A 132448-nucleotide genomic window follows, 5' to 3' on the forward strand; every position below is an offset into this window, starting at 1 on the left:
GTTGTTACACCAAACGAATATGCAATGCTAGTGCCTCTGGGAAATGTTTATAACATAATTGTTTCTACTACTGTACAGCTTGTCGAAGCTGGCAAGCAGCACTGTGTGCGAAAAAATATGTTCTCTTTCCAAATGACGGATAACGGAAATGACGACAAAAGGGGTAACCGTAAACGTTCCAATAAATGCCCACATATGGGGATATTTCTGTGAAATCAATCAGAAAACACAAAAAAGACAATTAGTTCTCTGCCTAAGAAGTTTATTCACAAAAACAAATTAGAAACAGAAAATGCATTGGTTTATGGAATTGATATAAATAATGACACAAAACATCTCCAGGCAATGCTCATAAGTTATTACATTTGCTTGCTCATCCTTAACAACACCATGGTTATGCATGAGATGTGATACCTGAGATTTCCATACTTGAGTGTAAATTGACAACTCTTTGCAGATTTATTAAAAGTAATTTGAGAGAGAGCGTGTGCGAGAGAGGAAGAGAAAGCGAGAGATCAGTTTTACATTTACATTTAGCAGACACCCTTATCCAGAGCAACTTACAAATTGGTGCATTCGCCTTATGATATCCAGTGGAACAACCACTTTACAATAGTACATCTATATCTTTTTTTTGGGGGGGGGGGGGGATTACTTTATCCTATCCCAGGTATTCCTTAAAGTGGTGGGGTTTTCTGAGTAGCCCTGAATCTTAGTGGGACGGTTATAGTCTCAGGCTTATTTATTCACACAGTATAATTAATAATCAGATCAATAGTCAGAGACTTCAATCCAGAGACGGAAATGAACTGACTTTTAATGCATTCCAGACTAGTACACTCAAGTTAACCAACAGAATGTGCATACAGTATGAAGATGGAAGAATGGCCCTGGAAGGAATGGTGTCCGTTTTACGGGCTCCTGACCAATTGTGCTATTTTGTGTATTTTTTGGTGCTTCCGCCATCGTTTCCTATGACCAAAAATAGCTTCTGGACATCAGAACCTCGATTTAGACCAGGACTCCTACTTCAATGAGTCGGAGGTGAAAGACATATTGATTATCCTGGACCAGGCCATAATCTCCAACACTTGAAATAGGCGAAGACGGTGCAATAGAGGCCGGCGCGCAGGCACCCTGATGAGACTATGGTGGCAAATTAATAAACCACTTCAACCCTCTGTTCTATTGGCGAATGTGCGATCGCTGGAGAATAAACTGGACGAGCTCCATTCGAGACTATCTTATCAACGGGATATTAAGAACTGTAATATACTATTCTTCTCTGAGTCATGGCTGAACAAAGACATGTGTAATATACACTATATATACAAAAGTATGTGGATACCCTTTCAAATTAGTGGATTTGTCTATTTCATCCACACCCGTTGCTGACAGGTGTATAAAATCGAGCACACAGCAATGTGCTCTATAGACAAACATTGGCAGTAGAACAGCCTTACTGAAGAGCTCAGTGACTTTCAACGTGGCACTGACATAGGATGCCACCTTTCCAACAAGTCAGTTTGTTAAATTTCTGCCCTGCTAGAGCTGCCCCGGGCAACTGTAAGGGCTGTTATTGTGAAGTGGAAACGTCTAGGAGCAACAATGCCTCAGTCAGGAAGTGATAGGCCACACAAGCTCACAGAACAGGACCGCCGAGTGCTGAAAAACTGTCTGTTCTCAGTTAAAACACTCACTACCGAGTTCCAAACTGCCTCTGGAAGCAATGTCAGCACAAGAATTGTTCGTCGAGAGCTTCATGAAATGGGTTTCCATGGCCGAGCAGCCACACACAAGCCTAAGATCACCATGCGCAATGCCAAATGTCGGCTGGAGTGGTGTAAAGCTCGCCACCTTTGGACTCTGGAGCAGTGGAAAAAAGCGTTCTCTGGAGTGATGAATCACGCTTCACTATCTGGCAGTCCGACAGACGAATCTGGGTTTGGCGGATGCCAGGAGAACACTACCTGCCCGAATGCATATTGCCAACTGTAAAGCTTGGTGGAGGAGGAATAATGCTCTGGGGCTGTTTTTCATTCTTCGGGCTATGTCCCTTAGTTCCAGTGAAGGGAAATCTTAATGCTACGCATACAATGACATTCTAGACGATTCTGTGCTTCCAACTTTGTGGCAACAGTTTGGGGAGGGCCCTTTCCTGTTTCAGTATGACAATGCCCCCGTGCCCAAAGCGAGAGCCATACAGAAATGGTTTGTCGAGATCGGTGTGGAAGAACTTCACTGGTCTGCACAGAGCCCTCACCTCAACTCCATTGAACACCTTTGGGATGAATTGGAATGCCGACTTCGAGCCAGGCCTACTCGGCCGACATCAGTGCCCGACCTCACTAATGCTCTTGTGGCTGAATGGAAGCAAGTCCCCGCAACAATGTTCCAACATCTATTGGAAAGCCTTCCCAGAAGAGTGGAGGCTGTTAAACTGTTAGTGCTAGGGGGCAGTATTTACACGGCCGGATAAAAAACGTACCCGATTTAATCTGGTTACTACTCCTGCCCAGTAACTAGAATATGCATATAATTATTGGCTTTGGATAGAAAACACCCTAAAGTTTCTAAAACTGTTTGAATGGTGTCTGTGAGTATAACAGAACTCATATGGCAGGCAAAAACCTGAGAAGATTTCATGCAGGAAGTGGCCTGTCTGACAAGGTGTTGTTGTTCTTGCCTCTGTTTATTGAAGTGTCAGGATCTTAGCTGTAACGTGACACTTCCTACGGCTCCAATAGGCTCTCAGAGCCCGGGAAAAAGCTGAACGATGTCGAGGCAGCCCCAGGCTGAAACACATAATCGCCTTTGCCAAGTGGCCGATCAGAGGACAAAGGAATTAGGCGCATGCCCGAGTCGACCCCATGCTGTATTTTCTTTCGGCTGTTTACCTAATTGCAGATTCCCGGTCGGAATATTATCGCTTTTTTACGAGAAAAATGGCATAAAAATTGATTTTAAACAGCGGTTGACATGCTTCGAAGTACGGTAATGAAATATTTAGAAATCTTTTGTCACGAAATGCGCCGTGCGCGTGACCCTTATTTACCATTCGGATAGTGTCCTGAACGCACGAACAAAACGCCGCTGTTGGAACATAACTATGGATTATTTTGGACCAAACCAACATTTGTTATTGAAGTAAAAGTCCTGGGAGTGCATTCTGACGAAGAAAAGGAAAGGTAATCAAACTTTTCTAATAGTAAATCTGATTTTGGTGAAGGCTAAACTTGCTGGGTGTCTAAATAGCTAGCCCTGTGATGCCGGGCTATCTACTTAGAATATTGCAAAATGTGCTTTCACCGAAAAGCTATTTTAAAATCGGACATATCGAGTATCGAGTGCATAGAGGAGTTCTGTATCTATAATTCTTAAAATAATTGTTATGCTTTTTGTGAACGTTTATCGTGAGTAATTTAGTAAATTGTTAGTGAATTCGCCGGAAGTTTGCTAGTTCTGAACGTCACATGCTAATGTAAAAAGCTGGTTTTTGATATAAATATGAACTTGATTGAACAAAACATGCATGTATTGTATAACATAATGTCCTAGGTGTGTCATCTGATGAAGTTCATCAAAGGTTAGTGCTGCATTTAGCTGTCTTCTGGGTTTTTGTGACATTATATGCTAGCTTGAAAAATGGGTGTCTGATTATTTCTGGCTGGGTACTCTGCTGACATAATCTAATGTTTCGCTTTCGTCGTAAAGCCTTTTTGAAATCGGACAGTGTGGTTAGATTAACGACAGTCTTGTCTTTAAATAGCTGTAAAATAGTCATATGTTTGAGAAATTGAAGTAATAGCATTTCTAAGGTATTTGAAAATTGCGCCACAGGATTCAACTGGCTGTTACGTAGGTGGGACGATTTGGTGCCACCTAGCCCAGAGAGGTTAAAGCAACAAAAGGGGACCGACTCCATATTAATGCACATGATTTTGGAATGAGATGTTCGACGAGCATACTTTTGGTCATATGGTGTATGTTCAGCCTCCTGCGAATTGAAGGAAAATTATGAAAACACAGAGTGATGAAAGATACATTTTCTTTTTTTTCTTGGTCAATTTTTGGGAAGCCTGGCTTCCCTTGGCATCCATGAATACACACCATTGCTTATGTTACAAAAGGCTCTGCACATAGTCAGCCTTGACCATGACTCTCAGTTCCATTACATTACACTTAAGTCATTGTTCGAAGGCGTCTTCTGTAGGGGGGAGTTTTGTTAAAAGCCGCCCCGCTCAGTCTGAACATTAACAAGCATCACTTGCAGTACGGTTTTGGATGCATAAGGACGTTATCTTTCATATAGACCAAAAAAAAATTTTTCATTTGAAATTAAATTGATACACACCTTTATAGGGTTAGGGTTCCCATACGGCCATATTTCCATGTTACAGCGCTTGTTTATTAAAAACAGACGGAAGACGGGGTGGACTACCTGTGCTAATTAGCTATCTGCGTCTCCGAATACCTGTGTGTGTCGATTGCAACAGTGTTAAAACCGGTTAAAACAGTGTACAGTAAATGTTTATTTTGCATTTGTGAAATTATTTTGATGTGATATGAAAGTAGAGGGATTTATGTTTCTACACTGAACAAAAATATAAACGCAACATGCAACAATTTCTATGATTTTACTGAGTTACTGTTCATATAAGTAAATCAGTCAATTGAAATAAATTCATCAGGCACTAATCTATGGATATCACATGACTGGGAATACAAATATGCATCTGATAGTCACAGATAAAAAAAAAAGTAAATAGGGGCGTGGATCAGAAAAACAGTTTAAACTGGGATTTATCCGTGAAGAGCACACATCTCCAGCATGCCCAGTGGCCATCAAAGTTAAGAATTTGTCCACTGAAGTTGGTTACTACGCCAAACTGCAATCAGGTCAAGACCCTGGTGAGGACAACGAGCGTGCACATGAGTTTCTCCGAGACGGTTTCTGACAGTTTATGCAGAAATTCTTTGGTTGTGCAAACCCACAGTTTCATCAGCTGGTGAAGAAGCCAGATGCTGAGGTCCTCGGCTGGAGTGGGTACATGTGGTCTGCGTTTGTGAGGCTGGTTGGACATACTGACAAATTCTCTAAAATTATGTTGGAGGCAGCTTATGGTAGAGAAATAAACATTCAATTCTCTGGCAACAGCTCTGGTGGACATTCCTGCAGTCAGCATGCCAATTGCATACTCCCTCAACTTGAGACATCTGTGGCATTGTGTTGTGTGATAAAACTGCACATTTTAGAGGGGTCTTTTATTGTCTTCAGCATAAGGTGCACCTGTGTAATGATCATGCTGTTTAACCAGCTTCTTGAAATGCCAAACCTGTCAGGTGGATTGATTATCCTGGTAAAGGAGAACTGCTCACTAACAGGGATGTAAACAAATGTGTGCAAAACATTTAAGAGAAATAAGTTGCAAACTATTTTGAAGACCTTCTATCTCATTTTCTTTCCGGCACATTTCAAGCCGTAGCACTACAGTGCCCTTGTCTACAAGTTTGGTTATTTCTGCAACAGCTGCCTTTACTAGCACATCCATGATTGCAGCTATTGGTGTACTGAAAGAAACAGTGTTAGACATTGTTCTTCAAATAAAATCACCCTTGTTACACAAAAACGAATATGCAGTGCTAGTGCCTCTGTGAAATGTTTACAACATAATCATTTCTACTGTTGTACAGCTTTTCGAAGCTGGCAAGCAGCAGTGTTTGTGAGAATTAAAAAAAATATATATACACTGCTCAAAAAAATAAAGGGAACACTTAAACAACACAATGTAACTCCAAGTCAATCACACTTCTGTGAAATCAAACTGTCCACTTAGGAAGCAACACTGATTGACAATAAATTTCACATGCTGTTGTGCAAATGGAATAGACAACATGTGGAAATTATAGGCAATTAGCAAGACACCCCCAATAAAGGAGTGGTTCTGCAGGTGGGGACCACAGACCACTTCTCAGTTCCTATGCTTCCTGGCTGATGTTTTGGTCACTTTTGAATGCTGGCGGTGCTTTCACTCTAGTGGTAGCATGAGACGGAGTCTACAACCCACACAAGTGGCTCAGGTAGTGCAGCTCATCCAGGATGGCACATCAAATGCAGGCTGTGGCAAGAAGGTTTGCTGTGTCTGTCAGCGTAGTGTCCAGAGCATGGAGGCGCTATCAGGAGACAAGCCAGTACATCAGGAGATGTGGAGGAGGCCGTAGGAGGGCAACAACCCGGCAGCAGGACCGCTACCTCCGCCTTTGTGCAAGGAGGAGCAGGAGAAGCACTGCCAGAGCCCTGCAAATTGACGTCCAGCAGGTCACAAATGTGCATGTGTCTGCTCAAACGGTCAGAAACAGACTCCATGAGGGTGGTATGAGGGCCCGACGTCCACAGGTTGGGGTTGTGCTTACAGCCCAACACCGTGCAGGACGTTTGGCATTTGCCAGAGAACACCAAGATTGGCAAATTCGCCACTGGCGCCCTGTGCTCTTCACAGATGAAAGCAGGTTCACACTGAGCACGTGACAGACGTGACAGAGTCTGGAGACGCCGTGGAGAACGTTCTGCTGCCTGCAACATCCTCCAGCATGACCGGTTTGGCGGTGGGTCAGTCATGGTGTGGGGTGGCATTTCTTTGGGGGGCCGCACAGCCCTCCATGTGCTCGCCAGAGGTAGCCTGACTGCCATTAGGTACCGAGATGAGATCCTCAGACCCCTTGTGAGACCATATGCTGGTGCGGTTGGCCCTGGGTTCCTCCTAATGCAAGACAATGCTAGACCTCATGTGGCTGGAGTGTGTCAGCAGTTCCTGCAAGAGGAAGGCATTGATGCTATGGACTGGCCCGCTTGTTCCCCAGACCTGAATCCAATTGAGCACATCTGGGACATCATGTCTCGCTCCATCTACCAACGCCACGTTGCACCACAGACTGTCCAGGAGTTGGCGGATGCTTTAGTCCAGGTCTGTGAGGAGATCCCTCAGGAGACCATCCGCCACCTCATCAGGAGCATGCCCAGGCGTTGTAGGGAGGTCATACAGGCACGTGGAGGCCACACACACTACTGAGCCTCATTTTGACTTGTTTTAAGGACATTACATCAAAGTTGGATCAGCCTGTAGTGTGGTTTTCCACTTTAATTTTGAGTGGGACTCCAATTCCAGACCTCCATGGGTTGATAAATTGGATTTCCATTGATTATTTTTGTGTGATTTTGTTGTCAGCACATTCAACTATGTAAAGAAAAAAGTATTTAATAAGATTATTTCTTTCATTCAGATCTAGGATGTGTTGTTTAAGTGTTCCCTTTATTTTTTTGAGCAGTATATATATATATATATACACACTACCGTTCAAAAGTTTGGGGGTTACTTAGAAATGCCCTTGTTTTTTTAAAGAAAAGCTATTTTTTTTGTCGATTAAAATAACATGAAATTGATCAGAAATACAGTGTAGACCTTGTTAATGTTGTAAATGACTATTGTTGCTGGAAACGGCAGATTTATTATCATTATAAAAGGCTAATTGATCATTAGAAAACCCTTTTGCAATTATGTTACCACAGCTGAAAACTGTTGTTCTGATTAAATAAGCAATAAAACTGGCCTTCATTAGACTCGTTGAGTATCTGGAGCATCAGCATTTGTGGGTTCGATTACAGGCAGCAAAATGGCCAGAAACAAAGGACTTTCTTCTGAAACTCATCAGTCTATTCTTGTTCTGAGAAATTAAGGCTATTCCATGCGAGAAATTGCCAAGAAACTGAAGATCTCATACAACGCTGTGTACTACTCCCATCACAGAACAGCGCAAACGGGCTCTAACCAAAATAGAAAAAGGAGTGGGAGGCCCGGTGCACAACTGAGCAAGAGGACAAGTACATTAGAGTGTCTAGTTTGAGAAACAGACACCTCACAAGTCCTCAACTGGCAGCTTCATTAAATAGTATCCGCAAAACACCAGTCTCAACATCGACAGTGAAGAGGCGACTCTGGGATGCTGGCCTTCTAGGCAGAGTTGCAAAGAAAAAGCCATATCTCAGACTGGCCAATAAAAAGAAAAGATTAAGATGGGCAAGAGACCACAGACACTGGACAGAGGAACTCTCCCTAGGAGGCCAGCATCCCGGAGTCGCCTCTTCACTGTTGATGTTGAGACTGGTGATAAGATACAGTACCAGTCAAAAGTTTGGACACCTAGTCATTCAAGGGTTTTTCTTTATTTTTACTATTTTCTACATTGTTGAAATATAGTGAAGACATCAAAACTGTGAAATAACACATGGAATCATGTAGTAACCAAATAAGTGTTAAACTAATCAAAATAGTAGCCACCCTGTGCCTTGATGACAGCTTTGCACACTCTTGGCATTTTCTCAATCAGCTTCACCTGGAATGCTTTTCCAACAGTCTTGAAGGAGTTCCTACATATGCTGAGCACTTGTTAGCTGCTTTTCCTTCACTCTGTGGTCCAACTCATCCCAAACCATATCAATTGGGTTGAGATTGGGTGATTGTGGAGGCCAGGTCATCTGATGCAGCACTCCATCACTCTCCTTCTTGGTCAAATAGCCCTTACACAGCCTGGAGGTGTGTTTTGGGTTATTGTCCTGTTAAAAAACAAATGATAGTCCCACTAAGTGCAAGCCAGATTGGATGGCGTATCACTGCAGAATGCTGTAGTAGCCATGCTGGTTAAGTATGCCTTGAATTCAAAATAAATCACAACAGTGTCACCAGCAAAGCACCCCCACACTATCACACCTCCTCCTCTATGATTCACGGTGGGAACCACACATGCGGAGATCATCCGTTCACCTAGTCTACGTCTCACAAAGACACTGCGGTTGGAACCAAAAAAATCTAATTTGGACTCATCAGACCAAAGATTTCCACCAGTCTAATGTCCAGTCGTCGTGTTTCTTGGCCCAAGCAAGTATCTTCTTCTTATTGATGGCCTTTAGTAGTGGTTTCTTTGCAGCAATTCGACCACGAAGGCCTGATTCACTCAGTCTCCTCTGAACAGTTGATGTTGAGATGTGTCTGTTACTTGAACTCTGTGAAGCATATATTTGGGCTGCAATCTGAGATGCAGTTAACTCTAATGAACTTATCCTCTGCAGCAGTGGTAACTCTGGGTCTTCCCTTTCCTGTGGCGATCCTCATGAGAGCCAGTTTCATCATAGCGCTTCATGGTTTTTGCGACTGCACTTGAAGAAACTTTCGAAGTTCTTGAAATTTTCCGTATCGACTGACCTTCATGTCTTAAAGTAATGATGGACTGTCGTTTTTCTTTGCTTATTTGAGCTGTTCTTGACATAATTTGGACTTGGTCTTTTACCAAATTGGGTTATCTTCTGTATAGCACCCCTACATTGGCTCAAACTGATTGGCTCAAACTTATTAAGAAGGAAAGAAATTCCACAAATCAACTTTTAACAAGGCACACTTGTTAATAGAAATGCATTCCAGGTGACTACCTCATAAAGCTGGTTGAGAGAATGCCAAGAGTGTGCAAAGCTGCCATAAAGGCAAAGGGTGGCTACTTTGAAGAATCTCAAATCTCAAATATATTTGGATTTGTCTCACTCGTCTTTGGTTACTATATGATTCCATATGTGTTATTTCATAGTTTTGATGTCGTCACTATTATTCTACAATGCAGAAAATAGTAAAAATAAAGAAAAACCCTGGAATGAGTAGGTATATCCAAACTTTGGACTGGTACTGTATATATAGATATATATATTCCGGAAAAATTGTGACAGAAAGGGTTACCATAAACTTAATAATAAATGTCCTCATATTGTGATATTTCTGTAAAATCAGTCAGGACACCTACTTGTAAAATTATTTCTGAAAATACAAATAAGACAATTATTTTTGTCTGCAGAATAAATTTATTCACAAAAACGAATTAAAAACAGAAAATGCATTGGTTCATGGAATTGATACAAATAATGACATTGCTCATAAGAAGTTATACAATTTTCTTGCTCACAATACCAATGGTTATGCATGAGATGTGATACCTGAGATTTACATACTTGGGTGTAAGTTTTACAACTGTTCGTAGATTGAAACCATGTTAAAATTGTAAGTTAGTTTAATAGGTTGAAAATAGCAACAAAAATGAGGACATTTACAGATGAGGGGGGGGAGTCTGCGGAGGATCAGTTTTCTGAGTAGCCCTGAATATTAGTGGGACGAGGTTCTAGGCCCAGGCTGAATAATACAGGCAGTATGGAAAATATAACTATATATAAATGATACGTTTGTATTCTAACCATCCAGACAGAGTCAATGACTATAACATTTACTGGCTTTTATGTCCACCTTTTTCTCTTTATTGTACTTCATATCCTCTCTCTTTTTTTTTCTCCCTTTCACTGCCCTCTTTCTCTCTCCCTCTCTTGATTCCCATGGCAACAGCTTCATCAAAACACATACTGATTGGACTGTTCTTCATCATGTCTTTCACTCCCCCCTCATCCACATCTCTCCTCCTCTCCCTCACCCCCCCACTCTGTGACTCCTTTTTGCCTCTGCCCTCATCTTCCCCATCCTCATTCCACCCTCGTTCTGTCTCGCTGACTTTGTCATGCTCTGGCTTTCCTTCCATCTTTCTCTCCTTATCTTGCTGTCCCAAAGTCCTGTGTACCTTTCCCTTTCCACTGTCTCTGTCTGTCTCTGTCCTCTCCCTCTGGTGCTGCTGTTGTCTGAGGTTCAGTGCAGTTATTCGGCAGTGATGTGGCTTGGGTGGTACCACTGGCACTGATCTTGCTTGATACACTTTAGGGGGTGTTTGTTGTTTAGACACGACCAGCACTCTCCCCGCCCCTTTTTCAGACCCCACTTTACTATCCATCGCTTCGTTTTCTCCCTCACATTTTTTTTTGCTGTTTATCTTGATGTCTTTCAGTTCTTCTTCTCTTTCCTCTATTGTTGGTGTCTTTAGTTGCTCTTTCGTCTCTCCTTTCTTCTTCTTTTTCTTCTTCTTCTTCTCATCTATCTCCTGTTGGACCACAAGTATACTATCTCCTTCTTCCTCCGTGATTACATCTCCCACTTCCATCTCTTTCTCTCTCTCCTCATATCCCTCTGCCACAACATCGTTTATAACATCTACATCTCTTTGTCTTCTCTCTAAAATGTGCTGTGCCTCTAGGTCCTGTTTCTCATTATCAATCGATATCTTTTCCACCCTCTCTTCAGCTTTCTCTTCCTCAGTCTCTCCCATGGTATCCACACCTTCCACCCTCTCTTCAGCTGCCTTTTCCTCAGTCTCTCCCATGGTATCCACACCTTCCACCCTCTCTTCAGCTGCCTTTTCCTCAGTCTCTCCCATGGTATCCACACCTTCCACCCTCTCTTCAGCTGCCGTTTCCTCAGTCTCTCCCATGGTATCCAATCCTTCCACCCTCTCTTCAGCTGCCTCTTCCTCAGTCTCTCCCATGGTATCCACTCCTTCCACCGCTCTCTTCGCCTCTTCTTTTGCACTCATCTCTTCACTTGCCTTACTCTCATCTATCTCTTTCATGATCTCTTTCTGTTGTACTCCAATCATCTCTCCATCTTCTTTGGTTTCTATCACCTCCTCTATAAATGTACTTCCCTCAGTCTCTCTTTCCCTATCCTTCCTCTCTCCACTTTCCATCATGTCATCCCTCGCTACTATGCTCATCATCTCTTCATAAATGACCTCTTCCTGCTTTGTGTCCTCTTCTCCTACTTCCCTTTCATCACCTGCTATCCTGTCATCCTCTTCTTCAATCATTCCTCCTTGTTCCTTCTCCTCCACTCCCACCCAAACCTCCACATCCTTTTCCTCTGTTTTATCCAATTCCTTTAATACCTCTCTCTCCTCTCCTTTGCCCATATCTCCCTCGCTCTTGCATGCTGTTTCTTCTCCCTCTTGTTTGTCCCATCCTCCCTCGTTTCTGTCATCTCTTTCCTCCATCTCTCCCTCTACCTTCATCTCCTCTCCATTTTCCTTCTCTCCTGCTCTATCCCTCTTAGCACTTTTTTCAGGATGCTCTTTTACATCCCCAGCTGAATCTCTAGAAACTTCCTCTGATCGCTCATTGACTATGTTCTCTGGCTCTTCAGCACAGGAAACAATATGACAGGCCGTGAGTAAATGCTCTTGTGGGTTTTCTGCCTCGGCTTCGCTCACTGTATCACCATTATAACCCTCTGAAATCACACCTTCTTCAGCACATTGACTCTTCAGGACCTCTTCCTCGTCTTTGAGCTTCAGGTGAACTCTAGTGGTCTGCAGTGAGGCCTCCTCACAGTCAGTTGATGCGGATGCTGAAGCGTGACTCTTCTCAATGTCATCTGGAGTTTCCTCTTCCTCCATGATGCTGGTTTCAACCAAGTGACAACTTTCTTCTATGTCAGTGCTGCAAAGTGAAGGTGATCTATGATGACAAGTAACATTTATCAAGTACATTTATCCTAATCTGCTGTTCTTCACTTTGATTCACTTTATAAATAACCCGCCTCTGCTTACCTTTCTGTGCAAGTATTGGTCAGGGTGTCTGCCTGGTCTTTCTCCTGGCTGTCTCGATCCTGTTCTGCATCCTCCTCCTCCACCAGTTTCATCGCTTCCAGACTATTCTTTTCTTCAGCTTTGCTATGCCTCAAAACCTCCACTGATTGGTCACGGCAGTCAGGGGAATTAATGTCTAAGTGCTCAGGGGGCATTCTGGCCTCAGAACTAGGAATTGGTCCGTCATCAGAGGCACCGTCCAGTGGTTGTGAGGGCACAGGGGCTGGGGACAAACTGTTCTCTAAGTCAGTCTGAGGTCCACTCCATGTCAATCTGTTGAACACCAAACTAGATGGTAGACTTTTACAGAACATGTCATCATCATCCTCCTCATCTTCTTTGTCATAATCATCATCCCCTTCTTCATCCTCCTCTTCTTCAGAGGAGGAGGAGGAAGACAGAGCAGGCAGGAAGGGACGGGACATGTAAGGCAGACTCATTGACTTGTTGGCTCGCCCATACTGATCTATGCTTAGAGGCCTGTGTATGGGCGTTTGTGTCTGTATTTGTGTCTGTGTGTCTACAGGTGGCCGTGTGACAGGGTCTGGTCTGTCATGTGAGAGTCCAGGGGATCTATGCTCCACCTCGTCTTCATACTCATCATCCCCATGATGAGGCTCCACTGAGAACTCTTGGAACATCTGGGAGGAGAGAGGATGGAAAAGAGAGGTTTGGATCATAACTAAATGATTAAACACACAGACACACACACACAGACACAGACACAGACAGACACAGACACAGACACAGACACAGACACATACACATACACATACACATACACATACACATACACATACACATACACACCTGGCTGGAGACACTGCTGTCCATAAGGTCCAGGAATCCAAAAGTATCCTGAAAGTCCAGTGGACAGTCCTGGTCTTGTTCATCGTCCTCCTCCATCAGAGGAAATGGCACTTCTATGGCAACTACTTCATTTCTGACACCTGACATATCTGGTGCATCCAGGGCAATCTGCACAGAACCTTTCATATCTGAGGAGTAAAGGCAGATGTTACAGATTGACACAAATGTCCTATCCAAGCGATTTCACTCCAACCGGTATCTATAAACCTACTACCATGACTATTGTACTTCCCTTATTACCCAAATTAGGTTTATTTAAACACATTAATGATTAGACATACCCATATATTCTCCCTCTTCATCCTCATCGTTGTCATGGTTTTCTGCATCCCCTTCTCCACCCTTACCCTGAACCTGACTCTCTTCAATGCTCTCTTCTGATGGCTTAGATACACAGTCCCCATTCACTTCCTCTTCTCTCTCCTCTTCTCCTCTTCCCCCTTTTTCTTCAACTTTATCTTCCTCTGCCTCACCTCTCCTCTCCCCTGTTACCTCTTCATCTCTTCTCTTGCCTAGGTCAGTCTTGTCCTCCCTCATAACTTCTACTCGGATGTGCCTTTCCCCTTCACCTCCCTCCTGTCTGTCACCCTCCCTTCCCTTCTGTCTCTCCCCCTCCCTTCCCTTCCGTCTGTCACCCTCCCCGCCCTCTCCTTTATCTCCACTCTCCTGTCCTCCTCTATGGTTGCCCCTGTCCGCTCCACCCCCCTGCAGCACCCCAAAGGCCAGGCCTGATGTGATGTGAAGGGGTACTGTGACCGAGAAAGGTCCGGAGATGTGGATCCCTGCCCGCCGGTCGGCTTTGCTGGAGAGTCCTGGGGATCTGGATGGGGGTTGCAGAGCCTCAGTGCTATTGCCCCCACCACAGTGACTGTCCAGTCGACTGTATATGCCCTGTGTTCCCCCGCCCCCGCTCACTACACTCACACTAGCTCCCTGACCCCTCCGGTAGGTCACAGCATACCCGCTGCCCACATCACCACCACTACTGGATGCCCCTCCCTCCGCACCCCCCTGGGTACAGGGAGAGGGCTGAGCCAGGGGGGACATCACAGTGGAAGGGGGTCGTTGTCTGGAACCTGAGAGGTATTGTAAACATTCACATTAGTCTACACAAAACTGTCATAATTGTAAGACTATAGTACTACTGAACACAGAAAATAAATTATTCCTTAGCCTTACCAGTATGCATTCATTTAATTACTATAAAAACATATTCACCAACATCTATACAATAAGATAAAGACTGGGTAAACAGTAAGGAGATGCACCTTCATGCGGATAGGGCACAGAGCTCAGGGAATCCATGCTCTTCGCTGGCCTCAAGACAGTTCTCTCTTTTTCTACAGATGGAAGGATGATTGTCAAACTCAAAATAATCATTATTACCTTTGCAAAACCATGCATTGAATTAAAAGATAATAACATCAGTGTGTCACTCACCTTTGGCTGAGTTCTTGTTCCTCCGTCTCGGGTCATGAAGTCTGCCTCCTAAATTGAAGATGGACTTCCACTTCCTGCCCTTAAGAGATCCCTTCCTCCTGAAGTAGAGAATGTTACTTCTGTTACTCTGGCCAGGATTTTTCTGCACCACGTGACCTGGCCATGTAGGAAAAACTATACACCCTAGTAGTAACCTATCTATTACCATTATGAACACTAAACCTCCTCCAACCTCAACCACTATACTGCTACTATCTTGATGATAAATTGGCATAAACTGGCTATGTTTATTTTGTTTTGGTGAATTTGCTTACTTGTCTGTCCCGTCTATGATGGCGTGGTAGGAACGCATGGCAGGGGGACCGTCCCCTGGGCTGATGTTGCCTAACTGGAATGGAATGGCCCGGAAGAAAGGTTCCTCTGGATTGTGTATAGAGGGAGATGGGAGTGACTTCCGGCGCTCCGTAATACCTTTAATAAGGAGGTGAAGAAGAAAGGGAGGAGATATGAGTGCTGGGAGTATCTATTCTCTATGGCTGAGAAAGAGAGAGAGAGGGCGAGAGAGACAGGGAGAGAGAAAGAGAGAGAGGAAAAGTGATATACCTGAATCAGGAAACAGCTGGGGCACGTGGGTGAGGATGAATTCCACCACGATAGACTGGACCCTCACCTCCATAAAGGCTGCTGTACCGTTAAACCCTGATGCCTCAATGTCCTTTGACCTACAAACAAACTCAGAGGATTAAACAACGTTGAACAATGCAAGCACCCTGTTTTAACTATATCTTCATGTCTTTCTCTCTTATGTACACTACCGTTCAAAAGTTTGGGGTCACTTAGAAATGTCCTTGTTTTCCATGAAAACATACATGAACTGAGTTGCAAAATGAATAGGAAATATAGTCAAGACAAGATTATAAATAATGACAAGATTATAAATTGACAAGATTATAAATAATGATTTTTAATTGAAATAATAATTGTGTCCTTCAAACTTTGCATTCGTCAAAGAATCCTCCCTTTGCAGCAATTACAGCCCTGCAGACCTTTGGCATTCTAGTTGTCAATTTGTTGAGGTAATCTGAAGAGATTTCACCCCATGCTTCCTGAAGCACCTCCCACAAGTTGGATTGGCTTGATGGGCACTTCTTACGTACCATACGGTCAAGCTGCTCTTACAGCTCAATAGGGTTGAGGTCCGGTGACTGTGCTGGCCACTCCATTATAGACAGAATACCAGCTGACTGCTTCTTCCCTAAATAGTTCTTGCATAGTTTGGAGCTGTGCTTTGGGTCATTGTCCTGTTGTATGAGGAAATTGGCTCCAATTAAGGATATGGCATGGCGTTGCAAAATGGAGTGATAGCCTTCTTTCTTCAAGATACCTTTTACCCTGTACAAATCTCCCACTTTACCACCACCAAAGCACCGCCAGACCATCACATTAACTCCACTATGCTTGACAGATGGCGTCAAGCACTCCTCCAGCATCATTTCATTTTGTCTCCGTCTCACGAATGTTCTTCTTTGTGATCCGAACACCTCAAACTTAGATTTGTTTGTCCATAACACTTTTTTCCAATCTTCCTCTGTCCAGTGTCTGTGTTCTTTCGCCCATCTTAATCTTTTCTTTTTATTGGCCAGTCTGAGATATGGCTTTTTCTTTGCAACTCTTCCTAGAAAGGCCAGCATCCCTGAGTTGCCTCTTCACTGTTGACTTTGAGACTGGTGTTTTGCGGGTACTATTTAATGAAGCTGCCAGTTGAGGACTTGTGAGGTGTCTGTTTCTCAAACTAGACACTCTAATGTACTTGTACTTGTCCTTGTACTTGTCCTCTCATAATGTACTTGTCCTCTCATTCCTCTTTCTATTCTGGTTAGAGCCAGTTTCGCTGTTCTGTGATGGGAGTAGTACACAGCGTTGTACGAGATCTTCAGTTTCTTGGCAATTTCTCACATGGAATAGCCTTCATTTCTCAGAACAAGAATAGACTGACGAGTTTCAGAAGAACGCCAGGACAGCGGAGTCAATCACCACCTTCCGGAGACACCTGAAACCCCACCTCTTCAAGGAATACCTGGGATAGGATAAAGTAATCCTTCTAACCCCCCCCCTTAAAAGATTTAGATGCACTTTTGTAAAGTGGTTGTTCCACTGGATATTATAAGGTGAATGCACCAATTTGTAAGTCGCTCTGGATAAGAGCGTCTGCTAAATGACTTAAATGTAAATGTAAAGGACTTTGTTTCTGGCCATTTTGCGCCTGTAATCGAACCCACAAATGCTGATGCTCCAGATACTCAACTAGTCTAAAGAAGGCCAGTTTTTCAGTTGTATTGCTTCTTTAATCAGAACAACAGTTTTCAGCTGTGCTAACATAATTGCAAAAGGGTTTTCTAATGATCAATTAGCCTTTTAAAATGATAAGCTTGGATTAGCTAAAGCAACGTGCCATTGGATCACAGGAGTGATGGTTGCTGATAATGGGCCTCTGTACTCCTATGTAGATATTCCATAAAAAATCTGCAGTTTCTAGCTACAATAGTCATTTACAACATTAACAATGTCTACACTGTATTTCTGATCAATTTTAATGAACAAAAAACATGCTTTCTTTCAAAAACAAGGACATTTCTAAGTGACCCCAAACTTTTGAACGTTAATATACACACACAAACCCACACACCTGAGAAGGTTCGGAGCCCAAACAATGGCGAGGTTCCGGGAATGCATATTGGTGTGTGAGGAATGAGAAGCCATCTTGACAAGGTGACGCATCAGGAACTCCAGAGTTCTGAGAAACCAGTGGGAGGGAGAAGGGGCAGAAAGAGATGGAAGTGGGATCGTTAATTTAAAAACAGTTTAAAAACATTTGAAACTGTTTGAGAATAACTATGCATGGCTAGAAAAGCAGTGCACAGCCTGAAATATACCAGTAAGTTCAAGAGATATGCTATGAAGCAAAGCAGAATTTACCTCTAGTTATAAACAGATGGTTGCAGGCCATGTAATATATGAAAACATACAGCAGTCTCAATCTATAGTGAAAGAGATAGTTAAATAGTAGAGGTTTACTTGTAATGGGGAGCGGGTAACTCTTTCAGGACATCTTTAATCTTAACCAGCCTCTCCTCCTCCAACTGAATCGCCACAGCTTCCTGATGGGTAAAGAGGTGTGAGGTTGATACAAAAAGGCATATGCCATCTTTATGCTGGGTCCCATTCAGTAGGTATAAAATGGGAGTAAATGTTTTCTAATCTGAACTTAATAAAACAAGAATTATCAATTTCAAAACGCTGTCTCCTTTTTGTTCTTACTGAACGCAACCCTGGTGTCTGTCCATGTCTCTGAATGACTATCAAGACAGGTACTCACAGCATATTTGTCATAGAGCTGGTATGTGAGGAGGGGATTGGGTAACTCTCTGAAGTAGGCCTTGCAGACAGAGCTGACACAGTGAATGTCCTGCAGGTACACATCCTTATTGAGATCCGGGGTCCCTTCACTGTCAAACTCACCCCTGTTTGGAGACAAACACAACATTTCACTGCTGTACACAGGCACACAAACGCAAGCACACAAACTCACACACCACACTTACCTTAGTTTCTGTGTGTTGGATGATACCCCAGATAGCCTGTAGATCCCATCTACCACCCCGTGCTCCTCAATGAATTCACTGCAGCTTCGCAGCACCTGGGGAACTGAGAGGGAGACAAGACCATGGTATTCAAGCTAATATTTAACATATTCTAGTCAATTGTCTGGGGAAACTTGGGACTTACTCTCCTGACAGGTAGTGGACAAGTGGTCCAACAGGTCACAGCCAAACACCTTCTCATTGTTCCCTCCTTTTCTCCGGAGTCTCCGCATCTCTTCTTTTCTCCTGCCTCAACCTCTCGCACATTCAGCCCTGTGTGTATGTGTGTCTGATATATGTATTTTCTGTATAACTTGGTTAATGGTAACGTGACCATGAGGTGCTCATATACATTTACAATATACTGTTAATATGCAACAATGTGTTGTTTTCTTCATTGCATTTTATTACGTTTTATTGTTCCACTCTGTGATGTGCAGTGCTATATACTGTGATATAATGAGCTGTGTTTTAAGGCATTGTGCTAGGTCATGCTGTCTTTGTGGCACTCTGCAAAGTAAGAAACCAGCTAAATCATCTTCTCAATATATGTACACCAACACAACACTTAATGTGATCACTTGTGAGCATCGCTCACAGTCTACAGCATGCATCACTCTTCACTTCCCCATAATGTCTTCTTCACAAAATAAACAGGCCACACCCTTTACCCCAATACTCCTAGACTCCCTCTCAGTGCTGTGATTTGGGGAGACTTTAAAGTAAATAACGCCTAGTCTTCCTATGCTAATGGAACACTCACACCCCTAACCCCGGCTCTGGCTGTTCTCCGTGACCGATAAAGGCCTTCTCCTCCCTGCCTCTCGCAGCCATTGTGGCCCTCTCACTGCAGCGGAAGTCAATTGAATTGTATGTCGTTCTGACTGCAGGCCTGTCGAAGAACATGAAGCCTCTGAGCCTGACCCCACCACCTCTCCATCCCCCTGACCCTTACCATTCCAACCCTAACACACTGTTACTGCTACTCCTCTCATGTTTCGGGGTGACATTGAGGTAAAAACAAGAATTAAAAAGCGTGATAAAAAGTTGACTGTTCCTACCTTCACTCTGCACCGGCACAACCAAGCAGCAGCAAGCAATGACGCAAGAAACCACTAAACTTCCCCTGTTGACTTCCTGAGTCTCTTTCTCTCTCGCGTTCTCTTTCTGTAATTCTCCCCCATTAGCTCTGCCTCTGTTGATTGGCAAATCAATGAACCAGTAAATCATTCAAACTACCAATCCTATCAATCTATTTCTCTTATCTATTGATCTTTGATTCAGATGACCAGTTTTATACAGTAACAGTGCTCAGTTTAGACAATGCAAAATGTTTCAGTATAAACACATATAGCCTATTACACTGAAACATATTTTATTGCCTCGTTTTCAGAAGACATACAGTAACTTAACATTTTAAGGCAGCAGAGTAATTTCCAAATCTAACTGAAAATCAAGTTGAATTGAGTTATTAACCTGACCTGATATGAGACTGTCCCTTGTGGCAAGACGTGACATCCCAGATAGTCAGACACTACCTAGACAATACAGACTAAATGGATCCTACATATTATTCATCTAAAAGCACAGATTGACTCTTTCATTAAATTCATTTTATTGAAAATAGCATGTTTTTTTACGACTTTGTAGTACAAAATACATTGTTACCAGTTGTAAATTAGTTGTTTAAAATAAAAGTGACGAGCCGTCAACAGTCAAACATCAAAACCAATTCACAAATCAATTAGGAGGAAAAGCTTGTCAAAATGTCTCAAAACAAAGTTCCAGAAAAACGATGTAATTATGAACTATTAGTTCCATCTGTTCTGAGACGACATTAACTTGTGTGTGGATCCCCTGGGTATGCAGGTGCCCCGTATTGAGATACTGGACTCTCTCCTATGTGAGTTCTCTGATGTGACTTCATACCGGAGCGCTGGGTGAAGCATTTCCCACACTGTGTGCACTTATAGGGCTTCTCTCCACTGTGGACCACAGCATGTCTGATCAAGTTGCACTGTTTGGTGAAACTCCTGCCACACTGTTCACAGGTGTACGGTTTCTCTCCGGTGTGACTCCGGAGGTGTTCTTTGAGCTGCCAGAAACGTGGGAAGCTCTTCCCACAGAAGGTGCAGCTGAAACGCCTCTCGGTGGTGCCACCTGATCTCCACTGAGTCCTCATTCTCTTCACCATGTTAAAACTACTGCGACTCAGGCTGTATCCAGAGAAGGTGGAGGTGGTGGCCATGTTTGACCCTGTCATGCACTCACTCAATGTCACTGTTGCTTCTGAAGCCCTGTATTGATGCTGCCTTGGCTGTAGAGCTAAACTATTTCCTTCATTACTTGAATTCAGCATCTCACTGCTCTGTCCCTCTGGCATCTGTTGTCTAGTCTCATCAGCCAATGTCCTTACATGTCCTTTAATGTGTTTTGCAGTACTGAACATGTTAGCATGTGGTTTTCCTATAGAAGAGTGAAGCGATGGCCCTACATCATCTGTCATAGTTGGAACAGATGGCAGCCCACTATGAGATGGGTAAATTGACATATTTTGAGAGTATTCTTCTGTGGAATGAAAGGAGAAATCTGGGTGGCCATCAGGGTCAGTGTCTCTGCCTGGATCCACAGAGGTCCACAGCTGCCCATCAGACTCATCCATAACAAACTGGTCAGGACCTGCCAGGGTCGTGGTCTGATCCAGCTCCTCCTCTTTCTCATCCTTCACCATCACTAGGTCTAGGGAGTCCTCGTCCTCATCTAGCCGGTGCTGCTCTGTGCTGAACACCTCTGTAGATGTGAGCCGGGGTGTTCCTGGTTCCTCTGGATGATCAGAATTGGGGTAATGTTCCACTGAGTCTCTGGGAGATATATTGGGTCGTGTGATGAAGTCCTCATCACAGTGCCGTTGCTCAAAGGATGGTGGTTTCCCAGGCTTGAAACCAGACTCTAATGATTTGGGGGAAAACATAAAATAAACATTACAAAAGACCCATAACAGTTGCAAAACATGACTGCTTTAGAACTAAGTGTGTACGTGCACTCCATATGCCAGAACATGAAACACCAATGTAATTTGGAACGTGCATACCACCACACCCACACAGTCTTCCATAGACAGACAGAGCAGTACCCCTTATGGTCAAACCCACCCTCTCCAGTGATCCTGAGCTCTTCCTGAGCGTTAGTCTTCCACACATCCTCTGCTGTCTCCTCATCTTTGATCAGTATGGGTTCAGTCTCCACTCTCTGCTCCACATCTGTAGGCTGTAACAGGGACTGAGGTTATTACTCTGGACACACACCATATCTAACACTTTTCATACTCATGAATCACACAAAAGTGGTAAATTCTCCTGATATTCCAATAACAGAATTGATCCAAGAGGTCTGGTCTCTGTAATCGTAAAAGGTGATTTATCACACCTGGCACGGAGAGTCCTCTCTGCCTCTCCACTGTGAGCTATTCCTTTCCTTGTTCAAAACAATCTTGACTGGATATGACAATCTCTCTGTTGACATGGGGTAAAGAACTGGAAAATAATTGTATTCAGTCAAATATTAGGGTTATTCACACATTTGGGATTTTCTTCAGTTGTTCATGCATTTAAATTACTACCTTTTCTCCTATCTCGTCCTTGTGTCTTCTTCAGCTCGCTCTCCATCATTCGACACTTCCTTTTCAGTAAATCAATATCTCGCTGGCTTTGGGTCATTTCTAAACGTATAACAGCACAGCTATCATCTACACGTTTGTTTATTTCTGCTACAGCTGCTTTAGCTAATACCTCCATTATCGATACCAACTGCGACTGAAAACTGCAGCTGGCCATCTTGTAAAACCCAAATTACAGATTTGTATTATCTGTTTGAAGTCAATAGTCTACAATTTCCAAGCGAATGTGCAAAAACAATCCGTAGACATTGATAAACGGCAACAATGTACGAAGTGGGAGATCCGTGCGCAATTTCAATCGCACTTCCGTTCAACTCGTGGCGTAAATATTTATTACCGTAAATATGAGACTGCAACAGCCCTACAAAATTGGTAGAATTAGCACTGGCAAGGCAAGTATACTGATCAATAATATAGTGGGTGCCAGGCTCAGACGATCGTGCAGGTGAAGAAGCCGGATGTCCTGGGCTGGCATCCTTAAACTCAGACAGCGGTTGTGAGCCTGGTCAGACGTAATGCCAAATTCTCTAAAACAATGTTGGAGGTGGCTTACGGTAGAGAAATGAACATTCAATTATCTGACAATAGCTCCGTTTGACATTCCTGCAGTCAGCATGACAATTGCATGCTCCCTCAAAACTTAAGACATCTGTCACATTGTGTTATGTGACAAAACTGGACATTTTAGAGTGGCCTTTTATTGTCCCCAGCACAAGGTACACATGTGTAATGATCATGCTGTTTAATCAGCTTCTTGATATGCTACACCTGTCAAGTGGATGGATTATCTTGGCAAAGGAGAAATGGCAACTAACAGGGATGTAAACAAATTTGTGCCCAAAATTTGAGAAAAATAAGCTTTTTGTGCGTATGGAAAATTTAAGGGATCTTTTATTTCAGCTCATGAAACATGGGACTAACACTCTACACGTTGTGTTTATATTTTTGTTCGGTATACAGTTGAAGTTGGAAGTTTACATACACTTAGGCTGGAGTCATTAGAACTCGTTTTTCAACCACTCCACAAATTTCTTGTTAACAAACTATAGTTTTGGCAAGTCGGTTAGGAGATCTACTTTGTGTATGACACAAGTAATTCTTCCAACAATTGTTTACAGACAGATTATTTCACTTGTAATTCACTGTATCACAATTCCAGTGGGTCAGAAGTTTACATACACTAAGTTGACTGTGCCTTTAAACAGCTTGGAAAATTCCAGAAAATGATGTCATGGTTTTAGAAGCTTCTGATAGGCTAATTGACATAATTTGAGTCAATTGGAGGTGTACCTGTGGATGTATTTCAAGGCATACCTTCAAACTCAGTACCTCTTAGCTTGACATCATGGGAAAATCATAAGAAATCAGCCAAGACCTCGGAAAAAAATGGTAGACCTCCACAAGTCTGGTTCATCCTTGGGAGCAATTTCCAAATGCCTGAAGGTACCACGTTCATCTGTACAAACAATAGTACGCAAGTATAAACACCATAGGACCATGCTGCCATCATACTGCTCTGACAGGAGACGCGTTCTGTCTCCTAAAGATGAACGTACTTTGGTGCGAAAAGTGCAAATCAATCCCAGAACAACAGCAAAGGACCTTGTGAAGATGCTGGAGGAAACAGGTACAAAAGTATCTATATCCACAGTAAAACGAGTCCTATATCGACATTACCTGAAAGGCCGCTCAGCAAGGAAGAAGCCACTGCTCCAAAACCGCCATAAAAAAAGCCAGACTACGGTTTGCAACTGCACATGGGGACAAAGATCGTACTTTCTGGAGAAATATCCTCTGGTCTGATGAAACAAAAATAGAACCGTTTGGCCATAATGACCATCGTTATGTTTGGAGGAAAAAGGGGGACGCTTGCAAGCCGAAGAACACCATCCCAACCGTGAAACATGGGGGCGGCAGCATCATGTTGTGGGGGTGCTGTGCTGCAGGAGGGACTGGTGCACTTCACAAAATAGATGGCATCATGAGGATGGAACATTATGTGCATTTATTGAAGCAACATCTCAAGACATCAGTCAGGAAGTTAAAGCTTGGTCGCAAATGGGTCTTCCAAATGGACAATGACCCCACGCATACTTCCAAAGTTGTGGCAAAATGGCTTAAGGACAGCAAAGTCAAGGTATTGGAGTGGCCATCACAAAGCCCTGACCTCAATCCTATAGAAAATGTGTGGGCAGAACTGAAAAAGCGTGCGAGCAAGGCCTACATACCTGACTCAGTTACACCAGCTCTGTCCGGAGGAATGGGCCAAAATTCACCCAACTTATTGTGGGAAGCTTGTGGAAGGCTACCTGAAACGTTTGACCCAAGATAAACAATTTAAAGGCAATGCTACCAAATACTAATTGAGTGTATGTAAACTTCTGACCCACTGGGAATGTGGTGAAAGAAATAAAAGCTGAAATAAATCATTCTCTCTACTATTATTCTGACATTTCACATTCTTAAAATAAAGTGGTGATCCTAACTGATCTAAGACAGGGAATTTTTACTAGGATTAAATGTCAGGAATTGTGAAAAACTGAGTTTAAATGTATTTGGCTAAGGTATATGTAAACTTCCGACTTCAACTGTATATACCAGGTATATTCTTGTCTGCATGTAGGGTAGCCCATTCATAGACCTAACTAGCTACTTTTAGTCGCCCACTGACAATAAAATCTTCTTCCTGGAGAACTTTTGTTAAGCTCCCCGATGCTCGGTCTGAACGTTAACACGCATCTCTTGCGGAGCGGTTTTGGAAACGTAAGAAACGTATCTTCCATATGAGCGAGAAATAATTTCCCAAAAACAATAGGTTAAATTACAACACACCTTTATAGCACTACGGTTAGTGTTTCTACGCGGCCATATCGCCATGTTACAGCGCTTTTTACAGAAGACAGACTGAAGACAGTGGCGAGCACTTGTGCTAATTAGCCACCTATCATGCTCCGAACTCCTGTGTGTAAACGTAACTGGGGAGGAAGGGTAGTTCGTTGGCTGGAGGCACACACAGTATATGGATCTGTATAATCTTCTACAGTAAATGGTTGTTTTTTATTTGAAAGATTAATTCTCGCTGATATTAAAGATGAGGTCCATATGTTCCAAAAACCGTTTAGCAAGTGATGATTATTGATGTTACTAAACGTTAAAACACAGAGTCGGGATTGTAGTTCACAAGGAGCCAGTCATGGGCGAAGCTAACCGCTGAAAACCCTACGGAGAGCTACATGTAGACTAACCATATCTATTGATTAAAGAAATTCGTTTTATGATCTAAAAGAATTCAGATCGTAAAACGTCTTGTATTTTTCAATAGCTTTGGCTACATGTAGGCGAAAAGACTAATGCAATGGCTCACATGGTTGTTAATGCATTAAAAGGCTATAGATGCATAATGCACGACACTTTTTATTTTTTTAATGCACGACACACTGTGGTGAAACGTAAAATACTAAAACACTTTCTTCAACCATTCATAAAAACGAATGGTTTATACATGATCAAATGTTGTCATCTCCATTCTCATCCACACAACCTAATGAAACCAGTCTGAAGATGTCGTATGGTATTTATTCAAGGAAATGGGATATATCTTGTTTGACACATAGCTGGGGAACAAGGACGATAAACTAGTTTCATGTAAACTTCAAATAAACTTAATTTCATGATATATTTCCAATAACTATTGTATACTACATGTGTTATAGCTAATTAACATTCAGAGGTTCTTCACAAGGTTTTTAAGGCACATACACCCCCCTATGTATTTATTTGGACAGTGAAGTAAAAACAAATCATTTGGCTCTATACTCCAGCATTTTGGATTTGAGATCAAATGTCTTATGAGGCGACATTACAGAATGTCACCCTTTACTTTGAGGGTATTTTTATACATTTGTTTTACATTTTAGAAATGAATGCACCTCATGCATCTACTCCCCCCATTTGAAGGTGTCATTAGTGTTAGTATTACATTTTGTCAAAAGTTTAGTATTTGGTCCCATATTCCTAGCATGCAATGACTACATCAAGCTCATGACTCTACAAACTTACTGGATGCATTTGTAGTTTGTTTTAGTTGTGTTTCGGATAATGTTGTGCCCAATAGAAATTAATGGTAAATAATGTATTGTGTCATTTTGGAGTCACTTTTATTGTAAATAAGAATATGAACACTTCTACATTAATGTGGCGGCTACCATGATTACAGATAATCATGAATGAATTTGTGAATAACGAGTGAGAAAGTGACAGATGCGCAAAGATCATGCCCCCAAAACATGCTAACCTCTCACCATTACCAATAACATGGGAGGTTAGCATTTTTTGGGGGCATGATATTTATCTCTGTAACTTTCTCACTCATCATTATTCAAGATTAATTTATGATTATCCGTAGTCATGGTAGGGTTTACAATGTAGAAGGGTTCAGAAACAAATCCTATACTTATTTACAATAAAAGTGACTCCAAAATGACACACCAAAATCCAGAACACAACCAAAACTAACTGCAAATGCATCCAACAAGTTTGTAGAGTCACAAGCTTGATGTAGTCACTGCGTGCTAAGAATTTGAGGCAAAATACTAAACTTCTGACACAATTTTATACACTAAGTGAAATTGTCCAAATACTTATGCCACCTTCAAATGGGGGGACTAGATACATAAAGTGCTTTAATTTCTAAACGGTAAAACAGATGTATGAAAATACCCTCAAATAAAAGGTGACATTCTGTACTATCGCCTCATATAAAACATTTGATCTCAAATCCAAAATCCTGGAGTATAGAGACAAATTAAAAGTTGTAGCTTCACTGTCCAAATAAATACATAGGGGAGTGTATCAGTAGAGGTATTAGATACAAAAAGAAAGCACATCAGATATTGTAGAAGAAGATAGCATGTAGTGTTGATTGATCTACATTTTCACATTGAAAGTGTTTCCGAAGCATAATGCAATTATGTTCCTATTTGTTCCATCTGTTCTGAGACAACATTAAACTTGTGTGTGGATCCCCTGGGTATGCAGGTGCCACGTATTGAGACACTGGACTCTCTCCTGTGTGAGTTCTCTGATGTGACTTCATGCTGGAGCGCTGAGTGAAGCATTTCCCACACTGTGTGCACTCGTAGGGCTTCTCTCCACTGTGGACCACAGCATGTCTGATCAAGTTGCACTGTTTGGTAAAACTCCTGCCACACTGTTCGCAGGTGAACGGTTTCTCTCCGGTGTGACTCCGGAGGTGTTCTTTTAGCTGCCAGAAACGTGGGAAGCTCTTCCCACAGAAGGTGCAGCTGAAACGCCTCTCGGTGGTGCCGCCTGATCTCCACTGAGTCCTCATTCTCTTCACCATGTTAAAACTACTGCGACTCAGGCTGTATCCAGAGAAGGTGGAGGTGGTGGCCATGTTTGACCCTGTCATGCACTCACTCAATCTCACTGTTGCTTCTGAAGCCCTGTATTGATGCTGCCTTGGCTGTAGAGCTAAACTATTTCCTTCATTATTTGAGTTCAGCATCTCACTGCTCTGTCCCTCTGGCATCTGTTGTCTAGTCCCATCAGCCAATGTCCCTACATGTCTTTTCATGTGTTTTGCAGCACTGAACATGTTAGCATGTGGTTTCCATATAGAAGAGTGAAGCGATGGCCCCACTTCATCTGTCATAGTAGAAACGGATGGCAGCCCACTATGAGATGGGAAAATTGAGATATTCTGAGAGTACTCTTCTGTGGAATGAAAGGAGAAATCTGGGTGGACATCAGGGTCAGTGTCTCTGCCTGGATCCACAGAGGTCCACAGCTGCCCATCAGACTCATCCATAACAAACTGGTCAGGACCTGCCAGGGTCGTGGTCTGATCCAGCTCCTCCTCTTTCACCATCACTAGGTCTAGTGAGTCCTCATCTGGCCGGTGCTGCTCTGCGCTGAACACCTCTGTAGACGTGAGCTGGGGTGTTCCTGGTTCCTCTGGACGATCAGAATTTGGGTAATGTTCCACTGAGTCTCTGGGAGATAAGTTGGGTTGTGTGATGAAGTCTTCATCACAGTGCCGTTGCTCAAAGGATGGTGGTTTCCCAGGCTTGGAACGAGACTCTAATGATTTGGGGATCAACATAAAATAAACGTTACAAAAGACCCTTAACAGTTGCAAAACATGACAGCTTTAGAACTGACTGTATGTCCGTGAGCTACATATGCCAGAACATAAAACACCCAACACCAATGTAGCAATTTGGAAAGTGCATACCACCACACCCACACAGTCTTCCATAGACAGACAGAGCAGTGCCCCTTATGGTCACACCCACCCTCTCCAGTGATCCTGAGCTCTTCCTGAGGGTTAGTCTTCCACACATCCTCTGCTGTCTCCTCATCTTTGATCAGTATGGGTTCAGTCTCCACTCTCTGCTCCACATCTGTAGGCTGTAACAGGGACTGAGGTTATTACTCTGGACACACACCATATATAACCCCTTTCATACTCATGAATCACACAAAAGCAGTAAATTCCCCTGATATTCCAATATCAGAATTGATCCAAGAAGTCAGGTCTCTGTAATTGTAAAAGGTGATGTATCACACATGGGGTTGAGAGTCCCCTTCAACAGCCATCTTGCTGTCTCTCCACTGTGAGTTACTCCTCTGCTTGTTCAAAACAATCTTGACTGGATATGAAGATCTTTCTGATGCCACGGGGTAAAAACCTAGAAAATAATCGTATTCAGTAAAATATTAGAGCTATTCACAGATTTGGGTTTTGCATATTCAATTAATTTACCACGACAAATAACACAACTACCTTTTCGTCTGCGCGTTTTCTTCAGCTCGCTCTCCATCATTTGACACTTCCTTTTCAGTACATCAATATCTCGCTGGCTTTGGGTCATTTCCAAACGTATAACAGCACAGCTATCATCTACACGTTTGTTTATTTCTGCCACTGCTGCTTTAGCTAATACTTCCATAATGGATACAAACTGCTCCTGAAAATTGCAGCTGGCCATCCTGTCCTGCCCAGTATTTATTCGCCGTGATTAAGTAAATATGTTTAAACAATTTTGCTAGCCAATGAGCAAAGAATAATACGTTTATTTCCAGTTCTCACACTATGGCAAATGTTGATATTGTTGATATTGGACCAATTCGACATTTGTAAGAGATCTATTTAGGCAAACGATGTTGCTAAATGCCAACCATGTTTCAAATCGGAGATGCGTGCGCAATTGCGCTTCCGTTCTTCTTCTTCTTCGTCACCATCTTCGGTGTTTAAGCGCGGTTCGTATCCAATATGTTGCATTACCACCCCCAACTGGACTACAATATAAATATATTATACATCGTGATACAAAATTGGAAAAGGGATTTATTTTTATTTTTTATATATAACATTAAAACAAAAACACCCATCCAACTAATCCTACACTCATTAAAAACCCACTACCCCATTCCACTATTTTGACCCAATCTGCTCCTGCACCATGCCAGCGGCCTGGGAGGACAGGACACCACCACTCAACACACCTTGTAAGTCTTCTGAAGTCAAATCTCATATACTCAAATACTTCTCTGCAGCTGCCACAACATCTATTTTCTGTGATTTATGTTCCATTTATGTGATCTACGTTCCATTTATGCGGTTGATAACCATTGCTATGAACGCTCGGAAGCCAACCTTAGTGAAGGATATATCACTCATTGGCCTATCGCTCTGTGCTGGCATCAGTAGTGTTAAGTACTTAAGTAAAAATACTTTAAAGTACTACTTAATTAGTTTTTTAGTGTAGTGTATCTGTACTTTACTATTTATATTTTTGACAACTTTTACTTTATTACATTCCTAAAAAAAATAATGTACTTTTTACTCCATACATTTTCCCTGACACCCAAAAGTACTCGTCCAATTCACATACTTATCAAGAGAACACCCCTGGTCATCACTACTGCCTCTGATGTGGCGGACTCACTAAACGCAAATGCTTCGTTTGTAAATTATGTGTGAGTGTTGGAGCGTGCCCTGGCTATACGTCAATAAAAGAAACATAAGAAAATTGTCCCGTCTGGTTTGCTTAATATAAGGAAGTTGAAATTTACTCTAGTATGAAAATTGAATAACTTTCTACTTTTCTCAGGGATCCTCTCAGGATCCTTCTCCCTTGATCCATCCTCCTCTAATTACTTCACTGCCTCCGCATGACACCTAAGGCACTACTCTGACTCTAGCTACCCCAGAAATCACTCCTTTCAAGAAACATATCTTCACCCAAGTTATGTGACACGGAGCACCTGCTCCCTCTGTTCAGAAGAAACACAAACAAATATCACAAGTCCACTACAGGTTACCTTCACTGATTCAACTGCACCCAACTCCTTTCCCACCCACCCTGACACCACAAATGGATCCGCCAAAAGGGAAAGATCCACACATTCTTAAAAAATGTCACTTCTACTGGACCAGATGATTTTTTTATGTCCATCGATGCCAGGCTCGGGTTCCGAGCTTTTCACCACACTTTCCACTTCACTTAACTAGCCCTCATTCACTTACATTTTACCCCCAGAACTCTGTCTGGCGCACAGCTCACTCCATCTTCTTCTTCTTCTTCTGTGGATTTTATATGGTGGTTGGCAAAAAACTTTAAGGCGCATTGCCACCACCAAATGGACTGGAGTGTGGAATAGAGACAGGGAAGGTCTAAATCAGGGCAAACCAATCCCGGAGAGCTACCGTCCTGTAGGTTTTCACTCCAACCCTAATCTAGTGAATCAAGTCAGTTACAACTAGGATTGGAGTGAAAACCTACAGGAAAAAAACGCAACACCATTACTCATTAAATCTAAGACAAACGTCTCCCTTTCCCTCCCATATTGCTGGCACTGAATTTGAACGTGTTCCTCTGTATCCATCTCCTCCTGACAGTGATCACACCTCCCAGTCTGAAGTTTTCTTACCAGTTTTAATGTACTGTTGATTACACTTTCCTCCCTTCTCTCTCGACCCAAGGACCTCCCTGCCTCCACCTTTTCCTGGATCTTATACAGGTCTTCCCTTTCCATCCCTGTTCCACAACTCTTGCCTTTTGTTATTAACCACTGTCCCTATCAACCACTTGGCATCTGCTCCCACATGAGCTGGTTCCCAGTGGAACATCACAACTACCCCCATCTGTCTTACACCATACAAGCACTGAAAAATCTCATACAATACATCTAGTCTGCTCTGAGACACAAATGCATTTAAGCTCATCAGTGCTGCACAGAAGTCAGAGCAGATTACTACCCCGTCTGGCCTCATTTCCTCCACCCACTCTGCAGCCAATAGTATGGCCAGCAACTTCATTGTGTAAACAGATAAATGATCAGTTGCTCTTTTTGTCACTGCCACCTTAAACTCAGGAACACTAAAATCTGCACCTGTCCTCCCTGTTTTAGGGTGCTCAGATCCATCTGTGAATATATTCAAGACAGCATAGTACTGTGTTCTTAAATGTTCACTTACAATATTTACTGGATCTACTCCTTCCTCACCAGCTCTTACCCTCTGAAGCAACCCTAGGCCTATCATTGGCTGAGGGAGCAACCAAGGAGGGATAGCAGGAAGAACCACCGAGGGGCTCTCTCTCGCCATGCCATTACCCATCCACCCCAAATTTCTATTCAGGTTTTGTTCATGCTCCCAGCCCTCTAGGAGCACCTTTTTTGTAGGATGTGTAACCCTAAGTCTTGTAGATTTACCCAATGTGTCAAGGCTAGTTGTTGTCTTAACTTTAACGGCATGTCTCCCCACTCTACCTGCAGAGCTGCCACCGGGGAGGTCCTGATTGCTCCACAACATATTCTTAAAGCTTGAGCCTGGATTACATCTAGCTTTTTCAAAGATGTCTGAGCTTCTGATCCATATGCTACACTTCCAATGTCCAGTGATGACCTTGACAGCGCAATTCACTGAGTGTACAAAACATTAGGAACACCTTCCTAATATTGAGTTGCACCCCCTTTTGCCCTCAGAACAGCTTAAATTCGTTGGGGCTTGTACTCTATAAGGTGTTGAAAGCGTTCCACAAGGATGCTGGCCCATGTTGACTCCAATGCTTCCCACAGTTGTGTCAAGTTGGCTGGATGTCCTTTGGGTGGTGGACCATTCTTGATACACAAAGGAAACTGTTGAGCGTGAAAAACCCAGCAGCGTTGCAGTTCTTGACACAATAAAACCGGTGCGCCTGGCACCTACCACCATACCCTGTACATAGGCACTTACATCTTCATCCTCTGAATGGCACACATACACAATCAATGTCTCAATTGTCTCAAGGCTTAAAAATCCTTCTTAAACCTGTCTCCTCCCCTTCATCTCCACTGATTGAAGTGGATTTAACAAGTGCCATAAATAAGGGTTTATAATTTTCACCTGGTCAGTCTGTCATGGAAAAAGCAGGTTTTCCCTAATGTTTTGTAGACTCGTGTATAGGGTATTTTCAATGCCATTCTATCTGCTCCCCACTCTATTCCTGACAGGCAATGAATCACATTCAATATTTGCTTCGCCCATGTTACTTGAGTGTCAAACCAGACTCACAGAAACCAAACCAGACCACCCTCTCAAGATTCCTTTCGTACAGCTTCAGGCAGTAAAAAAAAGTGATTTCTCACCTGAAAACTTGAAGCCCATCTGAGGGACTGTTCAAATTCACTGTTCGCTTCTTGAACACTCCCAGCTGTATGTATGGGGAATATTTCACCCTCTCTTCCCCAGCACCCCGTCATCCGCAAACAATGACCTCCTAATATCTGGTCTAAAACTGGGAGAATACATCGTCAATCATAATGGAGAACAAAAGACTAATGACAGTTCCCTGGGGTGGTACCATTATCTACCTCATAACTTTCTGACATAGAAATCCCCACCCTCACTTGTACTGATCGTCCAAAAAGAAAATCCTTTATCCAGTTAAAAACCCTTCCTCCAACCCCCATGATATCCAGTTTGATAAGTAAGCCTTCCTTACATATTATAGGCCTTCTCTACATCAAAGAAAACCGCTCCCACCACTTCCTTATTTGCCTGTGCCTTCTGAATGACTGACTCTAGGCACAGTACAGGATCCATCATTCCCCTGCCTTTCCTGAACCCACTTTGATTTGGTGACATTAGGCCTCTGCTCTCCAGGAAGAACATCAGCCTTTCGGTTATCAAATAAAATTGTATTTGTCAAATGCTCCTAATACAACAGGTGTAGACCTTACCATGAAATGCTTACTTACAAGCCCTTAACCAACAATGCATTAAAGAAAGAGTTAAGAAAGTATTTACTAAATAAACTAAAGTAAAAATAGTCAAATAAAAATAAAAAGTAACACAAAAATAACAGTAACGAGGCTATATACAGGGGGTACCGGTATTCTACCTCAGGCGAGCACTTCGCATCGGTCTCGCTAAAGAAAAAACTATTTGTCCAGTTTGAGGTGAGTAATCGCTGTTCTGATGTCCAGAAGCTCTTTTCGGTCATAAGAGATGGTTGCGGCAACATTATGTACAAAATAAGTTAAAAAAATAAGTTACAAACAATGCAAAAAAACAAACAAAATAGCACAGTTGGTTAGGAGCCAGTAAAACAGCAGCCATCCCCTCCGGTGCAATTATATATCCTTTCCATAAGTTTACATGTATGAAATGCCAAAGCTATCAGCCTATAGTTTGGACCAGTAGGGTCTTTCTTCCCTGGTTTGTCGGCACTACTACAGCCTGCTTCGATATGTCAGGCAGTTTCCTTATTGTAAAAGCCCAATACTTTCCCCATTGCAGTGTCACTGAGATGAGACATCATGATGTAAAACATCTCATCCTTCCCATGAGATCCTACCCCAGCTTTAGCTATAACTCTCTTCATCTCAGCCAAGGTAAAAGGAGTATTCAATGCATCCTCCACCACTTCTCTCTGTTCCAGGACCCCAGGATGTTCTCCGCTGCCCCTCTTCTGTCAGATTACTTGAGCTGTGTACCTTAATAAATGCCTGAGCCAACATTTCTGCCTTCTCCATATCTCTCACTGCAACAGCCTCACCACTTTTCTGCATAGGGAGATCCCAATCTCGTCTGACCCCACTCATCCTCTTAATTGCACTTCTGTTTAACTGGTGAGGTAAGTATTTGTTAGCGTAAATATGAGACTGCAACAGCCCTTCAAATTTGGCAGAGTTTAGCACTGGCAAGGCAAATACCAGGGTGTTTTCTAGGCCAACCGGCCACAAGATGGCGTTATGATTCCTTTTATGTCGTTTGTCAGACAAACGGTTGTGACTAGATGTAGACCTGAAGTGACTTTTCGTAGCACGTGAATTATCCTAACCTGTTATGTAAGTTCTCCTAACCTGCTAGGAAAAAGTCACTTCCGGTTGTAGCTGTAGTCCCTCTAGTAAGAACCCCGCTATATCTATTGACTAAAAAGAGAAGACCTTAAAGACTTTGGATAGTAAAACGTCATCTGTTTTTAGTAAATATATATGGCTACATGCAGGGGAGAGTGTAGTGCAGTGGCTCATATGGTTATCACTGTATAAAAGGCAATATGCATTGATAATGCACAACACACTGTGGTAAAATACAAAAACACTTTCTTCAACCATTTTTAAAAAGTAATGGTTCCTTATGAGTCTAATGATGCCTTCATGAACGATTGAACATAGGCGTCATCTCCACAGCCTAATGAAACCATTCTGAAACTGTGGTATGGTATTTATTAAAGGATTGAAAGGGGATATAACTTATACACAGTTGGGAAACAAAACTAGTTTCATAGAACCTTCAAATAAACAGAATTTCATTATCTATTTCAAGTAATTATTCAATACTACATGAATTATAGCTGATTTACATTGAGGTCCTTCTCTTTGGTTTTTAAAGGCATGTACTGTACATATATAAATAAAGGTATTAGATATAAAGAGTATTCATAGTGTGTTGTAGTAGTGTTGATTGAGCTGCATGAGAGAATATACATAACAGTACAGTAGTACTGATATACAGGTAACTGCCAAAATAAAGGAAGAACCAACATAAAGTTTTGTAATAGGGCGCTGAGCCACTACGAGCTAGAACAGCTTCAATGCACTTTGGCATATATTCTGCAGTCTTGAACTCTATTGGAGGGATGCAACACTATTCGTCCATGAGAAATTCCATCATTTGTTGTTTTTATTGATGGTGGTGGAAAAGGCTGCCTCAGGCCCCGCTCCAGAATCTCCCATAATTGGATTGAGATCTGGTGACTGAGACGGCCATGGCATATGGTTTACATCATTTTCATGCTCAACAAACATTCCGTGACCATTTGTGCCCTATGGATGGGGTCATTGTCATCCTATGGGGGCATAGCCATGGTAGGCAAAACAATGTCCTGTCCAGCATTTTTTGCTGTTTATTGCAGGAACCACACCTGTGTGGAAACACCTGTTTTCAATATACTTTTGTGTCCCTCATTTACTCAAGTGTTTCCATTACTTTGGCTGTTGCCTGTATCTTTGTGAGAGTAAGTGAACTATGATTGCATGTGTGTCTGTGTGTGTATACAATAGGCAGGTTTCCATTGACCCAGGTTTATTGGACAAAAGCAATGTCGCAACATTGTGATGTGTAATGGAAACGGCAGACATAGGAGACATTTCTAAACATTGACAACATTTTAAATGGTTCGACAGCGGTGGATTTTTCTTTAGTCAGTCAAACGTAATTTATTGTTTAAGATTATGGTCAAAACAGTTTTGAAAAAAGAATGATTGCCGAATCATTTTTGAAGGTATGCAAGGAACGAGATGTCACCGCGTAACTATAAAACGACATTCACAATATATATCAAAATGTGTATGAGCATGCTGATGGTCACCCCGACACCCCAAACCACGGCTTTGGCTGTTCTCTGTGACTGATAGAGGCCCTCTCCTCCCGCTGCCATTTTGGCCCTCTCACTACAGCGGAAGTCAATTGAATTTTATGTCGTTTTGACTGCAGGCCTGTTGTAGAACATGAAGCCTCTAAGCCTGACCCCACCGCTTTATTCCCCTGACCATCCCACCCCTAACACACTGGCATTGTTACTCCTCGTGAGTTCCGGGGTGACTGAGGTAAAAACAAAGAATGAGAAACAGAGTTAAACTGTTGCTACCTTCACTCCGCACCAGCACAACCAAGCAGCAGCAAGCGATAATGCAAAAAACACCTTAACTTCCCCTGTTGACTTCCTACTCTCTCTTTCTCTCTTGTGTTCTCTTTCTGTATATCTCTCTAATTATCTCTTCCTCTGTTGATTGACAAATCAATGAACCAGTAAATCATACAAACTACCAATCATATTAATCTATTTCTCTTATCTATTTAGCCATCTACAATATGTAATGAGCCTCGATTAAGATGATCAGTTTTATAAAGTATCAGAGGTGTCAGTTTAGACAATGTTCACAGTAAAAGTGTAGTTTCCAGATGTAAAATGTAAAGTTGTCTGAACATGTATAGCCTATTTGACTGAAATAAATATTTTATTGCCTAGTTTTGAGACTACATAAGGCATTTTAAGGCAGCATAGTAACTTCAAAATATAACTCAGAAAATCCAAATGAATTTAGTTATTAACTTGACCTGATATGACTGTCCCTTGTGGCAAGAAGTGACATCCCAGATATTCAAATACTACCTAGACAACACATACTAAATGTCTCCTATATACAGTGCCTTTGGAAAGTATTCAGACCACTTGACTTTTTCCACATTTTGTTACGTTACAGCCTTATTCTAAAATGTATTAAATTGTTTTTCCCCCCTCATCAATCTACACACAATACCCCAAAACGACAAAGCAAAAACTGTTTTTTAGAAATTGCAGCTAATTTATAAAATATAAAAAACTGAAATATAACATTTACATAAGGTCTCAGACCCTTTGCTCAGTACTTTGTTGAAGCACCTTTGGCAGCGATTACAGCCTCGAGTCGTCTTGGGTATGACGCTACAAGCTTGGCACAACTGTATTTAGGGGGTTTCTCCCACTCTTCTCTGCAGGTCCATTCAAGCTCTGTCAGGTTGAATGGGGAATGTTGCATCACAGCTATTTTCAGGTCTCTTCAGAGATGTTTGATCGGGTTCAAGTCCGGGCTCTGGCTGGGCCACTCAAGTACATTCAGAGACTTGTCTCGAAACCTCTCCTTAGTTGTCTTGGCTGTGTGCTTAGGGTCGTTGTCCTGTTGTAAGTTGACCCTTCACCCCAGTCTGAGGTCCCGAGCGCTCTGGAGCAGGTTTTCATCAAGGATCTCTCTGTACCTTGCTCCGTTCATCTTTGCCTCGATCCTGACTAGTCTCCCAGTCCCTGCCGCTGAAAAACATCCCCACAGCATGCTGCCACCACCATGCTTCACCATAGGGATGGTGCCAGGTTTACTCCAGATGTCACGCTTGGCATTCAGGCCAAGGAGTTCAATCTTGGTTCCATCAGACGAGAGAATCTTGCTTCTCATGGTCTGAGAGTCTTTAGGTGCCTTTTGCCAAACTCCAAGCAGGCTGTCATGTGCCTTTTACTGAGGAGTGGCTTCCGTCTGGTCACTCTACCATAAAGGCCTGATTGGTGGAGTGCTGCAGAGATGGTTGTCCTTCTGGAAGGTTCTCCCATCTCCACAGAGGAACTCTAGAGCTCTGAGTGACTATCGGGTTCTTGGTCACCTCCCTTTGGCCGGGCGGCAAGCTCTAGGAAGAGTCTTGGTGGTTCCAAACTTCTTCCATTTAAGAATGATGGAGGCCAGTGTGTTCTTGGGGACCTTCAATGCTTTAGAAATGTTTTGGTACCCTTCCCCAGATCTGTGCCTCAACACAGTCCTGTCTCGGAGCTCTACGGACAATTCCTTCAACCTCATGGCTTGGTTTTTGCACTGGCATGCACTGTCCACTGTGGACATATAGACAGGTGTGTGCCTTTCCAAATCATGTCCAATCAATTGAATTTACCACAGGTAAACTCCAATGAAGTGGTAGAAACATCTCAAGGCTGGTCAATGGAAACAGGATGTACTTGAGCTCAATTTCGAGTATCATAGAAAAAAGTTTGAATACTTATGTAAATAAGGTATCTGTTTTAATTTTTATTTTACTTTGCAAAATCTAAAAATCTGTTTTCACTTTGTCATTATGGGGTATTTTGTGTAGATTGCTGCGAAAAAATAATATTTAATCAATTTTAGAAAAATGCTGTGACCTAACAAAATGTGGAAAAAGTCGAGGGGTCTGAATACTTTCCGAAGGCACTGTATTATTGATCTAAAAGCGCAGATTGACTCTTTCATTAAATCAGTTTGATTGAATATAATATGGTTTTATGATTTTGTGGTAGAAATACACATTGTTACCAGTTGTAAATAAGTTGTTAAAATGAAAACGAGGAGCAGACAACAGTCAAACATGAAAACCATTTCACAAATCAATTGGAAGAAAAAGCTTGTCAACATGTCTCAAACTACTTTCTGTACCACATTTTCACATAGAAAGTGTTACAGAAAAATGATGTAATTATGAACTATTTATTCCATCTGTTCTGAGACATCATTAAACTTGTTTGTGGATCCGCAGGGTATGTGGGTACCGCATATTGAGACACTGCACTCTCTCCTATGTGAGTTCTCTGATGTGACTTCATTTTGGAGCGCTGGGTGAAGCATTTCCCACACTGTGTGCACTCATACGGTTTCTCCCCAGTGTGGACCAGAGCATGTCTGATCAGGTTGCACTGCTGGGTGAAACTCCTGCCACACTGTTCGCAGGTGTACGGTTTCTCTCCGGTGTGACTCCGGAGGTGTACTTTGAGCTCGCTGAAACGCTGGAAGCTCTTACCACAGAAGGTGCAGCTGAAACGCCTCTCGGTGGTGCCGCCTGATCTCCACTGAGTCCTCATTCTCTTCACCATGTTAAAACTACTGTGACTCAGGCTGTATCCAGAGAAGGTGGAGGTGGTGGCCATGTTTGACCCTGTCATGCACTCACTCAATCTCACAGTCGCTTCTGAAGCCCTGTATTGATGCTGCCTTGACTGTAGAGCTAAACTATTTCCTTCATTACTTGAATTCAGCATCTCACTGCTCTGTCCCTCTGGCATCTGTTGTCTAGTCTCATCAGCCAATGTCCCTACATGTCTTTTCATGTGTTTTGCAGCACTGAACATGTTAGCATGTGGTTTCCATATAGAAGAGTGAAGCGATGGCCCTACATCATCTGTCATAGTAGGAACAGATGGCAGCCCACTATGAGATGGGAAAATTGAGATATTCTGAGAGTACTCTTCTGTGGAATGAAAGGAGAAATCTGGGTGGCCACCAGGGTCAGTGTCTCTGCCTGGATCCACAGAGGTCCACAGCTGCCCATCAGACTCATCCATAACAAACTGGTCAGGACCTGCCAGGGTCGTGGTCTGATCCAGCTCCTCCTCTTTCACCATCACTAGCTCTAGTGAGTCCTCATCTGGCCGGTGCTGCTCTGTGCTGAACACCTCTGTAGATGCGAGCTGGGGTGTTCCTGGTTCCTCTGGACGATCAGAATTGGGGTAATGTTCCACTGAGTTCTCTGGAGATATATTGGGTTGTGTGATGGAGTCCTCATCACAGTGCCGTTGCTCAAAGGATGGTGGTTTCCCAGGCTTTGAACCAGACTCTAAAGATTTGGCGATAAACATAAAATAGAGATTACAAAAGACCCTTAACAGCAAAACATGACTGCTTTAGAACTGACTGTATGTCCGTGAGCTACATATGCCAGAACATAAAACACCCAACACCAATGTAGCAATTTGGAACGTGCATACCACCACACCCACACAGTCTTCCATAGACAGACAGAGCAGTGCCCCTTATGGTCACACCCACCCTCTCCAGTGATCCTGAGCTCTTCCTGAGGGTCAGTCTTCCACACGTCCTCTGCTGTCTCCTCATCTTTGATCAGTATGGGTTCAGTCTCCACTCTCTGCTCCACATCTGTAGGCTGTAACAGGGACTGAGGTTATTACTCTGGACACACACCATATCTAACCCTTTTCATACTCATGAATCACACAAAAGTGATAAAATCTCCTGATAATCCAATATCAGAATTGATCCAAGAGGCCAGCCAGGTCTCTGTAATTGTAAAAGGTGATGTATCACACCTGGGGTTGAGAGTCCTCCTCAACAGCCAGCTCTTCGTCTCTGCACTGTGAGTTACTCCTCTGCTTGTTCAAAACAATCTTGACTGGATATGAAGATCTCTCTGAAGCCACGGGGTAAAAACCTAGAAAATAATTGTATTCAATGAAATATTAGGCATAATCACACATTCCATGTATTTTTTTCAGTTGTTCCATGGTGCAATCAAATAGCGCTCAAGAACCCAAGGGGGCATAGCCAGTTTACAGCCAGTCCCCCTTTTGGGTTCTCAGCTGATGGGACGAACCACAGCTGGCTCCATATGAACTACAATTCCGATGCGCTGTTTAATCCCAACACACTGTCTACGCAAATATGCCTCACTTGCCATACGGTTTTGGAAACCTTCAGAACTTAACTTTTATAAGCGAGAAAGAATCTTTCAAATACGAAAGATATACTTACTATGCGCAGTTTAGCAAAATTGCACCCGATTGTTTTCACACACCGCCTCAGCTACAACACATCCTCACCTTGCGCTTGCATATCCATTGGACTATTCCATTCCACATTTCTGGTGTTTCTCAATATACAGCCGGGTCCAACTTTCCTAAACGGCGTACAGTAACTTATCTTATGTATTTGAAAAATGATTTCTCACTTATATTAAAGCCAAGTTCCAAATGTTTATAAAGAAAAATGGTATTGCGTGTGAGGCGTATTTGCTTTTCGAAAGAACATTTGGGGAGCGTCAGGGAACGCCTATGGAGCAAGATAGCTGCCAAAGGTTGAACGTACGTATCGTTAGGATCATAAGAAAAGTCATGCGTGAAACACGAAACGTAAACGTTAAATTAGAAACGCACAAACCCTATGTTAAGACTATGAATTAACATTAACACGTTCAATTCTTACTTTACGTCTCCCTTTACTCAGTTACAGATCTTTTTTATACGTACAAACGTTGTCAGTAATGTGGCATCTGCAAAGGACATGAACCCAATGTAGCTAGTCAATCAAGCAACAATAGCCCAGACGTTAGAGCTGCTTTGCAGCTTTCGGTTTCATTTATAAAATAAAAGTCTAGAGCTTGTTTTAGAATTGGTATATTTGATTGCTGTCTGATTTGTATATACTACTGGTTATGATTCATTATTCCTGGTATACACTACTGGTTATGATTCATTATTCCTGGTATACACTACTGGTTATGATTCATTATTCCTGGTATACACTACTACTAGCCAGCTACACGTTCAAAGTCAACAACGCAGCCACTGCTAGCTAGCCTACTCCACCAGCCAGCAGTACTGTATCATTTTAGTCAATAACATTTTTGCAACGTAAGCTTAACTTCCTGAACATTCGAGACGTGTAGTCCACTTGTCACTCCAATCTCATTTGCATTAGCGTAGCCTCTTCTGTAGCTTGTCTACTATGTGTCTGCCTATCCCTGTTCTCTCTCCTCTGCACAGGCCATACAAACGCTCCACACCGCGTGGCCGCTGCCACTCTAACCTGGTGGTCCCAGCGCGCACGACCCACGTGGAGTTCCAGGTCTCCGGCAGCCTCTGGAACTGCCGGTCTGCGGCCAACAAGGCTGAGTTCATCTCAGCCTATGCTACCCTCCAGTCCCTAGACTTCCTGGCGCTGACGGAAACATGGATCACCACAGATAACACTGCTACTCCTACTGCTCTCTCCTCGTCTGACTACGTGTTCTCGCATACCCCTAGAGCATCGAGCCAGCGGGGTGGTGGCACTGGAATCCTCATCTCTCCCAAGTGGACATTCTCTCTTTCTCCCCTGACCCATCTGTCTATCTCCTCATTTGAATTCCATGCTGTCACAGTTACCAGCCCTTTCAAGCTTAACATCCTTATCATTTATCGCCCTCCAGGTTCCCTTGGAGAGTTCATCAATGAGCTTGACGCCTTGATAAGTTCCTTTCCTGAGGATGGCTCACCTCTCACAGTTCTGGGTGACTTTAACCTCCCCACGTCTACCTTCGACTCATTCCTCTCTGCCTCCTTCTTTCCACTCCTCTCCTCTTTCGACCTCACCCTCTCACCTTCCCCCCTACTCACAAGGCAGGCAATACGCTTGACCTCATCTTTACTAGATGCTGTTCTTCCACTAATCTCATTGCAACTCCCCTCCAAGTCTCCGACCACTACCTTGTATCCTTTTCCCTCTTGCTCTCATCCAACACTTCTCACTCTGCCCCTACTCGGATGGTATTGCGCCGTCCCAACCTTCGCTCTCTCTCTCCCGCTACTCTCTCCTCTTCCATCCTATCATCTCTTCCCTCTGCTCAAACCTTCTCCAACCTATCTCCTGATTCTGCCTCCTCAACCCTCCTCTCCTCCCTCTCTGCATCCTTTGATTTCCTCTGTCCCCTATCCTCCAGGCCGGCTCGGTCCTCCCCTCCTGCTCCGTGGCTCGACGACTCACTGCGAGCTCACAGAACAGGGCTCCGGGCAGCCGAGCGGAAATGGAGGAAAACTCGCCTCCCCTGCGGACCTGGCATCCTTTCACTCCCTCCTCTCTACATTTTCCTCTTCTGTCTCTGCTGCTAAAGCCACTTTCTACCACTCTAAACTCCAAGCATCTGCCTCTAACCCTAGGAAGCTCTTTGCTACCTTCTCCTCCCTCCTGAATCCTCCTCCCCCTCCCCCCCTCCTCCCTCTCTGCGGATGACTTCGTCAACCATTTTGAAAAGAAGGTTGACGACATCCGATCCTCGTTTGCTAAGTCAAACGACACTGCTGGTCCTGCTCACACTGCCCTACCCTGTGCTTTGACCTCTTTCTCCCCTCTCTCTCCAGATGAAATCTCGCGTCTTGTGACGGCCGGCCGCCCAACAACCTGCCCACTTGACCCTATCCCCTCCTCTCTTCTCCAGACCATTTCCGGAGACCTTCTCCCCTACCTCACCTCGCTCATCAACGCATCCTTGACCGCTGGCTACGTCCCTTCCGTCTTCAAGAGAGCGAGAGTTGCACCCCTTCTGAAAAAAACCTACACTCGATCCCTCCGATGTCAACAACTACAGGCCAGTATCCCTTCTTTCCTTTCTCTCCAAAACTCTTGAACGCGCCGTGCTTGGCCAGCTCTCTTGCTATCTCTCTCAGAATGACCTTCTTGATCCTAATCAGTCAGGTTTCAAGACTGGGCATTCAACTGAGACTGCTCTTCTCTGTGTCACGGAGGCTCTCCGCACTGCTAAAGCTAACTCTCTCTCCTCTGCTCTCATCCTTCTAGACCTATCTGCTGCCTTTGATACCGTGAACCATCAGATCCTCCTCTCCACCCTCTCCGAGCTGGGCATCTCCGGCACCGCGCACGCTTGGATTGCGTCCTACCTGACAGGTCGCTCCTACCAGGTGGCGTGGCGAGAATCTGTCTCCGCACCACGTGCTCTCACCACTGGTGTCCCCCAGGGCTCTGTTCTTGGCCCACTCCTATTCTCGCTATACACCAAGTCACTTGGCTCTGTCATATCCTCACATGGTCTCTCATATCATTGCTATGCAGATGACACACAATTAATCTTCTCCTTTCCCCCTTCTGACAACCAGGTGGCGAATCGCATCTCTGCATGTCTGGCAGACATATCAGTGTGGATGACGGATCACCACCTCAAGCTGAACCTCGGCAAGACGGAGCTGCTCTTCCTCCCGGGGAAGGACTGCCCGTTCCATGATCTCGCCATCACGGTTGACAACTCCCTTGTGTCCTCCTCCCAGAGTGCTAAGAGCCTTGGCGTGACCCTGGACAACACCCTGTCGTTCTCCACCAACATCAAGGCGGTGACCCGATCCTGTAGGTTCATGCTCTACAACATTCGCAGAGTACGACCCTGCCTCACACAGGAAGCGGCGCAGGTCCTAATCCAGGCACTTGTCATCTCCCGTCTGGATTACTGCAACTCGCTGTTGGCTGGGCTCCCTGCCTGTGCCATTAAACCCCTACAACTCATCCAGAACGCCGCAGCCCGTCTGGTGTTCAACCTTCCCAAGTTCTCTCACGTCACCCCGCTCCTCCGCTCTCTCCACTGGCTTCCAGTCGAAGCTCGCATCCGCTACAAGACCATGGTGCTTGCCTACGGAGCTGTGAGGGGAACGGCACCTCCGTACCTTCAGGCTCTGATCAGGCCCTACACCCAAACAAGGGCACTCCGTTCATCCACCTCTGGCCTGCTCGCCTCCCTACCTCTGAGGAAGCACAGTTCCCGCTCAGCCCAGTCAAAACTGTTCGCTGCTCTGGCACCCCAATGGTGGAACAAGCTCCCTCACGACGCCAGGACAGCGGAGTCAATCACCACCTTCCGGAGACACCTGAAACCCCACCTCTTCAAGGAATACCTGGGATAGGATAAAGTAATCCTTCTAACCCCCCCCTTAAAAGATTTAGATGCACTATTGTAAAGTGGTTGTTCCACTGGATATTATAGGTGAATGCACCAATTTGTAAGTCGCTCTGGATAAGAGCGTCTGCTAAATGACTAAAATGTAAAAAAAATGGTTATGATTCATTATTCCTGGTATACACTACTGGTTATGATTCATTATTCCTGGTATACACTACTGGTTATGATTCATTATTCCTGGTAGATACAACTGGTTATGATTGCAGAGAGAACCCAGAGAATGGGATGGTGCAATATTGAATTAGTCATATTTTGATAGGGTGCATGCATGGAGATGTCAATGTCAGCCAGAAGTATACCCATGCTGTAGAGATATACCTAGCGAACTGAAACGTCATAATACAGCTAGTGCTATCTAAACTTATGCTGGCAAACAAATCCATTACATTAGCTACCTAAATGTGAAGTCAACTCAACTGAGGCGTAAAAGAGAATGGAGACTTTTAACTGTTTTTTTTAAATACTGTGTTATGCTTGTTCGTGTAGCACTCCTCACAAGCCGTTTGGTGTATGTTTTTTTGTTGGTGAGATGAAACTGCCAAAACTCTGAAAGGTATTATTGTACATCAGAATTGCAACACAAGATTATGATTGTTTTATTACAAAAAACACATGGAAGGGGTAACATTAAAGTATTAGAACATGAAGGACAAACAATACAGCATCAAGACACTATCAAACATGTATCAGTCTTTCCGCAACAGAGCCATCCTTATGTGTGAGGGTGCGTGTGCATGATGGTGATATAAAATATATGTCATAGTTTCCTTTTTCATGATCACAATCTCGTGAAACCCGAACCCTCCAAGATCCCCCCCACAGTTCCCCAATAGCTGTCCCTCAACCCTTCGAGACCCCTCCCCTCCAATAAAAATACAATTAACTCCATTCCCCACTCCCAAGAACCCCCCAATGCACCAGCAACCAAGAGAATAAACTAAAGAGAAAAAAGGTAAAGACAGAAGAAAACAGCAAACAACAATGCAATAAAAAATCTAACAAAATAATAAATTTAAAACAAAGGACATCAAGGACAACTGAAATCATAACAGCAATGCCAACTGTATATGTTTGTGTGCATGTCTGGCACTATTACATGTATGTGTGTGTTCTTGTATGTGTTTATTTGAATGAGAGTGTGTATATGCATGTGTACAAACACCTGCACGGCATCAGCCTCAGGCAAACCAGCATTAGTTGTAAAAACACTGCCACTTAGTGTCATTCAAATGTACTTTTATTATGTTTTATTTTGACTTTTTTCCCCTTTATCTTTTGACCACCATTCTCTCTCTCACAGAAACTCCACTCCCTTGTCTCCAATTCCACATACCAACCCTCAGCTTCCCTCAGCCCATCCCATCTATCTCTGCTGGACACCCACTTCGTGTTTCTACACAACACATATCTTTCAACTATGCTATGATGTTTAACGTACAATTTCAATCTATCTAATCGAATAGAATCTACAGATTGCGTGTTGAAGATAAATACTTTTACTAAGAGTATAAGTACAGTGGGGCAAAAAAGTATTTAGTCAGCCATCAATTGTGCAAGTTGTCCCACTTAAAAAGATGAGAGAGGCCTGTAATTTTCATCATAGGTACACGTCAACTATGACAGACAAAATGAGAATTTTTTTCCAGAAAATCACATTGTAGGATTTTTAATGAATTTATTTGCAAATTTTAGCTGAAAAGCACGAAGTCTTGAATCTTGCGTTGTTTTATATATCAACTCATACACCCTGTACCATGGAATCGGTACATCAAAAATCTCTTCCCAACTATTTTGCAATCTGTATGGCACAGGTGTCAACATCCTGGTCCTCAAAAGAAACTGGTATACTTTTCAAACATCCAACACCTTTTCATAGATCTTTCCCATGAATACAGGTATTTTATCAACCAGCACATTTGAGTTAAGCCATAATATTTGTTGTAATATTTGTTCTATCTTTTCAGGGGGATGAAATTGAAATTGTAGCCAGCTCTGCAATGCTTGTTTGAAAAAGAAAGATACTTTGAAAAAAGGATCATTTTCAACTAATCTAAAATGAGCCATGGCAATCTGCACAAAGGCAAAAAGGCCATTTCTAAACAATGGATGAGCTTTTCTTGTTAATCTACTTGAGAACCATTTAGGGTTTAAGTACAACTTTTGAATGAGTGAAGCTTTTAGAGAGAGGTTTAGTCCTTTTATATTGAATAATCTCAACCCACCCTATTCATATTCATTATATAGATAGGCTCGTTTTAATTTGTCTGGTTTAGCGTCCCAGATAAAGCGAAACGTTTTTTGCTCACATGATTTGAAAAACTAATCATCAGGAGTAGGCAGCGCCATAAGTAAGTGAGTAAACTGAGGTATGACTAAGGAGTTAATCAGGGCAATTCTTCCATAAATAGACAGGTATTTACCTCTCCATGGTTGCAGGATCTTGTCTATTTTTACAAGTTTTCTATTGAAATTCATTGTGGAGAGCTTATTTATATATCTTTTGTGATATGAATACCGAGTATGTCTACTTCACCATCAGCCCATTTTATAGGTAAGCTGAAGGGTAATGTAAAAGTTGTATTTTTTAAGGATCCAATAGGTTTTAGTCCAGAGAGTACAGAAAAGTTTATATCTTTAATGAGACATTGCAGGGATCTAGCTTGCGGACTTAACATAAAACGTGAATCATCGGCATACATGGACACCTTTGTTTTTAAACCTTGGATTCCTAATCCTCTAATGTTGTTATTAGATCTGATTTGAATAGCTAGCATATCGATGGCCATAACAAATAGATTGTTTAACTCCGCTTGACAATTCAAAACTCTGAGAAGTAGCCGTTATTTACTATTTTACACCTGGGGTTGCTATACATTATTTTTACCCATTTCATAAGAGAATTACCAAAATTTAAAAAATTCAGGCATTTATAAATAAAATCCAGTCTTACTTTATCAAGTGCCTTTTCAAAATCCGCTATAAATACCATTCCTGGCTCCTTATATGTTTCATGATGTTCTGTTATTTCTAGTAGTTGTTGTATATTATTTCCCATGTATCGTCCATGTAAAAAACCTGTCTGATCAGGATGAACAATACCCGGTAAAACCCTTTTAATTCTGAGTGCTATGCATTTTGCTAGTATTTTTGCATCACAACATTTGTTCAAGCCTAAAATGTTAGTCCATAATCTTATCATGGTGTTTGTATGTTCACAGATGAAATTTCATGTTTATGTTTCAGACATGGCTTTTCTTACGATCCGAACAATTTACGTATTGATTTTATTACGATCTTAACGATACCTACGTTCAACCTTTTAGCAGGTATCTGGCTACATAAATGCACCTCAGGCGGCAGACAGCTTCGTGATTAGACTACAATATTTAACATTTCCATCTATTGCAGGGATGGGAAACTTTGATGGGGTGGGGGATACAAAACATCTGAACTCATCATGAGGGGCTGCAGTGGCTGGTGGGTCTGTGTAGCCACATCCACACATGAAGTTAGCATCCTCAACCTCATTCCGTCAGTAGAGGATGCCTGGTTATTCTTTGAAAGTGCTTTCCTCACCATCTTAAATAAGCATGCCCCTTTCAAAAAATGTAGAACCAGGAACAGATATAGCCCTTTGTTCACTCCAGACCTGACTGCCCTTAACTCACACAAAAACATCCTGTGGCGTACTGCATTAGCATCGAATAGCCCCCGTGATATGCAACTTTTCAGGGAAGTTAGGAACCAATATACACAGGCAGTTAGGAAAGCAAAGGCTAGCTTTTTCAAACAGAAATTTGCATCCTGTAGCACAAACTCCAAAAAGTTCTGGGACACTGTAAAGTCCATGGGGAATAAGAGCACCTCCTCCCAGCTGCCCACTGCACTGAGGCTAGGAAACACTGTTACCACCGATAAATCCACGATAATTGAGAATTTCAATAAGCATTTTTCTACGTCTGGCCATGCTTTCCACCTGGCTACCCCTAATCCGGTCAATAGCCCTGCACCCCCCACAGCAACTTGCCCAAGCCTCCCCCATTTCTCCTTCACCCAAATCCAGATAGCTGATGTTCTGAAAGAGCTGCAAAATCTGGACCTCTACAAATCAGCCGGGCTAGACAATCTGGACCCTCTCTTTCTAAAATTATCTGCCGAAATGGCTGCAACCCCTATTACTAGCCTGTTCAACTTCTCTTTCGTATCGTCTGAGATGCCCAAAGATTGAAAAGCTGCCGCGGTCATCCCCCTCTTCAAAGAGGGAGATACTCTAGACCCAAACTGCTACAGACCTATATCTATCCTACCCTGCCTTTCTAAGGTCTTCGAAAGCCAAGTTAACAAACAGATCACCGACCATTTCGAATCCCACCGTAACTTCTCCGCTATGCAATCTGGTTTCCGAGCTGGTCATGGGTGCACCTCAGCCCCACTCAAGGTCCTAAACGATATCATAACCGCCATTGATAAGAGACAATACTATGCAGGCGTATTCATCAACCTGGCCAAGGCTTTCGACTCTGTCAATCACCACATTCTTATCGGCAGACTCAACAGCCTTGGTTTCTCAAATGATTGCCTCGCCTGGTTCACCAACTACTTCTCAGACAGAGTTCAGTGTGTCAAATCAGAGGGCCTGTTGTCCGGACCTCTGGCAGTCTCTATGGGGGTGCCACAGGGTTAAATTCTCGGGCCGACTTTTTTCTCTGTACAAATCAATGATGTCGCTCTTGCTGCTGGTGATTGATTCCCTGATCCACCTCTACGCAGACAACACCATTCTGTATACTTCTGGCCTTTCTTTGGACACTGTGTTAACTAACCTCCAGACGAGCTTCAATGCCATACAACTCTCCTTCCGTGGCCTCCAACTGCTCTTAAATGCAAGTAAAACTAAATGCATGCTCTTCAACCGATCGCTGCCTACACCTGCCTGCCCGTCCAGCATCACTACTCTGGACGGTTCTGACTTAGAATATGTGGACAACTACAAATACCTAGGTGACTGGTTAGACTGTAAACTCTCCTTCCAGACTCACATTAAGCATCTCCAATCCAAAATTACATCTGGAATCGGCTTCCTATTTCGCAACAAAGCATACTTCACTCATGCTGCCAAACATACCCTTGTAAAAATGACCATCCTACCGATCCTCAACTTTGGCCATGTCATTTACAAAATAGCCTCCAACACTCTACTCAGCAAAGTGGATGCAGTCTATCACAGTGCCATCCATTTTGTCACCAAAGCCCCATATACTACCCACCACTGCGACCTGTACGCTCTCGTTGGCTGGCCCTCGCTTCATATTCGTCGCCAAACCCACTGGCTCCAGGTCATCTATAAGTCTTTGCTAGGTAAAGCCCCGCCTTATCTCAGCTCACTGGTCACCATAGCAGCACCCACTTGTAGCACGCGCTCCAGCAGGTATATTTCACTGGTCACCCCCAAAGCCAATTCCTCCTTTGGCCACCTTTCCTTCCAGTTCTCTGCTGCCAATGACTGGAACGAACTGCAAAAATCACTGAAGCTGGAGACTCATATCTCCCTCACTAACTTTATGCACCAGCTGTCAGAGCAGCTCACAGATCACTGCACACGTACATAGCCCATCTGTAAAGTGCCCATCCAACTACCCCATCCGCAAACTATTATTTATTTTGCTCTTTTGCACCCCAGTATCTCTACTTGCACACTCATCTTCTGCACAGCTATCACTCCAGGGTTTAATTGCTATATTGTAATTATTTTGCCACTATGGCCTATTTATTGCCTTACCTCCCTTATCCTACCTCATTTGCACACACTGTATATAGACTTTTTCTATTGTATTATTGACTGTATGTTTGTTTATTCCATATGTAACTCTGTGTTGTTGTTTGTGTCGCACTGCTTTGCTTTATCTTGGCCAGGACGCAGTTGTAGATAGCCTATCTGGTTAAATAAAGGTGAAATAAAAAAATAAGTACATTTTTTTGCCATAGGGTGGAGAGAAATGTTTGCCGTTTTTAATATGATATCTGAGCGAGAGTGACTAACAAAATCAATGCAGATCCCATCGGTAATTCAACCATAATTACTTCAAGTTTAGACAGCCCCTTACGAAAAAAGATTGCAGTATAACTGCAGTATAACTGTACTTAGAATGCGGTATAACTGCAGTATGCTGCAAATACTGCGACCAAAATACCTTTTTTTTACTGCAGTAATTTTGCAGTTCAACTGCAGTACACTGCAGTTATTCTGCAATTACTGCACACAAAATACCACAGTTGACTGCAGTTACTGCACTTTTACTGCAGTTTCAAAACTGCAATCTTCTTTTGTAAGTTGCTGGCTAGACTAATTTACCAGTCTAAAAAAAAGTTAGCTAACATGGGCAGATTGAGTGACTGACATAAGAGAACTGCTGATGCATTGTGTATTCTACTATTCTAACTCTCAACAGTAAATTGAGACCCCGCTAGTTGCCCATCCCTGGTCTATTGAATGGGCTAGCAATCAAATTACCATGAATAAGACGTCATCAACTACCTTTTCTCCTGACTCGTTGTGTTTTCTTCAGCTCGCTCTCCATCACTTGACACTTCCTTTTCAGTAAATCAATATCTCGCTGGCTTTGGGTCATTTCCAAACGTATAACAGCACAGCTATCATCTACACGTTGGTTTATTTCTGCTACAGCTGCTTTAGCTAAAACCTCCATTAAGGATACCAACTGCGCCTGAAAATTGCAGCTGGCCATCTTGTTCAGCCAGTATTCTCTGTGATTAAGTAAATAGTCTAAAAATCTCGAGCCAATGTGGAATAAACAATCCGTTAATTTCAATTTCTCACACTATGGTAAATGTTATTTGCCCAATTTGGCATTTGTTAAGAGATCGATTGAAGAAATAGACGTTGATCAATTCCAACAATGTTCAAAAGGGAGATACGTGCGCAATCGCACTTCCGTTCAACTTGTGACGTAAGTATTTAGTACCGTAAATATGAGACCGCAAAAGCCCTTCAAAATGGACAGAGTTTAGCACTGGCAGGTGAAATACCAGAGTATATAGGACAGCCATATCTATCGACTAAAAATAATGATACGTTAACGTCCAGTGGCTCACACGGTTAGAACTGCATAAAAGGTTATATGCATTTATAATGCACTATATAAATGTGTAATGCACAACACACTGTGATAAAATACAAAAACACTTTATTCAACCATTATTAAAAGTTATGGTTCCTTATGAGTCTAATAATGCCTTTATAAAGGATTGAACACAGGTGTCAGGAAATTGTTAAACATTTAAAATATTGCCATCTCTATTGTGATCCACACAACCTAATGAAACCATTCTGAAAATGTGGTATAGTATTTATTAAAGGGATATAACTTCTTTGACACAGCTGGGGATCAAGGACAATAATCTATTTTCATGTAAACTTAAAATAATATGCATTATAGCTGATTTACATTGAGGTTCTTCACTTAGGGTTTTTAAGGCACGTACATATATAATTAGAGGTATTAGATATAAAGAGTATGCATATTAGATAGTGTGTAGAAGATGGCATTGATGGAGCTGCCTGAGAGAATATGCAAACAATTACAGTAGTACTGACATATCCGTGTGAGAGTTAGTTAATTATGATTGGATGTATATGGAGCAGTGTGTGTATACAATGGACTGTGTGTGTAGACTGGGTGGTTATTCTCTCCAGGAGAGGAAGTAGAGCTGGCCCAGTGCATCGACGACACACGCCAGTTCACTGGAGCAGTGTGGGTTCAACTCCAAGACCATAACAGGACCCACACACACACCCACCTGTACAGAGTTAGAGAGAGATGGAGTGTAAGCATATATAAACAAAAAGTGCATTGGTCTGACTTTTCATCTATTCTTGATGAAATTATTTGAGTGTGTGGAAATTGAAGAGTTAAAATGACATGAACCTGTTTCTTGGTGTTTCTGTCCCACAGTTTTGTCATGGGACGCTGAGATCATCGTGCTGTTGTTGAGTCGCAGTACACTGATCCTGTCACTGTGTGCCTAGGGAAAATCAATCTTCAGTTTCATCAGAGGAAAAGATCTCACAGGTTTCCTGCTGCTCCAGGAGTTGATGTTTGGTGGCTGCTTGAACCACGTTTCCCTTGGAATCTCCACACACCACCAACTCTGGAGACAGGACACAAATTACAGAGCAGTTAATAAATTATTCATATAACAACTTGTTTACAGATGCTTCACAATATGTATCAAAATGTGTATGATTATGCTGATGGTCACCCTGACACCCCAAACCACGGCTCTGGCTGTTATCTGTGACTGATAAGAGGACCTCTCCTCCCTGCATCTCGTGGCTATTTTGGCCTTCTCATGAAAGCGTAAGTCAATTGAATTGTATGTTGTTCTGACTGCAGGCCTGTCGTAGATCATGAACCTTCTGAGCCTGACCCCACCACCTCTCCATCCCCCTGACCCTTACCATTCCACCCCTAACACACTGTCACTGTTACTCTTCTCAAGTTTCAGAGTGAGTTTGAGGTATAAACAAGAATGAGAAAGAGTAAGAAAGAGAGTTAAGACTGTTCCTACCTTCACTCTGCACCGGCACAACCAAGCAGCAGCAAGCGTTGACGTAAGAAACCACTAACTTCCCCTGTTGACTTCCTGAGTCTCTCACTTTCTCTTTCTCTCTCCCCCATTATCTCTGCCTCTGGCAAATCAATGAAACAGTAAATCCTTCAAACTACCAATCAATTTCTCTCATCTATTTAGCCATCTACAGCATCTAGTGACCTTTGATTTAGATGACCAGTTTTATACAGTACCAGTGGTGTCAGCTTAAATAAATGTCGTTTCCAGATTTCAAATCTAAAGTTCTATGAACATGTATAGCATATTACACTGAAACAAATATTTGTTTTGTCTAGTTTTGAGAAGACACACAGTAACTTAACATTTTAAGGCAGCAGAATAACTTCAAAATCTAACTGAAAATCAAGTTGAATTGAGTTATTAACCTGACCTGATATGAGACTGTCCCTTGTGGCAAGACGTGACATCCCAGATAGTCAGACACTACCTAGACAATACAGACTAAATGGATCCTACATATTATTCATCTAAAAGCACAGACTGACTCTTTCATTAAATAAATGTTATTGAATATAATGTTTTTTTTAACGATTTTGTGGTAAAAATACACAATGTTACCAGCTGTAAATAAGGATCCGTTAACAGTCAAATATGAAAACCATTCCACAAATCAATTAGGAGAAGAATCTTGTCAAAATGTTCAAAAATATCTTTACTATATTTTCACATAGGAATTGTAATTATGTTCCTATTTGTTCCATCTGTTCTGAGACGACATTAAACTTGTGTGTGGATCCCCAGGGTATGCAGGTGCCACGTATTGAGACACTGGACTCTCTCCTATGTGAGTTCTCTGATGTGATGTCATGTTAGAGCGCTGGGTGAAGCATTTCCCACATTGTGTGCACTCGAAGGGCTTCTCCCCACTGTGGACTACAGCATGTCTGATCAGGTTGCACTGTTTGGTGAAACTCCTGCCACACTGTTCACAGGTGTACGGTTTCTCTCAGGTGTGACTCCGGAGGTGTACTTAGAGCTCGCTGAAACCCTGGAAGCTCTTCCCACAGAAGGTGCAGCTGAAACGCCTCTCGAGTCCTCATTCTCTTCACCACCTCATTCTCTTCCAGACATCCTCTGGTCTGATGAAACAAAAATAGAACTGATTGGCTATAATGTCCATCGTTATGTTTGGAGGAAAAAGGGGGAGGCTTGCAAGCCGAAGAACACCATCCCAACTGTGAAGCACGGGGGTGGCAGCATCATGTTGTGGGGGTGCTTTGCTGCAGGAGGGACTGGTGCACTTCAAAATAGATGGCATCATGAGGATGGAACATAATGTGGATATATTGAAGCAACATCTCAAGACATCAGTCAGGAAGTTAAAGCTTGGTCGCAAATGGGTCTTCCAAATGGACAATGACCCCAAGCATACTTCCAAAGTTGTGGCAAAATGGCTTAAGGACAACAAAGTCAAGGTATTGGAGTGGACATCACAAAGCCCTGACCTCAATCCCAAAGAAAATTTGTGGGCAGAACTGAAAAAGCGTGTGTGTCACGACCTGACCTGATAGAGACGGTTTATTTCTCTATTTGGTTAGGTCAGGGTGTGGGGTGGGCATTCTATGTTTTATATTTCTTTATGCTGGGCCGAGTATGGTTCCTAATCAGAGGCAGCTGTCTATCGTTGTCTCTGATTAGGAATCATACTTAGGCAGCCTTTTCCCACCTGTGTTTTGTGGGTAGTTATTTTCTTTTTTGTATTCGTTACCTGACGGAACTGTTTGGCTTTTCGTTTTGTTTCTTTGTTATAGGGTTTCATTGTTTAATAAATAATATGAACACTTACCATGCTGCGCTTTGGTCCCCTCTCTACGACAGTCGTAACAGTGTGCGAGCAAGGAGGCCTATAAACCTAGCTCAGTTACACCAGCTCTGTCAGGAGGAATGGGAAACTGTGAAAAACTGAGTTTAAATGTATTTGTCTCTGGCGTATGTAAATGTCTGACTTAAACTGTATATATATACATTATAGGTATTTATATTCTGGTCTCTGACTTTGCTCATTCTGATAATTCTTCATTTCTTTCTTTATGAAATGCTATTTTTTTAAATATCAGGATATTGTGTGTATTGTTTTTTTTTATTGTATTTTTGTTGCTAGGTATTAATGTAATGTTGGTACTAGAAAAATTAAGCATTTTGCTACACTCATGATAATGTCTGCAAATCTGTGTACGCCACCAATACATTTTGATTTGAAAGAGCAGTATCCCTTACGGACGCACCCACCCTCTCCAGTGATCCTGAGCTCTTCCTGAGGGTCAGTCTTCCACACATCCTCTCCTGTTCCCTCATCTTTAATCAGAGAAGGTTCAGTCTCCACTCTCTGCTCCACATCTGTAGACTGTAACAGGGGACAGAAGTTATTATTCTGGACACAGACCATTTCAAAAATATATAGATTTTTTAGTTACCTTTATTTTGCCAGGAAAAGCCCATTGAGACAGAGGACAGTCTCTTTTGCAAGCGAGACCTGGCCAAGAAAGTAGCAGCAATCAATAAAACATTTAAAACATTCAATAAGCACCTCAATACAATATCAGCCTCCAGGAAACATTTACACTCCTCCTGAACAGAGTTTGGTACCAGAGTTTTAAACTCACTGAGGGGCACTAGCTTAGTACATCTAGTTGAAGCATACTTTGTAGAAGATGTCATGCTTCTGGTGCACAATAGAAGGCAGTCTTTCTTAACTCAGTAACTGCAGGCTACAGAGGTAACATCTGGTAAGGAGAGCAGGATAGGTAAATAGGGAGTTTACCCAGAACAGAAGGGCTTTGTATATGAACACATATCTAATGCTTTTCATACTCATGAATCACACAAAAGCGGTGAATTCTCCTGATATTCCAATAACAGAATTGATCCAAGAGCTCAGGTCTCTGTAAATGCAAGTCAAACTAAATACATGCTCATCAACCGATCGCTGCCCGCACCTGCCCGCCTATCCAGCATCACTACTCTGGACGGTTCTGACTTAGAATATGTGGACAACTACAAATACCTAGGTGTCTGGTTAGACTGTAAACTCTCCTTCCAGACTCACATTAAGCATCTCCAATCCAAAATTAAATCTAGAATCGGCTTCCTATTTCGCGTCAAAGCATCCTTCACTCATGCTGCCAAACATACCCTTGTAAAACTGACCATCCTACCGATCCTGACCATCCCTTGTAAAACTGACCATCCTGCGACCTGTACGCTCTCATTGGCTGGCCCTCGCTTCATACTCGTCGCCAAACCTGCCAAAAGCTCCAGGTCATCTACAAGTCTCTGCTAGGTAAAGCCCCGCCTTATCTCAGCTCACTGGTCACCATAGCAGCACCCACTCATAGCACACGCTCCAGCAGGTATCTCACTGGTCACCCCCAAAGCGAATTCCTACTTTGGCCGCCTTTCCTTCCAGTTCTCTGCTGCCAATGACTGGAACGAACTGCAAAAATCACTGAAGCTGGAAACTCATATCTCCCTCACTAGCTTTAAGCACCAGCTGTCAGAGCAGCTCACAGATCACTGCACCTGTACATAGCCCATCTGTAAATAGCCCATCCAACTACCTCATCCCAATACTGTATTTATTTATTTTGCTCCTTTGCACCCCTGTATCTCTACTTGCACATTCATCTTCTGCACATCTACCATTCCAGTGTTTAATTGCTATATTGTAATTACTTCGCCACTACGGCCTATTTATTGCTTTACCTCCCTTATCCTACCTCATTTGCACACACTGTATATAGACTTTTTCTACTGCATTATTGACTGTATGTTTGTTTATTCCATGTGTAACTCTGTGTTGTTGTATGTGTCGAACTGCTTTGCTTTATCCTGGCCAGGTTGCAGTTGTAAATGAGAACTTGTTCTCAACTAGCCTACCTGGTTAAATAAAGAACTTGTTCTCAACTAGCCTACCTGGTTAAATAAAGGTGAAATATTTTTTTTTGTAAAAGGTGATGTATCACACATGGGGTTGAGAGTCCTCTTCAACAGCCATCTTGCTGTCTCTCCACTGTGAGGTACTCCTCTGCTTGTTCAAAACAATCTTGACTGGATATGAAGATCTCTCTGATGCCATGAGGTAAAAACCTGGAAAATAATTGTATTCAGTCAAATATTAGGGCTATTCAAACATTCTGGTTTTGCACATGCAATCAATATTACAATGAATAATAACACAACTACCTTTTCGTCCTCGTGTCTTCTTCAGCTCGCTCTCCATCACTTGACACTTCCTTTTCAGTACATCAATATCTCGCTGACTTTGGGTCATTTCCAAACGTATAACAGCACAGCTATCATCTACACGTTGGTTTATTTCTGCTACAGCTGCTTTAGCTAACACCTCCATAATGGATAATAACTGCACCTGAAAATGGCAGCCCACCATCTTGTCCTGCACAAAATATAGATTTTTATTCTCTATTTGAAGTAAAAAGTCTACAATTTCCAAGCTAATTAGCAATAAACAGTTCGTAGATGTTGCTAAATGACAACAATTTAGTGAAGTGGGAGATGCATGAGCAATTGCAATCACACTTCCGTTCAACTCATGATGCAACTATTTATTACCGTAAATATGGGACTGCAACAGCCATTGAAAATTCTTAGAATTAGCACTGGAAAGTCAAACACTGTACCAGATTATATTCTAGTCTGAATTTACAGTGTAGGGTAGCCATATCTATTGACTAAAAAATAAGACGCTTTACTATCTGAATAAATTCTTTAGATTGTAAAACGTCTTGTGCTTTTAGCCAAAAGATATGGCTACATGAAGGGGAGCGTGCAGTGCAATGCAATGGCTCACATGGTTATCAAGCATAAAAGGCTATAGATGCATAGTGCACGACACACTGTGGTGAAACGTAAATATATGATCAAATATTGTCATTTCCATTCTCATGAACACAATCTAAAGAAACCTGTCTGAAAATGTGGTATGGCATTTATTAAAGGATAGAAAAAGGTATAACTGATGAGACACGCTGTACCAAAATGAATGAATGTCGGGAATCAATGCAATTGCACATTAGATGAGGCCTTCTCAGTAGGAGGAGCCTAGTATTTCTTGCTTACGGCATTCAATTGACAAAACAGTACGTTCTAAATACTTTGTAATACGATTAGTACACAGTGTGCAGTTGAAGTAATTGTTACAGAAAAACTATGCAATTATGAACTATTTATTCCATCTGTTCTGAGACAACATTAAACTTGTGTGTGGATCCCCTGGGTATGCAGGTGCCACGTATTGAGATACTGGACTCTCTCCTATGTGAGTTCTTTGATGTGACTTCATTTTGGAGCGCTGGGTGAAGCATTTCCCACATTGTGTGCACTCATAGGGCTTCTCCCCGGTGTGGACCAGAGCATGTCTGATCAGGTTGCACTGCTTGGTAAAACTCCTGCCACACTGTTCACAGGTGTACGGTTTCTCTCCGGTGTGACTCCGGAGGTGTACTTTGAGCTGGCAGAGACGCTGGAAGCTCTTCCCACAGAAGGTGCAGCTGAAACGCCTCTCGGTGGTGCCACCTGATCTCCACTGAGTCCTCATTCTCTTCACCATGTTAAAACTACTGTGACTCAGGCTGTATCCAGAGAAGGTGGAGGTGGTGGCCATGTTTGACCCTGTCATGCACTCACTCAATCGCACAGTCGCTTCTGAAGCCCTGTATTGATGCAGTCTTGGCTGTAGAGCTAAACTATTTCCTTCATTATTTGAGCTCAGCATCTCACTGCTCTGTCCCTCTGGCGTCTGTTGTCTAGTCTCATCAGCCATTGTCCTGATATGTCTTTTCATGTGTTTTGCAGTACTGAACATGTTAGCATGTGGTTTCCATATAGAAGAGTGAAGTGATGGCCCCACTTCATCTGTCATAGTAGAAACGGATGGCAGCCCACTATGAGATGGGAAAATTGAGATATTCTGAGAGTACTCTTCTGTGGAATGAAAAGAGAAATCTGGGTGGCCACCAGGGTCAGTGTCTCTGCCTGGATCCACAGAGGTCCACAGCTGCCCATCAGACTCATCCATGACAAACTGGTCAGGTCCTGCCAGGGCCGTGGTCTGATCCAGCTCCTCCTCTTTCTCATCCTTCACCATCACTAGGTCTAGTGAGTCCTCGTCCTCATCTGGCCGGTGCTGCTCTGTGCTGAACACCTCTGTAGATGCGAGCCGGGGTGTTCCTGGTTCCTCTGGATGATCAGAATTGGGGTAATGTTCCACTGAGTCTCTGGGAGATATATTGGGTTGTGTGATGAAGTCTTCATCACAGTGCCGTTGCTCAAAGGATGGTGGTTTCCCAGGCTTGGAACCAGATTCTAAAGATTTTGGGATCAACATAAAATAAACGTTACAAAAGACCCTTAACAGTTGCAAAACACGACTGCTTTAGAACTGACTGCGTGTCCGTGCGCTACATATGCCAGAACATAAACCACCCAACACCAATGTAGCAATTTGTAAAAGTGCATACCACCACACCCACAGTCTTCCATAGACAGACAGAGCAGTGCCCCTTATGGTCACACCCACCCTCTCCAGTGATCCTGAGCTCTTCCTGAGGGTTAGTCTTCCACACATCCTCTGCTGTCTCCTCATCTTTGATCAGTATGGGTTCAGTCTCCACTCTCTGCTCCACATCTGTAGGCTGTGACGGGGACTGAGGTTATTACTCTGGACACACACCATATCTAACCCTTTTCATACTCATGAATCACACAAAAGCGGTAAAATCTCCTGATAATCCAATATCAGAATTGATCCAAGAAGTCAGGTCTCTGTAATTGTAAAAGGTGATGTATCACACCTGGGGTTGAGAGTCCCCTTCAACAGCCATCTCGCTGTCTCTCCACTGTGAGTTACTCCTCTGCTTGTTTGAAACAATCTTGACTGGATATGAAGATCTCTCTGATGCCACGGGGTAAAAACCTAGAAAATAAGTATATTCAGTCCAATATTATGGCTATTCACACATTTGGGTTTTGCATATTCAATCAATTTATCACGAATAATAACACAACTACCTTTTCGTCTGCGCGTTTTCTTCAGCTCGCTCTCCATCATTTGACACTTCCTTTTCAGTACATCAATATCTCGCTGGCTTTGGGTCATTTCCAAACGTATAACAGCACAGCTATCATCTACACGTTTGTTTATTTCTGTTACAGCTGCTTTAGCTAAAACCTCCATAATGGATACAAATTGCGCCTGAAAATTGCAGCTGGCCATCTTGTCCAGCCCAAATTACAGATGTGTATTCTCTGTGTTAAGTAAATAGTATGCTATTTAAGTAAGCTAATGTGCAATAAACAATCCGTAGATATTGCTAAATAACAACAATGTAGTGAAGTGGGAGATGAGTACGCAATTTCAATAGCACTTCCGTTAAACTCTTGACGTAAGTATTCATTACCGTAAATATGAGACTGCGACAGCCCTCCAAATTGTTAGAATTAGCACTGGCAAGGCAAATACCAGGGTCGATTCTAGTCTGCATATACCGTGTAGGGTAGCCATCTCTATTGACAAAAAAAGAACACGTTTTATTTTCTGAATAAAGAATTCAGATTGTAAAACGTCGTGTTTTTTTTGCCAATAGGTATGGCTACATGTAGGGGAGAGTGCAATGCAGTGGCTCACATGGTTATTAATGGATAAAAAGGCTATCACTACATAATGCATTCCTCACTGGTAAAACGCAAAATACAAAAACCCTTTCTTCAACCATTCATAAAAACTCATGATTTATATATGATCAAATATTGTCATTATTTTTATAATCTACACTCTCATCGACTCAACCTTATGAAACCATTCTGAAAATGTGGAATGGTATTTATTAAAGGATAGAAAAGGTATATCACTTTCTTGACACACAGCTGGGGAACAAAGATGATAAACTATTTTCATGTACTTCAAATAAACTTAATTTCATGATATATTTCAAGTAACTATTGCATACTATATGCATTATAGCTGATTTGCATTCAGAGGTTCTTCTCTGGGTTTTTAAGGCACAGTGCTTTCAGAAAGTATTCATACCCCTTGACTTATTCCACATTTTGTTGTGTTACAGCCCTAATTTAAAATGGATTAAATATATTTTTTTTCTCTCACATCTATACACAATACCCCATGATGACAAAGTGAAAACATGCTTTTATAAATGTTTGAAAATGTATTGAAAATGAAAAACTGAAATATCTTATTTACATAAGTAATCACACCCCTGAGTAAATACATGTTAGAATCACCTTTGGCAGCGATTATAGCTGTGCGTCTTTCTGGGTAAGTCTTTTAGAGCTTTGGATTGCAAAATATTTGCCCATTACTATTTTCCAAATTCTTCAACTCTGTCAAATTGGTTGTTGTTCATTGCTAGACAACTATTTTCAAGTCTTGCCATAGACTTTCAAGCAGATTTAAGTCAAAACTGGCCACTCAGGAACATTCACTGTCTTCTTGGTAAACAACTCCAGTGTAGATGGAATAAGTACAATGATGTTGATCCATCTTCAGGTTTCTCCTAACATAGCCATTAAACTCTGTAACTGTTTCAGTCACCATTGGCCTCATGGTGAAATCCTTGAGCCGTTTCCTTCCTCTACGGCAACTGAGTTAGGAAGGACGCCTGTATCTTTATAGTGACTGGGTGTATTGATACACCATCCAAAGTGTAATTAATAACTTCACCATGCTCAAAGGGTTAAGCATATTTTTACTCATGAACTTATTTAGGCTTTCCATAACAAAGGTGCTGAATACTGATTGACTCAAGACATTTCAGCTTTTTATTTCTTTATTAACTTGTAAACATAAAAAAACATAATTCATTATGATATTATGGTGTATTGTGTGTAGGCCAGTGAAAAACAATCTCAATTTAATCCATTTTAAATTTAGGCTGTAACACAACAAAATGTTTTATATGAGGCGACAGTACAGAATATCTCCCTTTTAATTTATGTTTTTCCGTTTAGAAATGAAGGCACTTTATGCATCTAGTCTCCCAATTTGAAGGTGTCTTAAGTATTTGGATAAATTCACTTATAGTCTATTACTATTACTAAAATACATAAAGTGCATTTATTTCTAAATGGTAAAACAGATATGTATGAAAATATCCTCAAATAAAAGGTGAAATTCTGTACTGTCACCTCATATAAAACATTTGATCTCAAATCCAGAATGCTGGAGTATAAAGCCAAATTAAATATTTTAGGTTCGCTGTCCAAGTAAATACGTAGGGGAGTGTATTATTGAGCTAAAACCGCAGATTGACTCTTTAATTAAATAAATGTTATTGAATATAACATGTTTTTTACGATTTTGTGGTAGCAAAACACAATGTTACCAGCTGTAAATAAATAGGTTAATAAAATAAAAGTGATGATCCGTTAACAGTCAAATATAAAAACCATTTCACAAATCAATTAGGAGAAAAATCTTGTCAAAATGTCCCAAAATATCTTCTTTCCTATATTTTCCCATACAAATTGCAATTATGTTCCTATTTGTTCCATCTGTTCTGAGATTACATTAAATTTGTGTGTGGATCCCCTGGGTATGCAGGTGCCACATATTGAGACACTGGACTCTCTCCTATGTGAGTTCTCTGATGTGACGTCATTTTGGAGCGCTGGGTGAAGCATTTCCCACACTGTGTGCACTCATACGGTTTCTCCCCACTGTGGACCAGAGCATGTCTGATCAGGTTGCACTGCTTGGTGAAACTCTTGCCACACTGTTCGCAGGTGTACGGTTTCTCTCCGGTGTGACTCCGGAGGTGTTCTTTGAGCTGCCAGAAACGTTGGAAGCGCTTCCCACAGAAGGTGCAGCTGAAACGCCTCTCGGTGGTGCTGCCAGAACTCCACTGAGTCCTCATTCTCTTCACCATGTTAAAACTACTGCGACTCAGGCTGTATCCAGAGAAGGTGGAGGTGGTGGCCATGTTTGACCCTGTCGTGCACTCACTCAATCTCACAGTCGCTTCTGAAGCCCTGTATTGATGCTGCCTTGGCTGTAGAGCTAAACTATTTCTATCATTATTTGAGTTCAGCATCTCACTGTTCTGTCCCTCTGGCATCTGTTGTCTAGTCTCATTAGCCAATGTCCTGACATGTCTTTTCATGTGTGCTGCTGCACTGAACATGTTAGCATGTGGTTTCACAATAGAATAGTGAAGTGATGGCCCTACATCATGAGATGGGAAAATTGAGATATTCTGAGAGTACTCTTCTGTGGAATGAAAGGAGAAATCTGGGTGGACATCAGGGTCAGTGTCTCTACCTGGATCCACAGAGGTCCACAGCTGCCCATCAGACTCATCCATGACAAACTGGTCAGGTCCTGCCAGGGTCGTGGTCTGATCCAGCTCCTCCTCTTTCTCATCCTTCACCATCACTAGCTCTAGTGAGTCCTTGTTCTTGGCTGGCCGGTGCTGCTCTGTACTGAACACCTCTGTAGATGCGAGCCGGGGTGTGCCTGGTTCATCTGGACGATCAGAATTGGGGTAATGTTCCACTGAGTCTTCAGGAGATATGTTGGGTTGTGTGATGAAGTCTTCCTCACAGTTCCATTGGTCAAAGGATGGTGGTTTCCCAGGCTTGGAACCAGACTCTAAAGATTTTGGGGAAGAAAAAAAATTAACATTACAAAAGACCTTTAAAGAGACACTATGGGAATTTGTCAGTGAGGTCCTTTATCTACTTCCCCAGTCAGACGAACTTGTTGATACAATTTTTTATGTATCTGTGTCCAGTATGAAGGAAGTTAGAGGTAGTTTGCGAGACAATGCTAACTAGCGTTAGCGCAATGACTGGAAGTTTATGATTATCTACTACTGTAGCATACTAGAAGATACCCAGAGACTTCCAGTCATTGCGCTAATGCTAGTTAGCATTGGCTCGCAGATCTACTTTAATTTCCTTCATACTGGATAGAGACAAAAAAATGGTACCCACGAATTCATCTGACCCTGGGGAAGTAAGTAAAAGGCAAAATGCTGAAGTATCCCTTTAAGAGTTGCATACCATGTCTGCTTTAGGACTGACTGTGTCTGTACGTTGGCTCCATAGGCTAACATAAAACACAGAACATCAATGTAGCCATTTGGAACATGCATACCAGCACACACACACAGTCTTCCGTAGACAGACAGGGCAGTACCCCTTATGGTTACACTCACCCTCTCCAGTGATCCTGAGCTCTTCCTGAGGGTCAGTCTTCCACACGTCCTCTGCTGTCTCCTCATCTTTGATCAGTATGAGTTCAGTCTTCACTCCCTCCTCCACATCAGTAGACTAACAGGGGACTGAGGTTATTACTCTGGACACACAGCATATCTAACCCTTTTCATACTCATGAATCACACAAAAGTACATTCTTCTGACGTTACAATAACAGAAATGAATCAATAGGTCAGTTCTCTGTAATTGTAAAAGGTGATGTATCACACCTGGGGTTGGGAGTCCTCTTCAACAGCACTCTCTCGGTCTCTCCGCTGTGAGCTACTTCTCTGCTTGTTCAAAACAATCTTGAGTGGATATGAAGATCTCTCTGATGCCATGGGGTAAAAACCTGGAAAATAATTGTATTCAAATATTAGAGCTACATTTCACACAATTCGGTTTTAAATATGCAATGCATTCAATTGACTATGAATAACACATCAACTACCTTTTCTCCTGACTCGTCCATTTGTCTTCTTCAGCTCGCTCTCCATCATTTGACACTTCCTTTTCAGTACATCAATATCTCGCTGGCTTTGGGTCATTTCCAAACGTATAACAGCACAGCTATCATCTACACGTTTGTTTATTTCTGCTACCGCTGCTTTAGCTAATACCTCCATAATGGATAATAACTGCGCCTGAAAATTGCTGCTGGCCATCTTGTCCAGCCCAAATGACAGATTTGTATTCTCTGTGTAAGGTAAATGGTCTTCAATGGTCTACAATGTCCAAGCTAATGTGCAATAAACAAGCCGTAAATGTTGATAAATCGTAACAATGTCTAATGTCTGAAGTGGAGATGCGTGCGCAATTGCAATCGGACCCCCGTTCAACTCGTGACGTAAGTATTTATTACCGTAAATATGAGACTGCAACAGCCCTTAAAAACTGTAAGAATGATCACAGGCAAGACAAATACAGTACCAAGGTTTATTCAGGTCTGCATGTAAGCCATATCTATTAAATAAAAAAAATATTTTTACCATCTGAATAATGAATTCAGACCGTAAAACGTCTTCAGTTTCAGTCAATTGTTATGGCTACATGTAGGGGAGAGTGCATTGTGCAGTGGCCCACATACATGGTTATTAATGCATAAAAGGCTATAGATGCATAATGCATGACGCACTGTGGTAAAAAGTAAAATACCAAAACACTTTCTACCATTCATAAAAACTCATGGTTTATATATGACCAAATATTGACATCGACACAACCTAATGAAACTATTCTGAAAATGTGGTACGGTATTTATTAAAGGATTGAAAAAGGTATACAACTTGTTAGACACATAGCTGGGGAACAAAGATATTAAACTAGTTTAATGTCAATTTCCTTCAATGATACTGTATATTTCAAGTAACTATCGCATTATACATGCATTATAGCAGAGTTACATTGGGAGGTTATTCTCTTAGGGTTTAAGGCACATGCATATACTCCCCTATGTATTCTTTTGGACAATGAAGCTACAACTTTTAATTTGGCTCTATACTCCAGTATTTTGGATTTGAGATCAAATGTTTTATATCAGGGGACAGTACGAAATGTCACCTTTTATTTGAGGATATTTAATGCATATCTGTTTATGCACGTCATATATCTAACCACCACATTTAGAATAATCATTTTGGGGGTGATTATATTTGTCACACAAGTGTGTAATGAAAATGTATTTCTTGCATATCCCAACTCCCCGAGACACCCGCAGAGAGTGGAGTCACAGGCAGGCTCTCCATTGTCCAGCGGCCCTGGGGCAATTTGGATTAAGTGCCTTGCTCAAAGGCACAAGGGTGAAAGTTTTCCTTGTCTGCTCCTTTATTTGAACCAGCAGCCTTTGGGTTACTGGCCCAATGCTCTAACCTCGAGACTGCTTGCCTCCCCCATTTGAAGGTGTCATAAGTATTTTGGACAAATTCACTTAACTTTTGACTAAATTAAATAAACAAAGTATTTGGTCACACATTCCTACCACGCAATGACTACATCAAGCTTGTAACTATACAAAGTTGTTGGTTCCATTTGCAGTTTGTTTTGATTGTTTCGGGTTGATGTCGTGGCCAATAGAAATTAATGGTAAATAATGTATTGTGTCAGAGTCACTTTTATTGTAAATAAGAAATTAAGAATGTAATCTACATTAATGTGGATGCTACCATGATTACGGATAATCCTAAATGAATCATAGATAATGAGTGAGAAAGTTACAGATGCACATAGATCATGCCCCCAAAACATGCTAACCTCTCACCATTACCAATAACATGGGAGGTAAGCGTCTATTTGTGTGGTATGATATTCATGCCTCTAACTTTCTCACTCATCATTAGCTAGGATTCATTCAGGGTTATCCGTAATCATGGTAGCATTCACATTAATGTAAAAGGGTTCAGAAACATATTCTATTCTTTATTTACAATAAAAGTAACTCCAAAATGACACAATACATTATTTACCATTCATTTCTACAGGGCACAACATTATCCAAAACAAACTGCAAATGAATCCAACAAGTTTGAAGTCACAAGCTTGATGTCGACATTGTGTGCTAAGAATATGGGACCAAATACTAAACTTTTGACAAAATGTAATACATCATACGTGAATTTGTCCAAATACTTATGCTTCCTTCAAATGGGGGGGAGTAGATACATACAGTGCTTTCATTTCTAAACTGTAAAATATATGTATGAAAATACCCTCAAACAAAAGGTGACATTCTGTACTGTCGCCTCATAAAACATTTGATCTCAAATCCAAAATCCTGGAGTATAGAGCCAAATTAAAAGTTGTAGCTTCACTGTCCAAATAAATACATAGGGGAGTGTATCAGTAGAGGTATTAGATACAAAAAGAAAGCACATCAGATATTGTAGAAGAAGATAGCAAGTAGTGTTGATTGATCTACATTTTCACATTGAAAGTGTTTCCGAAGCATAATGCATTTAAGTTCCTATTTGTTCCATCTGTTCTGAGACAACATTAAACTTGTGTGTGGATCCCCAGGGTATGCAGGTGCCACGTATTGAGACACTGGACTCTCTCCTATGTGAGTTCTCTGATGTGATGTCATATTGGAGCGCTGGGTGAAGCATTTCCCACATTGTGTGCACTTGTAGGGTTTCTCCCCACTGTGGACCACAGCATGTCTGATCAAGTTGCACTGCTTGGTAAAACTCCTGCCACACTGTTCACAGGTGTACGGTTTCTCTCCGGTGTGACTCCGGAGGTGTTCTTTGACCTGCCAGAAACGTGGGAAGCTCTTCCCACAGAAGGTGCAGCTGAACCGCCTCTCGGTGGTGCCGCCTGATCTCCACTGAGTCCTCATTCTCTTCACCATGTTAAAACTACTGTGACTCAGGCTGTATCCAGAGAAGGTGGAGGTGGTGGCCATGTTTGACCCTGTCATGCACTCACTCAATCTCACTGTTGCTTCTGAAGCCCTGTATTGATGCTGCCTTGGCTGTAGAGCTAAACTATTTCCTTCATTATTTGAGTTCAGCATCTCACTGCTCTGTCCCTCTGGCATCTGTTGTCTAGTCTCATCAGCCAATGTCCTGACATGTCTTTTCATGTGTTTTGCAGCACTGAACATGTTAGTATGTGGTTTCCATATAGAAGAGTGAAGCGATGGCCCTACATCATCTGTCATAGTAGGAACAGATGGCAGCCCACTATGAGATGGGAAAATTGAGATATTCTGAGAGTACTCTTCTGTGGAATGAAAGGAGAAATCTGGGTGGACATCAGGGTCAGTGTCTCTGCCTGGATCCACAGAGGTCCACAGCTGCCCATCAGACTCATCCATGACAAACTGGTCAGGACCTGCCAGGGTCGTGGTCTGATCCAGCTCCTCCTCTTTCACCATCACTAGGTCTAGTGAGTCCTCATCTGGCTGGTGCTGCTCTGTGCTGAACACCTCTGTAGATGTGAGCCGGGGTGTTCCTGGTTCCTCTGGATGATCAGAATTGGGGTAATGTTCCACTGAGTCTCTGGGAGATATATTGGGTCGTGTGATGAAGTCCTCATCACAGTGGCGTTGCTCAAAGGATGGTTGTTTCCCAGGCTTGAAACCAGACTCTAAAAATTTGGGAAAGAACAGAAATTAAAAATGATAAAAGACCCTTAACAGTTGCAAAATAAGACTGCTTTAGAACTGACTGTGTGCGTACATTCCCTCCATATGCCAGAACACAAAACACCTAAGACCAATGTAGCAATTTGGAACGTGCATACCACCACACCCACAGTCTTCCATAGACAGACAGAGCAGTACCCCTTATGGTCACACCCACCCTCTCCAGTGATCCTGAGCTCTTCCTGAGGGTCAGTCTTCCACACGTCCTCTGCTGTCTCCTCATCTTTGATCAGTATGGGTTCAGTCTCCACTCTCTGCTCCACATCTGTAGGCTGTAACAGGGACTGAGGTTATTACTCTGGACACACGCCATATATTTATTTATATTACCTTTATTCAACCAGGAAAAGCCCATTGAGACACATAGTCTCTTTTGCAAGGGAGACCTGGCCAGAAGGCAGCAGCAATCAATACATTACAACACTTAAAACATACAATACAATCCAGCCTACAGGAAACATTTACACTCCTCCTGAACAGAGTTTTGTACTAGAGTTTTAAAGTCATCGAGGGGCACTAGACTACTACATCTAGTTGAAGCATACTTTGCAGAACATTCCATGCCTCTGGTGCACAATAGGAGAAGCAGTCTTGCCTAACACAGTAAGGGCCCTGGGGACTTTAAGTAGCAACCACCTAGTAGATTGTGTCTGGGGCAATTCCACGTTAATGGAATTACACTTTGACTCAGTTTTTTCAATTTAAAATGTATGCAAAAAAAAAAAAACAGAACTCTGCACAAGGACTACTTTTTACAATTTACACATAAAATTTCACAAAAACTGGAAGAACTGTGCAGAAATAAAGTTTGGTAACAGAATTATGGTAAAATGTTCCCTAGTTTCCAAAAACGTTAAATATTTGCTCCGAATTAAGAGTCGAAGATGTCTGCAGAAGGAATGGGCTGTCAGCTATGAGACCTTGAGTAAAAAAATAAAAAATAACAAGTGTTTATTGAACTACAGTAGGTGAAGTGGATTTACATCCGGTAACATAATTACATCATGGTACCTGACCTGTACTATACAGAAATGCATAATTATGGACATGAATATCATTCTCTTCGTGGTGATATATCCTGAATAGCTACACAAAGGTACAAATATGCAATATCCTTGTTTTGCAGTGGTGGAAAAAGTACCCAATTGTCATACTTGAGTAAACGTAAACATACCTTAATAGAAAATTACTCAAGTAAAAGTCACCCAGTAAAATCCTACTTGAGTAAAACTCTAAAAGAATATGGTTTTAAATGTACTTAGTTATCAAAAGTAAATGATATTGCTAAAATATACTTAACTATGAAAAGTAAAAGTGTAATTCATTTCAAATTCCTTATATTAAGCACGGCAACATTTTCTAGTTTTTTAAATTTACGGATAGCTAGGGGCACGCTCCAACACTCAAGACATCATGTACAAACGAAGCATGTGTTTAGAGTCCGCCAGATCAGAGGCAGTTGGGAAGACCAGGGATGTTCTCTTGATAAGTGTGTGAATTAGACCATTTTCCGGTCCTACTAAGCATTCAAAATGTATCAAATACTTTTGGTTGTCAGGGAAAATGTATGGAGTAAAAAGTACATTTTTTTTTAGGAATGTAGTGAAGTAAAAGTAGTCAAAAATATAAATAGTAAAGTAGAGTACAGATGCCCCAAAAACATTTTCATTTTTACTTAAGTACTTTATACCACTGTTGTTTTGTATATTTGGGTATTATTCAACACACTGGCTATTGCTGTAATGAGCTCCGCCCCCCAACAAGGCCACTTTGGTTTGGTTAAGACCAAACCAAATCTGAAATGATTGTAGATGTCTATGTTTCACATGTTTTGGCATCACAGTAGAGCACAGTACAGCAAAGTAGAGTTCAGTACCGCAAAGTAGAGTTCAGTACAGTATATGTTCAGTACAGTACATTATACTTTACAATGCTGTACTATACATTACTCAACTTGTCTTTACTGTACTGTTCTCTATTGTGCTCTACCATACTGTACTGTCCAAACTTATGAAACATAGACGCCTATGATTGGTGACCCAACTGTTGGTTGTGACTACTATGATTTCCCATTGCAGTCAATTCAATTCCAGTTAATTGCGTTACAGATCTCTGTAATTACATTACCAATTTGGTAACAGAATTAAGAGTTTGAATTACATAATAATTCATGAACAAAATTGATAGCAGTAAAACACTAACTAATTGGTAGGTCTACCTTTACTTGTTACTTCTGTGAACTTTCATTATCCTCCCTCCTTATGAGGGAGAGAAATGATAAAATACCTAAAAGATATGTGGGTTTTTGGCAACGTTTCTTAAACGTACATCAGTCTTTACTTGCAACATTGTGTTTTGATGTATTTCTAATACCTTTTAAGACTTTTTCTGGTAGATATTGTCTAAGACACTGTTTCCATCTGTTTAATCAGAAATCAAAGCCTTTGCATATTCCTAATTGTTAAGACGAAAAATGGTTGAAAAATGTATACATGCCTTAGAAATAATATATAGAATCTTAGCTTTAATTTGACATGCTTCTATGAACTTCACATGTTGGTGCTCATGGGTCCTTTTAGATGGAAAGCTGCTAGAGGTGAAGGAGAGTAGGCTACAGAGGGAGTATATCCAGGGCTTTGTATATGAACACATATCTAATGTATTTCATACTCAATCACACAAAAACTGTAAATTCTCCTGATATTCCAATAACAGAATTGATCCAAGAGATCAGGTCTCTGTAAATGGTCATGTATTACACTCCTTATTAAGTTCCAAGGATCTTATGTTATTTTCAGAGGTAGACTGACTGGCTGCCAAAACAGCCAAATACTCCAACTAAACGTAAATCGACTCAATTGCGATACGGTTCTAGAAACATAACGCCCTTTACTTTCATGTCACAACAAAATAATTGAATAAATGCTAAATATACACTGTACACTGTTTTAACGGGTTTTATCACAGTTGCATCCGACAATATTTTTCAGTGGCAACACGTTTCTGGCGGCCTTGTTCCGTTTCACACTAGGTGTTCGAAGCAGGCTAGGTAACCTTAGCTAATTAGCACAGGTGGTCCCTCTGTCTTCCGTAAACACGCACTGTAACATGGGGATATGGCCTTATGGGAGCCATGTGTATCAATTTAACCAACCAATTTAACCAATTGGTGTTTTTTAAATTATTTATCGCTTATATGAAAGTTAAGTTCCTTATGCTTCCAAAACCGTACCTCAAGCGATGCATAGTAATGTAGGGTCCCCTGTACAGAAGACGCCTTCATCCAATGACTCTTATGTGTAATGGAATTGCGAGTCATGATCAAGAGCTACACCTTGGGTTGAGAGTCCTCTTCAACAGCCTTCTCTCCGTCTCTCCACTGCGAGTTACTCCTCTGCTTGCTCAAAACAATATTGACTGGATATGAAGATCTCTCTGATGCCATGGGATAAAAAAAAATAAATAATAATATTCAGTAAAATATTAGGGCTATTCACACATTTGCTTTTTGCATATACAATCAATTTACCATGAATAACGAATAAATCAACTACCTTTTCTCCTTACTCTTCCTCGTGTCTTCTTCAGCTCGCTCTCCATCATTTGACACCTTCTTTTCAGTAAATCAATATCTCGCTGGCTTTGGGTCATTTCCAAACGTATAACAGCACAGCTATCATCTACACGATTGTTTATTTCTGCTACAGCTGCTTTAGCCAATACCTCCAGAATGGATACCAACTGTGCCTGAAAATTGCAGCTTGCCATCTTGTTCAACCCAAATTACAAATGCGTATTCCCTTTGTGAAGTTAATAGTATTCAAAATCCAAGATAATGTGCAATAAACAATCCGTATATGTCCATAAATGACAACAATGTAGTGAAGCGGAAGATACGTGCAATCCTTCTTCTTCTATGGTATAATGGCGTTCGCAATAATTTGATGTGAATTTCGCCACCTACTGTGCGGGTGAACAATTACCAAGCTAATGTGCGATAAACAATCCGTAGATGTTGATAACTGTCAACAATATAGGAAATGCGTGCGCAATTGCATTTCTTGGTCTGCTTCTTGTTCTTCCGCAAACATACGTTAGAAATGCATGCCGCGTCCTACTGTGTTGGGTGAAAACTGTGGAACTGCTACTTCAACCTCCTCCACCCTAACAGGGCACTCCTGAAACTCGGGCACGTGGTTCCCACCACAAATGTAGCACCGTGTTTCCATCCAATTACTCTTTCACAACATGTTTATATATGATCAAATATTGTCATCAACACAACCTAATAAACTATTGTGAAAATGTGGTAAACTAAAAGGTATATAAACACTGGACAGAATTAAAATGCAACACACACAATTTCAAATATTTTACTGTGGTACAGTTCATAAGGAAATCACAAATCAATCAATTCAAATAAATCAATTAGGCCCTAATCTATGTATTTTACATGACTGGGAATACAGATATGCATCTGTTGGTCACAGATACCTTAAAAAAAGGTAGGGGCGTGGATCAGAAAACCAGTCAATGGTGTGACCACCATTTGCCTCATGCAGCACGACACATCTCCTTCAAATAAAGTTGATCAGGATGTTGATTGTGTTTTGTGGAATGTTGTCCCACTCCTCTTCAAAGACTGTGAGAAGTTTCTGGATATTGGCAGGAACTGGAACACGCTCTCCTACATGTGGAACCAGAGCATCCCAAACATGCTCAATGGATGACATGTCTGGTGAGTATGCAAGCCTGGAAGAACTGGGACATTTTTAGATTCCAGGAATTGTGTACAGATCCTTGCAACATGGGGCCGTGCATTATCATGCTGAAACATGAGGGGATGGCGGTGGATGAATGGCACAACAATGGGCTTCAGGATCTCGTCACAGTATTTCTGTGCATTCAAATTGCCATTGATAAAATGCAACTGTGTTCGTTATCCGTAGCTTATACCCCGCACATACCAGAATCCCACCGTCACCATGGGGCACTCTGTTCACTCCAAAGTGACACAAGTTTATTATTTGGTCCCATATTCCTAGCATGCAATGACTACATCAAGCTTGTGACACTACAAACTTGGATGCATTTGCATTTTTTTTGGTTGTGTTTCAGATTGTTGCACTCAATAGAAATCTATGGTAAATATTGTATTAATACACCATAAGTACTTATGACACTTTTAAATGGGGGTACTATATACATAAAGTGCATTCATTTCTAAACGGTAAAATAGATATGTATGAAAATACCCTCAAATTAAAGGTGATATTAAGTTATGTCGCCTCATATAAAACATTTGATCTCAAATCCAAAATGCTGTAGTATAGAGCCAAATTAAACATTTTAGCTTCACTGTACAAATAAATGAATAGGGGAGTGTATCAGCAAAGTTGGCAACATCACAGTCACCATTTATGACACCACTGTGTTTCCCTCCCCCCACACACGCAACATTGGCGTCATCCTGGACGCCACCCTTTCCTTTGACCACCACATCCGACACTGTCAAATCTTCATTCTTCCACCTTCTTCCCCAATATTGCCAAAGTCAGGTCCTCCCTTCCTGCCTTTGAAACCCTCATCTACACATTCATCACCTCTCGTCTCGAGTACTGCAACTTACTTCTCTCCGGCATCAACGCAAGCTCCCTTTATAAGCTGTAAATGGTTCCGAACACTGCAGCCCGACTCTTTACCCACACTAAGTCCTCGCAGCACATCACCCCTGTCCTCCATGAACTCCACTGGCTCCCTTTCTCCCAACGTATTAACTACAAGATCCTACTTCTGACCTACAAAGCCCTTCAACACCTTACCTCTAGAACCTTCTTCTCCCCTACCAACCCACACGCTTACTCTGTTCCACTACAGCAGGCCTCCTTGCCGTTCCCAAGTCCAAGCTCCAGATCTTTGGCGACAGGGCCTTCTCCAGGGTTGCACCAAGGCTCTGCAACTCCCTCCCACCAAGACTAGCGGAGCCGGAGGGGATGGCTGCCGTTTTACGGGCTCCTAACCAACTGTGCTGTTTTATTTTTTTGCGTTTTGTAACTTATTCTTTTTACTTGTTTTGTACATAATGTTGCTGCTACCGTCTCTTATGCCCGAAAAGAGATTCTGGACATCAGAACAGCGATTACTCACCTTGAACTGGACAAAGAATGTTTCTTTAACGAGTCCGACGTGAAGTATATACCCCTTTCATTTGTGTGAAGAAAAGACAGAGAAAAGGGAGGTCAGGCTGCCTGCGCTGAGAATTCGTAGGCGAGTGAGTAAACCTACACTACCTTCCGTTCTATTGGCCAATGTGCAATCATTGCAGGCAAACTTAAATCAGTTTTACCTCATTTCTACCAGCATGTCACATGTGCAACCAGAGGAAAAAAACTCTAGACCACCTTTACTCCACACACCCTGTATATAGCCTCGTTATTGTTATTTTAGTGTTTTATTTATAATTCTTTTTTACTTTAGTTTATTTAGTAAATATTTTCTTAACTCTTTGTTGAACTGCATTGTTGGTTAAGGGCTTGTAAATAAGCAATTTACTGTGAGGTCTACCTGTTGTATTCGGCGCATGTGACAAATAACATTTGATTTGATTGAAATCTGATTTGATCTGTGACTGAGTACATCAACATCTTTCAGTCCCTCCTAAAGTCCCACCTCTTCAGCATAGCCTACCCCTTGTGACACATTTGAATGCGGGTCAAAAGAGAAATAAAAGTATTATCTGAGTTGTTTTGCTCCTACCTGCTCTCACCGTCATTAACAGAACTGAGGGAAAACAGTGCCTGACAGGAAGGGTCGAAGGACACTGTCTACCGGATTCCCCCGCTTCCCGCTAGCACAGCAGCCGGTAGGCTGGGGCGACACTATGTGTTAGCTAACTAGCTAGCTTGTTAGTGACACCACGTTGTAGATTGCTAGTTAGCTAACACATAGTGTCGCCCCAGCCTCCCGCCTGCTGGGTTATTGTCGCCCCCGCGTTTCTGGAGAAAACAGTGCCTGAGAGACGCCCCGGCAAGGAACGCTGTCTCCCCGCCTATCGCAAGCACAGCAGGTGGGAGGATGAGGGGGCACCATGTGCAAGCTAACTTTCTAGTTAGCTGGGACACAGTGTTGGGCCCTTTCGAGAGTTTTGATATCTGCCACACCCACTTTGAATCAGCAGTTGTATTGTTGGAGGAGAAAAGCATGAAAACATGTAAAAAGGATAGATTCTAAAACCAACTTCTCTGGTTATAAACGGCTTATGTGGCATGATATGAGTTAAAAACATAAATTCTAGTGTCAAAATGTTCTACAAAGTGTAAATTAGTAAACTAGAAAATGTTGTACCACCAGACAAAATGCTGATACAGTATTTTTAACAGCTGTGAATGACAATAGAAGATGAAAGACTAGTGTCATATTTGAACATTGTTATAGTAGAAGAATACTGCTTCTACAGTATTATGTGAATGATGGTTTATTCTACATGGAACTGTTACACTTGCAAGTTATCAAAACACTTTGTTTAGGATATCTACATAAGTTCAGCAATTGCACTCTTCTCATATTACTCTGTAGGCTACTAACCGATACATGAGATGATAAAACTTCAAGTTGCAAGCTACTTTTTCATTTTATTTAACGAGGCAAGTCAGTGTAGCAAGGTGTTGTAGAACTAGTTTCTCATTACACATTCCCGACACTGGTACTACTTGCTATCTTGGCATACAGTGCCTGCAGAAAGAATTCCCACCCCTTGACTTTTCCCCCACATTTTGCCTGAATTTAAAATGGATTAAATAGATATTGTGTGACTGGCCTACACACAATACCCCATAATGTCAAAGTGGAATTATGTTTTTAGACATTTTTACAATTGAAAATCTGAAATGTCTTAAGTCAATAAGTATTCAACCCTTATGTTATGGCAAGCCTAAATATGTTCAGGAGTAAAAATGTGCTTAACAAGTCACATAAGTTGCATGGACTCATTCAGTGTGCAATAAGTGTTTAACATGATTTTTGAATGACTACCTCATCTCTATACCCCACACATACAATTATCTGTAAGGTCCCTCAGTCGAGCATTGCATTTCAAACCGATTCAACCACAAAGACAAGGGAGGTTTTCCAATGCCTCACAAAGAAAGGAAACTATTAGTAAACTCAGTAAAAAAAGAAAACGTCCTCTCACTGTCAACTGCGTTTATTTTCAGCAAACTTAACATGGGTAAATATTTGTATGAACATAAGATTCAACGGGAAATCCAAGATGGCGTAGCAGTCAGACGTCTTTGTCCTGTCGTGTCCCTTGTATATATCTTTTTACATCTTTTTCTTCGCATATCTTTTTAAAATATTTTCCTAAACCTCAACTTCTAAATACTCTCCTGCAACCCGCCTCACCCAATGTGGCATGGATCAGTTTTTTTTCCTAAAGTATTTCTATTTACTTCGGATCTGGAATCCCTCAACTGAAGCTAGCCAGCTAACTACCTACCAGCTATTAGTCAGCAAACCATTGCTAGCGGTCATCAGCTCACCTTTAGCTCGTAAAGCTCTCGCCAGTTCGAACAACGTGACTCAAACCAGAGCATAACGGACCTTATTATTATTATTATTATAATTTTTATTTTTATTTCCCATATCCCCGGATTCCTACCGCAAACTCTGAACATTTTCATCTGGATCTTCGCAACTAGCTAACCGCAATCCCGGGTGACTACTCCTGGCTAGAGTTTCCATCCTGGAGCAAGCACCAATTAGCCTGAAGCTAGCCCGGCCAGGGCTCCTGTGCTACCACCAAAGCCCACTCCTGGGCTACAATATCCGGACCCCTTCTACTGCCGGTACGGGGCACGGAACCCCGCCGATCCTCTACGAGTGAAATACAGTCATAATCTGCCCGAGGATTCCAACAGGCCCCTCAGGCATGACGTCCGCTGAAGGCCCATTCTGCTAACCACAGCATACTAGCTACCTAGAGCTAATTGGAACCCTACTAATTCCACGACTGGTCTATCGACGTAACGCACGAAGAGGCAAAAACAGACTTACCCCCATCGTGACGTCCCCCAAAGGCTAACTTGCTAGCCCCGGTCTGTTAACTGCTAGCTTGCGTGCCCTGGTCTGCTAACTGCTAGCTTGCCTGCCCCGGTCTGCTAACTGCTAGCCCCGGTCTGCCAACTGCTTGCTTGCTAATCTGCTAACTGCTAGCTTGCCAGCCCCGGTCTGCTAACTGCTAGCTTGTTTAGCCCCGGCCTACTAACTGTTAGCATTGCTGTGTCCCCAGTCAGCCCAACCACTCACTGGACCCATATGTTCACTTGGCTACGCATGCCTCTCTAATATCAATATGCCTCATCCATTACGGTCCTGGTTAGTGATTACCGTTTTATTTCACTGTAGAGCCTCTAGCCCTGCTCAATATGCCTTAACCAACCATGTTGTTCCACCTCCTACATATGCGATGACATCACCTGGTTTAAACGTCTCTAGAGACTATATCTCTCTCATCATTACTCAATGACTAGGTTTACCTCCAATGTACTCACATCCTACCTTACCTTTGTCTGTACACTATGCCTTGAATCTATGCTATCATGCCCAGAAACCTGCTCCTTTTACTCTCTGTTCCGAACGAGCTACACGGCCAGTTCGTATAGCCTTTAGCCGTACCCTTATCCTACTTCTCCTCTGTTCCTCTGGTGATGTAGAGGTTAATCCAGGTCCTGCTGTGCCTAGCTCAACTCCCACTCCCCAGGTGCTCTCATTTGTTGACTTCTGTAACCGTAAAAGCCTTGGTTTCATGCATGTTAACATTAGAAGCCTACTCCCTAAGTTTGTTTTACTCACTGCTTTAGCACACTCTGCCAACCCGGATGTCTTAGCCGTGTCGAAATCCTGGCTTAGGAAAAACCACCAAAAACCCTGAAATCTCCAACGCAAACTATAACATTTTCCGCCAAGATAGAACTGCCAAAGGGGGCGGTGTTGCAATCTACTGCAAAGATAGCCTGCAGAGTTCTGTATTTACAATACAAGTCTGTACCCAAACAATTCGAGCTTCTACTTCTAAAAATTCACCTTTCCAGAAACAAGTCTCTCACTGTTGCCGCTTGCTATAGACCTCCCTCTGCCCCCAGCTGTGCCCTTGATACCATATGTGAATTGATTGCCCCCCATCTATCTTCTGAGCTCGTGCTTCTAGGTGACCTAAACTGGGACATGCTTAACACCGTGGCCATCCTACAATCTAAGCTTGATGCCCTCAATCTCACACAAATTATCAATGAACCTACCAGGTAGAACCCCAAATCCGTAAACACGGGCACCCTCATAGATGTCATCCTAACTAACTCGCCCTCCAAATACACCTCTGCTGTTTTCAATCCAGATCTCAGTGATCACTGCCTCATTGCCTGCATCCATAATGGGTCTGCGACCAAACGACCACCATCACTGTCAAACGCTCCCTAAAACACTTCTGCGAGCAGGCCTTTCAAATCGACCTGGCCGGGGTATCCTGGAATGACATTGACCTCATCCCATCAGTAGATGATGCCTGGCTATTCTTTAAAAGTGCCTTCCTCACCATCTTAAATAAGCATGCCCCACTCATAAAATGTTGAACTAGGAATAAATATAGTCCTTGGTTCACTCCAGACCTGTCTGCCCTTGACCAGTGTAACCGATGTGAAATGGCTAGTTAGTTAGCGGTGGTGCGCGCTAATAGCGTTTCAATCAGTGACATCACTCGCTCTGAGACCTGAAGTGGTTGTTCCCCTTGCGTTGCAAGGGCCGCGGCTTTTGTGGCGCGATGGGTAACGATGCTTCGTGGGTGTCAGTTGTTGATGTGTGCAAGGGTCCCTGGTTCGAGCCCAGGTTGGGGCGAAGAGAGGGACGGAACCTACACTGTTACACCAGCACAAAAACATCCTGTGGCGTTCTGCATTAGCATCGAATAGCCCCCGTGATATGCAAATTTTCAGGGAAGTTAGGAACAAATACACACAGGAAGTTAGAAAAGCTAAGGCTAGCTTTTTCAAACAGAAATTTGCATCCTGTAGTACTAACTCAAAAAAGTTCTGGGACACTGTAAAGTTCATGGAGAATAAGAGCACCTCCTCCCAGCTGCCCACTGCTCTGAGGCTAGGAAACACTGTTACCACCGATAAATCCACTATAAATGAGAATTTCAATAAGCATTTCTCTACGGCTGGCCATGCTTTCCACCTGCCACCCCTACCCCGGTCAACTGCCCGGCACCCTCCACAGCAACCCGCCAAAGCCCCCACCATTTCTCCTTCACCCAAATCCAGATAGTTGATGTTCTGAAAGAGCTGCAAAATCTGGACCCATACAAATCAGCAGGGCTAGACAATCTGGACCCTCTCTTTCTAAAATTATCTGCCGAAATTGTTGCAACCCCTATTACTAGCCTGTTCAACCTCTCTTTCGTATCGTCTGAGATTCCCAAAGATTGGAAAGCTGCCGCGGACATCCCCCTCTTCAAAGGGGGTGACACTCTAGACCCAAATCTATCCTACCCTGTCTTTCTAACGTCTTCGAAAGCCAAGTTAACAAATACATTACCGACCATTTCGAATCCCACCGTACCTTCTTCGCTATGCAATCTGGTTTCAGAGCTGGTCATGGGTGCACCTCAGCCACGCTCAAGGTCCTAAACGACATCATAACCGCCATCGATAAGAGACAATATTGTGCAGCCGTATTAAATCGACCTGGCCAAGGCTTTCAACTCTGTCAATCACCACATTCTTATTGGCAGACTCGACAGCCTTGGTTTCTCAAATGATTGCCTCGCCTGGTTTACCAACTGCTTCTCTGATAGAGTTCAGTGTGTCAAATCGGAGGGCCTGTTGTCCGGACCTCTGGCAGTCTCTATGGGGGTGCCACAGGGTTCAATTGTCGGGCCGACTCTCTTCTCTGTATACATCAATGATGTTGCTCTTGCTGCTGGTGATTCTCTGATCCACCTCTACGCAGACGACACCATTCTGTATACTTCTGGCCCCTCTTTGGACACTGTTAACTAACCTCCAGACGAGCTTCAATGCCATATAACTCTCTCTCTTCCATGGCCTCCAACTGCTCTTAAACGAAAGTAAAACTAAATGCATGCTATTCAATCGATCACTGCCCGCACCTGCTCGCCCGTCCAACATCACTACTCTGGACGGCTCTTAGAATACATGGACAACTACAAATAACTGGGTGTCTGGTTAGATTTTAACCTCTCCTTCCAGACTCACATTAAGTATCTCCAATCCAAAATTAAATCTAGAATCGGCTTCCTATATCGCAACAAAGCATCCTTCACTCATGCTGCCAAACATACCCTCGTAAAACTGACCATCCTACCGATCCTCGACTTCGGTGATGTCATCTATAAAATAGCCTCCAACACTCTACTCAACAAACTGGATGCAGTCCATCACAGTGCCATCCGTTTTGTCACCAAAGCCCCATACACTACCCACCATTGCGACCTGTACGCTCTCGTTGGTTGGCCCTCGCTTCATACTCGTCGCCAAACCCACTGGCTACAGGTTATCTACAAGTCTCTGCTAGGTAAAGCCCCACCTTATCTCAGCTCACTGGTCAACATAGCAGCACCCACTCGTAGCACGCGCTCCAGCAAGTATATCTCACTGGTCACCCCCAAAGCCAATTCCTTCTTTGGCCGCCTTTCCTTCCAGTTCTCTGCTGCCAATGACTGGAACGAACTGCAAGAATATCTGAAGCTGGAGACTCATATCTCCCTCAATAGCTTTAAGCACCAGCTGTCAGAGCAGCTCACAGATCACTGCACCTGTACATAGCCCATCTACCTACCTACCTACCTCATCCCCATACTGTATTTATCTTGCTCCTTTGCACCCCAGTATTTCTACTTGCACATTCATCTTCTGCACATCTACCATTCCAGTGTTTAATTGCTATATTGTAATTACTTCGCCACCATGGCCTATTCATTGGCTTAATTTACCTCATTTGCACTCACTGTATATAGACTTTTTGTTTTTTGTTCTACTAAATGTTTTGTTTATTCCATGTGTAACTCTGTTGTTGTATGTGTCGAACTGCTTTGCTTTATCTTGGCCAGGTCGCAGTTGCAAATAAGAACTTGTTCTCAACTAGTCTACCTGGTTAAATAAAGGTGAAATAAATAAAATAAAAAACGGAGACATAAACTAAACAAGTTCCACAGACATGTGACTAACAGAAATTGAATAATGTGTCCCTGAATAAAGAGGGCAGGTCAAAAAAAAAGTTGCATTAAGTACTGTAGTGCATCTCCTCCTCATGGACTGCACCAGATTTGCCAGTTCTTGCTGTGAGATGTTACCCCACTCTTCCACCAAGACACCTGCAAGTTCCCGGACATTTCTGGGGGGAATGGCCCTAGCCCTCACCCTCCGATCCAACAGGTCCCAGACGTGCTCAATGGGATTGAGATCCGGGCTCTTCACTGGCCATGGCAGAACACTGACATTCCTGTCTTGCAGGAAATCACGCACAGAATGAGCAGTATGGCTCGTGGCATTGTCATGCTGGAGGGTCATGTCAGGATTAGCCTGCAGGAAAGGTACCACATGAGGGAGGAGGATGTCTTCCCTGTAACGCACAGCGTTGAGATTGCCTGCAATGACAACAAGCTAAGTCCGATGATGCTGTGACACACCGCCCCAGACCATGACGGACCATCCACCTCCAAATCGATCCCGCTCCAGAGTACAGGCCTCGGTGTAACGCTCATTCCTTCGACGATAAACGCGAATCCGACCATAACCACTAATTACACTTTGGATTGTGTATGAATACACCCAGTTACTACAAAGATAAAAGGCGTCCTCAGTAGCCAGACTTCCTAAATCAGTTGCCAGAGAGGAAGAAAACTGCTCAGGGATTTCACGACGAGGCCAATGGTGACTTTAAAACAGTTAAGAGTTGAATGACTAATAGGATCAAATGGAGGACGGCTTAACATTTTAGTTACTCCACAATACTAACCTAAATGACTGAGTGAAAAGAAGGATGCCTGTACAGAATAAAAATATTCCAAAACATGCATTCTGTTTGCAATAAAGAACTAAAGTAAAACTGCAAAAAAATGTGGCAAAGAAATAAACTTTATGTCCTGGATATAATATCAATAGCCTAAAACACAACGCCAAATATACACTGGAGTTGCTTACAAGACAACATTAAAATGTTAATGAGTGGCCTAGTTACAGTTGACTTAAATCTGCTTGAAAATCTATGGCAAGACTTAAAAATTGCTGTCTGGCAATGCTCAACAACCAACTTGACAGAGCTTGAAGAATTTTAAAAAGAATAATGTGCAAATATTGTACAATCTAGGTGTGCAAAGTTCTTAAAGACTTACCCAGAAAGACACAGCTGTAATCGCTGCCAAAGGTGATTCTAACATGTATTGACTCAGGGGTGTGAATACTGTATTCTGTATTTAATTTTTCAATGCATTTGCAAAAAAACATGTTTTCACTTTGTCATTATGGGGTAGTGTATTTTTTTTTTTAAATAATACATTTTGAATTCAGGCTGTAACACAAAGTGTGGATTAAGTCAAGGGATATGAATACTTTCTGAATGCACTGTAACTGATTTGACAGAGAAATATCAGCCAGCTAGCCTATCCTGAAACTTTGCTAGCTAGCTAGCTGCTGTCAGGTTGGCTAAACACAAGATCAACACAGGCTTTAGCCTACACATAGAACTGAATTAGCAGATCATCTTGAGATCAGAAGTCAACTTCAAAACTTCTAAGTCAGGCAGGTAGCCTGGTGGGTAGGAGCGTTGGGCCAGTCACCAGTTTCTTGACCGAATCCTTGGGCTGACTAGTTAGAAATCTGTCATCCTATCCCTGAGCAAGACTGTTCCACAGGCGCCGATGATGTGGATGTCGATTAAGGCAGCCCCCCGCTCCTCTCTGATTACCCCTAAAAAAATACACATTTCAGTTGAATGCATTCAGTTGTACAACTGACTAGGTGTCCCGATTCAAAGCTATCTTAACTCACTGTTACTCACCATTGCCCCTGTTTGTTTGTTGTGATTGAAGGGCAAAGAAACATCCACATTAAACCACAAAGACAACTATTTTGGCCTTCAGGAATGGCTGCTGCATTTCTTAAATGAGCACCGGAAGCATCACAAGCGGAATCGGTGAGTGCAGTTCACCTTTAAAAACGATATGCTATTTATCATTTTATCTATAAAATGTCTTGCACAACTAACTTAAACAAATTATCACTTTACTCATTTATTTTGGGATCCATCCCTGTAAACGTCCTTCCCTGATGATGCTCAGGTGGACAAGGACTGTCTCATTAAATACAAGCACATTTATGTCCATCAGTCTCCTCGCCGCTTCTCCTCCATTACCTTTGACCTTTTTCAAAAAAGACGAGGACTCAGGACACATCACACTATTTTCCCTTACTTTAAGCCTCTCTATTTCATTTTTTTTAGTTTCCCCCTGCTGGTGTTATCTTGAATTGATCTGTTTTTTTTTTTTTAGTTTCTACAATTCCAAATCGACTTTGGGTCATTGAAAAGCGCTATATAGGTCCTATGTATTATCATTCATCTAAAAGCGCAAATTGACTCTCATGAAATCAATATGATTATTTACTATATAACATTGTTTTTATGATTTTGTGGTACAAACACACATTGTTACCAGTTGTAAATAAGTTCTTAAAATTAAAGTGAGGATCCATCAGTCAAACATGAAAACAATTTCACAATTCAATTCGGAGGAAAAACTTGTCAAAATGTCTCAAAATACCTTCTGTACCACATTTTCACATAGAAAGTGTTAGCGGAAAGCTATGCAATTAAGTTCCTATTAGTTCCATCTGTTCTGAGATTACATTAAACTTGTGTGTGGATCCCCTGGGTATGCAGGTGCCACGTATTGAGACACTGCACTCTCTCCTATGTGAGTTCTCTGATGTGACGTCATTTTGGAGCGCCGGGTGAAGCATTTCCCACACTGTGTGCACTCATACGGTTTCTCCCCACTGTGGACCATAGCATGTCTGATCAGATTGCACTGCTTGGTGAAACTCCTGCCACACTGTTCACAGGTGTACGGTTTCTCTCCGGTGTGACTCCGGAGGTGTTCTTTGAGCTGGCAGAGACGCTGGAAGCTCTTCCCACAGAAGGTGCAGCTGAACCGCCTCTCGGTGGTGCCGCCTGATCTCCACTGAGTCCTCATTCTCTTCACCATGTTAAAACTACTGTGACTCAGGCTGTATCCAGAGAAGGTGGAGGTGGTGGCCATGTTTGACCCTGTCGTGCACTCACTCAATCTCACAGTCGCTTCTGAAGCCCTGTATTGATGCAGCCTTGGCTGTAGAGCTAAACTATTTCCTTCATTACTTGAATTCAGCATCTCACTGCTCTGTCCCTCTGGCATCTGTTGTCTAGTTTCATCAGCCAATGTCCCTACATGTCTTTTCATGTGTTTTGCAGCACTGAACATGTTAGCATGTGGTTTCCATATAGAAGAGTGAAGTGATGGCCCTACTTCATCTGTCATAGTAGGAACAGATGGCAGCCCACTATGAGATGGGAAAATTGAGATATTCTGAGAGTACTCTTCTGTGGAATGAAAGGAGAAATCTGGGTGGCCATCAGGGTCAGTGTCTCTGCCTGGATCCACAGAGGTCCACAGCTGCCCATCAGACTCATCCATAACAAACTGGTCAGGACCTGCCAGGGTCGTGGTCTGATCCAGCTCCTCCTCTTTCACCATCACTAGCTCTAGTGAGTCCTCATCTGGCCGGTGCTGCGCTGTGCTGAACACCTCTGTAGATGTGAGCCGGGGTGTTCCTGGTTCCTTTGGACGATCAGAATTGGGGTAATGTTCCACTGAGTCTCTGGGAGATATATTGGTTTGTGTGATGAAGTCTTCATCACAGTGCCGTTGCTCAAAGGATGGTGGTTTCCCAGGCTTGGAACCAGATTCTAAAGATTTGGGGATAAACATAAAATAAACATTACAAAAGACCCTTAACAGTTGCAAAATACGACTGCTTTAAAACTGACTGTGTGTGTACGTGCACTCCATACGCCAGAACATGAAGCACCTAATTCCAATGTAGCAATTTGGAACGTGCATACCACCACACAGTCTTCCATAGACAGACAGAGCAGTGCCCCTTATGGTCACACCCACCCTCTCCAGTGATCCTGAGCTCTTCCTGTGGGTCAGTCTTCCACACATCCTCTGCTGTCTCCTCATCTTTGATCAGTATGGGTTCAGTCTCCACTCTCTGCTCCACATCTGTAGGCTGTAACAGGGACTGAGGTTATTACTCTGGACACACACCATATCTAACCCTTTTCATACTCATGAATCACACAAAAGTGATAAAATCTCCTGATAATCCAATATCAGAATTGATCCAAGAGGCCAGTCAGGTCTCTGTAATTGTAAAAGGTGATGTATCAGACCTGGGGTTGAGAGTCCTCCTCAACAGCCAGCTCTTCGTCTCTGCACTGTGAGGTACTCCTCTGCTTGTTCAAAACAATCTTGACTGGATATGAAGATCTCTCTGAAGCCACGGGGTAAAAACCTGGAAAATAATTGTTTTCTGTCAAATATTAGGCTATTCACACATTTGGGTTTTGCATATACAATTAATTTACTAGCCTGGAGATGCGACGTAAAATTTCCTTGAATTCTACATCAGGCATAAATGAGTGTCTGGATCAGGAAAGTTCTCTCACGACCTCACAAGCCAGAATGTTGAATAAAATTATATTTTAACTTACTTTACCAGTTGTCATTGTTCCTTTTGCTGGAAAGAAAAGCGGTACGGCAAGCGGTACCGGAGTGCCAAGTCTGGGACCAAAAGACTCCTAAACAGCTTCTACCCACCAACCCATATGACTGCTGAATAGTTAATCAAATGGCTTCTCTGACTACTTGCACTGACTCTCTTGCACCGGCTCTATGCACACTCACACTCCAACACACACAACATAACACTACATAAGCTCACAAAACACACACTGACACTCACATACGCCGCTACTACTCTGTATTATTTATCCTGATTGCCGTGTCACTTTTCCCCCTACCTGCATGTACATACAGTTGAAGTCGGAAGTTTACATACACCTTAGCCAAATACATTTAAACTCAGTTTCACAATTCCTGACATTTAATCATAGTAAATATTCCCTGTCTTAGGTCAGTTAGGATCACCACTTTATTTTAAGAATGTGAAATGTCAGAATAATAGTAGAGAGAATGATTTATTTGAGCTTTTATTTATTTCATCACATTCTCAGTGGATCAGAAGTTTACATACACTCAATTAGTATTTGGTAGCATTGCCTTTAAATTGTTTAACTTGGGTCAAAACGGTTCAGATAGCCTTCCACAAGCTTCCACAATAAGTTGGGTGAATTTCGGCCCATTCCTCCTGACAGAGCTGGTGTAACTGAGTCAGGTTTTCAGTTTTGCCCACAAATTTTCTATGGGTTTGAGGTCAGGGATTTGTGATGGCAACTCCAATACCTTGACTTTGCTGTCCTTAAGCCATTTTTCCACAACTTTGGAAGTATGTTTGGGGTCATTGTCCATTTGGAAGAGCCATTTGCGACCAAGCTTTAACTTCCTGACTGATGTCTTGAGATGTTGCTTCAATATATCCACATCATTTTCTTGCCTCATGATGCCATCTATTTTGTGAAGTGCACCAGTCCCTCCTGCAGCAAAGCACCCCACAACATGATGCTGCCACCCCCGTGCTTCACGATTGGGATGGTGTTCTTCGGCTTGCAAGCCTCCCCCTTTTCCCTCCAAACATAACGATGGTCATTATGGCCAAACAGTTCTATTTTTGTTTCATCAGACCAGAGGACATTTCTCCAAAAAGTACGATCTTTGTCCCCATGTGCAGTTGCAAACCGTAGTCTGGCTTTTTTAATGGCAGTTTTGGAGCAGTGGTTTCTCCATGCTGAGCGGCCTTTCAGGTTATGTCGATATAGAACTCGTTTTACTGTGGATATAGATGCTTTTGTACCGGTTTCCTCCAGAATCTTCACAATGTCCTTTGCGGTTGTTCTGGGATTGATTTACACTTTTCGCACCAAAGTACGTTCATCTCTAGGAGACACAATGCGTCTCCTTCCTGAGCGGTATGACGGCTGCGTGGTCCCATGGTGTTTATACTTGCCTACTATTGTTTGTACAGATGAACGTGGTACCTTCAGGCGTTTGGAAATTGCTCCTAAGGATGAACCAGACTTGTGGAGGTCTACAATTGTCTTTCTGAGGTCTTGGCTGATTTCTTTTGATTTTCCCATGATGTCAAGCGAAGAGGCACTGAGTTTGGAGGTAGGCCTTGAAATACATCCACAGGTACACCTCCAATTGACTGAAATGATGTAAATTAGCCTATCAGAAGCTTCTAAAGCCCTGACTTCATTTTCTGGAATTTTCCAAGCTGCTTAAAGGCACAGTCATCTTAGTGTATGTAAACGTCTGACCCACTGGAATTCTGAAACAGTGAATTATAAGTGAAATAATCTGTCTGTAAACAATTGTTGGAAAAATGACTTGTGTCATGCACAAAGTAAATGTCCTAACCGACTTGCCAAAATTTGTGAAGTGGTTGAAAAACGAGTTTTAATGACTCCAACCTAAGTGTATGTAAACTTCCGACTTCAACTGTATTACCTCAACTACCTTGCACATTAACTATGTACCGGTACTCAATGTATATAGTCTCATTATTGTTATTTATTGTGTTATTATTTTTAATCAAAACATTTTAGCAAATTGTTCTTACTTTTTAACTCTGCATTTTTGGCAAAGTGCTCATAAGTAAGCATTTCACGGTAAAGTCTACACCTGTTGTATTCGGCGCATGTGACAATCAAATATGATTGTGAGACAATATCCACAGGAAAGTATAATTAAATCAACGTTTCAAAGCGTTCCCGAGCGCCGCAGCATCACTACAGACCCTGGTTCGGTCCCGGGCTGTATCACAAACGGCTGTGATCGGGAGTCACATAGGCCAACGCACAATTGGCCCAGCATCATCCGGGTTTAGTCGTCATTGTAAAATAAGAATTTGTTCTTAACTGACTTGCCTAGTTAAATAAATAGTGCATTCAAATTTCTATAACCTGAAGCATGCACAAAACCATACCGGAGTTTGGCAAGTATGCTGGTGGCGTGTATGTATTTTCAAATTGTGTGTATGCTGCAGGTGATCGAAAAATGAATAAACTACAAGTACTTTGAAAAGTTGATTTTATTATACTTTCCTGTGGCTCTCACACATTCCTACATGCCAATGGACCAACCGGTAAAGTAAATTAATCCATTTTTTTACATTCTGATTTGTAGAGATCGTGAGTCAACTTTCCTGATCCAAATGCTCATTTATGCCGGACGTTGAATACAATATAATTCAACGTCGACGTTCCAGGCTATACATTTACCATACAAAATAACTAACAGTACCTTTTCGTCTGCGCGTCTTCTGCAGCTCGCTCTCCATCATTTGACACTTCCTTTTCAGTACATCAATATCTCGCTGGCTTTGGGTCATTTCCAAACGTATAACAGCACAGCTATCATCTACACGTTTGTTTATTTCGGCTACGGCTGCTTTAGCTAATACCTCTAGAATGGATACCAATTGCGCCTGGAAATTGCAGTTCGCCATCTTGTCCAGCCCAAATTACAGATGCGTATTCCCTGTGTGAAGTAAATAGTATTCAATTTCCAAGATAACGTGCAAAAAACAAGTCGTGTATGTTAATAAATGACAACAATGTAGTGAAGCAGGAGATACGCGCAATTGTTCTTCTTCTATGGTATAATGGCGTTCGCATCAACGTGATGTGCATTCCGCCACCTACTGTGCGGGTGAATAATAAGGATAAAATATGAATATAAAAAACCTACAAACTATCAAAAAAGAAATTAACCAAACAAAATCAACCTACTTTTCTGTAACATTTAATTAAAAAAAATCTAATTTCAAATCTACACAGGCTCAAACGACTCCTGTGAGGGCGGGACGTTTCCTAGCGACAATAGTCCTTGTAGTATTTCTACGGTGAAGTCTTGAAGCCCCTGCCATCGCTCTTCAGTTCATCTCGTTAAGTTTAGTATTTATTACCGTAAATATGAGAGTGCAACAGCCCTTCAAAAATGTTATAAATTTGCACTGTCCAGCAAATAACAGGGTATATTCTTATTTGCATATACAGTGTAAGGTAGCCATATCTATAGACAAAAATAAATGCAGTGGCTCACTTAGTTATTAATGCATAATAGGCCTTCAGAAAGTATTCACAGCCCTTGACATTTTTCACATGATGTTATGTGACAGCCTGCATTTAAAATTGATTACATTTAGATTTTGTATCACTGGCATACACACAATACCCCATAATGTCAAAGTGGAATTATGTTTTTAGACATTTTTACTAATTAATTCAAAATGAAAAGTTGAATTGTCTTATGGCAAGCCTAAATAAGTTCAGAAGTAAAAATTTGCTTGAGTCACATAAGTTGCATGGACTCACTGTGTGCAATAATAGTGTTTTAACATGATTTTTGAATGACTACCTCATCGCTGTACCCCACACTTACAATGATCTGTAAGGTGCCTCAGTCGAGCAGTGAATTTCAAACACAAATTAAATCACAAGACCAGGGAAGTTTTCCAATGCCTCACAAAGAAAGGCCCCTATTGGTAGATGGGTAAAATAAAATAAAAACATTCTAAAAGCAGACTGCACCTGTGCATTGCCCATCCAACTACCTCATCCCCATACTGTTATTTATTTTGCTCCTTTGCACCCCAGTATCTCTACTTGCACACTCATCTATCACTCCAGTGTTTAATTGCTATATTGTAATTATTTCACCACTATGGCCTATTTATTTCCTTACCTCCCTTATCCTACCTAATTTGCACACACTGTATACAGACTTTTTCTATTGTATTATTGACTGCATGTTTGTTTATTCCATGTGTAACTGTGTTGTTGTTTGTGTCGCACCGCTTTGCTTTATCTTGGCCAGGTCGCAGTTGTAAATGAGAACTTGTTCTCAACTAGCCTACCTGGTTAAATAAAGGTGAAATAAATAAATAAAAATATTGAATATCCCTTTGAGCATGGTGAAGTTAATACTTACACTTTGGATGGTGTATCAATACACCCAGTCACTACAAAGATACAGGTGGCCTTCCTCACTCATATGCAAGAGGAAGGAAACAGCACAGGGATTTCACCATGAGGCAAATGGTGACTTAAAAACAGATACATAGTTTAATGGCTGTGATAGGAGAAACAGAGGACGGCATAACATTGTAGTCAGTGGTGGAAAAAGTACCCAATTGTCAACCTTGAGTCAAAGTAAACATACCTTAATAGAAAATGACTCAAGTAAAAGTGAAAGTCAACCAGTAAAATACTACTTGAGTAAAAGTATTTGGTAATAAATATACTTAAGTATCAAAAGTAAAAGTATAAATCATTTCAAATTCTTTACATTAAGCAAACCAGATGGCACAATGTTCTTGTTTTTTTTAGAGAGGGGCACACTCCAACATTCAGACAACTTATAAATTAATTGTTTGTGTTTAGTGAGTCAGATCAGACGCAGTAGGGATGACCAGGGATGTTCTCTTGATAAGTGTGTGAATTGGACTATTTTCCTGTACTGGTAAGCATTCAAAATGTAACAAACACTTTCAGGTGTCAGAGAAAATGTATGGAGTAAAAAGTACATTATTTTCTTTAGGAATGTAGTGAAGTAAAAGTAAAAAGTTGTCAAAAATATAAATAGTAAAGTACAGATACCACAAAAAACAACTTTAGTACTCAAGTATTTTTGCATAAGTACTTTACCCCACTGATTGTAGTTACTCCACAATACTAACCTAAATGACAGAGTGAATTTTCTATTTAACCCTTATTTTACTAGGTAAGTTGACTGAGAACACATTCTCATTTACAGCAACAACCTGGGGAAGAGTTGCAGAGGAGAGGATGAATGAGTCAATTGTAAGCTGGGGATGATTAGGTGAAGGTATGAGGGCAAGATTGGGAATTTAGCCAGGACACCGGGGTTAACACCCCTACTCTTACGATAAGTGCCATGGGATCTTTAGTGACCACAGAGTCAGGACACCCATTTAACATCCCATCCGAAAGATGACACCCTACACAGGGCAATATCCCCAATCACTGCCCTGGTCCATTGGGATATTTTTTTCAGACAAGAGGAAAGGGTGCGTCCTACTGGCCCTCCAACACCACTTCCAGCAGCATCTAATCTCCGATGCATGGTGGTATGCTGCTGTCTCAGGGTGGTATGCTGCTGCTGGAAATGAAGGATGCTTGTACAGAATAAAAATATCCCAAAACATGCATCCTGTTTGCAATAAGGCACTATAGTAAAACTGCAAAAAATGTGGCAAATAAATTAACTTTATGTCCTGAATACAAAGTGTTTGGGGCAAATCCAACACAACACATCACTGAGTACCACTCTTCATATTTTCAAACATGGTGGTGGCTGCATCATGTTATGGGTATGCTTGTCATCATTTACTATATCCACAGTAAAACGAGTCCTATATCGACATAACCTGAAAAGCTTTGGAGAAATGCCCTCCGGTCTGATGAAACAAAAATATAACTATTTGGCGATAATGACCATTGTTATGTTTGGAGGAAAAAGGGGGAGGCTTGCAAGCCGAAGAACACCATCCCAACCGTGAAGCACGGGGGTGGCAGCATCATGTTGTTGGGGTGCTTTGCTGCGGGAAGGACTGGTGCACTTCACAAAATAGATGGCATCATGAGGCAAGAAAATGATGTGGATATATTGATGCAACATCTCAAGACAGTCAGGAAGTTAAAGCTTGGTCGCAAATGGGTCTTTCAGATGGACATGACCCCAAGCATACTTCCAAAGTTGTGGAAAAATGGCTTAAGGACAACAAAGTCAAGGTATTGGAGTGGCCATTACAAAGCCCTGACCTCAATCCTATAGAAAATGTATGGGCAGAACTGAAAAAGTGTGTGCGAGCAAGGAGGCCTACAAACCTGACTCAGTTACACCAGCTCTGTCAGGAGGAATGGGCCAAAATCCACACAACTTATTGTGGTAAGCTTGTGGAAGGCTACCCGAAACGTTTGACCCAAGTTAAACAATTTAAAGGCAATGCTACCAAATACTAATTGAGTGTATGTAAACTTCTGACCCACTGGGAATGTGATGAAAGAAATAAAAGCTCAAATAAATCATTCTCTCTACTATTATTCTGACATTTCACATTCTTAAAATAAAGTGGTTATCCTAACTGACCTAAGACAGAGTTTTTACTGGGATTAAATGTCAGGAATTGTGTAAAGCTGAGTTTAAATGTATTTGGCTAAGGTGTATGTAAATGTCTGACTTCAACTGTAGTGTATTACATTTAGTCAAATGTTTAGTATTTGGTTCCATATTCCTAGCACGCAATGACTAAATCAAGCTTGTGACTCTACAAACGTGTTGGATGCATGTGCAGTTTGTTTTGGGTGTGTTCCGGATTATGTTGTGCCCAATAGAAATTAATAATAAATAATGTATTGTGTCATTTTGGAGTCACATTGTAAATGAGAAATGTTTTTTAAAAATAGGTTCTTAAAATAAAATTTAAATGAGGAGCCCTTAACAGTCAAACATCAAAACCATTTCACAAATAATTAGGAGGAAAAAGCTTGTCAAAATGTCTCAAAATACCTTATGTACCAAATTTTCCCATAGAAAAAGTTAGCAAAACAATGATGCAATTATTAACTTTGTTCCATCTGGTCTGAGACGACATTAAAATTCTGTGTGGATCCCCAGGGTATGCGGGTACCATATATTGAGACGTTGGAGGCGGCTTATGGTAGAGAAATTCATATTGAATTATCTGGAAACAGCTCAGGTGGACATTTCTGCAGTCAGCATGCCAATTGCACACTCCCTCAAAACTTGAGACATCTGTGGCATTGTGTTGTATGACAAAACTGCACATTTCAGAGTGGCCTTTTATTGTCCCCAGCACAAAGTGCACCTCTGTAATGATCATGCTTCTTGATATGCTACACCTGTCAGGTGGATGGATTATCTTAACGTTTTGATAACCATGTAAATCTCTCTCGGACAAGGTGACTTTTATCAATATATTCGGCTCTATTTACTCTAAGATTCGAAAATGCTAATTAGCGTCAACGTAAACATCATGCAAAACTACAAATCACTGCAAGCTCCTGCATGTCATCTCTAACTGAAGCCTTTGCTAACAGGTATTGTGTCAATTTACAACTTGCACAAGACAGTTCACAGAATTGTCAATTGAAAAACATTTTGCCTGATTATTTATTACTACATTTAACTAACAGATAGTTAATCCAGAGATTCTTACCTTTGCCTCGGCAGTCTCGTCTAGATCATCATAGCATTTATAGTTCATATGATAGCCACATTAGCAGCTAATTAGCATTACATTTTGGGGGTGTAAATACAGGCGAATATATTGATAAAAGTCACCTTGTCCTAGAGAGGTTTACACGGTTATCAAAACGTCATGCCAGGGTAAGCCTACATGAAACACAGTCCTTATTTTAAGTGTTTCTAAAATCCCCAATGGGAAAAAGTTATGGTGGAAAAACAATAGAAACCATTTAAGTTTGACCGCTAGGATTTATGGGTATTATGACTCATACTGTGGTACTCTAATCGTTAGTAGGCAAACTAAGACGTCTTCCCATTCTTGATAGCCCCCCTTTTGGCGAGGAAGCACAAGTGTATCCTAGCACTGAAGAGTTTTGAAATATCTGCCACACACCCTTTGAATCAGCTGTTGTATTGTCGTTAGAGAAAAGTATGCACACATTTAAAAACAATATGCTACTTAACCTTTTATCTATAAAATGTATTGCAAAACTAACTTCATTTTTTCATCACTTTACACATATATTTTGGGATCCACCCCGGTAAATGTCCTTTGCCTGATGGATAAGGACCATCTCATTTCATAAAAGCACATTTTCATCCACATCACTCTCCTCATCCCCTCTCCTCCATTATCTTTGACGTTTTTTTACAAAGGCGGCGAGAGAGGACTAGGGAGAAAAGACACAGGAAGGAGTTGAGCAAATCTAATTGAAAAAAAGCACCTACACATCATACTATTTTCCTTTAAGCCCCTCCCCCTTCTCTTTGTTTCTCCTGCTGTTCGTCTGGTGTCGTCTTGTTGTGATCATTTTTTTTCCTTCTACAATTGTAAAGTGATTTTGGGTCATTGAAAAGTGCTACATATAGGTCTCATGTATTAGTATTATTGATCTAAAAGCACGGACTGACTCTCAAAATCAAGCCTTCAACAGTCAAACAAGAAAAGCACAAATCAATTGGGAGGAAAAGCTTGTCAAAATACCTTCTGTACCATATTTCCATGTAGAAAGTGTTACAGAAAAACTGAAATGATGTTCCTATTTGTTCTGAGATTACATTAAACTTGTGTGTGGATCCCCAGGGTATGCGGGTACCATGAATTGAGAACCTGGACTCTCTCCTATGTGAGTTCTCTGATGTGACGTCATTTTGGAGCGCCGGGTGAAGCATTTCCCACATTGTGTGCACTCATACGGTTTCTCCCCACTGTGGACCAGAGCATGTCTGATCAGGTTGCACTGCTGGGTGAAACTCCTGCCACACTGTTCGCAGGTGTACGGTTTCTCTCCGGTGTGACTCCGGAGGTGTACTTTAAGCTGGCAGAGACGCTGGAAGCTCTTCCCACAGAAGGTGCAGCTGAAACGCCTCTCGGTGGTGCCGCCCGACCACTGAGTCCTCATTCTCTTCACCATGTTAAAACTACTGCGACTCAGGCTGTATCCAGAGAAGGTGGAGGTGGTGGCCATGTTTGACCCTGTCATGCACTCACTCAATCGCACAGTCGCTTCTGAAGCCCTGTATTGATGCAGTCTTGGCTGTAGAGCTAAACTATTTCCTTCATTATTTGAGCTCAGCATCTCACTGCTCTGTCCCTCTGGCGTCTGTTGTCTAGTCTCATCAGCCAATGTCATGACATGTCTTTTCATGTGTTTTGCAGCACTGAACATGTTAGCATGTGGTTTTCCTATAGAAGAGTGAAGCGATGGCCCTACATCATCTGTCATAGTAGGAACAGATGGCAGCCCACTATGAGATGGGAAAATTGAGATATTCTGAGAGTACTCTTCTGTGGAATGAAAGGAGAAATCTGGGTGGCCATCAGGGTCAGTGTCTCTGCCTGGATCCACAGAGGTCCACAGCTGCCCATCAGACTCATCCATAACAAACTGGTCAGGACCTGCCAGGGTCGTGGTCTGATCCAGCTCCTCCTCTTTCACCATCACTAGGTCTAGTGAGTCCTCATCTGGCCGGTGCTGCTCTGCGCTGAACACCTCTGTAGACGTGAGCTGGGGTGTGCCTGGTTCCTCTGGACGATCAGAATTTGGGTAATGTTCCACTGAGTCTCTGGGAGATATGTTGGGTTGTGTGATGAAGTCCTCATCACAGTGCCGTTGCTCAAAGGATGGTGGTTTCCCAGGCTTGGAACCAGATTCTAAAGATTTTGGGATAAACATAAATTAAACATTATAAAAGACCATTAACAGTTGCAAAATACGACTGCTTTAGAACTGACTGTGTGTGTACGTGCACTCCATATGCCAGAACATGAAGCACCTGACAGCAATGTAGCAATTTGGAACGTGCATACCACCACACCCTCAGTCTTCCATAGACAGACAGAGCAGTGCCCCTTATGGTCACACCCACCCTCTCCAGTGATCCTGAGCTCTTCCTTAGGGTCAGTCTTCCACACATCCTCTGCAGTCTCCTCATCTTTGATCAGTATGGGTTCAGTCTCCACTCTCTGCTTCACATCTGTAGGCTGTAACAGGGACTGAGGTTATTACTCAGGACACACACCATATCTAACCGTTTTCATACTCATGAATCACACGAAAGCGGTAAATTCCCCTGATATTCCAATAACAGAATTGATCCAACAGGCCAGCCAGGTCTCTATAATTGTAAAAGGTGATGTATCACACCTGGGGTTGAGAGTCCCCTTCAACAGCCATCTTGCTGTCTCTCCACTGTGAGTTACTCCTCTGCTTGTTCAAAACAATCTTGACTGGATATGAAGATCTCTCTGATAACATGGGGTAAAAACCTGGAAAATAATTGTATTCAGTCAATTATTAGGATTATTCACACATTTGTGTTTTTATTCATTTGTTCATGATGCGATCAAATTACCGTGAAGAACTACTACCTTTTCTCCTGACTCGTCCTCGTGTCTTCTTCAGCTCGCTCTCCATCATTTGACACTTCCTTTTCAGTACATCAATATCTCGCTGGCTTTGGGTCATTTCCAAACGTATAACGGCACAGCTATCATCTACACGATTGTTTATTTCTGCTACAGCTGCTTTAGCTAATACCTCCAGAATGGATACCAACTGCGCCTGAAAATTGCAGCTGGCCATCTTGTCCAGCCCAGTATTCTCTGTGAATAAGTAAATAGAATACAATTCTCTAACTAGCCAATGTGTAAGAAACAATCAGTTTATTTAAAGTTCTAACACTATGGCAAATGGCCCAACTTGGCATGTGTAAGAAGAGATCGAGTAACGCAAACAATGTTGTTAATAAAAAGCAGCAACGTTGGAAGTGGGATATTCGTATGTAATCGCACTTCCGTTCAACTCATAAGGTATTACCGTAAATATGAGACCGCAACAGCCCTTCGAATGTGGTATAGTTTGACACTGGCAAAGCACCAGGGTGTATAAGCCCAACCGGCCGCAGGATGGCGGTATTATTTATTTTACGTCGTTTGTCATGTTACAAACGACGTAAAAGGAAAAGTACCGCCACCATGCGGCGGTTTGGGCTAGGTGGATTCTTGTCTGCATGTAGGGCAGCCATATCTATTTACAAGAAAATACGACAAAGAATTCAGATAGTAAAACTTCTGTTTTTAGTTAAATAGATATGGCTACATGTTGGGGAGAGTGCAGTGGCAGACATGATTATAAATGCAACCAAGGCTATTTGCATTTATAATGCACAACGCATTGTGGTAAAATACAAAAACACTTTTCAACCATTCATACAAATTCATTGTTTATATACGATCAAATATTGTCATCTCCATTCTCATCCACCCAACCTAATGAAACCATTCTGAAAATGTGGTATGGTATTTATTAAAGGATAGAAAAGGGAAATAACTTGTTTGACACACAGCTGGGGAACAACGGACGATAAACTAGTTTCATGTGAACTTAAAATTAAACTTAATTTATATATTTCAAGTAACTATTGCAAACTACATGCATTATAGCTGATTTACATTGAGGTCCTTCTCTTAGGTTTTTAAAGGCATGTACATAGAGTTGAAGTGAGAAGTTGACATACACTTAGGTTGGAGTCATTAAAACTCGTTTTTCAACCACTCCACAAATTTCTTGTTAACAAACTATAGTTTTGGCAAGTCAGTTAGAACATCTACTTTGTGCATGACACATTCATTTTTCCAACAATTGTTTCACAATTCCAGTGGGACAGAAGTTTACATACACTAAGTTGACTGTGCCTTTAAACAGCTTGGAAAATTCTAGAAAATGAAGTCATGGCTTTAGAAGCTTCTGTTAGGCTAATTGACATAATTGGAGTCAAGGCCTACCTTCAAACTCAGTGCCTCTTTGCTTGAAATCATTGGAAAATCAAAAGAAATCAGCCAAGACCTCAGAAAAAAATTGCAGACCTCCACAAGTCAGGTTCATCCTTGGGAGCAATTTCCAAACGCCTGAAGGTACCACGTTCATCTGTACAAACAATAGTACGCAAGTATAAACACCATGGGGCCATGCAGCCGTCATACCGCTCAGGAAGGAGACGCGTTCTAGAGATGAACGTACTTTGGTGCGAAAAGTGCAAATCAATCCCAGAACAACCGCAAAGGACCTTGTGAGGATGCTGGAGGAAACGGGTACAAAAGTATCTATATCCACAGTAAAACAAGTCCTATATCGACATAACTTGTAAGCCCACTCAGCAAAGAAGAAGCCACTGCTCCAAAACCGCCATAAAATAGCCAGACTACTGTTTGCAACTGCACATGGGGACAAAGATCGTACTTTTTGGAGAAATGTCCTCTGGTCTGATGAAACAAAAAATGGAACTCTTTGGCCATAATGACCATCGTTATGTTTGGAGGGAAAAGGGGGAGGCTTGCAAGCCGAAGAACACCATCCCAACCGTGAAGCACGGGGGTGGCAGCGTCATGTTGTGGGGGTGCTTTGCTGCAGGAGGGACTGGTGCACTTCACAAAATAGATGGTATCATGAGGCAGGAAAATGATGTGGATATATTGAAGCAACATCTCAAGCAAGGAAGTTAAAGCCTGGTTGCAAATGGGTCTTCCAAATGGACAATGACCCCAAGCATACTTCCAAAGTAGTGGCAAAATGGCTTAAGGACAACAAAGTCAAGGTATTGGAGTGGCCATCACAAAACCCTGACCTCGATCCAAAAGAAAATGTGTGGGCAGAACTGAAAAAGCGTGTATGAGCAAGGAGGCCTACAAACCTGACTCAGTTACACCAGCTCTGTCAGGAGGAATGGGCCAAAATTCACCCCTTATTGTGGGAAGCTTGTGGAAGGCTACCTGAAACGTTTGACCCAAGTTAAACAATTTAAAGGCAATGCTACCAAATACTAATTGAGTGCATGTAAACTTCTGACCCACTGGGAATGTGTTGAAAGAAATAAAAGCTCATAAATCATTCTCTCTACTATAATTCTGACATTTCACATTCTTAAAATAAAGTGGTGATCCTAACTGACCTAAGACAGGGAATCTTTACTAGGATTAAATGTCAGGAATTGTGATAAACTGAGTTTAAATGTATTTGGCTAAGGTGTATGTGAACTTCCGACTTCAACTCTATGTACACTACCGTTCAAAAGTTTGGGGGTCACTTAAAAATGTATTTTCTTTAAAAAACAAAGCTACTTTTTTGTCCATTAAAATAACATAAATTTTATCAGAAATACAGTGTAGACATTGTTAATGTTGTAAATGACTATTGTAGCTGGAAACGGCTGATTCTTTGTGGAATATCTATATAGGCGTACAGAGGCCCATTATCAGCAACCATCACTCCTGTGTTCCAATGGCACGTTGTGTTAGCCTTTTAAAATGAAAAACTTGGATTAGCTAACTGATCATTAGAAAACCCTTTTGCAATTATGTTAGCACAGCTGAAAACTGTTGTGCTAATAAAAGAAGCAATAAAACCGGCCTTCTTTCGACTAGTTGAGTATCTGGAGCATTAGCGGGTTCGATTACAGGCTCAAAATGGCCAGAAACAAAGTACTTTTTTCTGAAACTCATCAGTCTATTCTTGTTCTGAGAAAAGAAGGCTGTTCCATGTGAGAAATTGCCAAGAAATGGAAGATCTCGTTCAACGCTGTGTACTACTCCCTTCACAGAACAGCGCAAACTGGCTCTAACCAGAATAGAAAGAGGAGTGGGAGGCCCCGGTGCACAACTGAGCAAGAGGACAAGTACATTAGAATGTCTAGTTTGAGAAACATACGCCTCACAAGTCCTCAACTGGCAGCTTCATTAAATAGTACACGCAAAACACCAGTCTCAACGTCAACAGTGAAGAGGCGACTCCGGGATGCTGGCCTTCTAGGCAAGAACATTTCTTAAGTGACCTCAAACTTTTGAACGGTAGTGTTAGTAGAGGTATTAGAGAGTATGCATATTAGATCGTGTGTAGAAGATAGCAGGTGGTGTTAATTGAGCTGCATGAGAGAATATGCATAACAGCACAGCAGTACTGATATATCTGCGAGAGAGTAAGTTAATTATGGCTCTGTGTGTGTATGGAGCAGTGTGTGTATACAATGACTGGTTATTCTCTCCCGGAGAGGAAGTAGAGCTGGCCCAGTGCATCGCCACACACCAGTTTACTGGAGCAGTGTGGGTTCACCTCCAAGACCAGAACAGGACCCGCACACACAAACCAACCCACCCATACAGAAACACAGAGAAATAGTGTAAGCACACACACACAAAGTACTTAAGTAAAAATACTTTAAAGTACTACTTAAGCAGGTTTTTGGGGTATCTTTTTTGCCAACTATTACTTCACTACATTCCTAAAGAAAATAATGTACTTTTTACTCAATACATTTTCCCAGACACCCAAAAGTACTCGTTACATTTTGACAGGAAAATGGTCCATTTCACAACTTATCAAGAGAACATCCCTGGTCATACTTTGTTTGTAAATTATGTCTGACTGTTGGAGTGTTCTCCTGGCTATCCGCCAATAAATAAATGAAATAGAATGTTGCCGTCTGGTTTGCTTAATATAAGAAATTTGAAATGGTTTATACTTTTGATACTTAAGTACATTTGAGCAATTCCATTAACTTTTGATACTTAAGTATATTTAAAACCAAATACTTTTAGACTTCTCAAGTAGTATTTCACTGGGTGACTTTCACTTTGACTAGAGTCATTTTATATTAAAGGTATCTTTACTTTTACTCAAGTATGACAATTGAGTACTTTTCCACCACTGCCTGTACAGAGATGCAGATATAGTGTAAGCATACATACACAAACAGTACATTACTGTGACTATTCATCCATTCTTTGAGAAATTCTTTGAGTGCGTGAAAATTTACGAGTTAGAATAACATACACCTGTTTGTTGGTGTTTTTGTCCCACATTTTGACAGTTCTGTCATGGGACTTCAAGATCACGATCGTGCTGTTGGCGAGTCACAGTACACTGATCCTGTCATTGTGTGCCTAGGGAAAAATCCATCCAAAATAATATTCATCATCATCGAAAAAAGACATCAGTTTCATCAGCGGAAAAGGGAGAGATCTCACAGGTTTCCTGCTGCTCCAGGAGTTGATGTTTGGTGGCTGCTTGAACCACGTTTCCCTTGGAATCTCCACACACCACCAACTCTGGAGACAGGACACAAATTACAGTGCAGTTAATAAATTATTCATATAACAACTTGTTTACACACGATTCACAATATGTATCAAAATGTGTATCAGTATGCTGACGGTCACCCTGACACCCCAAACCACAGCTCTGGCTGTTCTGAGGCCCTCTCCTCCCTGCCTCTTGCAGCCATCTCACTACAGTGGACGTCAATTGAATTGCACATCGTTGTGCCTGCAGGCCTGTCGTAGAACATAACGCCTCTGAGCCTGACCCCACCTCTCCATCCCCCTGACCCCTACCATTACACCCTTAACACGGTCACAAGACGCAGGCCTCCTAATTGTTCCTAGAATTTCTAAGCAAACAGCTGGAGGCAGGGCTTTCTCCTATAGAGTTCCATTTTTATGGAATAGTCTGCCTACCCATGTGAGAGACGCAGACTCGGTCTCAACCTTTAAGTCTTTATTGAAGACTCATCTCTTCAGTAGGTCCTATGATTGAGTGTAGTCTGGCCCAGGGGTGTGAAGGTGAACGGAAAGGCTGGAGCAACGAACCGCCCTTGCTGTCTCTGCCTGGCCGGTTTCCCCTCTTTCCACTGGGATTCTCTGCCTCCACCCCTATTATGGGGGCTGAGTCACTGGCTTACTGGTGTTCTTCCATGCCGTCCCTGGGAGGGGTGCGTCACTTGAGTGGGTTGAGTCACTGACGTGGTCTTCCTGTCTGGGTTGGCGCCCCCCCTTGGGCTGTGCCGTGGCGGAGATCTTTGTGGGCTATACTCGGCCTTGTCCCGGGATGGTATGTTGGTGGTTGGAGATATCCCTCCAGTGGTGTGGAGGCTGTGCTTTGGCAAAGTGGGTGGGGTTATATCCTACCTGTTTGGCCCTGTCCGGGGGTTTCATCGGATGGGGCCACAGTGTCTCCTGACCCCTCCTGTCTCAGCCTCCAGTATTTATGCTGCAGTAGTTTATGTGTCGAGGGGCTAGGGTCAGTCTGTCACATCTGGAGTATTTCTCGTCTTTTCCGGTGTCCGGTGTGAATTTAAATATGCTCTCTCTAATTCTCTCTTTCTCTTTCTTTCTCTCTCTCGGAGGACCTGAGCCCTAGGACCATGCCTCAGGACTACCTGGCTTGATGACTCCTTGCTGTCCCCAGTTCACCTGGCCGTGCTGCTGCTCCAGTTCCAACTGTTCTGCCTGCAGCTATGGAACCCCGACCTGTTCACCGGACGTGCTACCTGTCCCAGACCTGTTGTCCCAGACCTGCTGGAACCCTAACCTATTCACCGGACGTGCTACCTGTCCCAGACCTGCTGTTTTCAACTCTCTAGAGACAGCAGGAGCGGTTGAGATACTCTCAAAGATCGGCTATGAAAAAGCCAACTGACACTTACTCTTGTGTTACTGACTTGTTGCACCCTCGACAACTACTATGATTACTATTATTTGACAATGCTGGTCATTTATGAACATTTGAACATCTAGGCCATGTGCTGTTATCTCCACCCGGCACAGCCGGAAGAGGACTGGCCACCCCTCATAGCCTGGTTCCTCTCTAGGTTTCTTCCTAGGTTTTGGCCTTTCTAGGGAGTTTTTCCTAGCCACCGTGCTTCTACACCTGCATTGCTTGCTGTTTGGGGTTTTAGGCTGGGTTTCTGTACAGCACTTTGAGATATCAGCTGATGTAAGAAGGGCTATATAAATAAATTTGATTTGAACACATGGTCACTGTTACTCCTTTCGAGATGACTGATGTAAGAACAATAAATAAGAAAGAGTAAGAAGGAGATGTAAGACTGTTCCTACCTTGACTCTACACAGGCACAAGCAAGCGATGAAAAAAACAAAACACTAAATTTGTTGACTTCCTGCTCTCACTCCATTTTCTCCGCCCCTGTTGATTGGCAAATCAATGAAGAGATAAATCTTTGAAACTACTAATCATATCAATCTATTTCTCTTCTTTATTTAGCCATCTACAGCATCTAATGAACCTTGATTCAGATGACCAGTTTATACAGTTCCAGTGGTGTCAGTTTAGACAATGTGCACAGTAAGTGTAGTTTCCAGATGTAAAATGTAAAGTTGTATAAACATGTATAGCCTATTACACAGATATTTTATTGCCTCATTTTGAGAAGACACACAGTAACTTAACATTTTGGGGCAGCAGAATAACTGACAAATCGAACTCTGAAAATCAAGTGGAATTGAGTTATTAACCTGACCTGATATGAGACTGTCCCTTGTGGCAAGACGTGACATCCCAGATAGTCAGACACTACCTAGACAATACAGACTAAATGGATCCTACATATTATTCATCTAAAAAGCACAGACTGACTCTTTCATTGAATATAATATGGTTTTATGATTTTGTGGTAGAAATATAAAATGTTACTAGATGTAAATAAATAGGTTATTAAAAAAAGTGAGGATCCGTGAACAGTCAAACAGGAAAACCATTTCACAAATCAATGAGGAGGAAAAGGTTGTCAACATTTCTCAAAATACCTTCTGGACCTAAATTTACATAGAAAGTGTTTCCAAAGCATAATGCAATTATGTTCAATCTGTTCTGAGACTACATTAAACTTGTGTGTGGATCCCCAGGGTATGCAGGTGCCACGTATGGAGACACTGCATTCTCTCCTATGTGAGTTCTCTGATGTGATGTCATGTTAGAGCGCTGGGTGAAGCATTTCCCACATTGTGTGCACTCGAAGGGCTTCTCCCCACTGTGGACCACAGCATGTCTGATCAAGTTGCACTGCTTGGTGAAACTCCTGCCACACTGTTCACAGGTGTACGGTTTCTCTCCGGTGTGACTCCGGAGGTGTACTTTGAGCTGGCAGAAACGCTGGAAGCTCTTCCCACAGAAGGTGCAGCTGAACCGCCTCTCGGTGGTGCCGCCTGATCTCCACTGAGTCCTCATTCTCTTCACCATGTTAAAACTACTGCGACTCAGGCTGTATCCAGAGAAGGTGGAGGTGGTGGCCATGTTTGACCCTGTCGTGCACTCACTCAATCTCACTGTTGCTTCTGAAGCCCTGTATTGATGCTGCCTTGGCTGTAGAGCTAAACTATTTCCATCATTATTTGAGTTCAGCATCTCACTGCTCTGTCCCTCTGGCATCTGTTGTCTAGTCTCATCAGCCAATGTCCTGACATGTCTTGTCATGTGTTTTGCAGCACTGAACATGTTAGCATGTGGTTTCCATATAGAAGAGTGAAGCGATGGCCCTACATCATCTGTCATAGTAGGAACAGATGGCAGCCCACTATGAGATGGGAAAATTGAGATATTCTGAGAGTACTCTTCTGCGGAATGAAAGGAGAAATCTGGGTGGCAGACAGGGTCAGTGTCTCTGCCTGGATCCACAGAGGTCCACAGCTGCCCATCAGACTCATCCATGACAAACTGGTCAGGTCCTGCCAGGGTTGTGGTCTGATCCAGCTCCTCCTCTTTCACCATCACTAGCTCTAGTGAGTCCTCATCTGGCCGGTGCTGCTCTGTGCTGAACACCTCTGTAGATGCGAGCTGGGGTGTTCCTGGTTCCTCTGGACGATCAGAATTGGGGTAATGTTCCACTGAGTCTCTGGGAGATATATTGGGTTGTGTGATGAAGTCCTCATCACAGTGCCGTTGCTCAAAGGATGGTGGTTTCCCAGGCTTTGAACCAGACTCTAAGATTTGGGGATAAAGATAAAATAAACATTACAAAAGACCCTTAACAGCAAAACATGACTGCTTTAGAACTGACTGTGTGTACGTGCGCAACATATCCCAGAACATAAAACACCAATGTAGCAATTTGGAACGTGCATACCACCATACCCACACAGTCTTCCATAGACAGACAGAGCAGTGCCCCTTATGGTCACACCCACCCTCTCCAGTGATCCTGAGCTCTTCCTGAGGGTCAGTCTTCCACACATCCTCTGCTGTCTCCTCATCTTTGATCAGTATGGGTTCAGTCTCCACTCTCTGCTCCACATCTGTAGGCTGTAACAGGGACTGAGGTTATTACTCTGGACACACACCATATCTAACCCTTTTCATACTCATGAATCACACAAAAGCGATAAAATCTCCTGATAATCCAATATCAGAATTGATCCTAGTTGTTAAAGGTGATGTGTCACACCTGGGGTTGAGAGTCCTCTTCAACAGCCAGCTCTTCGTCTCTGCACTGTGAGCTACTCCTCTGCTTTTTCAAAACAATCTTGACTGGATATGAAGATCTCTCTGATGCCATGGAGTAAAAACCTAGAAAAGAATTGTATTCAGTCAAATATTAGAGCTATTCACAAATGTGGGTTTCCCATATGCAATCAATTTACTAGCCTGGAGACCCGATGTTGAATTTCATAAAAATAGAGCAGGAAAGTTCTCTCACAACCTCTACAAGCCAGAATGTTAAATAAAACAATAGTTTAACTTACTTTACTGGTTGTCGGTGTATTTGTTCCTTTTGCAGGTACATTACATGACCAAAAGTATGTGGACACCTGCTCGTCGAACATCTCATTCCAAAATAATGGTTATTAATATGGAGTTGGTCCCCCTTGGCTGTAACAACAGCCTCCACTCTTCTGGGAAGGCTTTCCACTAGATGATGGAACATTGCTGCAAGGACTTGCTTCCATTCAGCCACAAGAACATTTGTGATATTCGGACACTGATGTTGAGTGATAAGGCCTGGCTCGCAGATGGCGTTCTAATTCATCCCAAAGTTGTTCGATGGGGTTGAGGTCAGGGCTCTGATCTCCGATCTCAAACCATTTCTGTATGGACCTCCCTTTGTGCACAGGGGCATTGTCATTCTGAAACAGGAAAGGGCCTTCCCCAAACTGTTGGAAACACAGAATCATCTAGAATGTCATTGTATGCTGTAGCGTTAAGATTTCCCTTCACTGGAACTAAGGGGCCTAGCCGAACCATGAAAAACAGCCCCAGATAATTATTCCTCCTCCACCAAACTTTACAGTTGGCACTATGCATTCAGGCAGGTAGCGTTCTCCTGGCATCCGTCGAACTGCTAGATGGTGAAGCGTGATTCATCACTCCAGAGAACACATTTCCATTGCTCCAGAGTCCAATGGTGGCGAGCTTCACGTCACTCCAGCCGACGCTTGGCATTGCGCATGGTGATCTTAGGCTTGTGTGTGGCTGCTCGGCCATGGAAACTAATTTCATGATGCTCCCGACGAACAGTTATTGTGCTAACGTTGCTTCCAGAGGCAGTTTTGAACTTGGTAGTGAGTTTTGCAACTGAGGACAGACGATTTTTACGCGATGCTCGCTTCAGCACTCCGCAGTCCCGATCTGTGAGCTTGTGTGGTCTACTGCTTGGCGGCAGAGCCGCTGTTGCTCCTAGACATTTCCACTTCACAATAACAGCACTTAGAGTTGAACGGTGCAGCTCTAGCAAGGCAGAAATTTGATGAGTTGACTTGTTGGAAAGGTGGCATCCTATGGAGGGTGATATGTTGAAAGTCACCAAGCTTTTCATTAATGCCATTCTACTTGCCAATGTTTGTCTATGGAGATTGCATGGCTGTGTGCTCAATTTTATACACCTGTCAGCAACAGGTGTGGCTGAAATAGCTGAATCCACTAATTTGAAGGGGTGCCCACGTACTGTTGTATATATAGTATAGGAATGTGAGACAATATATCCCACAGGAAAGTATAATTACACTTTTCAAATCCAATCAACGGGACCTGAAAAACTGTAATATCCTATGTTTCTCAGAGTCGTGGCTGAACAAGGACATGGACATAAACTCAGCAAAAAAAGAAACATCCTCTCACTGTCAACTGAGTTTATTTTCAGCAAACTTAACATGTGTAAATATTTGTATGAACATAAGATTCAACAACTGAGACAAACTGAACAAGTTCCACAGACATATGACTAACAGAAATTGAATAATGTGTCCCTGAACAAAGGGGGGGGGGGTCAAAATCAAAAGTAAGTGTCAGTATCTGGTGTGGCCACCAGCTGCATTAAGTACTGCAGTGCATCTCCTGCTCATGGACTGCACCAGATTTGCCAGTTCTTGCTGTGAGATGATACCCCACTCTTCCACCAAGACACCTGCAAGTTCCCGGACATTTCTGGGGGGAATAGCCCTAGCCCTCACCCTCCGATCCAACAGGTCCCAGACGTGCTCAATGGGATTGAGATCCGGGCTCTTCACTGGCCATGGCAGAACACTGACATTCCTGTCTTGCAGGAAATCACGCACAGAACGAGCAGTATGGCTGGTGACATTGTCATGCTGGAGGTCCATGTCAGGATGAGCCTGCAGGAAGGGTACCACATGAGGGAGAAGGATGTCTTCCCTGTAACGCACAGCGTTGAGATTGCCTGCAATGACAACAAGCTCAATTCGATGATGCTGTGACACACCGCCCCAGACCATGACGGACCCTCCACCTCCAAATCGATCCCGCTCCAGAGTACAGGCCTCGGTGTAACGCTCATTCCTTTGACCATAAACGCAAATCCGACCATCACCCCTGGTGAGACAAAACCGCGACTCGTCAGTGAAGAGCTTTTTTTGCCAGTCCTGTCTGGTCCAGGGACGGTGGGTTTGTGCCCATAGGCGACGTTGTCTGTGATGTCTGGTGAGGACCTGCCTTACAACAGGCCTACAAGCCCTCAGTACAGCCTATTGCAGACAGTCTGAGCACTGATGGAGGGATTGTGCGTTCCTAGTGTAACTCGGGCAGTTGTTGTTGCCATCCTGTACCTGTCCCGCAGGTGTGAGATTCAGATGTACCGATCCTGTGCAGGTGTTGTTACATGTGGTCTGCCACTGCGAGGACGATCAGCTGTCCGTCTTGTCTTCCTGTAGCGCTGTCTTAGGCGTCTCACAGTACAGAGGTTGCAATTTATTGCCCTTGCCACATGTGCAGTACTTATGCCTCCTTGCAGCATGCCTAAGGCATGTTCACACAGATGAGCAGGGACCCTGGGCATCTTTCTTTTGGTGTTTTTCAGAGTCAGTAGAAAGGCCTCTTTAGTGTCCTAAGTTTTCATAACTGTGACCTTAATTGCCTACCATCTGTAAGCTGTTTGTGTCTTAACGACCGTTCCACAGGTGCATGTTCATTAATTGTTTATGGTTCATTCAACAAGCATGGGAAACAGTGTTTAAACCATTTACAATGAAGATCTGTGATTTTTTACAAATTATCTTTGAAAGACAGGTTCCTGAAAAAGGGACGTTTCTTTTTTTGCTGAATTTACATCTCGCTGGTTTTTCCATGCATCATCAAGCCCAGATGGCAGATTCGGGTAAGGCGAAGGGAGGAGGTGTATCTCTCCTTGTTAAAAACTTCTTATGGGCAGGTGGGACGGTAGCGTCCCACCTGGCCAATATCCGGTGAAATTGCAGAGCGCAAAATTCAAACTACAGTATTATAAATATTTAACTTTCATAAAATCACAAGTGTAATACAACAAAATAAAGCTTAACTTCTTGTTAATCCAGCCGCCATGTCAGATTTCAAAAAGGCTTTACGGCGAAAACAAACCATGCGATTATCTGAGGACAGCACCCCGCATACAAACACATGAAAAACATATTTCAACCAGGCAGGTGCGACACAAAAGTCAGAAATAGCGATATAAAAAATGCCTTACCTTTGATGATCTTCTTCTGTTGGCACTCCAAAAGGTCCCTGTTACATCACAAATGGTCCTTTTGTTCGATAATGTCCTCCTTTATATCCATAAAAACTCAGTTTAGCTGGCGCGCTTCAGTCAATAATCCACCCAGTTTCCCTCCATCAAAATGCATACAAAATGAATCCCAAACGTTACTAATAACCTTTTCCAAACAAGTCAAACAACATTTATAATCAAACCTCAGGTACCCTAATACATAAATAAACAATAAAATTTAAGACGGAGAATCGTTATTGTCTTTACCGGAGAAAAATACCAAAGAACAAGCTCTCTTCCACGCGCTTGGAAACACTACAGCCAAAATGGGAGCCACCTAGAAAAACTACAATTTCTGGCTCATTTTTCAAAAAAACCGTCCTGAAACTCTTTCTAAAGACTGTTGACATCTAGTGGAAGCCCTAGGAACTGCAATCTGGGAGGACTTGGCCTTAATAAAAGTGATGCCCTATTGAAAATAGTGGTAGGCTGAATTCTTTTTGGGGGGGGATGGTTTGTCCTCAGGGTTTCGCCTGCCATATCAGTTCTGTTATACTCACAGACATAATTATAACAGTTTTAGAAACTTTAGAGTGGTTTCTATCCAAATCTACTAATTATATGCATATTCTCGTTTCTGGGCAAGAGTAGTAACCGGTTTAAAATCGGGGGACATTTTTTATCCGGCCGTGCAAATACTGCCCCCTAGCCCAACAGGTTAAGGTCCTGGAGTGGCCTAGCCAGTCTCCAGACCTTAATCCCATAGAAAATCTGTGGAGGGAGCTGAAGGTTCGAGTTGCCAAACGTCAGCCTCAAAACCTTAATGACTTGGAGAAGATCTGCAGAGGAGTGGGACAAAATCCCTCCTGAGATGTGTGCAAACCTGGTGGCCAACTACAAGAAACGTCTAACCTCTGTGATTGCCAACAAGGGTTTTGCCACCAAGTACTAAGTCATGTTTTGCAGAGGGGTCAAATAGTTATTTCCCTCATTAAAATGCAAATCATTTTATAACATTTTTGACATGCGTTTTTCTGGATATTTTTGTTGTTATTCTGTCTCTCACTGTTCAAATAAACCTACCATTAAAATTATAGACTGATCATTTCTTTGTAAGTGGGCAAACATACAAAATCAGCAGGGGATCAAATACTTTCTCCCCTCACTGTAGATGTACATACAGTGCCTTCAGAAAGTATTCACACCCATTGACTTTTTCCCAAAACAAATTGTTACAGCCTGAATGGATTATACTGAGATTTTGTGTCACAGGCACACACAACACCCTATAATGTCAAAGTGGAAGTATGTTTTTTGAAATGTTAACAAATTAATAAAAAATGAAAAGCTGAAATGTCTTGAGTCAATAAGTATTCAGCACTTTTGTTATGGCAAGCCTAAATAAGGTCAGGAGTAAATATTTGCTTAACAAGTCACATAATAAGTTGCATGGACTCATTCTGTGTGCAATAATAGTGTTTAACATGATTTTTTTTAATGACTACATCATCTCTGTGCCCCACACATACAAATATCTGTAAGGTCCCTCAGTCGAACAGTACATTTCAAACACAGATTGAACCACAAAAACCAGGGAGGTTTTCCAATGCCTCGCAAAGAAGGGCACCTATTGGTAGATGGGTAAAAAATAAAAAAGAAGACATTGAATATCCATTTGAGCATGGTGAAGTTATTAAATTACTCTTTGGATGGTGTATCAATACACCCTGTCACTACAAAGATACAGGTGTCCTTCCTAACTCAGTTGCCGAGGAGAGGAAGGAAACCTCTCAGGAATTTCACCATCCATTACACCTTGATCCCACCTACAGTGTATTGCGCAAAAGGGTACGCATCATCATCTGGATATGTGTGCAACAAAAGTTCAACATTCACTTTCTGCTACCATTTATGTCAAGTCTTCAACGCATACAATTTGATGTATACTTTTGATACATCCACGGTATGCACCACATAGAACACAATGCAATGCAATACTGCAAGGCAAACGTTGCATTCTATTGGAAATGAATGTACTTCTGGTGGAATTGCCCTGTCAAAACGCAAAAACCCTGTCAGTGTGATCGAGGTGTTAAGGGCATAACGTTATTTCAAGTGATATAAATCTGAACACACAACCAGCACTATGAACATTTAATTTAATGATACTTTCCTGTGGATATATTTCTCACATTCCTACCTGCAAATAGACTAACTGCACGGACAACCGGTAAATTAAGTTCAAATATAACTTTATTCAAAATTCTGGCTTGTAAGGTAACGTTATAGGTCGTGAGAGGAAACTTCCCTGATCCAAACGCTCATTTATGCCCGACGTTGAATCCAATTAAATTCAACGTCGGGTCTCCACTCTCCAACATTAATTTACCATGAATAATAACACATCAACTACCTTTTCGTCCTCGTGTCTTCTTCAGCTCGCTCTCCATCATTTGCCACTTCCTTTTCAGTACGTCAATATCTCGCTGGCTTTGGGTCATTTCCAAACGTATAACTGCACAGCTATCATCTACACGTTTGTTTATTTCGGCTACGGCTGCTTTAGCTAATACCTCTAGAATGGATACCAACTGCGCCTGAAAATTGCAGCTCGCCATCTTGTCCTGCCCAAATTACAGATGTGTATTCTCTATGTGAAGTAGATAGTATAAAATGTGCAATAAACAATCCGTAGATGTTGATAAATGGCAACAATGTAGTGAGTGGGTAACTTGTGAGCAATCGCTTTTCCGTTCAATTCGTGACGTAAGTATTTATTACCGTAAATATAAGACTACAACAGCCCTTCACAATTGGTAGTATTAGCAATGGCCAGTAAATAACAAGGTATATTCTAGACTGCATGTAAGGTAGCAATATCTATTTACAAAAAATACGTTATATGATCAAAATAAAGAATTCGGATCGTAAAAACGTAATCTGTTTTTAAGTTAATAGATATGGCTACATGTAGGGGAGAGTGCAGTGCAATGCAGTGGCAAACATGGTTATTAATGCATAAAATACTGTACAGTGCTTAATTTGAGCCGGTCCAGCACCTCCCTGTTTTGGACTGTTTTGTTCCGGAACCTATTTGGCCGGATCTGGTACCTCTCGTGGCATGAAAAATAATTGTCAGTTGTATAAATTCTAATAAAAGCGATCGAAGTTCATTGAACTTAAATTTAAAATCATTTGCCAAAGTTATAGAATAACTGCTGTCTGTTCAGAAATAAATGAAATAATTCAGAATAGCCTACTACACCATGAAAACAATTTAGCCACAGAGGAGCAATAGCTTTTCTTTAGCTTTTTTGCCAAATAACAAGGCATAGCCTATAATCACGAATGCACAGCATATCTGTCAGTGAACAGTATGCAGACAAAACAGGCCTGCAGCAAGGACCTCAACATGACAGCCACACATATGCCCAGGCTGTAAACAGAGCAACAGGCCAAACCCCCAATAATGCACCCGCCCAAGTGTAACAGGACCCTACCTGGGCTCGAACCAGGGACTCTCTTCACACATTGACAAAGCCACCCTCCGAAGCATTGTTACCCATCGTTCCACAAAAGCTGCAACTACTTCAAGGTCTCAGAGCGAGTGATGTCACCGATTGAAACACTATTAGCGCGCACCCCGCTAACTAGCTAGCCATTTCACATCGGTTACACTCACCCCCCTTTTCCGCAGCAACCAGTGATCCGGGTCACGGCACCAATGTAACAGTATGGCTTCCATCCCTCTCCTCGCCTCGAACCAGGGACCCTCTGCACACATCGACAACAGCCACCCTCCGAAGCATCGTTACCCATCGCTCCACAAAAGCCACGGCCATTGCAGAGCAAGGGGAACAACTACTTCAAGGTCTCAGAGCGAGTGACGTCACCGATTGAAACGCTATTAGCATACACCCCGCTAACTAGCTAGCCATTTCACATCGGTTACACAAGCTCCCTCCTGTGATCTAAGAGGTATGTATCAGATGCTCAACATGCTCTGCTCACACCTACTGTAATGGTCCGAGCCTAAACACACAAAAACAACACTAGACACTATGGAACACAAAGCTTTTACTATCTCATCCTGGAATATACCTGGACAATGGTCATCTGCCTTTGGCCTAAAGAGCAGGAACCCAGACTTCATCAAATTAATTGGAAATACATACATTGTCATCCTACAAGGAACATGGTATAGAGGAGACGGACCCCCACTGATTTCCCTCTAGGTGACAGAGAGCTGGTAGTCCCATGCACCAAACTACCAGGTGTGAAACAGGGAAGCGACTCAGGGGGTATGCTAATTTGATATAGAGCAGACATAACCCACTCTATTAAATTAGTCAAAACAAGAACATTAGACCTCTGGTTAGAAATGAATAAGGAAATGATCTCAACAGAGAAAAATGTCCTAATGTGTGCTACGTATATCCCCCAATAGAATCTCTATACTTTAATGAAGACAGCTTCTCCGTCCTAGAGGGGGATGTCAACCATTTCCAGTCCCAGGGACATGTACTAGTCTGTGGCGACCTAAATGCCAGAACTGGACAAGAACCTGTCACTTTCAGCACATCGGGGGACAAACACCTACCTGGAGATGACAATATTCCCTCACAAATGTGCCCCCCTAGACACAACTATGACAAAACAACCAACATAAATGGGTCACAACTACTGCAGCTCTGTCGCACGCTGGGTCTGCACATAGTCAATGGTAGGCTTCGAGGAGACTCCTATGGGACAGTAGGCACTCCTACAGCTCATCCTTTGGCAGAAATACTGTGGATGACTTCATCACTGACCTCAACCAAGAGTTTCTCAGAGTGTTCACAGTCAGCCCACTAACACCCCTATCAGATAACAGCAAAATCACAGTCTACCTGAACAGAGCAATACTCAATCATGAGGCATCAAAGCCAAAGGAACTGCACAATATTACGAAATGCTATAGATGGAAGGAAAGTAGTGTAGAAACCTACCAAAAAACTATTAGGGAACAACACATCCAATCCCTTTTAGACAACTTCCTGGATAAAACATTTCACTGTAATAGTGAAGGTGTACAATTGGCAGTAGAAAGCCTAAACAGTATATTTGACCTTTCAGCTTCCCTATCAAATCAAAAAATGTCAAGCAGACAACCTAAGAACATTTACAACAATGACAAATGGTTTGATGAAAAATGCATAAACCTAAGAAAGAAATTGAGAAACCTATCCAACCAAAAACATAGAGACCCAGAAAACCTGAGTCTACGCCTTCACTATGGTGAATCACTAAAACAATACAGAAATACAACTATCAATAAAGAAGGAACCAGTGCGTCAGAAATCAGCTCAATGTAATTGAAGATTCCATAGAATCAAACATCTTCTGGGAAAATTGGAACACTTTAAACAAACAACAACACAAAGAGTTATTTATCAAATGACTTGGATACTACGCTTCAGGACTGTTTGCTAGCACAAACTGGAATATGTTCCGGGATTCATCCAATGGAATAGAGGAGTATACAACCTGTGCTTCCATTTGTAGTCTGTAATAGTTTGCAAGCCCTGCCACATCCGACGAGCGTCTGGGCCGGTGTAGTACGATTCGATCTTAGTCCTGTATTGATGCTTTGCCTGTTTGATGGTTCGTCGGAGGGCATAGTGGGATTTCTTATAAGTGTCCAGGTTAGAGTCCCGGTCCTTGAAAGCGGCAGCTCTACCCTTTAGCTCAGTGCGGATATTGCCTGTAATCCATGGCTTCTGGTTGAGGTATGTACGTACGGTCACTGTGGGGATGACGTCATCAATTAACTTATTGATGAAGCCAGTGACTGATGTGGTGTACTCCTCAATGTCATCGGATGAATCCCGGAACATATTCCATTCTGTGCTAGCAAAACAGTCCTGTAGCTTAACATCTGCATCATCTGACCACTTCCGTATTGAGCGAGTCACTGGTACTTCCTGCTTTAGTTTTCACTTGTAAGTGGGAATCAGGACGATAGAGTTATGTGAGATTTGCCAAATGGAGGGTAAGGGAGAGCTTTGTATGCATCTTTGTGTGTGGAGTAAAGGTGGTCTAGAGTTTTTTTCCCCTCTGGTTGCACATGTAACATGTAAATTAGGTAAAACGGATTTAAGATTACCCGCAATAAAGTCCCCGGTCACTAGGAGCGCCCCCTCTGGATGATTGTTTTCTTGTTTGCTTATGGTCTTATACAACTCGTTGAGTGCGGTCTTAGTGCCAGCATCGGTTTGTGGTGGTAAATAGGCAGCTACGAAAAATAGATGAAAACTCTCTTGGTAAATAATGTGGTCTTCAGCTTATCATGAGATACTCTACCTCAGGTGAGCAAAACCTTGAGACTTCCTCAATATTAGATTTTGTGTACCAGCTGTTATTTACAAATAGACACAGACCGCCCCCCTTGTCTTACCAGAGGCAGCTGTTCTATCTTGCTGATGCACAGAAAACCCAGCCAGCTATATGTTATCCATGTTGTCATTCAGCCATGACTCAGTGAAATATAAGATTTTACAGTTTTTAATGTCCCATTGGTAGGATAGTCTTGATCAGAGCTCATCCAGTTTATTATCCAATGATTGCACATTTGCTAATAGGATTGATGGTAGAGGCAGATTACCCACTTGCCGTCGGATCCTTACAAGGTACCCTGACCTACGTCCCTGATATCTCTGTCTCTTCATCATGCGAATTACGGGGATTTGGGCCTTGTCCAGTGTCTGAAGTAAAACCTTTGCTTCCGACTCGTTAAAGAAGCATCTTTGTCCAGTACGAGGTGAGTAATCGCTGTCCTGATATCCAGAAGCAATTTTTGGTCATAAGAGAGGGTGGCAGAAACATTATGTACAAATTAAGTTAGAAATAACGCAAAAAAACAGTAGTCATCTCCTCCGGTGCCATTCAAATCTCGAGTGTAGATTTGGACTTGTGTTTTAGGTTATTGTCCTGCTGAAAGGTGAATTAATCTCCTAGTGTCTGGTGGAAAGCAGACTGAAACAGGTTTTCTTGTAGGATTTTGCCTGTGCTTAGCTCCATTCCGTTTCTTTTGATATTCAAGACAAAAAGTGAATTTCTTTGGCAAATGTTTTGCACTATTACTTTAGTACTTTGCATGATGTACTTTGATGGTAATTAGCATTTTTCTAAACCTGAGAGTAAATAGAGCTGAATATATTGATAAATCAAATCAAATCAAATGTTATTTGTCACATGCGTCGAACACAACAGGTGTAGACCTTACAGTGAAATCCTTACTTACAAGCCCTTAACCAACGATGCAGTTTTAAGAAAATACCTAAAAAATAAAAAGTAAAAAAAGTAAGAGATAAGAAAAACAAATAATTGAAGAGCAGCAGAAAATAACAATAGCAGGGCTATATACAGGGGGTACCGGTACAGAGTCAATGTGTCAATGTGCGGGGGCACCGGTGTCGAGGTATTTGAGATAATTATGTACATGCAGGTAGGGTTGTCAAAGTGGCTATGCATAGATAATAACAGAGAGTAGCAGCAGCAGCGTGGGGGGGGGGGGTTCAAATAGTCTGGGTTGCCATTTGATTAGCTGTTCAGAAGTATTATGGCTTGAGGGTAGAAGCTATAGCTGTAGCTATAGCTATGTTCAAGAGAAGCCTCTTGGATATAGACTTGGCGCTCCGGTACCGCTTGCCGTGCGGTAGCAGCGAAAACAGTCTATGACTAGGGTGGCTGGAGTCTTTGCCGATTTTTAGGGCCTTCCCCTGACACCGCCTGGTATAGAGGTCCTGGATGGCAGGAAGCTTGGCCCCTGTGATGTACTGGGCCATACGCACTACCCTCTGTAGTGCCTGCAGTTGGAGGCCTAGCAGTTGCCATACCAGGCAGTGATGCAACCCGTCAGGATGCTCTCGATGGTGCAGCTGTAAAATCTTTAGAGGATCTGAGGACCCATGCCAAGTTTTTTCAGTCTCCTGAGGGGGGAATAGGTTTTGTCATGCCCTCTTCACGACTGTCTTGGTGTGCTTGGACAATGTTAGTTTGTTGTTGATGTGGACGCCAAGGAACTTGAAGCTCTCAACCTGCTCCACTACAGCCCCATCGATGAAAATGGGGGCATGCTCGGTCCTCTTTTTCCTGTAGTCCACAATCATCTCCTTTGTCTTGATCACGGTGAGGGAGAGGTTGTTGTCCTTGCACCACATGGTCAGGTCTCTGACCTCCTCCCTATAGGCTGTCTCATCGTTGTCGGTGATCAGGCCTACCACTGTTGTGTCATCAGCAAACTTAATGATGGTGTACCTTAGTAAGACTGACTATCCTACCGATCCTCGACTTCGGCGATGTCATCTACAAAATAGCTTCCAATAGACTACATTCAATTTGCTGAGTAGAGTATCACAGTGCCATCCGTTTTGTTACCAAAGCGCTTTATACCATCCACCACTGCGACCTGTATGCTCTAGTCGGCTGGCCCTCGCTACATATTCGTCGCCAGACCCAATGGCTCCAGGTCATCTATAAGTCTATGCTAGGTAAAGCTCCGCCTTATCTCAGCTCACTGGTCACGATAACAACACCCACCCGTAGCACGCGCTCCAGCAGGTATATCTTACTGGTCATCCCCAAAGCCAACACCTCCTTTGGCCGCCTTTACTTCCAGTTCTCTGCTGCCAGTGACTGGAAAGAATTGCAAAAATCGCTGAAGCTGGAGACTTACATTTCCCTTACTAACTTTAAACATCAGCTATCTGAGCAGCTAACCGATCGCTGCAGCTGTACATAGTCCATCTGTAAATAGCCCACCCAATCTACCTACCTCATCCCCATATTGTTTTTATTTACTTTGCTGCTCTTTTGCATACCAGTATCACTACTTACACACCATCATCTGCTCATCTATCACTCCAGTGTTAATCTGCTAAATTGTAATTACTTTGCTACTATGGCCTATTTATTGCCTTACCTCCTCATGCCATTTGCACACACTGTATATAGACTTTCTTTTTTCTATTGTGTTATTGACTGTACGCTTGTTTATTCCATGTGTTATTGTTTCTGTCGCACTGCTTTGCTTTATCTTGGCCAGGTCGCAGTTGTAAATGAGAACTTGTTCTCAACTAGTTTACCTGGTTAAATAAAGGTGAAATCAAATTAAATAAAAAATGATGGTTTTGAAGTTGTGCCTGGTCGTGCAGTCATGAGTGAACAGGGAGTACAGGAGGGGACTGAGCACGCACCCCTGAGGGGCCCACGTGTTGAGGATCAGCGTGGCAGATGGGTTGTTACCTACCCTTACCACCTGGGGCGGCCCATCAGGAAGTCCAGGATCCAGTTGCAGAGGGAGGTGTTTAGTCCCAGGGTCCTTAGCTTAGTGATGAGTTTTGAGGGCACTATGGTGTTGAACGCTGAGCGGTAGTCAATGAATAGCATTCTCACATAGGTGTCCTTTTGTCCAGGTGGGAAAGGGCAGTGTGGAGTGCAATAGAGATAGCATCATCTGTGGATCTGTTGGTGCGGTATGCAAATTGGAGTGGGTCTAGGGTTTCTGGGATAATGGTGTTGATGTGAGCCATGACCAGCCTTTCAAAGCATTTCATGGCTACAGACGTGAGTGCTACGGATCGGTAGTCATTTAGGCAGGTTACCTTAGTGTTCTTGGGCACAGGGACTATGGTGGTCTGCTTGAAACATGTTGGTATTACAGACTCAGACAGGGAGAGGTTGAAAATGTCAGTGAAGACACTTGCCAGTTGGTCAGCGCATGCTCGGAGTACACGTCCTGGTAATCCGCCTGGCCCAGCGGCCTTGTGAATGTTGACCTGTTTGAAAGTCTTACTCACATCGGCTGCGGAGAGCGTGATCACACAGTCATCTGGAACAGTTGGTGCTCTCATGCCTGTTTCAGTGTACTTGCCTAGAAGCGAGCACAGAAGTTATTTAGGTCATCTGGTAGGCTCGTGTCACTGGGCAGCTCTCGGTTGTGCTTCCATTTGTAGTCTGTAATAGTTTGCAAGCCCTACGACATCCAATGAGCGTCGGAGCCGGTGTAGTACGATTCGATCTTAGTCCTGTATTGATGCTTTGCCTGTTTGATGGTTCGTTGGAGGGCATAGCGGGATTTCTTATAAGCTTCCGGGTTAGAGTCCCGCTCCTTGAAAGCGACAGCTCTACCCTTTAGCTCAGTGCGAATGTTGCCTGTAATTCATGGTTTCTGGTTGGGGTATGTACGTACAGTCACTGTGGGGGACGACATCCTTGATGCACTTATTGATAAAGCCAGTGGCTGATGTGGTGTACTCTTCAATGCCTTCGGAAGAATCCGAAAACATATTCCAGTCTGTGCCAGGAAAATAGTCCTGTAGTTTAGCATCTGCTTCATCTGACCACTTTTTTATAGACCGTGTCACCGGTGCTTCCTGCTTTAATTTTTGCTTGTAAACAGGAATCAGGAGGATAGAGTTATGGTCAGATTTGCCAAATGGAGGGTGAGGGAGAGCTTTGTACGGAGTAGAGGTGGTCTAGAATTATTTTTCCTCTGGTTGCACATTGGACATGTTGATAGAAATTCGGAAAAACTGATTTAAGTTTCCCTGCATTAAAGTCACCGGCCACTAGGAACGCCACCTCTGGATGAGCATTTTGCTGTTTGCTTATGGCGGAATACAGCTCATTTACTGCGGTTTTAGTTCGAACCTCATAAGATACTCAACCTCAGGCGAGCAAAACTTTTGTGCACCAGCTGTTGTTTACATAAATGCATAGGCCCCCACCCCGTGTCTTACCAGAGGGTGCTGTTCTGTCTTGCCGATTGAGTGTATAACCCACCAGCTCTATGTTCTTAATGTCGTCGTTCATCCACGACTCGGTGAAACATAAAATATTACAGTTTTTAATGTCCCGTTGGTAGGATATACGTGCTTTCAGTTCGTCCCATTTATTTTCTAGCGATTGAACGTTAGCTAGCAGAATGGGGGGCAAGGGCAGATTAGCTACTCGTCGCCTGGTCCTCACAAGGAACCATGATCCTTTGCCTCGAAATCTCTGTTTCCTTCTCCAGCGAATCACGGGGATCGGGGCCTGGTCTGGTGTCAACAGTATATCACTCGCGTCCGACTCATTGAAAAAAACTATTCGTCCAGTTTGAGGTGAGCAATCCCAGTTCTGATGTTGAGAAGCTCTTTTCGGTCATAGGAGACAGTAGCAGCAACATTATGTACAAAACAAGTTATGAACAACACGAAAAAACAAACAAAATAGCATGATTGGTTGAGGGCCGATAAGACGGCAGCCCTACCCATCACGCCATCACTAAAAGTCACCTTGTCAGAGCAAGATTTGGTTATCACAATGCTACGCCAGAGTAAGCCTATACGTAACACAGCTTTTATTTTAAGTGTTTCTAAAATCACCTATGGGAAAAATGAATGGTGGAACAACGATTGGAACAATTTCCCTGTTTGACCGCTAGGTTTTATGGGTAATATGAAACCTCCACTGCGGGGCTCTATTATGTGACTTATTAAGCTAATCTTTACTCCTAAACTTATTTAAGCTTGCCATAACAAAGGGGTTGAATACTTATTTCAGCTTTTCACTTTTAATTCATTTGTTTTTTTTGTTAGTTTTTTTTACATTATGAGGTATTGTGTGTATGCCAGTGACAAAAGCTCTCAATTTAATTGATTTAACGATTTAAATTCTGGCTGTAACACAACAAAATGTGGAAACGTCAAGGGGTATGAATACTTTCTGAAAGGACTATAGGTGGGAGCAACAGACTGATGGCTTGGACCAGGGAATTTAACCCCGGTGTCTAAGCAGGGTGCGTTATCACTAGAACACGGGCTCTGTTTGACTTGCATTCAATACAAATAAAAATCACCTGAGAATAATTTCTTACAGTGTGGTTGAGTGGATAAAATTCCAGCGAAATGTACCATCTTACTGCCCCTCCTATTTCTAGTCCATCTAAATAAAGCATTGAAAAAATTAAGGTGGAGTTCCACAAAAAATATTCTCCATAGGCCCTTATATCAAGGAATATTTGGGATATAAACCATTTTCATTTCTAAACCATTGATTGAATGAAAAACACATTTTTGGGGGTTTTAATGCTGCCCTTTACATGCACTGAAACCCTCAAATTGTTTTCACAACACTCTCTTAAAAACACCAATATTAAGGTTGAAGAACCACATTGGGTGTTTCAGAGTTCTTCATTTCTGTTTTAAAACACATTCTGTGCATTAAAACATTTATATTGGGTTTACATTCAAACACCCTCCAAACACCAGATCTCAGCTTAGGTGCTCTAATTTTCATGGTTTCATTACACAATCATGGTGTTTTGAGACTTTATATTTTTACAGTGTAGCTGCCTGCTCCATAGACCTACAGTATTTACTGTACAGTGGCAACCCGTCATTTAGGGCAGGTGGGGCAGAGCCCCACAGGTTTTGAGCCCCACCGGTTTATTGCCTGTTTTGCATGTTATTTTGGTATTAATACATGTCACATACCAGTTTGAAAACATTGTCACCCCCCAAAAATGTAGTTAATAAAGCCGCATACAAACATGGTCTCGTTTTTGCTTTCTTGAGTAAGGCAGGTCCAAAATGCAGGTGTTTCAGCCTAGCTCAGTGCTTTCTGTGGTGGTGGGGCAGCCAACGGAAAATACGTAGCGTATAGGTTGGTAATGTTCTCTGATTAGCTCAGTGTTCTGTCACTCACGGGGACACTACATCACCGCAAAATATACGGGGAGAGCTCATAAATTAAAGGTCATTGGCCACAAATAAAATGACGTCAAATCATGTTAAATCTACCGTAGCTTTGATTGGACTGATCCTGTCAACATCATACTTTCACAATCTTAGCTAGCAAGCTAGACAAGCAGTCATCATCATGAATCACGTCGACAATCTACAGGCAAATCCTTCTCAATCCTTGTCATATGAAGAACTAGTTATAGATAAAATGTATCGGTGCTCATCGGCCATTGGACATTACACAACAAGTTGGAAATCGCAAATTCAACAATGAGTGGTTTGGAAGGAATCAGTGGCTAACTGCAAGCGTTGCAAAGCAATCACTAGCCTGCTATTCAGTGGAGTGGATGTGTGGTCCAAGTCTGGGTTTAAGGGTCTCTTTTCCAAGCTTAAAAGGATAAACGTTCAACACCATGGGCCAAAAAAGGTGAAATATATTGGCCATGCTGTCAAACCAGCATGACTTCTGTCGCGTTCAAAACAACTGGAACCTTGGAACTGGGAAATCTCAGACTTCAGTGAGTTCAAGGCAACTGGGAACTCCGACTGGGAAAATATGTTTTGAACGGTCATCCAACTCGGAATTCCAAGTCGGGAGCACGGGCCTCTTTCTAGACTTCCGACCTTAAGACCACTGACGTCATGATTCAAACTTGTTTTTTTCCATAGTTCCCAGTTGTCTTGAAAGCACCATAAATCCAGAGAATGACAGACTTTGATGACAAAGTTTGATGAAAAAATTTGCCCACAAGAAGGATCGCCGTGCCACCTTCCTGTTCAAGTGAGTCCAAAAATGTATTGTATGCTGCTGCATAAATGATGTAATGTGCCAGGGAGATATGTATACTGTAGCTAAGAAAGTAATACTAAGTGTATGTTGTGTAGTAAGCTGTTAGTAGCCCATGTGCCTCACCCTAATAATTTGGTCACTTTCCCCCTCATAACTTAACCTACTATTCTGACTTGGTGGTGCACATGTAGCCTATAGCATTCATCGACTATTGTAAGATCTTTTATTGTCTGCTTATATGCCCCCTTCATTTATTCTACGGTTCTGACTTGGTGTACAGGGAGAATACTGTAAGAACGGCCCATGTTCTGAATTCTGTTGCTGTACATTTCAAAAGTGTTGAACAAATAGTTATATAGACTATGTCCGTCTTAGCTCGCTCATTTATGTCTTAATCAAAATTACGGATTGCCTCTTATCTGCTTGTCCTCCCGTTATGCCATAGTTTGTACATCTCAATTGTCAGTAGAAACCACATTTATTTAAGCAAGTCTGCCATATCAGATATGTTTTTTTAAAACGCAGTAAATGAGGCTGAATGAACAATTTCGCTGCCAGATAATGTTCCGCTGATAGCCAGGTGTAGCAGTGGTAATGATTCACTCCATGGTGCTGAAAAGAAAGCTCTGCTGTTGGGACAGCTTTATCTGGACCCTAACTGTTATACCCTGATCTGTTTCACCTGTCTTTTGTGATTGTCTCCATCCCCCTCCAGGTGTCGCCCATCTTCCCCATTATCCCCTGTATATTTATACCTGTGGTCTCTGTTTGTCTGTTGCCAGTTCGTTTTGTTTCGTCAAGCCTACCATCGTTTTCTCCTCTGCTCCTGTCTCTTGATTGTTCCTGTTTCCTAGTTTCCCCGGTGTTGACCATTCTGCCTGCCCTGACCCTGAGCCTGCCGTCCTGTACCTTTGCCCCACCTATCTGGATTACTGACCTCTGCCTGCACTTGACCCGTCTTTTGCCTGCACCTGTTCGATTAATAAACTGTTGTTACTTCGACGTTGTCTGCATCTGGGTCTTACCTGAAACGTGATAGTACGAACTGGCCATGCCTGACCAGGCAGACTCGGACAAGCTGCGCAACACCATCTCCTCCCAAGGAGCCACCATTGGTAGGCACGAGGAATTGCTTCGTGGCCTTATGGAGGGGGTCTATACCTTGGCCGAACGCCATGCCCATGGACATCCTGCTGGAGAAATTCCGGGGGTTGGTTGGGAGGCAGCCTACTATGACAGTAACCTCACAGCCCCTCAGTAACTCAGCACTTAGCAGCGCAGCCTCATCGGTCACTCCGCCTTCCCGGGAGCCCCGCTTACCTCCCCCGGAACGCTTCAATGGAGAGCCGGGCACCTGTCAGGGGTTTCTAGCTCAGTGTGCCCTCATCTTCAAGCTTCAGCCCTCCTCCTTCCCCTTGGACCACTCTAAGATAGCGTACCTAATCACGCTGATGTCCGGGAGGGCGCTCGCCTGGGCTACAGCTGTATGGGAGCAACAGCTGTCCATATGCGTCAGTCTGGAGGAGTTCATGGGAGAAGTAAAGAAGGTGTTTGATGCCCCATTCTCCGGAAGAGAGGCTACCCAGAAGCTACTCCAGCTTCGGTAGGATTTCCGAATGTTGGCAGCTGAGAGTGCCAGGAACCAGGAAGCGCTGTTCGACATGTTCCTACACGAAGTCTCGGAGGAGGTCCAGGACGAGCTTGCAGCCCAGGAATTACAGATAGATCTCGATTCCCTCATCGCCTTGACCATCAGGATCATTGGGTGACTACGGGAACGACAGAGGGAGAGGAGATTCGATTTTGCTCACCCGTCCAAGGATTCAACCTCACCTCCGAGGCATCCCGGAAGTCCCTGACAGCCCCGTTGCCGAGAGAAGCTGAGGCTACCCGAGGTTCCCCGAGAGTTGCCAAAGACGGCCGAGTCACCATTTCCCGAGCCTATGTAACGTCTTCCTAGCGGCTCGGAAGTTGCCCCGGACCTCTCCGCCATTCCTGCTGAGTACCAGGACCCTCGGGAGGTGTTCAACAAGGCCCGGGCCACTTCGCTTCCGCTACACCGACCATATGACTGCGGGATTGACCTTCTACCTAGCACCACTCCACTCCAGGGACGACTGTACTCGCTGTTGATACCGAAGACCAAGGCTATGGAGACCTACATTGGGGACTCCCTAGCTGCAGGATTTACGGGCTCAGGGCCAAGACCCTGAGCCCGTGCATCGACTACCGGGGACTCAATGACATAACGGTTAAGAACCGCTACCCGCTACCACTCATCTCCTCGGCCTTCGAGCCACTCCAGGGGGCCACCGTGTTTTCCAAGCTGGATCTATGGAACGCCTACCACCTGGTGCGGACACAGGAGGGGGATGAGTGGAAGACCGCTTTCCACACAGCCAGCGGCCACTACGAGTATTTGGTCATGCCATTTGGCTTTACCAACGCCCCTGCTGTGTTCCAGGCTTTGGTAAATGATGTTCTCCATGACATGTTGAGCTAGTTCGTCTTCATTGATGACATCCTCCTCTTCTCCCGCTCCCCCCAAGAACATGTGCTCCACGTCCGACAGGTTATTCAACGCCTCCTGGAGAATCAGCTGTTTTTAAAGGCAGAGAAGTCTGAGTTCCATCGCTCCACCATCCCCTTTCTGGGGTACATCATCTCTGCTCGGAGTGTCTAGATGGATCCCGGGAAGGTGAGAGCGGTGGTGGATTGGCCCCAGCCTACGTCCAGGTTGCAGCGGCAACGTTCGCTGGGGTTCGCCAACTTTTATCGTCACTTTATCCAGGGTTACAGCACAACAGTTTGTGGGTACCATTTGTCACCATTATAGTGCAATTAATGTATTGTTTAGTGTTGTGTTGTGGCTTTGCTGGCATGCGTCAACAACAAAAAAATGGGGAGTTTGCCCCACCAAGATGCACAGTTGAATTCAGAAGTTTACATACACCTTAGACAAATACATTTAAACTCCGTTTTTCACAATTCCTGACATTGAATCCTAGTAAAAATGTATTTCAGCTTTCATCTCTTTCATCACATTCCCAATGGGTCAGAAGTTTACATACACTCAATTAGTATTTGGTAGCATTGCCTTTAAATTGTTTAACTTGGGTCAAACATTTCGGGTAGACTTCCACAAGCTTCCACAATAAGTTGGGTGAATTTTGGCCCATTCCTCCTGACAGAGCTGGTGTAACTGAGTCAGGTTTGTAGGCCTCCTTGCTCGCACACGCCTTTTCAGTTCTGCCCACAAATTTTCTATAGGATTGAGGTCAGGGCTTTGTGAGGTCAGGGCTTTCCAATACCTTGACTTTGTTGTCCTTAAGCCATTTGCCACAACTTTGGAAGTATGCTTGGGGTCATTGTCCATTTGGAAGACCCATTTGCGACCAAGCTTTAGCTTCCTGACTGATGTCTTGAGATGTTGCTTCAATATATCCACATCATTTTCTTGCCTCATGATGCCATCTATTTTGTGAAGTGCACCAGTCCCTCTTGTAGCAAGCACCTCCACAACATGATGCTGCCACCCCCGTTCTTCACGGTTGGGATGGTGTTCTTCGGCTTGCAAGCCTCCCCTCCTCCTCCAAACATAACGATGGTCATTATGGCCAAACAGTTCTATTTTTGTTTCATCAGACCAGAGGACATTTCTCCAAAAAGTACAATCTTTGTCCCCATGTGCAGTTGCAAACAGTAGTCTTGGTTTTTTATGGCGGTTTTGGAGCAGTGGCTTCTTCCTTGCTGAGCGGCCTTTCAGCTTATGTCGATATAGGACTTGTTTTACTGTGGATATAGATACTTTTGTACCTGTTTCCTCCAGCATCTTGCCAAGGTCCTTGGCTGTTGTTCTGGGATTGATTTGCACTTTTCGCACCAAAGTACGTTCAACTCTAGGAGACAGAATGCGTCTCCTTCCTGAGCGGTATGACGGCTGCGTGGTCCCATGGTTTTTATACTTGCATACTATTGTTTGAACAGATGAACGTGGTACCTTCAGGCGTTTGGAAATTGCTCCCAAGGATGAACCAGACTTGTGGAGGTCTACAATTTTTTTTCTGAGGTCTTGGCTGATTTCTTTTGATTTTCCCATGATGTCAAGCAAAGAGGCACTGAATTTGAAGGTAGGCCTTGAAATACATCCACAGGTTGTAATGGAAATTATATGATTAAAGGTTTGACTAAATTATTTCACCCTGAAAATGTATAACCGAGTGATTATAAGATGAATGTACTAATGTGTGTGTGTGTGTGTGTGTGTAGGAAAAGTTTAAGCTTAATGATTTAGCAATGTAAGTAAGACATTCAAGGAAAAGGGGAACTTTTAACAGACAGCAGACAACTTGTGAAACTGATAAACAGGAACGTCTCCCCACCCAGGGAGGGGAGAAACCTTTAGGGTTGCAGTAGATTATGTAACATGGGGCAGGATATGATACGCAATGTATGTGATGGAGAAGACTTGTAAATTAGCATTGACAGTGTTAAAGAAGAGGAGGAGCATTTGTAAGCGGTATGACATATGGTATGACCAAATGTTAGGTATAAAAGGCTGTGTACATTGTATGATATTCAGAGCTGACTATTGTAAGCTGGGTCTCCGTCTGCTTCATTCAACCATAATCTTACAAGTTCTGGGATATAGACTGAGTAGATTAATTGAAGTTCAGTTTAAGAACATTGGGAAGAGAATTCCCATAACACAGGTACACCTCCAATTGACTCAAATTATGTCAATTAGCCTATCAGAAGCTTCTAAAGCCATGACATAATTTTCTGGACTTTTCCAAGCTGTTTAAAGGCACAGTCAACTTAGTGTATGTAAACTTCTGACCCACTGGAATTGTGAAACAGTGAATTATAAATGAAATATAAGTGAAATAATCTGTCTGTAAACAATTGTTGGAAAAATTACTTGTATCATGCACAAAGTAGATGTCCTAACCGACTTGCCAAAACTATAGTTTGTGGAGTGGTTGAAAAACAAGTGTTAATGACTCCAACATAAATGTATGTAAACTTCCGACTCCAACTGTACATGCTAATATTATCACTGACACTGTACCTATAATAACAAGCTGCACTGATGCAGTACTAAATGTTTTATAACTCAATGAAAAGTAGTATATCATTAACCCGAGGACCACACTGGAAATAACTGTTTTTACACTTTCACGTGTCATCCTCTGGATTTTCTTGTTCTTAAATGTTTTTTTTTTTACTGTACAATGTGTTTTACCTAAAATAAAATCAATCAATACTCTCTGCTCTTTTTCTTCACATTTTCTTAACCAAATGCTCAATACATCATGGGTACCCCCACCACCACTCTCAGCATCAGCCCTTATTTATCAGTGGAGGAGGGAGGAACAAGATCAAAGTTTCCTACACACCTGGTGGAACAGTGAATGGTTGATTGACTGAACGAGAAGGATAGGCCTACAGTATACTCTATACTATCAAATTAAATTGACAGGGAAAAGGCTTTGTTATCATTATGCAGAAATATAAAAAAAATATATAAATGCAACATGCAATAATTTTAAAGACTTTACTGAGTTACAGTTTATATAATGAAATCAGTCAATTGAAATAAATTCATTAGGCCCTAATCTATGGATTTCACATGACTGGGAAAACAGATATGAATCTGTTGGTCACAGATACCTTAAAAAAAAAAAAAAGGTCAGTATCTGACGTGACCATCGTTTGCCTTATGCAGCGGGACACATCGGGGCTTTTGATTGTGGCCTGTGGAATGTTTCACTCCTCTTCAATGGCTGTTCAAAGCTTCTGGATATTGGCGGGAACTGGAACAAGCTGTCATACACGTCGATCCAGAGCATCCAAAACTTGCTGAATGGGTGACATGTCTGATGAGTATGCAGGCCATGGAAGAACTAGGACATTTTCAGCTTCCAGGAATTGTGTGCAGATCAAGTTTCAAATGTTAATGTCACATGCACAAGTACAGTGAAATGCCTTTCTTACAAACTCAAAACCCAACAATGCAATAGTCAATAACAGTATAACACTAGAAGAAAAAAAACACAATAAATAAGAAAAAATATGAAGAACACAATAAGTAAGTAAGCATACTATATACAGGGTCAGTTCCAATACCATATTTACAATGTGCAGGGATACTAGAGTGATGGAGGTAGATATGTATAGGGGTAAGGTGACTAGGCATCAGGATATACGATAAACAGAGTAGTGAGTGGGTGTGCATGTGTGTAGTCAGTATAAATGTAAGGGCATGTTATGTGTGAGTAAGCAGATGATGAAGCGAGTGTGTGTGTGAGTGTGTAGGACCCTGTGAGTGTGCATAGAGCCAGTGCAAAAATACAAATAAAAAGGTCAATGAGGATACAAGGTTAACTCAGATAGTCTGTGTAGCTATTTTGTTAGCTATTTATCAGTCATATTGCTCGGTGATAGAAGCTGTTCAAGAGCCTGTTGGTGCCAGACTTGATGCGCCGGTACCACTTGCCGTGCGGAAGTAGAGAGAATTGTCTATGGCTTGGATGGTTGGAGATCCTTGCGACATGTGACTTTGCATTATCATGCTGAAACATGAGTTGATGGCACGACAATGGTCCTCAGGATCTTGTCACAGTATCTCTGTCCATTCAAATTGACATCAATAAAATGCAATTGTGTTGGTTGTCCGTAGCTTATGCCTGCCCATAACATAAACCAACCACCACCATGGGGCACTCTGTTCACAACGTTGACATTAACAAACCGCTTGGCCACACACCATACATGTGGTCTGCGATTGTGACGCCAGTTGGACGTACTGACAAATTCTCAAAAACCACGTAGAAGGCGGTTTATGGTAGAGAAATTAACATTACATTATCTGGCAACAGCTCTGGTGGACATTGCTGCAGTCAGCATGCCAATTGCACACTCCCTCCAAAGTTGAGACATCTGTGGCATTGTGTTGTGTGACAAAACTGTACAAGATGCACATGTGTAATGATGATGCTGTTTAATCAGCTTCTTGATATGCCACACCTGTCAGGTGGATGGATTATCTTGACAAAGGAGAAATTGTCACTAACAGGGATGTAAACAAATTTGTGCTCAAAATTTGAGAGAAATAAGCTTTTTGTGCGTAGGGAACATTTTAAGGATATTTTATTTCAGCTCATGAAACATGGGACAACACTTTACATGTTGCGTTTATATTTTTGTTCAGTGTACATTCCTCTCTGTTTGAATTAACACTTTTAATCTATTCCACACCCAGTGATATTCCACACATCCATTCTGCAGCTATGTTTAATTTTCCCCTGCTTTGACTATGGCAATAGTACATTTCTTTCTGACAGCCTGCGTGACAGTTTAGTGGTCGAATTTTAATCACATTTCTCAATAAAAATGACAGCCTAGGTGTGCATTCCAGATGGCATCCTGTTCCTTATTTATTTTACATTTTACCTTTATTTAATTAGGCAAGTCAGTTAAGAACAAATTCTTATTTACAATGACACCCTACACCGGCCAAACCCGGACGACGCTGGGCCAATTGTGCATCATCCTATGGGACTCCCAATCATGGCCGGTTGTGATACAGCCTGGAATCGAACCAGGGTGTCTGTAGTGACACCTCTTGCACTGAGATGCAGTACCTTAGACCGCTGCGCCACTCGGGAGACCCATTAAAATCAGGGTGTCTGTAGTGACGCCTCCAGCACTGAGATGCAGTGCCTTAGACCGCCACTCGGGAGCCCATATAGTGCATTACTTTTGACCAGCAATTGCAAATTGTGATTTTGATGTGTGCTTGGGGTTATTGCCTTGCTGGAAATTCAGCTTCCTGGTGTGACAGAGTGGATACAAACCCTGAGTCTACTGCAGTAGAAACCAACTTTTTACCATTAAACCAAGAGGAAATACCCTCTTGGGCCGAGGGCAGACATTGATTTTGAAGACGCAGGTGGGGCTTCACCTTCACGTGACCATGAGCAACCATTCTTCGGCTCATGTCCGCTACACTGGCAGAGGTAACCAGGTTTTTGGCTAAATAGTGTACATTAGAACAGCCTTTTTCTTCTAAGCAATTTGATCTGAAAAAGCATCACTGACTCAAGAACTGAAAAATGACAGGATGTTGAGAACATGATTTTATCATTTGGATGCATAAGGATGCACTCTGCCATAATTGTAATTCATATCCGTCATTCAAAATAGCAACTCTTGATCTTTGATAAAATAAAGTCAATATGTCATAATTTACCTTGCTTAAATATATTTCTGATGCTTCTGATATCCTTATTAGGGAATATGGAAAGATTTCTTCTCTGTGGAGAAAAGAAAACAAAGTGTATATTGACATAGGTTGAATTATTTTCCAATTAAAAGTGAAAGCAAGTGATAACAATTAATACAAGGAAGGAATTGATGCAGACTCGCATGCCCAAGTGACGATTAGAGTCTGCCTGATGTTGCAACAAGCTAGCCAAGTCCGACCATCCTGATATTCTGAACTTACAGTGCCAGACAAATGTATTGACACCCTTGCACTTTTCTGAAATTGTTTCCTATTTCTTTTAAAGTACTTGATGTTTTAGGAAGAGGAAGGACTCCTAAGGATTCCTTATTTCCATGTTAGAAAGTCATGTTTGTTCTACGGTACGGCGTAATTCTATGTCAGATCAAACTTTATTTATAGAGCACACTTCTACAAGTGAATGCATTTCAAAGTTGTTAAAACAAAAAGTAAAATAATAAATAAAAATGACAAAGATAAAATAGATGATCTAGACAAATGAAAATGTTAAAATTAAACAGATCATATTAATATAATAACAGGACAATAAAACAGTGAAACCAGAGAGACTGTTGGAAGGAAAATAAGATAAATAAAATTGAATAAAGCAAATAAAATTATATCAGGTAGATAAAATAGCACAATAAAATGACCCTAAGTAAAAGCACGGCTAGAAAGGTATGTCTTGAGCTCTATCTTAAAAATGTCTACTGTCTCTGAGGCCGTCAGATCCTCCAGCAGGCTGTTCCAACAGCCTGGTCTCATAGACTAAACATAACATAGTAAATATAACTCCGGGACTCTCAAATTAGTATGATATGTTACGTTTGGTTACACAAGACAGATGGTTGCTTAAGGCAAAAATGAAAGTAGGGTGGTTTGTCGGGGTGGATGCATAACGTTAAAGGTTGCGAGTTTGAATCTCATCAAGGACAAGTTTAGCATTTTAGCAACGTTTAACTACTTACTACTTTTTAGCTACTTTGCATGTTAGTTAACCCTTCCCCTAACCCTTTAACTTAA

General features: G+C 42.4%; 11 protein-coding genes and 1 long non-coding RNA gene across 18 annotated transcripts in view; all 12 read right to left on the bottom strand.

Annotated features, from left to right (window-relative positions):
• Positions 1-152, bottom strand: part of LOC106569396 (zinc finger protein 567) — a 5069-nt gene extending 4917 nt beyond the window's left edge. Inside the window, exon 1 of the mRNA XM_014140729.2 lies at positions 1-152. This exon is cut by the window's left edge and continues 297 nt beyond it. The gene's annotated coding sequence lies outside the window, so the exon portion shown is untranslated.
• A 9729-nt stretch (positions 153-9881) lies between these two features.
• Positions 9882-19646, bottom strand: si:dkeyp-68b7.12 (uncharacterized). Of its 2 annotated transcripts, none has more exons than XM_045694247.1 (14): positions 19568-19646; positions 18652-19016; positions 18468-18570; positions 18242-18386; positions 17941-18023; positions 17552-17659; positions 15469-15587; positions 15180-15336; positions 14866-14963; positions 14694-14765; positions 13707-14501; positions 13366-13553; positions 12517-13196; positions 9882-12406 (listed from the first exon to the last, which is right to left on the bottom strand). In XM_045694247.1, exons 2-14 carry the CDS (start codon positions 18737-18739, stop codon positions 10348-10350), a joined length of 4695 nt encoding a protein of 1564 aa, XP_045550203.1. In that variant the 5' UTR covers positions 18740-19016; positions 19568-19646; the 3' UTR covers positions 9882-10347. The 2 variants fall into 2 exon arrangements, with proteins under 2 accessions (XP_045550203.1, XP_045550201.1); XM_045694245.1 differs by having other exon boundaries at positions 9882-12424.
• A 451-nt stretch (positions 19647-20097) lies between these two features.
• On the bottom strand, positions 20098-22595 carry LOC106569390 (zinc finger and SCAN domain-containing protein 2). Of its 3 annotated transcripts, none has more exons than XM_014140719.2 (4): positions 22126-22595; positions 21933-22018; positions 21659-21773; positions 20098-21455 (listed from the first exon to the last, which is right to left on the bottom strand). In XM_014140719.2, the coding sequence occupies exons 1-4, from the start codon at positions 22337-22339 to the stop codon at positions 20344-20346; spliced, it is 1527 nt and encodes a 508-aa protein (XP_013996194.1). In that variant the 5' UTR covers positions 22340-22595; the 3' UTR covers positions 20098-20343. The 3 variants fall into 3 exon arrangements, with proteins under 3 accessions (XP_013996194.1, XP_013996193.1, XP_045550209.1); XM_014140718.2 differs by having other exon boundaries at positions 21933-22039; positions 22126-22588; XM_045694253.1 differs by having other exon boundaries at positions 21933-22521.
• Positions 22596-25738: 3143 nt separating this feature from the next.
• LOC106569386 (zinc finger protein 333) lies at positions 25739-29437 on the bottom strand. Of its 2 annotated transcripts, XM_014140711.2 has the most exons (4): positions 28991-29437; positions 28774-28895; positions 28500-28614; positions 25739-28284 (listed from the first exon to the last, which is right to left on the bottom strand). In XM_014140711.2, the coding sequence occupies exons 1-4, from the start codon at positions 29193-29195 to the stop codon at positions 27158-27160; spliced, it is 1569 nt and encodes a 522-aa protein (XP_013996186.1). In that variant the 5' UTR covers positions 29196-29437; the 3' UTR covers positions 25739-27157. The 2 variants fall into 2 exon arrangements, with proteins under 2 accessions (XP_013996186.1, XP_045550206.1); XM_045694250.1 differs by lacking the exon at positions 28991-29437 and having other exon boundaries at positions 28772-28895.
• An 8831-nt stretch (positions 29438-38268) lies between these two features.
• On the bottom strand, positions 38269-55888 carry LOC123723953 (zinc finger protein 79-like). Its single transcript, XM_045694254.1, has 3 exons — positions 55831-55888; positions 55646-55760; positions 38269-39865 (listed from the first exon to the last, which is right to left on the bottom strand). The coding sequence occupies exon 3, from the start codon at positions 39651-39653 to the stop codon at positions 38739-38741; it is 915 nt and encodes a 304-aa protein (XP_045550210.1). The 5' UTR covers positions 39654-39865; positions 55646-55760; positions 55831-55888; the 3' UTR covers positions 38269-38738.
• Positions 51953-54515, bottom strand: LOC123726687 (uncharacterized). Its single transcript, XR_006758804.1, has 3 exons — positions 53354-54515; positions 52711-52933; positions 51953-52582 (listed from the first exon to the last, which is right to left on the bottom strand). It is a non-coding gene; the product is annotated as an uncharacterized lncRNA (long non-coding RNA).
• Positions 55889-58343: 2455 nt separating the features above from the next.
• LOC123723676 (zinc finger protein 263) lies at positions 58344-60828 on the bottom strand. 2 transcript variants are annotated; one of them, XM_045694249.1, is made up of 5 exons: positions 60705-60828; positions 60443-60674; positions 60226-60326; positions 59952-60066; positions 58344-59737 (listed from the first exon to the last, which is right to left on the bottom strand). In XM_045694249.1, exons 2-5 carry the CDS (start codon positions 60645-60647, stop codon positions 58596-58598), a joined length of 1563 nt encoding a protein of 520 aa, XP_045550205.1. In that variant the 5' UTR covers positions 60648-60674; positions 60705-60828; the 3' UTR covers positions 58344-58595. The 2 variants fall into 2 exon arrangements, with proteins under 2 accessions (XP_045550205.1, XP_045550204.1); XM_045694248.1 differs by having other exon boundaries at positions 60226-60347; positions 60705-60827.
• A 1429-nt stretch (positions 60829-62257) lies between these two features.
• LOC106569384 (zinc finger protein 184) lies at positions 62258-65473 on the bottom strand. Its single transcript, XM_014140710.2, has 4 exons — positions 65097-65473; positions 64876-64997; positions 64606-64720; positions 62258-64037 (listed from the first exon to the last, which is right to left on the bottom strand). The coding sequence occupies exons 1-4, from the start codon at positions 65308-65310 to the stop codon at positions 62953-62955; spliced, it is 1536 nt and encodes a 511-aa protein (XP_013996185.2). The 5' UTR covers positions 65311-65473; the 3' UTR covers positions 62258-62952.
• Positions 65474-67294: 1821 nt separating this feature from the next.
• LOC106569388 (zinc finger protein 888-like) lies at positions 67295-72931 on the bottom strand. Of its 2 annotated transcripts, none has more exons than XM_014140716.2 (4): positions 72344-72931; positions 72022-72224; positions 68947-69061; positions 67295-68731 (listed from the first exon to the last, which is right to left on the bottom strand). In XM_014140716.2, the coding sequence occupies exons 2-4, from the start codon at positions 72106-72108 to the stop codon at positions 67605-67607; spliced, it is 1329 nt and encodes a 442-aa protein (XP_013996191.2). In that variant the 5' UTR covers positions 72109-72224; positions 72344-72931; the 3' UTR covers positions 67295-67604. The 2 variants fall into 2 exon arrangements, with proteins under 2 accessions (XP_013996191.2, XP_013996190.2); XM_014140715.2 differs by having other exon boundaries at positions 72124-72224; positions 72344-72925.
• Positions 72932-82924: 9993 nt separating this feature from the next.
• Positions 82925-89926, bottom strand: LOC106569392 (zinc finger protein 333). Its single transcript, XM_014140722.2, has 4 exons — positions 89329-89926; positions 86298-86419; positions 86020-86134; positions 82925-85808 (listed from the first exon to the last, which is right to left on the bottom strand). Exons 1-4 carry the CDS (start codon positions 89531-89533, stop codon positions 84706-84708), a joined length of 1545 nt encoding a protein of 514 aa, XP_013996197.2. The 5' UTR covers positions 89534-89926; the 3' UTR covers positions 82925-84705.
• Positions 89927-94689: 4763 nt separating this feature from the next.
• On the bottom strand, positions 94690-97647 carry LOC106569389 (oocyte zinc finger protein XlCOF8.4). The gene is made up of 4 exons (XM_014140717.2): positions 97190-97647; positions 96966-97087; positions 96688-96802; positions 94690-96472 (listed from the first exon to the last, which is right to left on the bottom strand). The coding sequence occupies exons 1-4, from the start codon at positions 97401-97403 to the stop codon at positions 95373-95375; spliced, it is 1551 nt and encodes a 516-aa protein (XP_013996192.2). The 5' UTR covers positions 97404-97647; the 3' UTR covers positions 94690-95372.
• Positions 97648-104002: 6355 nt separating this feature from the next.
• LOC106569391 (zinc finger protein 333-like) lies at positions 104003-112339 on the bottom strand. The gene is made up of 4 exons (XM_014140721.2): positions 111995-112339; positions 106051-106172; positions 105794-105908; positions 104003-105589 (listed from the first exon to the last, which is right to left on the bottom strand). The coding sequence occupies exons 1-4, from the start codon at positions 112197-112199 to the stop codon at positions 104487-104489; spliced, it is 1545 nt and encodes a 514-aa protein (XP_013996196.1). The 5' UTR covers positions 112200-112339; the 3' UTR covers positions 104003-104486.
• Between the last annotated feature and the right edge of the window lie 20109 nt (positions 112340-132448).

Source organism: Salmo salar, chromosome ssa14 (genome assembly GCF_905237065.1).
Source record: "Salmo salar chromosome ssa14, Ssal_v3.1, whole genome shotgun sequence".
NCBI classification, from domain to species: domain Eukaryota; kingdom Metazoa; phylum Chordata; class Actinopteri; order Salmoniformes; family Salmonidae; genus Salmo; species Salmo salar.

What these genes read in the sequence shown, in the direction of transcription:
- si:dkeyp-68b7.12 (XM_045694245.1), bottom strand. Translation starts at nt 18,739, where the DNA reads ATGCGGAGACTCCGGAGAAAAGGAGGGAACAATGAGAAGGTGTTTGGC. An exon ending in AGCTCTATGACAAATATGCT is followed by an intron (nt 18,024 to 18,241) that starts GTGAGTACCTGT and finishes TTTACCCATCAG; the next exon opens with GAAGCTGTGGCGATTCAGTT. An exon ending in TGGGCTCCGAACCTTCTCAG is followed by an intron (nt 15,588 to 17,551) that starts GTGTGTGGGTTT and finishes GTTTGTTTGTAG; the next exon opens with GTCAAAGGACATTGAGGCAT.
- LOC106569390 (XM_014140718.2), bottom strand. Translation starts at nt 22,339, where the DNA reads ATGGCCAGCTGCAGTTTTCAGTCGCAGTTGGTATCGATAATGGAGGTA. An exon ending in GAGAGGACTCTCCGTGCCAG is followed by an intron (nt 21,774 to 21,932) that starts GTGTGATAAATC and finishes TCCCTGTTACAG; the next exon opens with CCTACAGATGTGGAGCAGAG. An exon ending in GCTCAGGATCACTGGAGAGG is followed by an intron (nt 21,456 to 21,658) that starts GTGGGTTTGACC and finishes CCAAATCATTAG; the next exon opens with AGTCTGGTTTCAAGCCTGGG.
- LOC106569386 (XM_014140711.2), bottom strand. Translation starts at nt 29,195, where the DNA reads ATGGCCAGCTGCAATTTTCAGGAGCAGTTTGTATCCATTATGGAAGTA. An exon ending in GAAAACGCGCAGACGAAAAG is followed by an intron (nt 28,896 to 28,990) that starts GTAGTTGTGTTA and finishes ATTATTTTCTAG; the next exon opens with GTTTTTACCCCGTGGCATCA. An exon ending in AAGGGGACTCTCAACCCCAT is followed by an intron (nt 28,615 to 28,773) that starts GTGTGATACATC and finishes TCCCTGTTACAG; the next exon opens with CCTACAGATGTGGAGCAGAG.
- LOC123723953 (XM_045694254.1), bottom strand. Translation starts at nt 39,653, where the DNA reads ATGGTGAAAGAGGAGGAGCTGGATCAGACCACGACCCTGGCAGGTCCT.
- LOC123723676 (XM_045694248.1), bottom strand. Translation starts at nt 60,647, where the DNA reads ATGGCCAGCTGCAATTTTCAGGCGCAATTTGTATCCATTATGGAGGTT. An exon ending in AAGGGGACTCTCAACCCCAG is followed by an intron (nt 60,067 to 60,225) that starts GTGTGATACATC and finishes TCCCCGTCACAG; the next exon opens with CCTACAGATGTGGAGCAGAG. An exon ending in GCTCAGGATCACTGGAGAGG is followed by an intron (nt 59,738 to 59,951) that starts GTGGGTGTGACC and finishes CAAAATCTTTAG; the next exon opens with AATCTGGTTCCAAGCCTGGG.
- LOC106569384 (XM_014140710.2), bottom strand. Translation starts at nt 65,310, where the DNA reads ATGGCCAGCAGCAATTTTCAGGCGCAGTTATTATCCATTATGGAGGTA. An exon ending in TGGACGAGTCAGGAGAAAAG is followed by an intron (nt 64,998 to 65,096) that starts GTAGTTGATGTG and finishes ATTATTTTCCAG; the next exon opens with GTTTTTACCCCATGGCATCA. An exon ending in AAGAGGACTCCCAACCCCAG is followed by an intron (nt 64,721 to 64,875) that starts GTGTGATACATC and finishes GTCCCCTGTTAG; the next exon opens with TCTACTGATGTGGAGGAGGG.
- LOC106569388 (XM_014140715.2), bottom strand. Translation starts at nt 72,557, where the DNA reads ATGGCAAGCTGCAATTTTCAGGCACAGTTGGTATCCATTCTGGAGGTA. An exon ending in AGGAAGAGTAAGGAGAAAAG is followed by an intron (nt 72,225 to 72,343) that starts GTAGTTGATTTA and finishes CCATGGCATCAG; the next exon opens with AGAGATCTTCATATCCAGTC. An exon ending in AAGAGGACTCTCAACCCAAG is followed by an intron (nt 69,062 to 72,123) that starts GTGTAGCTCTTG and finishes TCCCTGTTACAG; the next exon opens with CCTACAGATGTGGAGCAGAG.
- LOC106569392 (XM_014140722.2), bottom strand. Translation starts at nt 89,533, where the DNA reads ATGGCGAACTGCAATTTCCAGGCGCAATTGGTATCCATTCTAGAGGTA. An exon ending in GAAGACGCGCAGACGAAAAG is followed by an intron (nt 86,420 to 89,328) that starts GTACTGTTAGTT and finishes ATTATTTTCCAG; the next exon opens with GTTTTTACCCCGTGGCTTCA. An exon ending in AGGAGGACTCTCAACCCCAG is followed by an intron (nt 86,135 to 86,297) that starts GTCTGATACATC and finishes TCCCTGTTACAG; the next exon opens with CCTACAGATGTGGAGCAGAG.
- LOC106569389 (XM_014140717.2), bottom strand. Translation starts at nt 97,403, where the DNA reads ATGGCCAGCTGCAATTTTCAGGCGCAGTTGGTATCCATTCTGGAGGTA. An exon ending in AGGACGAGTCAGGAGAAAAG is followed by an intron (nt 97,088 to 97,189) that starts GTAGTAGTTCTT and finishes ATTATTTTCCAG; the next exon opens with GTTTTTACCCCATGTTATCA. An exon ending in GCTCAGGATCACTGGAGAGG is followed by an intron (nt 96,473 to 96,687) that starts GTGGGTGTGACC and finishes CAAAATCTTTAG; the next exon opens with AATCTGGTTCCAAGCCTGGG.
- LOC106569391 (XM_014140721.2), bottom strand. Translation starts at nt 112,199, where the DNA reads ATGGCGAGCTGCAATTTTCAGGCGCAGTTGGTATCCATTCTAGAGGTA. An exon ending in GAAGACACGAGGACGAAAAG is followed by an intron (nt 106,173 to 111,994) that starts GTAGTTGATGTG and finishes ATTCTTTTCTAG; the next exon opens with GTTTTTACTCCATGGCATCA. An exon ending in AAGAGGACTCTCAACCCCAG is followed by an intron (nt 105,909 to 106,050) that starts GTGTGACACATC and finishes TCCCTGTTACAG; the next exon opens with CCTACAGATGTGGAGCAGAG.